Below are 115,053 nucleotides of genomic sequence, written 5' to 3'. Positions count from 1 at the left end.
GTCCAACTGCATTGCTATTTAAATGTGGAATGTTTGCAGTTTCCCCTCTGCCCCCTTCTCACACAGACAGCATACCGTGGCTGTGGGCGAAATGTGCAGTCAGGCTGAGAGCTATGGCACTCGTACCAGGGCATAGGTCATAAGCCAGATTCTTGCCTGTCTGTGGTTTAGAGGCTCAGATTGCAGTCTGTGTGGGCATTAGACAATACTGAATTCTCAAACTGTTTCACGTACATTTCTGTAATCCTAATCACATATGCACTGACAAGAGTCTAAACTATGCTGCAATGTTCACTTCAGGGCCACAGATCTTCTCGGTATTACAATTTGCACAAATTATTTTGTGGTACTTGCAGACAAACAGACGTTTTACATTATTTAGAGATAACCAAGTTGCAGATGTGTCACTGCTGTAACTGGAAGGTAATTATCAAAACAATGTATATTGGGTATTTAGCTTTAATATTTTCTTTACAATTACATAGTAAAATAATTTATTAGTTTATTAGTTGTCTCCTTCTACATTTTTATCTGATTTGCTGAATCTTATTGGTTTACATTCAGGATACTTCTCTGTCAAAAAGCTGCGTACTTCCCCATACTCACTCAGCATTTCCAATCTCACCTGCAACATTCCCATCAATTACACTCAGCACTGATATAAGTGCTAATGACAACAGTTGTAGCAACAGTGAAAAAAATCGATTACAGATGTGAACATTCTAAAAATTTAAGAGAGGCAGCACACACAATCTGGAAAAAAAAAAAAAAAAAAAAGGTTGATAACTACTGACTTCAGAAAAGATATGTCAATTATGCAAGCCAGTAGCATTATCATCAGTGCTTAAAAAGTGTCACAGCAAATTACATTGTTTTCAGTTATCTTAGAATCTGTTGCCCACAAATCATCCTGTCAATCACAACTGCCTATCTTGCAAGTACACAAGTATTCACTCCCAAAAGTGGAACTAGTGACCTCATCCCGACTACTGAATACTGAAAATGCTAGGATTTTGGAGCACACTGCTGTGTTGGTTTAGGTAGGAGGTGACTTTCTCCCTAGAGTTCTGAACCTCAGTGGTTTTCATCTCTTTGGTACTCTGAAGAAGCATTTGTGTTATCCATAATCAAATTAGATAGAACGTATTTCATATGCTCTTCAGGTTTCCATCTATCTTGAATTATCTACGATAATTAGGTGTAAATAGGTGGTCACTGACTTATAATTTCAAGCTCCCAAAATGTAAACATATACTTAGTATTTGAAAACCTGTGTTTTTATTTATTAGCAGCACTGCATATAATTCAGCAGCCACTGTAAATACTTCCAGTGGGCAAATCCTGAGAACATAGCTACGGAAAACAACACAGTAGCTAATGGTGCCCCACAGTTTGAACCTGTTACTGTGATCCATAATGTGGCACTTATCTCAAACAGTGTAAAATAATAGTTGAGAAAATACATTCAGAATGTTTACCTCTTAAAATATATCAGATTCATAATAACCCTGAGCTTTCCGTGGAGATTATGTAGTCTTTTTGAAAAGGCAGCTGTGTATGAATCTAAACTGGTCTAGTTATTAGCAAAAGATTATTTTAAAATTATTCCTTTTTGAGGGGTGGAGGTGGGGGCAGGACATGCAATGATGAATTATCAGGGAATAAGAGCTTTTTTTATATTCTGCACCAACTCCAATGTATGGTGTTACCTACGGTCAAACAGTTATTTATAGAAGATGCCCAGGTATGTATTTATTGCAATCTTCTACTAGTCCAACTCCCCCCCCCCCCCCTATCTGTCAATCTCCTCCACCCCATTTTTTCCACATTATCATGCTCATGCCAACAGGTGGGGTTGGTGGTTCTTAACCCTACGGTATTTTTTTTTTTTTTTTCAGGTGGTTACTAACATGTGTACCAGGTTTGGGTAAAATCATTCTAGGGGAGTTAGGATGAGCTTTTTACCCATGGTTTTGCCAGTGTACACGCATATTTAATGTATTTCACATGTATATGTACATATATTTCCCTTGTATCTATAGTTAATTTTACCCTGCAGTTTCATTTCCATCCAGCTCAACATTTATGTCATATCTCCTGAACTATGTGCCAAGTAATAAAATAAAACCTTATGCATGATGTGGCAGTTTTCCACATACCCAGTGTTTATGACGTATCTCCTAAATTGTGTGTCATACAATGATATTTTGCTGGTACATTCAGTGGTGTATGTGAATACTGTCTGCAACATGTATGATGAATACAGTTAATAGTAAAGAAGTAATAAATTAAAACATTATGCTTTATGTGACAGTTATACTGCGCGAACAGTGATTAAACTTCTTTTCCTTTCATCATTCTGTGGAGGTTTTCAGCAAGAAATAGTTTCATAAAGGTTTGATATTATGTGTACAGTTTGTTGCAAGTCAATATGTGCTCTTATTCTCAAATACAAGATGAATAAAATATGGTTATTTGTGCGTTGTGTGCTACAGTTCGTTTTCGCCTCACTCCTTCAATAGGTAGATCTATATAAGGTAGGCTCTGTGTTAATAAAGGGTATAAGCTATCTCCTTGCCAAATCTCATCCACATCTCTGTCTAGCTGTTTCAGCGTGAAAGAGTAACACACACACACTTTTGCTTTTATAAACTTTGGTTAAACAGTTATTTATAACAAAATGTTACTGCTGAAACTTGCCATCCACGCATATGCACCAGCACAAAAGTTCTCTCTTGGAGGTACTGAGGCAGGAGGCCCTTGTGGCCCGAAAAACCAAGTGGCACAACTCACTCGTTTACTTAAGGAAAAAACTTTTTCGTGATCGAGTAAAGAATTAAAAAATGTGCCAGAAAAAGAAGTAAATAATTTCACAACTGTCTGCAACATACCTAGTGGAAAAGATCATAATTGTCTTTGTGTGTTTGGAGAGCCAGAAATCTTAATAAGTCACTGTAAACAACATTTCGAGACTTCTTCTCTGCATATGTATAGAGATTTCTGGCACTTGATACATCCAAGTGGCCAACTTAGAGCTATTCATGTGAAAAACATGGTGGCCCAGATGAATACCTGGTACAATAACGTTTGCCCTTGATGCTTATTTATGGCGATTGAGAAGGCCACATTCAAAGGGAACTGCAAGTTCTTCGACTAGAAAGACAAGTTTGTTGGGATGATAATTAACTTTCATGGATGACTTTTTAGTCACATCATCCTTCCCACAGGAGCAGTAGTTACGTTGACCATCTCATGGAAACAGTGATTTTTTTTCCCCCCTGAATGAACGGTCTGTCCAGTCACTTCAGTGTGAAGGTGCAACAAACATTCTAACTCAACAAAGAAAGAAAATAAGCAATTTCTAGATCGGTGCTTTTATAATGGTTGTACGTGCAACAATGTCATCTGTCCCCACATGTGCACCTGTTACCAGCGGATGCTCGCATGCCATAATCAAATCCAGCTTCACTAAAAGCCTAACACATTTCACATGTAAAGGCGTGATGTCTCTCTCTGTTGTACAGTGTTTAAATGACAACACTGTCAGCAGTCTTAACCTTCTCGGAAGCTATAAGGTATAATACTCAGCAGCTAAAATGCAACGGGGGTGATTTGGAAGTATGGTTTAAACGTTGGGGGTTGTATAAGCACTGTATTCATTATGTTGAATCGTGTTACGTAGGGCATATTAAACAATAAAAGAATTTTCAAGAATACGGTACATTTTAAAAGTCAAGGAGTAAATAGTTTTTCTAAGAGTAATTATTGTTCCACATTTTGCATTATATTTTTCAAATCAAAAAATATCTTGTACTGCATATTTTTAAAAGTAGTTTACTTGTTAATTCAGAGTATAAGCTAATTCCATTCCAAATGCGTCCAGCCGTTTCTGCACGAAGGAGTAACACACACACACACACACACACACACACACACACACACACACACACACACACACACACACACATTTTTGCATTTATAATTATATGGAATGATGTTTCAAGGCAAAAGCTCATTGAAGATTCATCACAAACTCAACATCCTTGGTACGATTTGGTGTAATTAAATGTCAGTTTAAGCCATACTGACAGTAATAGCCATAACGAGCTACTAATACAATACCTGAAATGCCTGGTATTGTGTTTTCTGTGTAGCCGCACAATTAGAAACATCAGATTATGAAGGTGAATTAAGTATGAAGGTAACTGGCGATATACTGCAAACAATTTTTTTCCTTCACATTTGTGAAAGATTCTCAGAGTTTCTTACCTTAAACTGAAATAGTTACTGCAATTCGATTACTTACAAAATTGTATCCCACAAATTGTTCATTTTTTTTATTTGTATGTGTAATTCCAAGGCCGTATCCTACAGTAATATTTCTGTTTTCATTGATTTATGCACATACTTACTTCATTTCTTGAAACAGTTAAACAGTAATCTCTAGCTAAATGTAATGCATCCAACTGATAGTTTACTTTCATGTATGACTATTTGGTCATGTCACCCAGCCTATGGGAACAGTAGTATGTTGACTTCCCACAGGAACAGTTATTTCTTTTGGAACAAAAGGCAGCCTGTGTGGTAATTCAGGGTTTACGCTGTTTACATTCCAAAGTTCATCTAAATCCATCCAGCTACTTCAGTGTGAATGGGTAATAAGCCTACTAACTCAATGGAGAAGGAAAATAAGCAATTTGTGGTTCAATGCATTGCAAATTATATAACACTTGCATATGAGGCAATATCATCTGCCCTCATGCGCGTGCCTTTTACCAGCAGATGAGATTGCATATCATAATCCAGCCTCAATAAAATCCTATGAAGTTCTACATGTAAAGGACGTCTCTATCATACAACATTTAAATAACACCATTGTGAGTCTTCAAGGTGATTCCATAGATGACCAGGACTTAAGGAACTTGTCGGCTTTCTGATGTTGGTAACACCAGGTGTGAGCAACTTGTAAAAGGACACAACTGTAAGAAAGGAAATTTTAGTGGGAAGTAATGTTTTAATGATATCAATTTCAAATAGGAATTCAGTTTGGTAACGGGATGTATCTAACTATGAGAAACATTCTCATGCTGCTATTTCATCTGATGCATTAGTAGCCTATTAAGGCTGTTACAGCCAATATGCCTTTAACTGACATTTAACTACAGCTAATTGTACCAAGAATGTGGGGTTGTGATAAATCTTCAATGCCCTGTTGCCTTGAAATGCAAAACTGTCATAACACAGTTTCCAATCTGGAAATTAGTGTTTATGCAGTGCATTCTTTGATTTGCCTTCCTCCTGTGACTTTTTCATGGGTGTTGCTTAGAGTTCAAGTATTATTCCATATTTCACATTATATCCATCAAGCAGCTGCAGCAGCAAGTCGTATACTCCTAGCTCACTCATTTGTTACATAGTTTAATTCTTGATTTCTTTGCGTGTTTTTGGTACTTGCATTGTTTAATTCATAAATTTCGGGCGTATTATAGTATTTGAGAGTTGTAGCATCACGTTTTAGTACTCGAATAGTGTTAAATCGCGTAGTCTCCTTCCGCCGCCGAGCAGTGTGTCAGCAGTGCACAAGTGGCAGCATTACTGCATTTACTAGGCAATCTTGTATTTTAATAACCGCTTCAATTTTGTGTCGTTTTGTTTGCGCTCTCTGTAGATTAGTTCAGACGTTCTTTGCACAAGTTTTTAGCATGGATAGGGACTGCAACTGCTGTGTTCGGATGCAGGCTGAGTTGGCATCCCTTCGCTCCCAGCTTCAGGCAGTGTTGGCTTCGGTCACACAGCTTGAGGCTGTTGCCAATGGGCATCACTGTGGGGGTCCGGATGGGGGTTTGTCGGGGACGGCCAGCTCGTCCCACGCATCCCCCGATCGGGCTACGACTGTGGTTGCCCGGGATACTGCCCGCATTGAGGCTGATCCCTCACCTGTGGTAGAGTGGGAGGTCGTCTCAAGGTGTGGCAGGGGGCGAAAGACATTCCGGAGGGCTGAACGGAAGGCCTCTCCAGTTTGTCTGACAAACCGGTTTCAGGCTCTGTCTCAGGCTGATACTGATCTTCAGCCTGACATGGCTGCTTGTCCTGTTCCAGAGGTTGCCCCTCAGTCTGCAAGATCCGGGCAGTCGCAGAGGGTGGGCTTACTGGTAGTTGGGAGCTCCAACGTCAGGCGCGTAATGGGGCCCCTTAGGGATATGGCAGCAAGGGAGGGGAAGAAAACCAAAGTGCACTCCGTGTGCATACCGGGGGGAGACATTCCAGATGTGGAAAGGGTCCTTCCGGATGCCATGAAGGGTACAGGGTGCACCCATCTGCAGGTGGTCGCTCATGTCGGCACCAATGATGTGTGTCGCTATGGATCGGAGGAAATCCTCTCTGGCTTCCGGCGGCTATCTGATTTGGTGAAGACTGCCAGTCTCGCTAGCGGGATGAAAGCAGAGCTCACCATCTGCAGCATCGTCGACAGGACTGACTGCGGACCTTTGGTACAGAGCCGAGTGGAGGGTCTGAATCAGAGGTTGAGACGGTTCTGCGACCATGTGGGCTGCAGATTCCTCGACTTGCGCCATAGGGTGGTGGGGTTTCGGGTTCCGCTGGATAGGTCAGGAGTCCACTACACGCAGCAAGCGGCTACACGGGTAGCAGGGGTTGTGTGGCGTGGGCTGGGCGGTTTTTTAGGTTAGATGGCCTCGGGCAAGTGCAGAAAGGGCAACAGCCTCAACGGGTGCGGGGCAAAGTCAGGACATGCGGGGACCAAGCAGCAATCGGTATTGTAATTGTAAACTGTCGAAGCTGCGTTGGTAAAGTACCGGAACTTCAAGCGCTGATAGAAAGCACCGAAGCTGAAATCGTTATAGGTACAGAAAGCTGGCTGAAGCCAGAGATAAATTCTGCCGAAATTTTTACAAAGGCACAGACGGTGTTTAGAAAGGATAGATTGCATGCAACCGGTGGTGGAGTGTTCGTCGCTGTTAGTAGTAGTTTATCCTGTAGTGAAGTAGAAGTGGATAGTTCCTGTGAATTATTATGAGTGGAGGTTACACTCAACAACCGAGCTAGGTTAATAATTGGCTCCTTTTACCGACCCCCCGACTCAGCAGCATTAGTGGCAGAACAACTGAGAGAAAATTTGGAATACATTTCACATAAATTTTCTCAGCATGTTATGGTCTTAGGTGGAGATTTCAATTTACCAGATATAGACTGGGACACTCAGATGTTTAGGACGGGTGGTAGGGACAGAGCATCGAGTGACATTATACTGAGTGCACTATCCGAAAATTACCTCGAGCAATTAAACAGAGAACCGACTCGTGGAGATAACATCTTGGACCTACTGATAACAAACAGACCCGAACTTTTCGACTCTGTAAGTGCAGAACAGGGAATCAGTGATCATAAGGCCGTTGCAGCATCCCTGAATATGGAAGTTAATAGGAATATAAAAAAAGGGAGGAAGGTTTATCTGTTTAGCAAGAGTAATAGAAGGCAGATTTCAGACTACCTAACAGATCAAAACGAAAATTTCTGTTCCGACACTGACAATGTTGAGTGTTTATGGAAAAAGTTCAAGGCAATCGTAAAATGCGTTTTAGACAGGTACGTGCCGAGCAAAACTGTGAGGGACGGGAAAAACCCACCGTGGTACAACAACAAAGTTAGGAAACTACTGCGAAAGCAAAGAGAGCTTCACTCCAAGTTTAAACGCAGCCAAAACCTCTCAGACAAACAGAAGCTAAACGATGTCAAAGTTAGCGTAAGGAGGGCTATGCGTGAAGCGTTCAGTGAATTCGAAAGTAAAATACTAGGTACCGACTTGACAGAAAATCCTAGGAAGTTCTGGTCTTACGTTAAATCAGTAAGTGGCTCGAAACATCATGTCCAGACACTCCGGGATGATGATGGCATTGAAACAGAGGATGACAAGCGTAAAGCTGAAATACTAAACACCTTTTTCCAAAGCTGTTTCACAGAGGAAGACCGCACTGCAGTTCCTTCTCTAAATCCTCGCACCAACGAAAAAATGGCTGACATTGAAATAAGTGTCCAAGGAATAGAAAAGCAACTGGAATCACTCAACAGAGGAAAGTCCACTGGACCTGACGGGATACCAATTCGACAGAGTACGCGAAAGAACTTGCCCCCCTTCTAACAGCCGTGTACCGCAAGTCTCTAGAGGAACAGAAGGTTCCAAATGATTGGAAAAGAGCACAGGTAGTCCCAGTCTTCAAGAAGGGTCGTCGAGCAGATGCGCAAAACTATAGACCTATCTCTCTGACGTCGATCTGTTGTAGAATTTTAGAACATGTCTTTTGCTCGAGTATCATGTCGTTTTTGGAAACTCAGAATCTACTATGTAGGAATCAACATGGATTCCGGAAACAGCGATCGTGTGAAACCCAACTCGCTTTATTTGTTCATGAAACCCAGAAAATATTAGATACAGGCTCCCAGGTAGATGCCATTTTCCTTGACTTCCGGAAGGCGTTCGATACAGTTCCGCACTGTCGCCTGATAAACAAAGTAAGAGCCTACGGAATATCAGACCAGCTGTGTGGCTGGATTGAAGAGTTTTTAGCAAACAGAACACAGCATGTTGTTCTCAATGGAGAGGCATCTACAGACGTCTACAGTAACCTCTGGCGTGCCACAGGGGAGTGTTATGGGACCATTGCTTTTCACAATATATATAAATGACCTAGTAGATAGTGTCGGAAGTTCCATGCGGCTTTTCGCGGATGATGCTGTAGTATACAGAGAAGTTGCAGCATTAGAAAATTGTAGCGAAATGCAGGAAGATCTGCAGCGGATAGGCACTTGGTGCAGGGAGTGGCAACTGACCCTTAACATAGACAAATGTAATGTATTGCGAATACATAGAAAGAAGGATCCTTTATTGTATGATTATATGATAGCGGAACAAACACTGGTAGCAGTTACTTCTGTAAAATATCTGGGAGTATGCGTGCGGAACGATTTGAAGTGGAATGAGGGAGTGGCAACTGACCCTTAACATAGACAAATGTAATGTATTGCGAATACATAGAAAGAAGGATCCTTTATTGTATGATTATATGATAGCGGAACAAACACTGGTAGCAGTTACTTCTGTAAAATATCTGGGAGTATGCGTGCGGAACGATTTGAAGTGGAATGATCATATAAAATTAATTGTTGGTAAGGCGGGTACCAGGTTGAGATTCATTGGGAGAGTCCTTAGAAAATGTAGTCCATCAACAAAGGAGGTGGCTTACAAAACACTCGTTCGACCTATACTTGAGTATTGCTCATCAGTGTGGGATCCGTACCAGATCGGGTTGACGGAGGAGATAGAGAAGATCCAAAGAAGAGCGGCGCGTTTCGTCACAGGGTTATTTGTAACCGTGATAGCGTTACGGAGATGTTTAACAAACTCAAGTGGCAGACTCTGCAAGAGAGGCGCTCTGCATCGCGGTGTAGCTTGCTCGCCATGTTTCGAGAGGGTGCGTTTCTGGATGAGGTATCGAATATATTGCTTCCCCCTACTTATACCTCCCGAGGAGATCACGAATGTAAAATTAGAGAGATTAGAGCGCACACAGAGGCTTTCAGACAGTCGTTCTTCCCGCGAACCATACGCGACTGGAACAGGAAAGGGAGATAATGACAGTGGCACGTAAAGTGCCCTCCGCCACACACCGTTGGGTGGCTTGCGGAGTATAAATGTAGATGTAGATGTAGATGTAAATAAATATCTTGTACTACACACTTTTGAAAGTAGCCTATGTGTTAATTCAGGGCATGAGCTATCTCCATGTCAAATTTCATCCAAATTATTCCAGCCGATGTAATGAAGGAGCTCATCAGCCTCTTCAAAGAGGCTGGAAATCACACATCCGCCTCATCCTCTTCTTATGTTCTGCACTGAGCCTTCAGCTAAAATGGAATACATTGTACAACATTATCCTCAGAGCAAATGTTAACATTAGTGAAGTCACTCACATGTATTACGAACATAGCTGTTCCTCTACAAGGGTATCAAGGGGGCCTTGAACCCATTACACTGCGGTGAAAAGATCTTATATTTTTTCCTGGTTCTTTCATGCAAATTGCAATGCTGAGTGACACTGTAAATAAAAGTTTTTAATCTTGTTTCCAACACGAGAAGAAAATTTAAACCAAGAATGGTGCAATTTGTGTACAAAAATAGTGTCCCTAGTAAGCTACATGGAGAAAATTTAACTTCCAGCTCTGCAAACTATTATAATTATGCAAGTAAGAGGGCCCCAAGTCAAATCAGAAGACCTAGCATTTCAATTTTGCTTAATTTTATCCTAGTGCTTACTGTTGGAGCAATGACTGATTAACATTCATTAGATACAATCAAAAGCATCGACTTTCAGTATTTTAGTTTTTGTTTAAATGTTTAATGCATTTTGAGACCCAAAGGCCCAGGTTCAGGTGCTAACATATGTGTTGATAACACAACTGAGCTATCACAGGGCACTTTGTGTGCTGGGTCAGTGGGTAATTTTCCTGCCAGATCCACACAAGCACCATGTAATGTAGCAGACCGAGACACACTATAAGGAATAAACTGGTACTGTAATTACGATGCTACATGGTCCACACTTTGCACTGGTCGAAACTATGGGAGTTTATATATTTGTTTTATTAAATACATTAGTGATTTGAAAAAGTGTAATTACTGATTGCAGTTTATGTAATTTTTCATCAAATATGTAAAAATTAAAGTTGAATGTGAAGTTAAACAATGGAAACTCGAGGTCAGGATATCAACAATATAAGGAAAAGATAGACTGCTACCCCTTGTAAAGATGGGTTGCAAACAGGCTCAATGAAAGGACAGTTATATATTAGCTTCGGCCACAGCCTTCTTCAGAAAAGGACGGACACACACACACACACACACACACACACACACACACAGAGAGAGAGAGAGAGAGAGAGAGAGATTCATTCGCATAAGTAAGCTCACCTCACACATATGTGAGTGTTATTTTCAGCAGCTTGGCAGGAATGGTATTCTGGCCTGAGCTGCTAGAAACAGCGGTCATGTGTGCGTGAGGTGTGCTTGCTTGTGTGAATGAATGTGTGTGTCTTTCCTTTTCTGCAGACAGCTTTAGCTGAAAGCTAATATGTTACTGTCCTTTCGTTGTTGCTGTCTGCAACTCAAGGTGTCATCTTTATAGTAATTCTATCTTTTCCTTATAATGCTAGTGTCTACTGTTTCACACACAATTTGTGAAGATGTCTTTTACATTAATCATCACTACTTAATGATAAAATGTAAAGCAAATATTACCAAAATTGGACACCAGGAATTACGTGAATAATTAAGAAATAATGTCAGAGTAGTGTTTAAGCCGTGAATATTTTTATTCTTAAATGTAAATACCATATATTTTATTTTTATGAATAATCAGTTTATGTATATTGTTCACTTAGTTCGCCATATTGCAGTGTAATTAACTTTAATAAGTAAAATTCTGTTATTGCACCTTTTTAAAATATTGCAAATGCAACAATATTTCTAAAAATGGTGATTGTTGGAATATAGAGATGTATTCAGCTGTCCCTACCACTGACATTTTATGCTACCTGTTATGTTATAACTGGCCTTCATATACCACAAGCATGATTTTCATATTCTCTCACTCGCTATGCACAAATCACTAGTCCTACTTTCGACTATATGAACTATTCCTGATATTTGACTTCATTTGGCTCTACTGATTGGGCTATTATGCCACAGTATATGTGGCTACTTTGTTAACATTACTAATTCAAATGTCCTCGTGACAGTAATGAAGGAAAAATGACTTTTGTACATGTTACGCTAAAACTAATTACATTGATTATTCAATTCAAAATTAATCCTTACAAGCACAGTAGCAGCACAAGCACAGTCGGCAGGCCTGATGAATACAACGATGTAATCGTTTATTTTATGCAGTTAAAAGCATACAAAGCTATTAGGTGAAATTTACCAAAATCATCAATTTTACAATTTGTAAGTGCTCGACTAAGCAATTGGTGTAATAAGACCAGTCAATGAAGATTAAAAAAGTTAAAATGTGGGAAATAATTCGTGCAGTCCCAAAAATTTGTACAACGGTAGGAGAGTGTGTCATAAACAACATACTAGAAATTCTGACCAGCAGGGGCCGAGTGTGGGAGTGGGGATGCATTTGAAGGTTACTTTTGTATGTTTTTCTTGAATAACTCGAAAACTACAGCCTCTAGCGAAAGCATATCCCAGTACAAAATTTAACAACATTAGATTATCTTCAAAATGATCCTGTTCACTTTTTCTGTAGGAATAGCAGTTTGCGCATAGCAGGCGAGAGAATATGAAAATCTTGCATGTAGTTTATTAAGGTCAGCTATCACATTGCAGGCTGCATAACATGACGGTAGTAGGGGCAGCTGAGTCACCTTGTATAAATACCTCGGCACTTGGTGCCAGTTTGACTGGTTTTTGACCAACTTGTGTCTGTGTTCTGTAAGAACTTGGTCTATTAACGATTGAAGGCAATGTGCAACTTTCTCATATTATTGAGTCACAGACAGGCACATTAAAAATGTTGCTAAATATTTAAGCTTTCTGTAAAAAAGTCCTCCTTCCACGAAAGGAAACACGCACATATTCACACATATATGGTCGTGTGTGTGTGTGTGTGTGTGTGTGTGTGTGTGTGTGTGTGTGTGGGCGCGTGCACGCATTCTGTTCTTTGTCAAGGAGGATGGCTTCTTGTCCAAAAGATTAAATATTTATTAGTGTCTTCACTGTGCCCGTCTGCAACTCACTGACTCTTCTTTATGGTGGGTATTAATATATTATTGTTATGCTATCCTAGACTTTTGCCCATATTATTGATAGATTATAGATAAGTATTATTAATACGACTTGTATGTTGCTGCCATACAATCCAATTCTCATTTTAAGTGTTTCGTTTTAGTCAACTAACTGAAGAAAAACAGAGTTATAATATTCAAATTCAGAACTACTAACATAGCATAACATCAACACAGGAAGCGTTTATGTTGATCACTGGGAGCTCCAAAGTTAGAGCCCCAACGAAATATCAAGCAAGGGTAAGAAGGTCACTTTACATTCAACATATCTGCCAGGACAACTCATCCGAGAGGTTGAAATGGTTCTGCCAGTGACTATCAAAAGCACTGGGTACAAAAGGCTGTAATTTTAGCTCTATCACCATGTACGATGCTTGTTGACTGGATGTGAAAGCCATCCTCAGTTCCTTTGGCAGCTGGCTGAACTGGTGACGCCTCACACATAGGGTTAAGTATGGCTCACTATTTGCAGGATCATACAAAGGATCAACTGCCATATCCTGTTTGGAGCCAAGAGGTAGGTTTAAATTTGAATTAGGTGTAGAGACTCAGACAATTCTGTGAGAATCTTGGTTGTGATTTCTCGACCTTCATTACCAGATGGAGAACTGTAAGACTCCCCTAAATGAGTTACAAGTTAGAGAACCATCTACAGAGTGAATTCTGAACATTTGCAGTTATCAGAGAAAGATCAGCCATGTTACTATCAGAACAGAAGGTTTCCCTTTGCACACTGGCATGAGCAACTGTTAATGTGGTGTTGGTACTAGTACACTGCTGGAGTGTCCCTGGTAAGATCCCATAATTGGTCTCCTTATTAAAGGTACTAATGTATGCAGTAATAGAAATGGAAAGATGATTGAAGCCTCTGCTGTAAATATCTCAATAGTATCTAGTGAGGATATTACAGATTCTGAATGTGAAATGATTTGGATAAGGGAAAGTCAAAACGATAATCAAACATGGTAATTAGACACTTTTATAGACCACTTGCCTCAGTAGCAATAGTGGCAGAGCACTTCACAGAAAAATTAGGTGTTACTGTAAGTCTCCCGATCAAGCTAGTGTAACAGAGGATGACTTCAATTTGCCAGCTACAAAATGTGAGGGTCGTGCAATTAAAACTCTTATCAGACACAGTGATTCATATAATTTGAGCAGTTATTAAACTTCTCAAAACTGTAAACACAGAGGAGGGAACCAGTGACCATGAGGTAATTATAGCACCAATGATTACAGATGTTACACAGAATGTTAAGAAAGGTTTGAAAACATTTTTGTGTAGTAAGACCGACAAGAAACAATTTGTAAAGTGAGCAGTCAACATCAAATATTCAGTTCTTGGGACAAGGATGTCAAGCAGAAATGCCTAAAGTTCAAAAGCACTTTAGTATACATTTTAGACCTGCACATACTCAGCAAGACTGAAAGATGGATATGACTCATTGTGGTTCAGTTGCTAAGAAAGCAAAAGAGAGCTTCATTACTAATATAAGTGGTACAAAAGTCTTGTTGAGAAAAAAATGCTGAATGAAGCCAAAATGAGCTTAAGAAGTGCAATGTTGGAAATGTTCGATGAATTTGAAAGTAATATTTTGCCAACTGATTCAACCAAAATTACTAAGAAGTTTTGGTATTATGTAAATGCACTAAAGGGATTGAAATCATCTGTTCAGACACTCAATGACCATATTAGCATGAAAATGGATGACAGTGAGTAGCACCGAAATGGATGACAGGGAAAAAGGCTGAAATACTGAATTCGCTCTTCCAAAATCGTAATAGAGTTTCTCCTTCCAGGTATCAAATGAGAGTCAAAGGGGCACAATGATAAATGATTGCAGAACAGAAAATTAACTAAAACCACTTATCAGTGTGAAGGCATATGAACAGGATGAAATACCTGTGAGATTCAACAGATATTATGCAAAGGAACTTGCTTCCATTCCAGCACCAGTTAACTGTGGACTGCTGAAGAAACAAAGTGTACCAAGCAATTGGACAAAACATGTCGAAGATCATAGCTCTGGCTAGTACATTTGTAAAATATTTCACATTAGGAACTGAATAACAGTTCAGGATGGTATGTGCATTTAATGCGCATTAATCTCCACTTTTTTTTTTTTAACAAATGCATTGGTGATAATTGCAAGCTCTCTGATCTGTTTGTTTTGCCAGCTTGCAGCATGTCTTAAAATTTCGCTTTTGCTGCAGCAAAATGGTCACGCACTCATTTTAATTGGCCACTGAGAGACCGGCTGATGGTGCAAAGTGATATGCTGCACTTCACCTATCTGGCCATCAACTTCTTATCTAACGTCCTGTACAACTGAGCTACATTGTGAGGCGATGATATTTGCCTATAGTATTTCTGTAATGACTTAACCATCCATCTAATCTGTACCATTCGGAGATTAATCTCCACCATTTGTTGAGTAATAAAGTCCACACCGAATATTGGTATGACCATTTTTGAGAGCATGAACTTCCATTGCAACATTCCTGCTGAAACCCAGGTCAACTTCTACCTTGTAAGTACCATACACTGTTATAGGCAAATTATAGGATGCCATAAAATGGGTAGGTGTGGCTACCAAAGTGTTCTCATCCTGGTCAACTGGTAGCATGCCTTGCTATTTTCTCCCTTACCTATAAGCAGCAATAAAATGAGTAAAAACGACCAGTTCTCAGCGTATATGATCGAGCTGTCATTAATTACCAAGCCAAATTTGAACATTGCGCCTTTATCGGTAACTTGGCGCTCCTGCAGAATTTTGCAGCCTGCCACATCTACAGGCTGTCGACGCCTTTTAGGTGCGGACATGATGGATTGGATCTTTGCCCAATCACCAAAACGCAAGTGATACCAGCATATTGGGTTGTTTGAAAGACATCATGTTTATGCCAGTGACTGTTAAACTTTTTATTTAATAGAAACAAAAAGTTTAACAGTCACTGGAGTAAACATGGTGTCTTCAAAAAATTTTAGATGACTGTGAATCCCAGTTATGAAAAGTTAATATACTGGATTTTGTAGCTTCCCTTGCACCATTTGTCTGTTCTGCTAGCTTCTTCTGGAATGATGGATGCCTATTCTCTTTGTCTTGTCTGGTGTGTTTCCACTTGCCAACTGTCAGTGCCGGCAACAGCTTCCGCAGTGAAACGTCTAAAGTGTTCACTAATGTGTATTTGCTGCTCCTTCCAAACAGCAACTGCCTTCATCATCATTTGGATTTGCAGGTCCTTGAGTTTACCATGTTTGCAGTTAAAATTGTGCAATGTAAGGTCTGCCAGTCACGCAAAACACCATTTTTTCCAAGTTTCCAAACATGTTTCAGCACCACTGTGCCATCATCAGTGGGTTTCCGTTTTATTTAACCTGTAATGTGAACATTTTTACTAAATGGTTACAAAATTATGTGGATATTAGTTCAAACAATAATTCATTTCTTTTTGTTAATACCTTTACATTTGGTGTGCATGATTTTTCAGGACCACTTGTGTATTATTTATTACAGGTAGCTTATCATCTGCAACCAAGCGATGTTGAGAAATTTTGTTGGGAGTTAACCTATCATCTAAATGTAATTTAGTTTGTCGTGATATTTTGCACCTATATTCGTTTTTACTTATGTTTTCGTGTGGCAAGCCCTTTATATTCTGACTCATGTTCGATAGATTAAACAGAATACCCATGAACAAACAGAACTACACACAAGAATTAAACGCAATAATACAAATAGCAGTAGAAAATGGTTATGATACGCATATGGTAGACAAGTTAAATCAAAAGATATGTAAACAGTACAAACACACACACACACACACACACACACACACACATACACACACACACACACACACACACACACACACACAATGAAATGGCACATACTCACCTAAAATAAGAAGATTGTTCAAAGAATAGGCAACATATTAAAGAAACAGGGACTCCAAATAGGATACAGGACAAAGAACACAACACGGAAAAAGATCAGAACACAAAAAACACCCACGGATAAATTTAACATTTCAGGAATATATGAACTCACATGCAACACTTGCTAGTCAGTGTACACAGGACAAACATGCAGAAACTTCAAAACCAGATATTCAGAACATCCCAGAGCTTTAAAAAGCAACAGCTCCCATAGCATATTTGCTGACCATCTTATAGCCTACAATCACCACCCAACTACAATAGAAACAGACTTAAGAATACTAAAATCCAGCCTCAGCCTATACAGCAAACTGACCATTGAGGAAAACTTCCACATACAGAAGGCAATAGCAGAAGGAAAACAGGTCATAAATGAATACACTACACTCTGCAAGGGCACACTATTTATCACCTTAAAGGAACCTTACAAAAAAGACAACACAAACAGATAAAGTGTACACACAAAGATAAAATGTAAACAAATTCAAATTTGGCACCAAACTCACTGTTGAACAAATGAACACTGACTGAGGTGGGATACACAACAACCACAATTACACTGTGTTTTGGTGAAGTGCAAAGTGCTATTACAACCTTATTTGTGAAAATAGGTATTATATTTATGTGTGCATTGCGACACTTCAACATGATGCTGAGAATAAATGGGCTTGCCACACGAAAACTTAAGTAAAAACGTATATAGGCACAAAATATTGTGACAAACTAAATTACGTTTAGATGGTAGGTTAACTCCCAACAAAATTTCTCATCAACATTGTTTGGTTGCAGTTGACAAGCTACCTGTAATAAATAATACACAAGTGGTCCTGAAAGATCAGGCACACCAAGTGTAAAGTTATTAAGAAAAAGAAATGAATTACTGTTTGAACTAAATATTCACATAATTTTGTAATCATTTAGTAAAAATGTTCACATTACAGATTGAATAAATGGAAACCCACTGATGACGGCAGAGTGGTGCTAAAACATGTTTGGGAACTTGGAAAAAATGGTGTTTTGCATAACTGCTGGACCTTACATCCTACAATAGCAAATGCCTTCTCTAAGCTGATGTCTTGGCTACCCATGTCACTACTGAAGAGATTGCTTGACCTATCAAGACATACACTTTGTCTGCCAATGCAAGTACATAGGTGATGTTGCGTCTCTGATATGCCACCATGGTTGTTTTCACTGGTAATGGTATCTGTCTCACCCGTACATGACATAATGCCATGTTAGATATGGTTTCTTCTCCAATGATGCTCCTCACATGATGTCAAAACTCCAATTAGTTTCTCTCACCGATATGCTCACTCTGTAATACCCGCTGCACGCGTTTCTCTAATGATTTGCATATTCGGTTGACTGGCATTTCCCTCAAATGGAGATGAGATGTGGCTATAAAATAATGGGATTGTACTGATGTAAAAGATTTCATTTCAAAAACACATATATTTAGTTATTGTCACTGTCAATGTACTCTCCTCCTCTATCCCTACATTGTGCCTTGTGAATTTTATATTAAAGGAAACAGCACTGGATGTCTTCCTGTGTGAACTCCTTGATGGCATGTGATGCTTTTACTTTCACTGCTTCAATGGACTGAAATCTTGTTCCTTTTAGAGCAGATTAGACCTTGGGGAATAGATAAAAGTCACATGTTGCTAGATCAGGCGAATAAGGTGGGTGGTGAACACCGGGATGCTATACTTCACCAGAAACATCTTAACAGGCAATGCGGTATGAGCTGGTATGTTGTCTTGATGCAGAACCCTTGAATTATTTGTCCACGGTTTGGGCATATTTTTCTTATTTTATCATGGAGTTGAGCAAGAATCACAAGGTAATAATATTTTTTAACAGTCTGAAATTCAGAAATCCAGTGAAGATACACAGTTCCCTAGAGAGGGGGGGAAAAATCATCATTGCTTTGATTTGCTCATTCAAGCTTTTTTTGCTCTTGGTGAAGTTGGGCCCCTCCAATGCATGGACAGGCACTCAATTCCTGGATCATAAGCGAAAAACAAAGATTCGTCATATGTTACCGATCTTTCCAATAAATTAGGATCATTTTCAATATTACTTAAATTGTCAGTACAAATGTTTCCACGAGCTTCTTTCGGTTTGATCATGAGAATTTTCGCCATCAGTTTCACACACATTTTTCTCAGGTTAAATTAGCTGTGTAAAATTTTCCTTACACATTCTATGTCAATTCCTACAGTTTCATCAATTGACTGAATATTCAACTGCAGGTTGATCCAATCAAATCACCTATTTTTCAATATTTTCATCCTCTTGACGTTGAAGGGCACCCTGGATGTGAGTCACCTTCAGTTTCTTCTCGGGCGTCCGGGAAATGCTTCAACCACTCAAAAACTTGCATATGTGATAAACAATCTTCACCATACACTTCTTTCAGTAAAAGGTAGGTTTCAGTAGCTGTTATTCCGAATTTCAGGTGAAACTTCAAGACAATTACACTTGTCATTTTTCTGATACCACAGATGCCACAATCAACTGAGAAGGCTTCAAAGGTCACAGCTATTGGTCGTTCGTCTTTGATGCATCTGTACTTCCTCTGTGACAGCTCCAGTCCTGTTATTTTAAAGCCAAATGTTGTATACTATTGATCTAAGGGTGGCTTCAATATAATATCCGAGGACACTGCTATTACCTGGGCATTTAAACTGTTGTCTGCTGCAATAAACTTCAAGCGGTCACTGATGATGTTCTTTTGCATAAGTCCACCATCACATACCACAACTCTGGTTTTTTGCAGAAGAAACTGCGGGATCTCCACTTTCATTTTTGTGTGAGAAACTGTATTAGACTCGTTGATTAAGATGCTCATTATATTTTCAGCCCATCTTGCTATTTGTGGCAATAACTATGTTTTTCGTGTTTATATTTGAGTTTGAAAGTCATTTATTTGCCTTTGTAGATCTTCTTGCAGCTGTAACAGCAGCATCGTTGATTGAAATCGTCGTTTTTTTTTATGTTTTTTTATATGGAGCTACTGTTTTCTTCACGTTTTCTGAGAGCTCTTCAGAATTCCAGGAATCACCAATTTGTAATTGTATTCCATTATTCAATAATACTGAGTCAATGAATCACCAATATTCGCATTAACTATTTTATTTTACACAGTTAGATAAATGAGACTTTTCAAGAAGTTGAGTACGCATGTAACTGTCAAACATAAAAAACGAAGAGTAAACATAACAGCGATAAGATGTGTTTGCAATCCAAAGGCCAATAAAATACGCTTTGCACCTAGTCCGGAGTCAATGCTACCCACAGGTGTAATACATTATGTATAAACAGTCAAAGAGTTTCTTTCTCAATGCGCACATGCTCTGCTTTATGCTAACTGAAGACAATTGATTTCAGTCCAGAATCAGGCCATCTTCAGTTCTCAAAAAGCAATTTAGTTATGTAGTGTCAAATTGCACTGTGGAATCAAGCTACAGAAAGTTTCATTATTATTATTATTATTACTGTCTATGAGTAATAATTATGCATCTTATTTTTTTTTAAATAATTAGACATACAAATTATAAAGAATGTCACATTCATTTCCATAAAGACAAAACTTAAGTGCTTTGAAAATGATTAGCAAAAAAGTAGGGTTGTGGAGCTTTTGAGGGGAATGTATGTTTTTGCAAAAGCTTTAATAGTATTTTCTGAAATTGTCTTTTCTTGTTTCGTTCTCCTGACTGTTTAAGCTTTCAACAAATCATTTCTGATGAGAAGCAGCAGAACCACTCCCTCGTCCCCCTTTCCCCAGTTAAGAGAATGTTTCTACGATTTAATGTGTTTCTTGATATTATTTGTCTTTACACACTCAGTTCCCCAATTCAATTACAAAATTTGCAGAATACTGATTTCAGCCTTTCATGGATATTCATAGAACCGACAAGACGTGCAGCATGTAGAATCCAAGATAGTTCTATTCACATCGTAGTGGAAGACCTATGGCATGGCTGAAATAGTTGACGGATTTCATTTTCTGGTCACTGTAGTGCAAAAACATGGACTCAACAAAGTGGCAGTTCGCTGCATGTGTAAGCTACTTTTAATGACCACCAGAGGGGGAGGGATACAGTGTCGGGTAACAAGCACCATCTCCCTATCAGAGGTCAGCCAGCATACAAATCTGTTCCGTGTTTCTGCGAAAGCATAACTGACACATGGTCACTGGGATTGTCAATCCCTTTTGGTGTTAAGAGGGTTGTAATTGAAATCTGTGACAGGCCAACCTCATTTCAAAATAAGAAAATAAAAATATGAGCAACAAACAACACAAAGCATTTGGTAACAGCTACTGTCCAACTGCATGCTGAGGGTGGCAGTGTTAAACCAGATAGTTCAGTCATGACCTCTACCAGTATGAGATGCAGCAACAGTTCAAATATCCATGCGACACCAAATTTTGCACTTTATCTTGCGGAGGCACTTAACGCACTTCTTTGTTATAAAATGTTAGGTCCCACAGCTGAGTCCTATGTAGCATTAAGCAGCATGAACCTTTTATTAGACCATTCACTCACTTACAACTGGTGTGGCATTACAACATTGAGGGCACTGATCTGTCACTGTGTTCCTGCATTATTTAATTTATGAACATATTTTTACACACACTGTAATGTTTCCAAATTGGCCTTCGTCAGGTGATGTGCAATACCAGTAACCAAAAATTGGTTACACTGTTGACAATTAATTCAGAATATAAAGCTATTTCAAACTATCTCTGTTAAAATAGTTCATTGGATACAATTCGCTATGAAATAGCATTTACCAGGTAACCTCATTTTTTTTTACATTTTGACGCATAATTCACATCTACATTCGCATTTATCACAAACGTCAGGTCCCTAGTTGTTGCGAATAAATCAGTTACATGGCCATTAATGAAGTTCATGGCATCCACTTGCCACCTTACACAATAAGTTTTGCGATTTTACAAAGCCACTTTTGCCAAAGGATAGATGGCAATCTGTTATCACTGTGAAATTCAGTGCCACCTGTTAGCACTGGGGGGCATGCGGTGAGGTAAGGGAATATGTAAGCAGAGCAGAGGTGAATGGGGAATCATTCTAGCAATGATATGGGCCACAAATGGGAAAATCCTCTGACACAGACAACTTTGACAAAGGGAAGACTGTTACAGCTCAGCGCCTGAAAACAAGCATTCCAGAAATGGCAAAGCTGGTCAGTTTCTTGCTTGCCGCTCTTGTGAGCATCTACTGAAAGTGGTTAGAGGCAACAAGGTGTTGGACCTACACCACCTCATCCAACAGCATGGGTGTCAGAGATTTACCTACTATGTAAAACAGGATAGGCAGCAATCTGTTGATGCAATACAATGCTGGTGCAGGCACAATTAGTTCAGAGCACATCATTCAGCTCACATTTTAAAAATGGGGCTCTAGAGCACATGATCCTTACATGTTTCCACATTGACCAATGTCATCATCAGTTACAATTGCAGTGGACATGGGATGATCGAGATTGGACCATGGATCAATGGAAGTGGTTCACCTGTTCAGGTGAATCACATCAGGTAGATGGTTGTGTACGTATCCACTGTCATACTGGCAAATGGCTGCTCAAAACCTGCACCACAACACAAATGTGGACATGTGGTGTTGAGTTGATGCCATGCACAATCATCATTGTACTGCACACAAAAGGTGGACCATGTACGCCCCGACAGCTGAGTGGTCAGCGTGACTGACTGCCATCCTACGGGCCCAGGTTCGATTCCTGGCTGGGTCAGAGATTTTCTCCGCTCAGGGACTGGGTGTTGTGTTGTCTTCATCATCATTTTATCCCCATCCGGCACGCAGGTCACCCAATGTGGCGTCGAATGTAATAAGACCTGCACCAAGGCGGCCGGACCTGCCCTGCAAGGGGCCTCCGGGCCAATGATGCCAAACGCTCATTTCCATTTCCATCTCATTGTTAAACACCTAATCATAATGTTTTGGCTCATCAACGGATATGGAAATGTGTGTCTTTGCTAAATAATACACCAGTTGAAACTGTGTCACCGCTACCAGTCATCAATGAAATAAAATTATTTGTAAAAGTAATTGGAAAAAGTTAATTTATATCTACTTTTTTCTTAAGAAAGAAGAGAAATTTTTCTGTTTCCATTTGATTTACGCTCAAACTGTGGGATTTATAACATTTTGATTTGCTTATAATTTTTGTCATGCCCTGCACTTCTGCTCCAGAACATAAGACTGCCCTACCAACTGTTACCTCTGCTCCTTGCTAACTTAAACATCAACAGCACCATAAACAATAGCATTCATTTTGCGTCAAACACCGACCATGTCAGACTGAACTGAAACTTTGATCTGGGCTAGTTCCTATTTTTTTTAAGTATATGTGTTTTGATGCCTAACTGTCTGAATTATCAGGTGACCACTGAATTTCTGTTTATATTTTTATTGTAGTTCCACAGCTGCCAAAGGTTTATGAAATGAAAACCAAAAGTGGTCCACAGGAGAATCAACTACTGAATTAGCAGGTCATCAACCTGCAAGAAGACATAAATATGAAAAACTGAGAAAGTACTGAAGGAATGCTTCTTACACACACACACACACACACACACACACACACACACACACACACACACAGAGAGAGAGAGAGAGAGAGAGAGAGAGAGAGAGAGAGAGAGAGGGGGGGGGGGGTAAGAGGGAGGGGGTAAGAGGGAGGGGGGTAAGAGGGATGGGGGTAAGAGGGAGGGGGCAAGAGGGATGGGGGTAAGAGGGAGGGGGCAAGAGGGAGGGGGCAAGAGGGATGGGGGCAAGAGGGAGGGGGCAAGAGGGATGGGGCAAGAGGGAGGGGGCAAGAGGGAGGGGGCAAGAGGGAGGGGGCAAGAGGGATGGGGGCAAGAGGGAGGGGGCAAGAGGGAGGGGGCAAGAGGGAGGGGGCAAGAGGGAGGGGGCAAGAGGGAGGGGGCAAGAGGGAGGGGGCAAGAGGGAGGGGGCAAGAGGGAGGGGGCAAGAGGGAGGGGGCAAGAGGGAGGGGGCAAGAGGGAGGGGGCAAGAGGGAGGGGGCAAGAGGGAGGGGGCAAGAGGGAGGGGGCAAGAGGGAGGGGGCAAGAGGGAGGGGGCAAGAGGGAGGGGGCAAGAGGGAGGGGGCAAGAGGGAGGGCGCAAGAGGGAGGGGGCAAGAGGGAGGGGGCAAGAGGGAGGGGGCAAGAGGGAGGGGGCAAGAGGGAGGGGGCAAGAGGGAGGGGGCAAGAGGGAGGGGGCAAGAGGGAGGGGGCAAGAGGGAGGGGGCAAGAGGGAGGGGGCAAGAGGGAGGGGGCAAGAGGGAGGGGGCAAGAGGGAGGGGGCAAGAGGGAGGGGGCAAGAGGGAGGGGGCAAGAGGGAGGGGGCAAGAGGGAGGGGGCAAGAGGGAGGGGGCAAGAGGGAGGGGGCAAGAGGGAGGGGGCAAGAGGGAGGGGGCAAGAGGGAGGGGGCAAGAGGGAGGGGGCAAGAGGGAGGGGGCAAGAGGGAGGGGGCAAGAGGGAGGGGGCAAGAGGGAGGGGGCAAGAGGGAGGGGGCAAGAGGGAGGGGGCAAGAGGGAGGGGGTAAGAGGGAGGGGGTAAGAGGGAGGGGGTAAGAGGGAGGGGGTAAGAGGGAGGGGGTAAGAGGGAGGGGGTAAGAGGGAGGGGGTAAGAGGGAGGGGGTAAGAGGGAGGAGGTAAGAGGGAGGAGGTAAGAGGGAGGAGGTAAGAGGGAGGAGGTAAGAGGGAGGAGGTAAGAGGGAGGAGGTAAGAGGGAGGAGGTAAGAGGGAGGAGGTAAGAGGGAGGAGGTACGAGGGAGGAGGTAAGAGGGAGGGGGGGATGAAAACAAAATCCTGTATGTGCATCACATCGTAGTTTATTTCACTTTTAAAATAGATGTGTATTTAGTTAAATTATATGCACTTTAAGTGTGGGCTGATGGTGAAACTGCAGCAATATTTAAGTTAATCAAAAATATATGACAAATGTTAAAACATTTAAGTGCGACCTGGCACACCAATGTGAAAGTAGTTAGTCTACAGTTTTTGATATGAAAAGAAGTTAGGCAATGAATATTAACATTATCAATGTAACTATATAATTATATATGAATATAATAGAGGGAGAAATGTCTGCCTGTGTCTGTATGTGTGCAGATGGGTGTGTGTGTGTGTGTGTGTGTGCGCGCGCGCACGCGCGTATACCTGTCCTTTTTTCCCCCCCTAAGGTAAGTCTTTCTGCTCCCGGGACTGGAATGACCCCTTACCCTCTCCCTTAAAACCCACATCCTTTCGTCTTTCCCTCTCCTTCCCTCATTCCTGATGAAGCAACCTTGGGTTGCGAAAGCTTGAAATTTGTGTGTGTGGTTGTGTGTTTTTTATTGTGTCTATCTACCAGCGCTTTCCATTTTGGTAAGTCACATCATCTTTGTTTTTATATATATATATATATATATATATCTTTGTGTATATATATATATATATATATATATATATATATATATATATATATAAAAAAACAAAGATGATGTGACTTACCAAATGAAAGTGCTGGCAGGTCGACAGACACACAAACGAACACAAACATACACACAAAATTCAAGCTTTCGCAACAAACTGTTGCCTCATCAGGAAAGAGGGAAGGAGAGGGAAAGACGAAAGGATGTGGGTTTTAAGGGAGAGGGTAAGGAGTCATTCCAGTCCCGGGAGCGGAAAGTCTTCTTTCCGCTCCCGGGACTGGAATGACTCCTTACCCTCTCCCTTAAAACCCACATCCTTTCGTCTTTCCCTCTTTCCTGATGAGGCAACAGTTTGTTGCGAAAGCTTGAATTTTGTGTGTATGTTTGTGTTCGTTTGTGTGTCTGTCGACCTGCCAGCACTTTCATTTGGTAAGTCACATCATCTTTGTTTTTAGGTATATTTTTCCTTCGTGGAATGTTTCCTTCTATTATAACTATATATATATATATATATATATATTTAAAAACAAAGATGATGTGACTTACCAAATGAAAGTGCTGGCAGGTCGACAGACACACAAACAAACACAAACATACACACAAAATCCAAGCTTTCGCAACCAACGGTTGCCTCGTCAGGAAAGAGGGAAGGAGAAGGAAAGACAAAAGGATATGGGTTTTAAGTCTTTCCGCTCCTGGAATGACTCCCTTAAAACCCATATCCTTTTGTCTTTCCTTCTCCTTCCCTCTTTCCTGACGAGGCAACCGTTGGTTGCGAAAGCTTGGATTTTGTGTGTATGTTTGTGTTTGTTTGTGTGTCTGTCGACCTGCCAGCACTTTCATTTGGTAAGTCACATCATCTTTGTTTTTAAATATATTTTTCCTTCGTGGAATGTTTCCTTCTATTTTATATATATATATATATATATATATATATATATATATATATATATATATATATATATATATATATAAAAAGAAAGATGATGAGACTTACCCAACAAAAGCGCTGGCAGGTCGATAGACACACAAATAAACACAAACATACACACAAAACTCTAGCTTTCGCAACCAACGGTTGCCTCGTCAGGAAAGAGGGAAGGAGAAGGAAAGACAAAAGGATATGGGTTTTAAGGGAGAGGGTAAGGAGTCATTCCAATCCCGGGAGCGGAAAGACTTACCTTAGGGGGAAAAAAGGACAGGTATACACTCGCACACACACACATATCCATCCATACATACAAGACACAAGCTGAAAATGTCTGCTTGTGTCTTGTATGTATGGATGGATATGTGTGTGTGTGCGAGTGTATACCTGTCCTTTTTTCCCCCTAAGGTAAGTCTTTCCGCTCCCGGGATTGGAATGACTCCTTACCCTCTCCCTTAAAACCCATATCCTTTTGTCTTTCCTTCTCCTTCCCTCTTTCCTGACGAGGCAACCGTTGGTTGCGAAAGCTAGAGTTTTGTGTGTATGTTTGTGTTTATTTGTGTGTCTATCGACCTGCCAGCGCTTTTGTTGGGTAAGTCTCATCATCTTTCTTTTTAAATATATTTTTCCCACGTGGAATGTTTCCCTCTATTATATATATATATATATATATATATATATATATATATATATATATATATATATATATATATATATATATAGTTACATTAAACAATTTAGGAACTCACAACTTTTCAATCAAGAAATGCACTATGATGAAATGGCTAAAACAGTCTCAATGGTTCAATATACAACTTGGACAGTTTTTGAGTGCCATTTTTTCAAGTGTTTCATAATACATCTACATCTATATCCTACAAACCACCGTGAGGTGCATTGCAGAGGGTACATCCCACTGTACCAGTTATTAGGGTTTGTTCCCATTCCATTCATATATGAAGCATGGAAATAATGACTGTTTGAATGCCTGTGTGCATGCAGTAATTATTCAAATCTTCTCCTCACGACTACTATGTGAAGGATATGTAGAGGACTGTAGTATATTCCTAGAATCATCATTTAAACCCATTTCTTGGAATTCTGTTAATAGAGTTTCTTGAGATAGTTTACATCTATCTTCAAGAGTCTTTCAGTTCAGTTCCTTGAGTATCTCTTTAACACTCTCCCACAGATTAAACAAATCTGTGATCATTTCCGCTGCCCTTCTCTGTGCATGTCCCACACACGTGAACAAACACTCTAGGATGGATCACACAAGTGATTTGTAAACAATCTCCTTTGTAGACTGACTACATTTCTCCAGTACTCTACCAATAAACTGAAGTCTACCACCTGCTTTACCGATGACAGCCTATGTGATTATTCCATTTCATATCCCTACAAAGTGTTACACCCAGGCATTTGTATGAGCTGGCCAATATCAACAGTGACTCATTGATATGATAATCATAGGATATTACTTTTTTCATTTTGTGAAGAGCAGAGTTTTACATTTCTGATCATTTAGAGCAAGTTGCCAATCTTTGCACCACTCTGAAAGATCTGACTGAATATTTATGCAGCTTCTTTCAGGTAGTACTTCATTATAGATAAACGCATCATCTGCAAAAAGCCTGGTGTTACTATTAGTATTGTCTGCAAGGTCATTAATATACAACATGAACAGCAAGTGTCCTGATACACTTCCCTGGAGAACACCTGAAGTTATTTCTACACCTGATGATGACTCTCCATCCTAGATAACATTCTGCATCCACCCTGCCAAAAGTCCTCAATCCAATCACAAATTTCACTTGATACCCCATATGATCATACTTTGGACAATAAGTGTAGGCATGATACTGAGTATAATGCTTTTTGCAAATCAAGAAATACTGCATTTATCTGATTGCCTTGATCCAAAGCTTTCAGTACGTCACGTGAGAAAAGTGAGAGTTGAGTTTCACACAATTGCTGTTTTCAGTGTCTGGCTGGCACTGAGGTCATTCTGTTCCAGATAACTCATTATGCTTGAGTTCAAAATATGTTTTAAGATTCTACAACGAACTGGTGTCAAGGATATTGGACAGCAGTTTTGTGGATCACTTCTACTACTCCTCTTGTAGATGAGTGCGACCTGTGCTTTTTTCCAAGAATTGGGCGAGGTATGTTGTTCCAGGGATCTACACTAGATTATACTTAGAAGAGGGACTATGTCAATCACAAATTCAGTATACAATCTGAGAGGTATTCCACTGGGCCCTGGTTCAGTTTGAACAGTAACACACTTTAATACAATCCCCTATCTACTTCTTTGTACTCCATTTTAAGTTATCTATGTAAACAAGCTGAGAAAATTGAAGGTTCTAGCTTGAATCATCATGGAGCTATATTTTTCTAAAACCTAAAAAACAAAATTTGTGAAAAAAAGGTTTAAAATTTATTTTTGTTAAATTTTACAACTTTTCTTTGAAAAACATCAACTTTATGAATGTTAAAAACCTTCCTGCACTATAATCAGTTCCTCCTCACCTTATCTTCCTCTCTTCCATGATTCTGTCAATAGCCTGTAAATTTTTGGTGTTTTTATCAATGTGCATCAGTCCAATCAATCTGTTTCTTGTCCAGGACTCTCAAGCTTTTGTAACGATTCTACTCTAAAAGTTCTAATACCTTCACTTTTCCTTCATTCCCATCATTACAATACAGAACAGCATCGTATGTTACCATCTAAATCATTTTAGCACCACAAAGCACCATCCAGCACAAGGTCAATGATATAAAGTCAGTTCGCAGTAATAATATTTCTGTTACTGATAAATCAGATATATATACAGTATTTAACAATCATTTTCTGAGCATTGCTGGTGAATTAAATAAAAATTTAGTTTCCAGAGGAAATCATATAAATTTCTTAGCAATTGCCTTTCCGAGATTGATGTCTGAAATACTCCTCTGTGATACAGACAAGAGGGAGATTGAGTCAATAATTATATCACTGAAGACTAAGGATTCTCATGGTTATGATGGAGTGTCTAGCAGAATATTAAAGTACTGTGCTGCACATGTTAGCCCTGTATTTAGCCATATTTGTAATTTTTCCTTTAGGAATGATCAGTTTCCTGGGCGATTGAAGTACTCAGTATTAAAGCCGCTTTATAAAAAGGGAGAAAGGGATAATGTAGATAATTTTAGACCTGTTTCTATGCCATCAGTGTTTGCAAAAGTTATCGAAAAGGCTGTGTATATAAGGTTAATTGATCATTTTATATCATACGATTTGCTATCAAATGTACAGTTCGGCTTTAGAAGTCGTTTAACAACTGAAAATGCTATATTCTCTTTTCTCTGTGAGGTACTGGATGGGCTAAACAAAAAGTTTCGAACGCTTGGTGTATTCTTTGATTTAACTAAGGCATCTGACTGTGTTGATCTCACAATATTGCTCCAGAAGTTGGACCATTCCGTAATAAGGGGAGTAGCTCACAATTAGTTCACCTCTTACTTTAGCAACAGGCAGCAAAAGGTCATTATTCACAATGTTGATAACGGCTGTGATGTGGGATCTGAGTGGGGTACTGTCAAGTGGGGGTTGCCCCAGGGATCAGTGTTGGGGCCACTCCTGTTCCTTATTTATATAAATGATATGCCCTCTATTATTATGCGTAACTAAAATATTTCTGTTTGCTGCTGACACTGGCTTGGTAGTAAAGGATGTGTGCAACATTGACTGTTTCAAATAGTGCAGTACATGACCTCATTCATGGCTTGTAGAAAATAAACTAACGTTAAATCACAGTAAGACTCAGTTTTTACAGTTTCTAACACACAATTCAACATAACCTGACGTTTTAATCTCACAGAACGGGCATATGATTAGTGAAACTGAACAGTTCAAATTTCTAGGTGTTCAGCTAGGTGTTCAGATAGATAGTAAGTGGAAAGCTCACGTTCAGGATCTCGTTCAAAGACTTAATACTGCCATTTTTACTATTCGAACGGTATCAAAAGTGAGTGATACTTCGACACTTAAATTAGTCTACTTTGCTTATTTTCATTAACTTATGTCGTATGGTATTATGTTTTGGGGTAACTCTTCCCATTCTAGAAGGATATTTCTGGCTCAGAAACGGGCGGTTTGAACAATAAGTGGTGTGAGTTCACGAACCTCTTGTCGACATCTGTTCACGAGTCTGGGTATTTTGACATTGGCCTCTCAATATGTATATTCCTTATTGTCGTTTCTTGTTACCAATATTAGTTTATTCCCAAGAATAAGCAGCTTTCACTCGGTTAATACTCGGCAGGAATCAAACCTTTATTTGGATCGGACTTCCTTAACTCTAGAGCAAAAAGGTGTGCAGTATACTGCTGCATCCATTTTCAATAGGCTGCCACTCGAATTAAAAAATCTTAGCAGTAATCCACACACTTTCAAACTGAAACTGAAGAGTTTCCTCATGGGTCACTCCTTCTATTCTGTCGAGGAGTTCCTTGAAAAATTAAGCTGATTCTTTTGTAATGCAGATAGTGTTTACTTAAACTTATGGACAGACCTTTTTTCAGGTTCATGAACATTTATTTTTATGTGTTATTACTCTTATGTTGTAAGTTCATGTACTGACATGTTCCATGACCTTGGAGATTTGCTCCTCAATTTGGTCCTACGGAACTTGACATGTAAATAAATAATGTAGCTTTGGGACAATATAGCCACATTTGACTGTTCAGTCTTTCATCACACTTCTGTGTGCCTCCATGTAAATATTTTTTTTTTAAATCATACATATCTGTACACAGGTTTTATTTTATTTAAAATTACAGAAGGTAACCTATTTTTATGGTCATATGTTTCACCAGCCTCTCTACATTTCAGTAACTGCACCAGGTGTGACTGCTTTTGGGACAAAATATATGCTGTGGATGCTCACTGATAGCTATCTTATGGGAGAAATGTGGCCCAAACTGCTCTTTTCATAGAATGTACACTTGTGTTTTCTAGGACTGCTTTTCCAAAATAAACTTGCAGAGTGTCTGTTTCGCTCCCAATACCTTTAAGCCTTTTAGTCTCTGCCCCTTTTTTCCTTGTTATCAGTTCCCTTAAATCTACTGCTTAAACTTTTGTGTGTTCCACATTATACTCCAGTTTCGTTATCTTACAGTCTACCATATGTGATTGTGTCACACGCTGCTCTGAAAGCTTTACTATTGCCAGCCCCAAAATAATAGGAATACTTTACACTGTGTTTCATGAGAGATATCTCACACATTTTTACTGTAGCTTGAACTTCCATGCCTCCACCTGCTCCACTATAATTCTTGTTGCATCATTCTTTGTGACTTTGCTGCCATGCTTCTTCTAATGTTTTACCTTCTAAGGTGGCAATATTTTAACATACATAACACATCCAGCACTGTCTTATTCTCAACGCTGATTACAGATGCAATATCATTAAGAGTAGTGTATCCTCTCTTCATGTAAGAATCATCTATTGACAGCGTAAGATTTGTGCTTCATTCATTACACTGAACAGCTTCCAGGGCAGGCTTTCATATGCTTTAAGTACTTTGAGTACATGCAACTTCAAGGCCTGTACACAGTTTTGTAATTACGTCATCAAATTGCAGTACAGGTGGAGGCATGTTCAGCATACCTGCCAGCACAGAACCAGCTGCTCACCACTTAACTATCTCAGAACATAACCAAATCTTAGATTTATCCAATAGATCCCAGTGCATGCTTTTTATGTATAAAATGAATCTCCTGCATCACAATTATTGCAATGTAAATGCAAATTACTTACATTTTCACATGTCTTACTTACATTTTCTATAATTTACACTTTGCCACCCACATCACGCTCACTACATTGTAAAACTGAGTTACTTTTGCACCAGAAAAAACCAATATCAATCAGTATAAACCCATCAGTACCTTGTTCACATGAATTATGAGACTGCAACAGAAAATTAGAATACATTATTCCTAGACACACACTCATCAAGAGCAACTCCAGATCTATCTTGGGTTGTATTTCCTTTAGTAAACAATTCCTAGCAAACTTTCATTTCTTCCATTGTTAGTAGGGCATAATTATAGATAATATATGCACAATTCACTCAAAACTGTCATAGTCACTCTTTCTAAACTGCAACAATTACTTAACTTGAAGTGCTATTTTGAAAAAAGACAAACTGACATCTAAGACTTTTTTTACATTGTTTACTCATAGATTAAGTTCCATGTGGGGTCACACTCATTTTAAAACACTTTCTGCAAAAGTGATAACATTCTGATGTCATGCGCAGTATCAACAACAGCAGTACTGCAACTGACTTTGTGACAAGAAAGAATATGAATGTCACTGCTCCCTGTCTAACTTGCAGCAATTTAAGCTGTCCTCTTAGGTTCCTGTATAACTACACCACATATTCAGTTATAAGGAGCCAAATGTTTCTGAGAAGAAAGAATATGAAGTTAATTTCTGCTCTTTCAGTCACAGGAATTAAAACTGTACTCTCAGTTTTGTGCCTACCCAAAGACTCTAAAATTGCCAAATATTTATTTCATCCTTTGTTCTCTAATCAGACAGAAACGCAAATAACATCAAACGTTGCAGAATACCCTTGTACCACATTCATAAGAAAACCCCAGAAATTGTTAACAACACTAAGATGAAAATAAATACATGTATGCAGCAGAACGTGAACTTACATCCTTCAACCCCATAAACCATGACACTAACCATTACGCCAGCACTATGTCCTGTGGTTTTAATTTCCTGTCTTGGTTATCACAGTATCTCTTGAAGGCTTTATCATTGATGCATTATTAACTGACATTTTATAATGGTGACATTTTTGTCATAAATTTTCAATGAGTGGTCATCTTGAAACGGCATACTGCAATTTATAATACAAGCATGTTTCATGCTTAACTTTTAAATTATTGACGAAAACAACTCACTTCAGAGAGAGCACTCTTATATGAAAAATCATTATGTGACGTTTAATTACAACAATAATTATAATAAATCGTACTAAGAATGGTGAGTTTTTATAAATCTACAAAACGCGTGCATAAAATCTTGTGAGAGGCCATATCGAACACCAACAAAAGCCAATAGGAGTTCCTGCAGTTGTCGATATTGCACATGACATCACATTTGCAGAATTATTGTGAAATTGGGTGTTACCCTGCCACCTGTGTGTCTCCTAAAACTGCAACAAATATACTGCAATACTGGAGCGTACAGACATCAAAGATAAAACAATACTGAAGTACACAAGCCTTGATCTGAAAGCAAGTTGAATGCTAAGCAAATCGAGGGATCATTTAACTGTGTGGGTGCCAATGTGTTATTTTATTGTAACAAAAATAATGGTCATAGAGTCATAAAAACTTAGTAATCAACTCACTTTACAAAAAATCATGAAGCAAACTATGTTTTCACAGTTCAGTGACACTTCCTGGCAGATTCAAACTGTGTACTAGATCAAGACTCAAACTCAGGACCTTTGCCTTTCGTAGGCAAGTGCTCTACCAACTGAGCTACCCAAGCATGACTCACCACCCGTCTTCCCAGCTTCAATTCTGCCAGTAGCTTGTCTCATATCTTCCAAACTTCACAGAAACTCTCCTGCAGACCTTGCAGAACTAGCACTCCTGAAAGAAAGGATATTGCAGAGACATAGCTAAGTCACAGTCTGGGGGATTTTCCAGAATGACATTTTCAATTCACTCCAGAGTGAAAACGTAATTGTGGAACCATACACAAGGCTGTGGCTAAGACATGTCTCCACAATATATTTTCTTCCAGGAGTTCTAGTTCTGCAAGGCCTGCATCTTCGTAGCTTGGAGGATAGGAGACAAGCTACTGGCAGAATTGAAGCTGTGAGGACAGGTCATGGGTTGTGCTTGGCAAGCTCAGTCGGTAGAGCACTTGCACATGGAAAGCAACGGTCCTGAGTTCGAGCCTCAGTCTGGCACACAGTTTTAATCTGCAAGGAAGTTTTATTTCTTTCAAGTCAGAGTATTAATAGCAACAATTTCATATTCATGTAATGGGTACTAGTCTTTTTCATGCAAATACATACAATACTCATAATGTAATTTTCTTTCATATTAATTACAAACAAAGTTTAACAATGGACCAGATGCAAATTATATAACTCTGTGTATATGCCCTACCTTGTCATGGTTTCGAACTTTCTCCATTTTCTTCATAACTGTATCCCAGAAGGGTAGATTGGTGTAAAATGGAGGCCATTTTTTCTTGTGTAAAACAACTCTGCCACCAAGAGCGTACTGTAATAATTCATTACAAAAATTTATAAAAATAAACTGTTGAAAATTTATAGTGAAAAGAATTTAGGTGTCTTCAACAAAAACAGATTACATTATTATAATAGAGGGAAACATTCCACGTGGGAAAAATATATCTAAAAAGAAAGAAAGATGATGAGACTTACCAAACAAAAGCGCTGGCAGGTCGATAAACACACAAACAAACACAAACATACACACAAAATTCTAGCTTTCGCAACCAACGGTTGCCTCGTCAGGAAAGAGGGAAGGAGGGGGAAAGACAAAAGGATTTGGGTTTTAAGGGAGAGGGTAAGGAGTCATTCCAATCCCGGGAGCGGAAAGACTTACCTTAGGGGGAAAAAAAGGACAGGTATACACTCGCACACACACACATATCCATCCGCATATACACAGACACAAGCAGACATTTGTAAAGGCAAAGAGTTAGGGCAGAGTGTCTGCTTGTGTCTGTGTATATGCGGATGGATATGTGTGTGTGTGTGTGTGCGCGCGAGTGTATACCTGTCCTTTTTTCCCCCTAAGGTAAGTCTTTCCACTCCCGGGATTGGAATGACTCCTTACCCTCTCCCTTAAAACCCAAATTCTTTTGTCTTTCCCCCTCCTTCCCTCTTTCCTGACGAGGCAACCGTTGGTTGCGAAAGCTAGAATTTTGTGTGTATGTTTGTGTGTCTATCGACCTGCCAGCGCTTTTGTTTGGTAAGTCTCATCATCTTTCTTTTTAGATTACATTATTACAATGAAAAACAATAAAAATATAAGAAATTGAAATTTTGGACAATTTTTTAAAAATATCTTATTAGTCAATGCTTTGCCAAATGTAATGATATGAATGAAAAATTATGGTTAGGTTACAATTCAAGCAAATTACTCTATTTTTTTTAATTAGATGCAATACCGTAATTATTATGAATTACTATAGTTCCAACATGTTTTCTGTTGGCATCTGCCATAAGTGCCAACTATACAGAAGACCCATCCAGTCTGCCACCTTTGCCTGTTTTATTAATCTCTGCTTTCTTCTATCTTAGAAAATTATATTTAGTTTTTTAAAAACCTCTCTGATTTGTGTTAACTCTTATTTTCATAAATCTGATGCAACATTAGTGACAATGGACTAATTACTACTCCTTTTTTCATTGTTGATTAATAACTTTTATTGTATTTTAAGCTCTCTCTTATCTGCACAATATATTTTCAGTAGAGCACCAGTAATCCAATCTTGAATAACAAAAAAACTCTGATAATACAGAAATATCAATAATTCAGTGGGTAAATCATAAATAAATGTTTAATGAGCACAATAACGATAAAAAACAAATAAAAACACTATGGTACATACCTGTGTTCTATGTAGAGGGTGATTATAATTCAAGTTAAACTTTCAAACCACAGTAGAAATAACACCACTGGTCAGAATGATGTGAAATTGCAAGGAATATTATCAGAGAAGGGTTTGGTTTTGTTTTGCCTTAGGGCTCAAAAACAAGTGGGGTCATATGTGCCCAAGTCAAATCTAAAGAATACGAAGACAGAGAGGAGTTAAAAAACGACTATATATCAATCCCAATTGACATAATAGAAGACAGCTAAAAACAGACACATAGGAAAAGGGCTAAAAAGGACACCATACAGAAACAAAGGTATAAAACTAAAAATTAAATGGCTTTCACCATATTGCTTTGACGGATAAAAAGTAAAACACAATCGACAGCCCACACGTTATTTGCTAAAACGTGTCAATAGCTCAGACAGGAAACCTAAGCGAGAATGTAAATGGTTAAAAAATAGGCATTCCATCAGGAAGTGGCGGACAGTTAAAACCTGGGTGCAATGTGTACGAAGTGGTGGGGTAGCGCCACTTATCATATGATGATGGCTAAAAAAGGCAGTGCCCGTGGGAGGACAGAGAGGAGGTTGCCCAAGCCGCTGGGAGAGGCTTCATAAGCCAGAGCTTATTCCTGTGAAGAGAGGACCGTTGGCAATGCCAAAGGGACATCACCTCCTGACAGACAGCAACACAGAGATCATCAGAGGGAATATAGGAACTAGTGAGCTGAGGTAAGAGGACTGCAGCCTTGGGAGCAGCGCCAGCAGCCTCGTTTCCTGGCAGGCTGACATGACAGGTACCCACAGAAACATCACACTGGCTCCACCATGAGTGAGCAAGTAACAGTTTTCCTGGACCCGCTGAATTAAGGGATGGGTGGTGTACAGTGCACATAGATTTTGAAGGCCACTGAGTGAGACTGAGCAGAGGACACAATTGAAAAGGCTGTGTCGCCAATTGCACTCTGTGGCCTGATACAGGGTGAAGAGCTTGGCTGTAAATACTGAGCAGTGTGCTGTAGGCCAAAATCGAAAGACACGGGTGTCAATGATGAAGGCACACCCAACCCCACAGTCAGTCTGAAAGCCATCAGTGTATAGGAAGGTACTATGGAGAAGTTCCATGGCAGACAAATGGCATGCATACCTGCTGAGGAGAAAGTCACAGCGGTAGGTCAGTGGTATTTCAGCAGCTTCAGCATACAGTCTCTCAAGCGGGCTAGTGTAAAAGGTGCCCTTGGCCAAACGGATGCCACAGAGGTGGATCGCGTTGAGAAGGCTTAAGAGGGATGGACATGCAGACACATAAACAAAGAACCCATAGTTGAGTTTCGAACGGAAAAGGCACCGATACGAAGAGAGGAGGGTGATTCGATCGGCACCCCCAGGAAGTACCATTGAGCACACACAGGACATTGAGGAACCACATACTACGGGCTGTTAGGTAAGACATATGGTAGGACCAAGAGTGTTTCCTATCGAGCATGAGCGCCAGGAATTTTGAAGTTTCAACAAATGGAAGGGCAACAGGCCCAAGATGTAAAGATGGTGGGAGAAACCAATCGGGTCGCTACCAAGTGACAGCCTGTGAAGAGTCGCTACAACAGGGCACAGAAGCAGGAGGCTCCTGCTCAATGGGCTCCACAGAAGCTTCGGCATGCTTGTGCGGTCGGTCTGTGGAGTCCAACGCTGAAAAACTGTTGGTGGTGCGCACCGGCAAAACGAAGGCCAGCTGGGCTAAAGTATCATGTGGCGGCACTGTCGAAGAGGATCTTTGATTTGGCAAAGGAGAATACTGTTTGCCTTTAGTGGACTTCTTGGAGCCTTTCCGGTTAGGGGAAGACTCTTGGGTTGTTTGGTTGTTTGGTTGCGGGGGGGGGGGGAATCTTAATGGGAGTACTACTCCTGTCCTTTCCAGCCTACCGGTTATGTAGCTGGTGGCTTCACCCCTTGAGGCAAGAGTTTGACAACTTGTTACACAGCTGGATGGGGGAGGGGGGGGCAGATGGCCATGCTACCTTGACACTGGTTGGTTTCACAACCTCAGAGCAGAATTGGAGGTTGCATGTCTGTGTGGCCATGTCCTCCGTGGAACGAGGGGTAACAAGAACAGAACTATAGGTGCCAGATGCGGAAAAACAGTGTTTGTGACTAGCCAGTAACTTTCGAGTGACTGGTAATGCACTTTTTCCTTTACCCAGATCTCTTGGACAGCCCGCTCATCAAGATACACAAGACAATCCCGAGAGGCAGTAGCATGGCCACCATTGCAGTTAATACAGCAGGGAGAATGAGGCAGACAATCACCCTCGTGCGCATCCCTACAACAGGTTACACATTTGTCTGGGTGTCAACAAGGCATTCTACTGTGGTTGAAATGATGACACTGGTAGCAGTGCATTAGGTTCAGAATGTAAAGCCAGATCGTGGTAATTTCAGAGCCTGCTTTGATCTTTGACGGAAGCACCACTCTATTAAAGGTGAGAAAAAGAATGTGGGTGGGCACTAAGGACGAATCTACCTTTTTCATTACACGATGGACGGTGACGACACCCTGATCAGAGAGATTGGATTTCGGCCTCAGTTAGACCATAGAGCAGCCTAGTGTAAGTAACACCTTGTGAAGAATTCAGAGTTCTATGGGCCTCGACACGAACAGGGTGGCCGTGGAGAAGTGAGGCGGCAAGCAGTTGTGCTTGAGAATCAAAAGTAGTCTCCAAAGCAAAGTGCCATTCAATAAACAAGAGCAGGATTTCACTGGGCTGGCAATTGCATCAACACCTTTCTGGATAATAAATGGATTTACCGTGGCAAAGGACTGACCATCTTCAGTACATGAGACCACAAGGAACTGTGGGGCAGTGGGAAGGGTCTTTGAATCATTAGCCTCATTATATTTACTTTCTGTAGACGCTGATGGTGAAGATTATTGGTTCATTGCGGGAAAATCACCCATGATTGTCAGTGTCTCCGATGGTGTGCTCCTTCCAACTGGGGGCCCTTTCCAAGGGGGCACACTCGCCTTAGGTGATTGTTCACACCTCCCAAACACCTGACAGAGGGACCAATCGGTGATTTGGGAAGGTTGCAGCTCAGGCAATCACCCCTGCCTGGGCCTGGCCTGGCCTGTACCAGGGGGTACATGCAAAACCTACCTGTCAACCTGGGGCTGCAAATTACATCGGAGAAGTGGAAAACATATGGCAGAAGTAAAATAAAAAGTTACAAAATGTAGCAATAGATGGCACTGCAAGCATCATAATTTAATAGCGACATCTGACATTAAAAAAATTGTACTACTTTATGTGCATGGATGTACAGGTGTGATACTGTTAGTTACGTAAACCCAACCACCATGGCAAGGTCATATCATATCGGTTGAGAAAAATCAGTTTCTAATTGTCCTGAGGCCAAAAATCGCATATCAAGCATCACTCACATCAGTTTTTAATTATCCGCATAAAAAGCATCAATCAAAATCAAATCGGATTGTTAATTTCTGTGTGACTGGCACAAAACAAGTTCAATATGCTATCCACTGTTTTCTGCAACAAGCTGAAATCGAGAAACAGCATGTTCCACAGCTGATCTAAGTGTTTCCTGGGTCACATTCAGAACGTATTGCACAATGTGAGCCTTTAATGCAGCTAAGTATGCAGTAGGAGCACTGAACACAACATATTTCAGATAGCCCCACAGCCAGGCTGTAGGGAAATGGTGGCTGATAATTGTAGCATTTCTGAAATGGCGTTTCAGCAACTGCTTAACTGGATTTGCCATGTGCGGAGGTGTGTCATCTTCCTTAAATATGACCTCAGCCAAACATCCATGCTGTTTTGGACAGCTGGAATGACATGGTTGCGCAAAAGACACTCATAGCGCTTACCAGTGACGGTACAGGTAACAGGACTGGAAGCACCTGTCTCTTTGAAAAAATATGGCCCTAGGATAAATGATGCCATAAACCTACACCACACAGTGACCTTTTCAGGATGCAATGGTACTGGTTGATTTGCGTGTCGATTTTCTGTTCCCCATATTCAACAATTCTGTGTATTGACATATCCTGTCAGATGGAAGTGGGCTTCGTCTGTCCACAAAATCTTCCACTGTCAATCATTGGCTGCTTCCATGCAACCAAGAAATTTTTAAGCAAAGGTCTCTCTTGCTGGCAGGTCAACAGAAAGCAACTAGTGCACATGGGTAATTTTGAATGGATGCAAAGAAGGATGTTTTGTAGGGTTTTAAGCACTGTGCTCATACAGGGTGTTTCAAAAATGACCGGTATATTTGAAACGGCAATAAAAACTAAACGAGCAGCAATAGAAATACACCGTTTGTTGCAATATGCTTGGGACAACACTACATTTTCAGGCGGACAAACTTTCGAAATTACAGTAGGTACAATTTTCAACAACAGATGGCGCTGCAAGTGATGTGAAAGATATAGAAGACAACGCAGTCTGTGGGTGCGTCATTCTGTACGTCGCCTTTCTGCTGTAAGCGTGTGCTGTTCACAACGTGCAAGTCTGCTGTAGACAACATGGTTTATTCCTTAGAACAGAGGATTTTTCTGGTGTTGGGATTCCACCGCCTAGAACACAGTGTTGTTGCAACAAGACGAAGTTTTCAACGGAGGTTTAATGTAACCAAAGGACCGAAAAGCGATACAATAAAGGATCTGTTTGAAAAATTTCAACGGACTGGGAACGTGACAGATGAACGTGCTGAAAAGGTAGGGCGACCGCGTACGGCAACCACAGAGGGCAAAGTGCAGCTAGTGCAGCAGGTGATCCAACAGCGGCCTCGGGTTTCCGTTCGCCGTGTTGCAGCTGCGGTCCAAATGACGCCAACGTCCACGTATCGTCTCATGCGCCAGAGTTTACACCTCTATCCATACAAAATTCAAACACGGCAACCCCTCAGCGCCGCTACCATTGCTGCACGAGAGACATTCACTAACGATATAGTGCACAGGATTGATGACGGCGATATGCATGTGGGCAGCATTTGGTTTACTGACGAAGCTTATTTTTACCTGGACGGCTTCGTCAATAAACAGAACTGGCGCATATGGGGAACCGAAAAGCCCCATGTTGCAGTCCCATCGTCCCTGCATCCTCAAAAAGTACTGGTCTGGGCCGCCATTTCTTCCAAAGGAATCATTGGCCCATTTTTCAGATCCGAAACGATTACTGCATCACACTATCTGGACATTCTTCGTGAATTTGTGGCGGTACAAACTGCCTTAGACGACACTGCGAACACCTCGTGGTTTATGCAAGATGGTGCCCGGCCACATCGCACGGCCGACGTCTTTAATTTCCTGAATGAATATTTCGATGACTGTGCGATTGCTTTGGGCTATCCGAAACATACAGGAGGTGGCGTGGATTGGCCTCCCTATTCGCCAGACATGAACCCCTGTGACTTCTTTCTCTGGGGACACTTGAAAGATCAGGTGTACCGCCAGAATCCAGGAACAATTGAACAGCTGAAGCAGTACATCTCATCTGCATGTGAAGCCATTCCGCCAGACACGTTGTCAAAGGTTTCGGGTAATTTCATTCAGAGACTACGCCATATTATTGCTACGCATGGTGGATATGTGGAAAAGATCATACTATAGAGTTTCCCAGACCGCAGCGCCATCTGTTGTTGAAAATTGTAACTACTGTAATTTCGAAAGTTTGTCTGCCTGAAAATGTACTGTTGTCCCAAGCATATTGCAACAAACGGTGTATTTCTATCGCTGCTCGTTTAGTTTTTATTGCCGTTTCAAATATACCGGTCATTTTTGAAACACCCTGTAGGTGTGTCCAATGTTCAGGCAATTCTCTGTGCACTACACATTTACAAACCCCCACTCATCTCCTCCTGCATTGCTCTGGCCACGGCTTCCACTGACTTCGAATCAATTCGTTTCCTCCCTCTACTAGGCTGCACATCAAAAGAACTCATCTTTTCGAATTTCTGAATCATTTTCTCCAAACCCATGGCAGTCATTGGACCAATACCTTTTTTCAAACCCCTCAGTGTCCAGAACTTCTGCAGAGTGACGTGTCCACAGGGATCATTCCTGTAATACAGCTTTACAAGCACAGTGTGACCCTGCATTGAGACAGTCATGGAGAACATCGCAGGTGCGAAAGGAGAAAAAGCCGTGTACCCGGCGTGTTTATATACCAACTTCAATGGGTCGTGCGCATGACAGGTGTTTTCATTTACGTATTCTGACATATGCAGCACCATCTATTGTTCAATTTTCACACTATATTTTTTCTTCTGCCACATGTTTTCCCCCTTCTTCGATAATATTCTGTTGCAATTTGACGTCATTCTGACCAGTGGTGTTATTTCTACAGCATTTTGAAAGTTTAACTTTAATTATAATCACCCTGTACATATATGGGCACACATTTCCAAGTGGCAAAAGTATAAGTTATATTTTAAAGAAATTGTGCATAGTCCTTTGTTTTAAAGTAGGACCTCATTATTTTTGGCAGGAAGCTCACACCATCATCTAAGAAGCATGGTGTCAGCTGGAGTAGTTTCTGCCTGCTGCTCGATATAACGCAATGCCACATCTAGTGCTACCAAACCCGCTGAGTGAGTGACCACAGGTACAATTTCTTCAGGCAATACCTTATCATCACTGTCTTCAGCAGGTTCAGTAACAGTTTCAACATCTGCAAGATCAGTCCCTTCAAACTGTTCAGCCATTCTGAAACATCACTCGCATTCGCAATTTCATATCCTGCAAGTTTTTTCCATCAGTTCTGCCAATGGTGTAGTTCATCTTCATCTGTACTGGAGGTATCCATTTCATTCCATAAAATCTGGTTCCAAGACTTTTTTAGTTTCTCCAGACCCATGGCACCTTTATTTCAGGCCATGATTTGGCTATCCAGTAAACCAGGCTGTTCCAACCGAGCTCCAGGGAGCCGGAGCGCTCACTGCGGCAGCTCGGAGCCCGCGTGGAGGGGGAAAGCGAACTCACTGCCCCCTGGCCACATACAGCCGCAACTGACGCAATAATCCATGTTCAATGACAGCTATGACTAGCCGCGGGAGCCCTGTACCTCTATTGGAGGATACCTTTCTATTCATTGAGAGGGATGGTCGTCGGCAGTGTCTTGTATGTCATAAAGTATTTAATTCTGCGAAGAGGTACAATATAAAACGACATTATACGCGTCTTCACGCAGCGCACTACGATCAGGTAGAAGGTGTTTCACGCAGAGAACTTGTAGCCAGGCTTAATAACGACATACCAGGAGACGCAAGTTTAAAAACGGTTTCGTAATACGGAGAGTATCAAAATATGCAACATAGTTCGTGTTCTGTAATGCGTGTATAATTTTCAGGTGAATGAGAGCGGAGAAAACACTACTGAATCTGCAGTTCGAGCAAGCTGCAGGGTCGCTCACATCATTGCGACGAGCAGCAAGCCGTTTTCGGTGGGACAACTCGTAAAATCGTGCATGGTAGCAGTTGCAGAATGTTTGTTTCCAAGGGAGGTGTAGGCAATTGATGGGGTTTGCCTGTCGAAGCAGACAATGTCTCGTCGAATCCTGGACATGGCAGCGGATTATGAAACACAGATCAGGAAAAAGGCGGAGAGCTTTGTTGAATTTTCGCTTGCGCTGACGAAAGCACCGACATATCGGACTGTGCTCAGCTTGCAGTCTTTGTGCGTGGTGTCGACATGGAGCTGAAAGTAACTGAAGAACTCTTGGATGTGGTACCACTTGATGACACCGAAACAGGACGTGATATTTTTGAAGCTGTTTGTGAATCAGTGGACAATATGAATTTGCCGTGGGATAAGCTCCATTCTGTAGCGACATACGGTGCACCACAAATGATTGGGCGTCACCAAGGATTTGCTTCTCATTTGAAAAATAAACTCAGGGATGAATTCGGGAAAGACATTTTGACTCTTCATTGTTTTATTCACCAAGAGGCACTGTGTGCTGCAACAGTAGAGCTAGGTGGCGTAATGAAAGATGTCGTGAAATGCATGAATTTTGTGCGGCGTCACGGTATGAATCATCACCAATTCAAATGATTCCTGAAAGGTATGGAAGCGGAGTATGGGGATATACCTTACCACAGTGCAGTTCGTTGGCTAAGTCGGGGAAAAGTTCTTGATGTTTTCTTTGCCATTCGTGAGGAAATACCCCATTTTCTCGAAATGAAAGGGGAAGAAATGCGTTGTCTGAAAGATATAAAATGGATATCTGACCTGGCGTTCCTATCTGACATAACTCTGCATCTGAATAAATTAAATCTGTCATTGCAGGGCAAAGGGCAGCTAATCGTTGACATGCACGACGAGATCAAAGCGTTCATGGAAAAGTTACGTTTATTTGAGAGGCAGATGAGTAATGAACATTTAACGTTCTTCAATCGTCTTGCTTCTTTAAAAGTACCTGAAGGTACTACTTTCGGCGATTACCAAGCAAAGTTAAAGCAGCTCATCACGTCGTTTGAAACACGATTCCGAGACCTCACTAGTTTGGAAATGGAACTTAAGGTGTTCAGCACTCGTTTTTCAGTTTCCCCCGATGCTTGTCATTGTCACTTCAATTAGAGATTATTGATTTGCAAAGTTCAACTTTGTTGAAAGAGAGGTACTACAACACGTCGGATCTGTCACGATGGTATCGTTCATTACAGCAAAAAACATTTCCCAAGCTTCACAACAACGCCACTCAGATCATGTGCATGTTGGCACGTATTGTTGTGAGCAGCTTTACTCAGCAATGAAAAGAGTAAATTGTAAGGAACGATCGTTTCTTCAGGATGTAACAATGAAGCTCATCCTCCGCATTAACGCTGCGAACACTTTGACGCCTGATATTTCCGATCTTGTAATGAAAAGAAAGTATCAAGCTACAGAGGCCCAATAAATTTAGTATGCAATTTCTTATAAAACAGTCGTTTCTTATTTATTTCCCGAACATCGTATTTCCTGGTGTAGCATGTCATCATGTCTTATCAGCTAAGAGTATGAGGTTGTCGATCTTGTAAGACGCAGATGGCACATCAAAATGCTTGCCTTGCCGCCTGCCTCAGGCAGCCGTGCCACGCGCCGGCGTGCCGGCCCACTCGAGTGGCCACAGCGAGCGACGCGGCTCCTTGGAGCAGGGAGCGCTCCGCGGCTCAAACCGGAGCCGACCAGCTGGAACAGCCTGCAGTAAACTATGTCTTTTCTTGTAGTTTTTTTCTCTTTTTTAGAAATTCTTCAGTGGTTCCCTCATCTTCTGTTTGCAGAAGTGTCTGAAGCAAACGACGACGATACATTTTTCTTTTTTTCAAGCATTGTAATTCTTCCTCATCAGGGTGTGAAACGTTGTTGTCAAGCATTAAGATTGCTTTGGAAGGCAAGCACTTTTTCTTTAGTAATCTTTGGTCTCTTGGAGGGAAAAAAAATAACCTTAAACATATTTTTGTTCATCCAAGCAGATTTTTGATGGACATGTGTAACAGGCAGTGCAAAAGCAGTGATATTTCTTCAAGCTCTAGGCTTAGGGGACTTCCCTATTACCAGCAGCTTCAATTTATAGTCTGTGTGTGTGTGTGTGTGTGTGTGGGTTTTTGACAAAGGCCTTGTTGGGTGAAAGCTTATTTTGTGACACTCTTTTTGTTGTGCCTGTCTACGATTCAGTATCTCCACTGTATGGTGAGTAGTGACTATCCTGTCAAACTACTGTTACATTTCATTCTGGATTTTCCATTGTTTGATTTATGTTTTGTCCTTGTCAAGGAAGCCAAACAAACAAAACTTTTCATACTCAGATTTCTACACTGACTTCCATTCAAATGACAAAGAGAGAACACTTGTTTGATGAAAACTTCTCAATTTTGTCCGTGTTTATACACCAATATCCAACTGTCACTTCACCAACTCCATACTCAGCAGAAATATTTTTTAAATGTTTCTCCTTTGTCTAGTCTTTACAAGCCATCAAGTTTCACATTCAAAGAACAATTTTTTTTCTTATTCTCATTGTAATGCTGGAATTACAATATTAAGAAACACACAGTTACATATGTACAGTACACTGTACAGACATAAATACTTTACAATTAACGTGGCACAGGTGGGCTCACTACAGTATTACTACACAACCAACCAAAGTACACACAACAGTGGTCAGCCAATATTGTGAAATGTGTGCTGACTGTACAGCTACCGCAGCACAGATAAGAGGGCTTGTAAGCCAAGAGTGTCAATAAGAATTGTTGTGAACCGGTTATCAGCACTGGGACTATGGGCATGCACATCTCTAGCCCGTCTTCCTCTCACGCGACAGCACCGACTTGCTTGGCTTGACTGGTGCTGTCAGAGGATCACCTGGAAGATGGAACGGTGTGCAATGGTCTTCAGTGATGAAAGTAGTTTCTGCCTGCATGCAACTGTTGTGCATACGACATTGAGCTGGTGAACACTGTCTCATAGAGTGCATTAATCCAAGATGCACTGCCCCAATCCAGGTCTTATGGTTTGGGGTGTGATAAGCTACAGCTCCCTTACACCTTTGGTGTTTCTAGAGGGGATGCTAACTAGTGCTCAGTATGTGCACGATGTTGTTAAATCCACTCTTTTGCCATTTTTGCAACTTGAAGGTGATATCTTGTTCCAACATGACAATACTCGCCCACACACAGCCTGTGAAACTTTAAGTGCTCTGCAAGACATGAAACTGAGGAACATAACATAAGAGAAGATCCCTCATTCATCAAGACTGTGCAGACAGTGTGTATTGCATGTATCAGTCATCACTGAGCAATATTTAAATGTCTCGTGGGATAAAGTGTATGTGTTGTCCATCGTTTGGTCAATATCATGAAAAATGTTGAAGTGCTGTAGGATGTGTACTTAGCAAGGGCAAAAAGGGAAAAAATATTTGCCAACAATGAATCGCCTTCCCTATCCCATTTGTCAATATTTAAAGTTTAGTTTATGAAAGAAAGTAGGCAACATGTTAAGTAATTTTATTATACTGACATGAAAATAAATACACACACTGTATGAAAAAATGTAGTGAAAACGTTTACTGAAGTGACATTTATTGTGAAACACTGAGAACTGCATAATTACGAACACACAGGGCTGCGATGACATAAGATGATTTAAGAGTTGTAGAACACAGTTTTGCTACACCTGGATTTTCATATACGTTATGGCTTCCATAAATTCTTTACTCAGTAGGGTCTGCTTGACAACAACAACTACTTAGTGAAATTAACAGGAATTATATTCCGTATCCTAAATTACAGTGCTCAGTATGACTTGGTGTCTATGAAAGTCATTAGAAACTAAAATCAGTTGGCACTGGTGGTTGGTTGACGTGGCTAGATTCAGCTGCCCAGTTGGAAAAGTTCTTCATCTTTGATACACAATGGTACTTATCTTTAACAAAGTATGAGAGTTTTAACTGTCTTGTGTAGGTTACTGTAACAAGTCTGTATATAGTGTAGAGCATGCATAGTTGGTGATTATGAGAGAAGGATCAGGATGAAATCTGGTGCTGGCACCTAGCCTTCACCTCACATAAAGCACCAATGTGGTATTTTGAGGGGCAGAGTGCTATCAACAGCATCACTGGCCTCCAATGTACTACACAATGCAGCGATTTTCAAATTTAATCCACACAATGGTGCAAAGTCCAAGAACTTTTGCCAGCACCTCCAATCCCTTTCTGACCAAATATTGGTGGCAAAAGTATCTTTCACCATTACGTTTCAAACCATCTACCTCCAAGTGAGCGGCATGACACAGGTGTGTGTTAGAGACCCAGGCTATGGGGGTGGGTATTAAAACTAGTAGAAAAGGCAATAGAAGTCTTGTGGATTTTTTTCTTAATCAAGAACTAATTATGTGGCAGAGTTAATGCAGTAACAATTTTGCATCAGAAATACAAACCTGTGTCAAATCACGGATTTCATCTGATGGAATATCACTAGAAGAACGGCACACAGTTGGTGAAGCAACAACACGTGGAAAGGAAGCATTTTCCTCCCTCATTTCCACTAGATGTAATCCTTTTTCTTCTGCAAGTTCATGGTGACTCTTCTGTAATGCAAATTACACATTATGTACCAGTATGCAGAATTACAATGTCCTACCCATACCAATATGACACATTATAGAACATTTTGTTACATAAACTTCCCATCTCCATCTGAGAGTGACCACGTGCTAAGTCAGTTCGACTGAAGTAACCCCCCCCCCCCCCCTTCCCAATCCTTTTCCTTTTCTGTTAAACATTTTCTCCCTTTCCTACATCATCCTACCTGCATCATCCTTCAATATCTATTTTAGTATTCCTTCTCTTGCTTTTCTTCAGACAAAATATCACACTTTTTTCCTGATTGGGAAAAGAATACAACATGCAAAGTGCTTCTCCAAAGTGAAAGAGGTATTCTGTGGAACAGAGACATCCGAAAGGTATGTAAAAAAGTTCTATAATCAACTTATTATGAAATATGCAGTTGGTATATGGACTACGAAAAAAAAGGGAAGAGAGAAAAATGCAAGCAGCAAAGGTGAAATATTTATGAGGTGTTAACATGAAACAGATCACAAAGAAAACCCAGAAACAGACTGGCAGATACAGTGAGGGAGATCACAGAGCAGATGGGAGAAAAACCCAATAGATGTACTTAAAAAACGAGACAAGCAGTGGAGAGAGAGACACAAACAGAGATCCTCGATACACAACCCAAAAAGCTAGAAAGGATCAATGAAGAAGAATTGTTAAAGTGAAGGTGTGAGTCTCCAACAAACAATAACATAAGTAATGATTGAATTACAGGAAGATATTTATAAATGCCTTTGAAAGGAAATTAATACTAACAAAGAGATAGAGGGGCTGGCCAGTACTTACCTCAGCTCAGTACAGCCGATAGATACACATAAAACACAACCGAAAATTTACGTTCCTAGCTTTCGGAACAAATGTTCCTTCATCGGGGAGGAGAGAGGGGAAAGAAAGGGAAGAAGGGAAAGGAGATTCAGTTACTCACAACCCAGGTTATGAAGCAACAGGGAAAGGAAAATAGGGAGGGTAGCAAGGATGGAGGCATGGTTGTCAGAGGGAAGCCCCCTGACAACCATGCCTCCATCCTTGCTACCCTCCCTATTTTCCTTTCCCTGTTGCTTCATAACCTGGGTTGTGAGTAACTGAATCTCCTTTCCCTTCTTCCCTTTCTTTCCCCTCTCTCCTCCCCGATGAAGGAACATTTGTTCCGAAAGCTAGGAACGTAAATTTTCGGTTGTGTTTTATGTGTATCTATCGGCTGTACTGAGCTGAGGTAAGTACTGGCCAGCCCCTCTATCTCTTTGTTAGTATTTGTTTCACATCTTTATATGAGATTTTCTATTAATCATTTTGAAAGGAAATTAGAAGATACAAAAAAGTTAACTAGAGAAACTACTGAAAATAATGTGTGTGAAAAAAATAAACCAAAATACATGCATCTGAGGAACCCTTTTGATCTTTGCATAGTACTGTAAAGATTAAAACATGAAGGTAGTTAATAGTGGAAATAATGACTTTTGGAAATGATGCCAAATAAGGCGTGTAAATCCCTCAGAGGCGTTAAAAATTATAGATGCCAGGAAATGACAGTGATAAGGCCTGTCTGTGACAGTATCAAATTTTGAAGAAACTGGAACGATGCTACAAGTCTTCTACTTCACAGAAAAACAGAGAGACGAGACACAAAAGAAACTGTAGACTCCTCAGCTTCCTCTCTCTAATGTACCAAATATTCACCAAGATTACCACCAACCACTTCGAAAAAACATTGGTTTTTAATCAAGCAATGGAACGAGCTGGCTTAAGAGGCACACACAGCACAAATGAGCTACTTGCAAGTCACAACAAAGTTATAGAAAGAGTAATAAATCTGAATTATCCCTCTGTTGGGATTAACAGATCTTGAGAAAGATAGTGGTTCACAATATCTTAACTAAGTGCTCTTCAGAAACAAAGTATTGATTCTATATATGTTACTACAGTGATAAACATGCACAGCAATGCTACAGCTTCTATCAGACTGCATTAGGATAGCGGCAAATTCACGAAAGACGAGTCACACAACAAGATTCAGAGCCCTAAACCAGGAAACATAAAAGGAGATACCTGTTGATGGGACATATATAAATAATACTTGTTTCGCTGATGATACTGTGTTGTTTGCTTCTGTTGCGGTAAAACCTAAATAGCTAAAGGATGAAAACACACACACACACACACACACACACACACAATATTTAATGGATGAGCTTAATAGATACAGTTTGAAGGTAGGAAGGAAGATTTGGGTTTGATTTTCCAATCACAATGAGGTCACTACAGATGGAGCACAACAAGCTCACACTGGGAAAGAGCCGTCGCAGCATTCACCTTAAGCAATTTAGTAAAATCATAGACAGCCTATATCTTGATAGCTGGACAGGGATTTGAACTGTTGTCCTCCTAAATGTAGTGTCATACCACTGTGTCACATTGTCCAAGAGCATGTTTGAAAGTGCAATGAATATTTTGTGCCTATATTAGAAGGGACCCAGAAAATTTATCATTAAAATCGGCAATTCTACTAACAGCAAATGATACTGAAATGAAACTTTTTAGAAGATCTATAAAATGTGATTTATATTCAAGTTCTGATACAGATGAATACCCAAGAATCATCAGTTTTACATGTTTCATTTCCACCCATACTTTATTGTAATGTATTATGACATATCTTGCCTTGACATAACTGAATAAATATTATGAATACCTCTCATAATGAACTCTATGAGGATTTCTACTCTAAGCTTCATGCTTCTGTTTTTGTAATCCCATGTAACATGTCCTTCCAATCCACATGTGAAACACTTTGGTGCATGCTCTAACAGCTAACTCTAATGTAGGCTTCAAAAGTGCAGTACTCTAGCATGTGAATAATCTGAATTATCCTTAGTTCTACCAAGCGAGCAGCTATCTGTATGGCTTCAAAATGTCTAGTAACAGGCCAAGCTAACTATATGGCCATGTTCCCCATGCAGTTCATTCAAACTTATGTCTAGTGCCCCTTGTCTAGCTTCAAACAACTTAGCTTTATTGTGTCCTTTTCACTGAGTTTAAGTGTGTGTGGCTCGATTTGCTCAATATGGTTTACAAAAGTTTGTTAAATTCTTGGTACAAGATTTGAATGCTGTTGTTCCCTATCAATTTTTTAAGTGTTTTCTCACTGTGTAAGGTACTGCTAAATTTCATCATATGTTTTGGCTTGTCAATATGTGGCATCACAAGTAACAAATTTGAGTTTCTCATCACGAATTTGGAGTTTTTGCCACAGTTATTTTTCCACACTTGTTCCAGGTTCCTAAAATTGTTGCTTCCCCAGTTCGTTAAAAACAACAACACAAACAGCACAAAATGGTCTGCTGAAAAAAATATGAACTTTAAGGATCAAAGAAGAGGTCAAGTTCATTTTACATTTAGTTGCTTTACTGCCTACTTTGCCTATCCTCTTCTGCATGTTTTCAGTTGCTGAAAATTCTACACGTAATTGCGTTTTAAATCATCATCATCATCTTGTGTTTCCTTCATGGTGGTGGTGGTTAGTGTTTAACGTCCCGTCGACAACGAGGTCATTAGAGACGGAGCGCAAGCTCGGGTTAGGGAAGGATTGGGAAGGAAATCGGCCGTGCCCTTTCAAAGGAACCATCCCGGCATTTGCCTGAAACGATTTAGGGAAATCACGGAAAACCTAAATCAGGATGGCCGGAGACGGGATTGAACCGTCGTCCTCCCGAATGCGAGTCCAGTGTGTTTCCTTCATAGTTGGAACCAGTTACTCCAATATTAAGAATCAGCCAAATTGGCTTCACATACATGTAAACTAGGGACAATATCTGAATAAGTTCTACTATCTGCATGAGTTCTGTATCCAGACATCAAATGGTATCTTTTGGTGATAGTAATGATCACCGATACACTTCTTGGAAGACTTATGATTTCTTCACTGCTCAGTTATAACAATGGGCAACGAAATACTGATAACCACACTCATGACACAACTGTCTAAAAGACTTTCTTTGGGAAGGGATCAGGATGGATGGATTGTGGAGTCATGTAGTATGAACTGGTGATCACTACAAACAAAATAATATGAATGAACAGTACATATCTGCTATCATTCACATTAACACAGATACAGTTATGGCCATGGGTGTCTGCAGATATTTTAACGGAAGACGGAAGTTGGGAGGGGGAATACGGTTCTAAAACTAGCAGTTTTTAGTTTTTATATAGGTGAGTTGCCCCCCCCCCCCCTCCCCCTCACTCCTCTTGCCGATGTCCATGGCTACAGCCATGGCCCCAGCTTTTCTAATCGACCTCTGTACTGATGCAGACGAAAAACACAGGTATCTCATTCTTACTCTCTGCTTGCTTATCTTTCAACAAATGTGGAGTGACCTGAGCTAGGAATGTGTGACCGAGAATGTGTAAGCAAGGTGAAGACATCATCTCACATATCTTGAACGTATATTAATCATGCGGTAAAAGCTCAAGTTTCAACTCAAATCTGACACTGCCCAAGCACTGACAAAATTTTATACATATATTAGATAAGAACTGATAAGTAAATATTGTCTTACCTGCTGCATTAGTCCTATGAAAAATGCCTTTACAATATGGCTAAGATTTGTAGAGCCTTCAACTTTAGCATAAAGGTCTCTAATGCCCAGAACCTGACATATTGTACGTATGCCTCGATGGCATACAAGGCCATACCCTTCAGGTCTCTTGCTAACAAAGAGTTTTGTTTTCCCAAACTGACTAAAGAAATCATGGAACACTGTAGATAAGATAAAACAAATCATAAATAAAATAATTCCATTTAATTCTAAGGCATACAAAGGTGTAGTCTTATTTATGTTTTTAAGTTGGGAACTCAGATTAATCACAAAATACTTTGGCACAAAATACACACGTCTAGCTACTTTTAATAATAATAATAATAATAATAATAATAACAATAGCCTTAGAATTTGCTATACATGGATGATCTAAAACTACTGGCAGCAACAAATCAACAACTCAACCAATTACTAAAGATAACAGAAGTATTCAGCAATGATATAAATATGGCTTTTGGAACAGACAAATGTAAGAAAAATAGCATAGTCAAGGGAAAAAACACTAAACAAGAAGATTACATATTGGATAACCACTGCGACTGCATAGAAGCGATGGAAAAAACAGATGCCTATAAATATCTAGGATACAGACAAAAATAGGAATACATAATACAAATATTAAAGAAGAATTAAAAGAAAAATATAGACAAAGACTAACAAAAATACTGAAAACAGAATTGACAGCAAGAAACAAGACAAAAGCTATAAATACTTATGCTATACCAATATTGACCTACTCATTTGGAGTAGTGAAATGGAGTAACACAGACCTAGAAGCACTCAATACACTTACACGATCACAATGCCACAAATATAGAATACATCACATACATTCAGCAACAGAAAGATTCACATTAAGCAGAAAGGAAGGAGGAAGGGGATTTATCGACATAAAAAACCTACATTATGGACAGGTAGACAATTTAAGAAAATTCTTTCTAGAACGAGCAGAAACTAGCAAAATACACAAAGCAATCACGCATATAAATACATCGGCTACACCACTGCAATTTCATAACCACTTCTACAACCCTCTAGATCACATAACATCAACAGATACAAAGAAAGTAAATTGGAAAAAGAAAACACTACATGGCAAGCACCCGTATCATCTAACACAGCCACACATCGATCAAGACGCATCCAACACATGGCTAAGAAAAGGCAATATATACAGTGAGATGGAAGGATTCATGATTGCAATACAGGATCAAACAATAAACACCAGATATTAAAGCAAGCATATTATTAGAGATCCCAATACCACAACAGATAAATGCAGACTTTGCAAACAACAAATAGAAACAGTAGATCACATCATAAGCGGATGTACAATACTAGCAAATACAGAATACCCCAGAAGACATGACAATGTAGCAAAAATAATACATCAACTGCTTGCCTTACAACATAAACTTATAAAACAACACGTTCCCACATACAAGTATGCACCACAGAATGTACTGGAGAATGATGAATACAAATTATACTGGAACAGAACCATTATAACAGATAAAAGAACACCACATAACAAACCTGACATCATACTCACCAATAAAAATAAGAAATTAACACAACTAATTGAAATATCCATACCCAATACAACAAATATACAAAAGAAAACAGGAGAAAAAATTGAAAAATACATCCAAGTGGCTGAGGAAGTCAAGGACATGTGGCACCAGGACAAAGTTGACATTATACCAATTATACTATCAACTACAGGAGTCATACCACACAATATCCACCAGTACATCAATGCAATACAGCTACATCCAAACCTATATATACAACTACAGAAATCCGTAATTATTGATACATGTACAACCTCTCGAAAGTTCCTAAATGCAATATAACATATACCGTACAGTTAAAAGGAAGTCACACTTGATCAAGGTCCGCGTCACTTTCCATTTTTGACCAGACATATCGTCTGAGAAAAGAAAGAAACAATAATAATAATATGGAAATACTGGGCCGCAGATAGTTACAATAAAAAGACTGTCACAGATTAGCTTTCGCCCAGCATGACATTCCTCAAAAATAGAAGAAAAACACACACACACACACACACACACACACACACACACACACACACACACACACACGACTACAGTCTTGTGAATGCAATGCTGGCCGAAAGCTAATTTGTGACAGTCTTTTTGTTGTGCCTATCTGCCACTTAGCATCACCGCTGTATGGTGAGTAGCAATTTTCCTTCTCATAATATTGTTACATTCCATCCTAGATTTTCCATTGTTTAATGATATGGAAAGTTACACACATCATGCCAGAAATGAAAGACTGTACTGTAAGAGAAGACAATTATGCACAATGGATTTTTTTAAAATTACTATGTACTTGAAGCACTGGGATATGGAATAACAGTAAGCTGTAAGAGCAGCGGGTAACTACTTTACTTGTGTTTCATGGTGGCACGTCAAGATGACAGGGCCCTAAAAATCGCACAACTTGATATTTTATTTGATTAAGTTAATCACATTTGTGATATACACCCATTACATATCTAACCAATGAGCTGTTTCCAACTTCCTTTCTCTCCTTTTGAATTACATTACTTTTTATAGCTACAAGTTAATTAAAACAATTCAAACCTTCATCTTGCTGATGTTATCCTTTCCTTCTCATATAATCCGCAAAATGCATGTGACAGTACTGTACTTATCATGCATTCACACAAATCTAGTTGATCATTTACACATGTTTAGTAAGTACTTTATAAGTAATAAATCCCATTCATGAGTAAATTGTTTGAGTAACGCTGGCTGCTTAAAAAAAAAATCAGATTCCTTAATTAGTTTCTGTATTAGAGGTAAGTCCTCACCCATTGTGCTTGCATCGTTTAGTAGTGTATTTTTGTTTTATAGGAGTATCCAAGACTGGAGGCAATCATTGAAGAACAAATCTTTGAGCATTTCTGCTGAGGGCAGGAGAGTATAATGGAAAATCAACGGTGTAGGATGATATGACAACTGTGCTGAACCACACGTTTTGCTGGGCATCCTGATGTCATGCATCCTCTGACAGTATGAGCCACTCATCAATTTAATCACTAAACCAGTATACTGGATACACTGAACTATCCTGGGAGGAAAAATGATTGCTAGAACTATGAAATAAAATTGAGTCACCTTTTCTGTTTGCTGTTCCATTAGGGTGCAGATAAAAGTAGAGTATTGCTACCATGCTAAAACAGTAGCATAGTCAAAATATTACAGAAACTACTCAAATTAGTAATGAACACAAGACTCAAGGAATGGTATCTTTTATTGCTGAAGACAGTGACTCCACATTTAAGATTTGATACTTTCAGCCTTGGACACATACTTTCTGAGAAGGCAATAAAAACTTCACACAGGGAAATCTGAGTGTGTAAAATTTGTTCCCTGCAAACAAAGGTGCCACCTTCTGAAACAGTTATTTATAAATGCACTTGCAGCTGGTACAAAATAAGGGTAAAACAGTAAATTTAAAAAATTGGAGAAATTCACCAAAATTTTAGAACATGTTCAAAGTGAATACTTCCCATGTTAGAAAATATAAGAGGGGGGGGGGGGGGGGGATGATCAAAAAAAGTTTTTGTACGATTGTACGAGAGCACTGCTGTAGTGTATATTCAACCCAGTGCAACTCCAATGCGGATATATAGGCATCGAGTTGTACGCAATGGTCTAGTGCCTCTTATAACTGAAATATGTCCAACACTCAGAAAATTCAGCATTAAACACCCAGACACTATGCTAACAATGATAACTGAATATGAAAATACAAGTTGTTGCCAATTGTAGTCCCAATGCACCAGTGAAAAGAAATATACTGTTGTACTGTTGTCATGAAATAATCAGTTTTTTAATAGTGTAGGGTGTACTAGCATATTACAGCACGTGCTAAACACATTCTTGTCCAAAATTATGAAAAACAAATAGAAATTTCCTTTATTTCTCAAAGACATGCCAACATTCTGGTAAACAGCTCCCTTTAACCAGACACTGCCACCTACTGCGAACATGCAGAAATGAAGACAAGTTCATGGTGTGCAGTATGTGCTGCACTTATGCACAGTAAGTTGAGATATTCCCTGAGCTAGAAAAGAAATTTTGGATGTAGCATGTGTGCTACAAAAGAATTGAGGAGGACAGGGTGTATACACAGACAAGGAAAAAAAATTCCTGGATTTGGTTAAAAATACACTTTCTCCCAGGTGAAAACATACTTTTTCCCTGTTAACCGACAGTATATTTTTCCTCAGATCTCGGAACTGTGTAACCTATCAGTCCTTTGAATGATTATGGTTTTATACGCAGGTGTAGAATTTCCCGGCGCTTTAGAAAATGAAACACTGAGGAGGAAAAAAAAAAAAAAAAAAAAAAAAAAAAAACACGTTTTGGAAAAATCTTCGACGTTCAGCAACACGTACGCTGCATATTTTCGTATTAGTATAAATTCGAATTCCACCAAATACCGCATGTTACTTTCCGAAGCATTGAAATCAAGATTGCGATATGTTTTTGTAAGCCAATTATAGCTCATGTCATGTGATCTCGCCAGCCGATGACGGCGGGTATTAAGAGCTTAGGACACATGATGTAGCCAGTCAATAGCAACATCACTGTTAAGTAGCGCGAACACACAAACAGAAAAAGTTTATGGTTTAAATTAATATAAATACTGTCGTTACACAAAGCTTTCACAAATAATTTTGGTCTATAAGATTAATACGCTGCAAGAGAAGCTAAATTTTCACATATAATGTTGGTTTTTTATGCGCGTATTAAAATTTAAGATATATCACATAAATGTGCCAGTAAAATTTTTAATAACAACATAAATGTCTGATCTTCTGGGATCGAAATTCACTAATCGGCTTGTCAGCAAAGAGTTGATTTTTAAATGAGAGTCAAACACTGATTTAAGAAATTCATCATACATTCTCGCACATAGTTCAACTTGTGTAAAAGGAAATTTACTTTGATGGTAACACTTGTAATATTACAGATCGTTTAAGTGAAATAGAGACTAACTCAGCTAAGAAGATAAATAATTACCTATTAGGTCAAAGCAAAAAGTTCGAAGAAGATCTCTCTGAGTGGATAGAGCTTAAGACCGTAGAGATTGACGATAAGGTGCGATCCAAACTTGAGACTGCACATAAAGTAGCGGAAGAACACTTTTCAAATGAACATTCGGAATATCTTCCCATGACCTGTTAGAAATAGGTTCATTTCTGCAGTTGCTACAGAGCGCCAGATGACAGTCATCACCGCACTTGCATAGCTACGATTCGTACGGAGCCGCTATGTTACTACGAGTAAAACATTAAAGGATCTTACATTATGTCATAAAAAAAACAAGACATCAGAAGATACTCCAAGGGCATCAGAATTTTGTGACCCATACTAAGATGTGCACTTTCTTATGTCCAGATTCCGAGCGAAGTAGGCCACGACCTGATATTAAGCTTTTCAATGTGGTTTTCGGGATGTAAATTTTCTTGGAGTACCAGTACTGTGTTATCTCATGCTTGGTTCTTTATTATGGCATAATACCATAAGTGCTAGAAGTTGAAAATGTGCACTTGAAATGCAGCAAACAGTGTGTGGAATTAAAACACTTTTTTCAAATATATTGTCTGCCTCAGTGGAAAAGATTAACAAAAGAAAATTTCTTTAGCAAACCGACAAAAATAACTTCCTTGTTCTGCAACTATTAACACATTTTAGCCTTCTGCAATTATGTGATTGTATTTTAATTCACTTGACAGCACCCGGCCCCAGAAATCTGTTTTGTTTTCATTTGACGTGAGAGTAGTAAACGGAGAGGAAACAGCAATATCAGTAAGTGTAAACACGGGTCACTTGGTGACTACCCACTTCCTTACTATAACACAGACTGCTCTGCACATCAGCCGCGGATCTACGATATTTCCGAATCGGGGCAATACCCCGCCACTCCCTTGAGCATTTGAGAAAGGACTTCAAAAATTTTAAAAATTGAATTTTCAAAAATATGTTCATTCCGTAGTGCACATCTTTCTGAAGAGTCTGATGCATGAAACATATGTGTTCACGGAAATGTAAGACATTATTTGGTCGTAAGTGTGCCGAAGTGCAGTGCCTCGCCTCCTCACACAGCATTCTTCTATCGCACGTCACTGTATTTCACACTGTGGAACAGAAACGTGTATATTTTTTAATGGATGCCATCAAACCATATTCTGGACAGTGGAAATTAAAATGTCCTGTGGTGTCTCTCCTGCTTACAGTCAGCCGGTTCGACATCCTGGTCCCCCCCCTTAAAAAAAGAGCGAACTCTTCAGAAAATTTGCATTCTTTATTCCCTGTCAGCTAACAACTTGCTGCTTTGTGTGACATAAAATTAATTAAAGCATACATAAACCCAGTAAAGACATGAGACAAGCAAGACAATATCCATTTCCTCAATCCTTAGCTCCTAGAATTTTTTTCTCTCTAATCTTGCTACGGATTTATATAGCATGCTTTCCTTTCTGCGAAAGAATCTATTACATCAAAGTTCATCAAACGTTTTGCTACATGAAAAATCGAAATGTCGTTGTCTAATATTGAGAAAGCTGCTAATACAAATAGGATCCAAGACTGGTGTGGTTTCCCAATCAGATTACGTCTATTTTGTCACTGTCTGCTAGATAAAGCAAAATAGGCCTTTCTAATACAACAATTGTACACACATCAAATAAACGAGACTGTTTTGGCACAAACGGTCTTTTTTGTAACGACAGAATATAATTCACAAAGTACCAATATCAAACGCCTATTAGGCCTACTACAAGCAAAAAGCTTTGCGTTAGGAAATAGTTTCACACTTTATTCATATGCTCCACTTTCTCAAGCATGAGATCGAAAAGTAGTAATATGAAATTTTAATACAGACTTGGAATTGTCATATTGTTCCATAATTTGTGTTATGTCTCCATTTCTTCTCCTTCCTCGTTCTAGCAAACAGTCTTGTTATCACTAATTCTGTAACTCAAAAATGGTTCAAATGGCTGAGCACTATGGGACTTAACATTTGAGGTCATCAGTCCCCTATAACTTACAACTACTTAAACCTAACTAACCTAAGGGCGCCACACGCATCCACGCCCGGATTCGAACCTGCACGGTTCCAGACAGTAGCGCCCAGAACTGCTCGGCCACTCCGGCCAGCCAATTCTATAACTATTTCACAGATTAACTTCACTAACTCTGCCAGAATCACCAGTTTAGTTACCCTGCGATTATTCTCCGGTTGGGCGTTGTTACAAGTTCTTACAACGTGTTTTCCGCGCTTCTTCCAGAATAGAACTTAAAGTGGCTGCTAGCTGTGGACTGTACAACTGGCCCTTACTAGTATAGCTATCTGGTCAAAACTTTTCTGTTAAAATTTCATTTTCTTGGATACACCGAGAAAGTAATACATAATCTTTCTTACCTGTTATTCGGTTATTTCCACTCCTGTAGTCCGAATCTATGGATTTCGCTAGTAATTATAACAACGCTCATCATTCACAAACCTAATCAACCACACAATCAGACAGCGGTTGGCATTCATCCATTCGGCCTTAACTCTGCTCAGCTCGTATAGCTCCTTTTGTGTGTAGGAAAGTTTGTTTCTAGATGCGACGAGGATTCCCGACAGAGACATGTACACTATGCATGCATTCAAAAATCAGCTTACGAATCAACTTAGAATGTGTTCAAAAATGTTCAAAAACTGACAGGGATGCGTTTCAAAGTCATACGAATAATCAATAGACTAATGTGGGCTGGATTCTAGGTGCTTTCTGAAACCAGGTTTTTTCCCCCCTCAAGAATATGAGGCTCTGTGGAGAATAACTGTTGCTGAATTGCATTCGTCAATGTCATAAGGGTCCAGCAGCTGGTGTACAGACATTGAGTGCCATTGAGTACAATAATCTATGGTTTTCTTTATCAATAATCTAGACAGCAACTTTTGAAATTCTGATTTGCCAGGACTAGTGGCTGTACCCTATCTTTGAGATCTCAATGAGGTTATCTTTCAACAAGATAAAGAAGACCACATGATGCCCTGTCCTAAACAGGGTGATTGACAAGCGGGAGGGGGTTGTCATAGCTGTAGGTGTCGAGGTTTACTGTATCAGACTTTATGAAAAAAGCTAGGTGACACTTTTTCAAAAGTCCTTTCTTCTTTTCTGACAATTATATGCAGGTACCAACCATTAACACGTGTCCTGTTACAATATTCTATTCTGACTTAATCTGGGGTGCATTCAAGAGAACTGATTTCATGTTATATTGTTAAGTCAGGTGATAGCACTTTTCAATAACTCACCAAACTTGCAGTGAGTGTTTTTGTTTTAAGTATCCACAAAGGTTCCAAATGTAGGTAGCTAGGGACAAACAGTTAACGTAAGCAGAAACAGATAGCCCTTATCAAGCTTAATACAACTACAGTGTAGAGTGTATTTCCAGGATTGCTATGTTGCCAGCGCCAGACAATTCTCTCCCACAAAACCCGGGCACAATGACCTCATCCACAAGCTGAGCAATGCTAGTTTCTCTGACATGCTTCTATGTATCATACAATCATTTCTCACAATTATAACTTTTAAAACTGACTTTTAGAACAGTCAACACATTTGAAGAATGGAGGATCCAAAGATAGCATCATGGAGTCTCTACTGCAGGGATGGGAAAATATCGTTTCGCAAGTGCAGGTGCTCACAGATGCCCACAAGGCCTGCCCGCAGCTCTCCCCCACTCTGCCAGCCCGCAGTACCCCCACCATCTACTCGCCTAGCCATTCATGTCACTGCACCGTGCGGAGGCACTCGGTCTATTTACTTCTTGTCGTTTATATTGTCTGTGTAGACATCGCGTTCAGTGTTTGTGAAGAAACAGAACAATTGGGTGGAAAATGGCTGAGGAGGAGTTAAAAATCATTGAAACTACAGTCTTTTGAACCCATACTTGTTAATCCACAGTGGGAAGAAGAGTATTTTTTTGTTGGAACGCAAAGCAGACCTCAGTGTTTGATTTTAAATGTAACATTGTCTTCACAGAAGAAATACACTGTGATGTGACACTACCAACTGCTTCATGAGAAGGATATAGACGTTTTGAATAATGAAGAAAGAAAAGCCAAACTTATTGAACTGAAGCAGAAAAAGGAGAAAGGTGTACGTATATGTACAGATAATTATGACATTGATTCACATTATTACTGTTATTAATAATATGTTACGTGCATTTTCCGTCAATTTTACCTTCTCCTGTATGTATTTACAGGACGAAAACCTCATCATCCACAACAATGCAGCAATGACAGTAACCTATCATGCAGCTCTTAAAATAGCTAAAACAGCATGACCTTCAGCAATGGAGAATTTGTGAAAGACTGTTTTGTTGTTGCTTCAACAATTTTGTGCCCAGCAAGTCTTTCTGTATTTGAAACCATTCCTGTTTCACGGGGAATGGTTTGCAGGAGCATTGAAGAAATGGCGCACAATGTGGAAGCTCAATTGAGAATCAGGATCAAAGATTTGGTTTTCTTTTCATTAGCATTGGATGAAAGCACTGATATATGTGATGATGTTCAACTTGCAGTCTTTTTGCGAAGAGTTGATGCTCAGTTTAATGTGATTGAGGAATTCCTCGATTTAGTGCCGGTGCATTATACAACAACGGCCAATGATATATTTTCGTGTGTAAAAGATATAATAGAGAAATACGAGCTATGTTGGGCAAAATTTTCATCAATTGCAACAGATGGGGATTCTGCAATGAGTGTTCTGGTGTCATTGCTTTGATATGAAAAGAGTTGAAAGCCGTTGGTGTCAGGCAGGAACTGCCAGCAATACATTGCATGCTTCACCGTATTAATTTGCTAGCAAAATGTGCCCCAGTAGTTGGTGTCATGTACATGGTTACAAAAACAGTTAAAATTCTCAGATCGCACGGTTTCGGACACAGACAAATCGTTCCTGGCAAATCTCGAGTGTGAATACGGCGATAATACATATTTTTGTGAAGTACACTGGTTGAGTAGTTTTTTTTTTTTTTTTAATTTACGTAAAGATATATCATTATTCATGGATGCAAAAGGAAAACCGATGAAAGAATCGGACGAACCATAGTGGATTTTAGACCTTTCATTTTTAACTGATGTAACCAAGCATCTGAATAGCTTGAATGTAGCTTTGCAAGGTAGAAATAAGGTAATTAGTGAAGTGTTTGACACTGTATTGGCATTCAAGAGAAAACTGCTTTTGTGGGCAAAGCAACTGTCCAAAATGCCAAGTGTACACTTCCTGACCATTGCACTAGTTGTTAGTGAAAACAATTTGGAACAGGAGAGGCTCAAAGAACATTTTGATGGGTTTGTAATGGTGCTACAGTCCCTTGGAAGCATTTTTGATAGTAGATTTGAGGATTTAAATCAACTGGAATGCGATGTCAACCCTTTTGTGACTCCTTTTGCATTTAACGTTGAAAATGTGCCTTCTGAAATTCAGTTGAACTCATTGACTTTCAATGCAATCGTGTGTTGAAGGAGAGGTTTCACACTGCAGAAACCTTGGAAAGCTTCTAAAAATATTTCCCACATGGACAGTTTCCATTGTTATTTAAAATACAAGGATTGAATGAAAAGTAATGCCTTCACCTTCGTTAAAAGGGTTTGTATGGGAATATTTTTATAAATCAAACGCAGAAATAATCCTTAAAATGTGGTCTTTAATCACCAATATTCACTTTTCCACAAAATCACCAGCCAATTGGATTTATTTCTACCAACAATGAACATGTTTTCTGAAGCCGTCATGGAATAAGTCGACACTCTGTTTCCGCAACCACGGTCTCACAGTTCTCTCAACATCTTCATCAGAAGCATAATTATGTCCCCGCAGATCATCTTTCATTATCGGAAACAGACGGAATGCAGACGGTGCTAAATATAGACTGCATGGAGGATGCCGTACGGTGGTGAGATTCAGCCTCTGAAGTTCTGCTGTAGCGGCATGGAAAGTGTGTGGTTTGGCACTGTTGTGCAGCAGGAAAACATTTCCCTTTTCCTTTCGGACCCTCGTTAGCCATCGGTTCAGAGTTCGCCACATTGTGATATAGTGCTCTGAATTTATTGATGTTCCACGATCCAGGAAATCGACATGGATAACACTAACTGTGTCCCAGAACACTGTGGCCATGCTTTTTCCAGCTGAGGGCTGCGTCTTGAATTTCTTTTTCTGGAGCGAGTCCGTGTGTCGATATTCCATAGACTGATGTTTCGTCTCTGGGTCGTAATGGAATACCTACGTTTCGTCTCCTGTCACAATTGAATGGAGAAAGGCGTCACCTTCATTCTCATAATGCGGGAGGAGTTGCTGGCAAATTTCAAGTCTGTGCACTTTCATTTAAGGAGTCAGCATCGGGAGTACCCATCGTGCACAGATCTTCTGATAGCCAAGCACATGTGACCCACACATTTTTATGAAATGCCGATAATGCTTGCAGTTACTCTCTGAGTGATATGACAATAGTCCTGAATCAATCTGTCAACATTTTGCTTGTGAAACTTTGTGGTTGCTGTCACAGGACGTCCAACACACTGTTTGTCATGCGGGTCAGATGTTCCCACCTCAATATCTTTAAACTTACTCACCCAATGATGCACAGTACTCACATCAACACAATCACCATAAACTGCTTTCTTTCTCTGATGAATCTCCTTTGAGGTGACATCTTCTGCTGTCAAGAACTCAAGGACTGCACGTTGCTTAAATCGCATTGACTGACTGACTGACTGACTGACTGACTGACTGTGCAGGGTTCCATACTTCACACTGTAACAACAAAACCATTCAATGCTATGACTTCTCACCAAAAGGAGCTGTAGAGAAGATACTACAGAACAAGCCAGTATGTATGTAGTCCATCAACAAAGGAGGTGGCTTACAAAACACTCGTTCGACCTATACTTGAGTATTGCTCATCAGTGTGGGATCCGTACCAGATCGGGTTGACAGAGGAGATAGAGAAGATCCAAAGAAGAGCGGCGCGTTTCGTCACAGGGTTATTTGGTAACCGTGATAGCGTTACGGATGATGATGATTATTAGTGTTTTAGGGCACACGACAGCGAGGTTATCAGCGCGGAGATGTTTAACAAACTCAAGTGGCAGACTCTGCAAGAGAGGCGCTCTGCATCACGGTGTAGTTTGCCCGCCAGGTTTCGAGAGGGTGCGTTTCTGGATGAGGTATCGAATATATTGCTTCCCCCTACTTATATCTCCCGAGGAGATCACGTATGTAAAATTAGAGAGATTAGAGCGTGCACGGAGGCTTTCAGACAGTCGTTCTTCCCGCGAACCATACGCGACTGGAACAGGAAAGGGAGGTAATGACAGTGGCACATAAAGTGCCCTCCGCCACACAGCGTTGGGTGGCTTGCGGAGTATAAATGTAGATGTAGATGTACCTGCCGCATACCAATGCTGCCAACTGTTGAAGAGTTACGAAGGTGGAGGCATTACTTTTCAGTCAATTCTCACAGCTGCTTGTGCGTATAGTTTTTTGGGAGCAACATACTCATGAAAAAGCATTTTCTTCATAATGAAACAGACAAAATCGAAGCTTAGGAGTAGTTTTACTGATGTTTATCTGACTGGTGCAGTGCATCTAATGACCAGTAATTTCACACCAAATATCGAGATGCTAGCTCAAAATCGTTGTAAAAACATCCAGGATGATGTAAATTAATGTCTATGTCCTATTCGTACGTAGTATCCCTCCTCTGAAGTACACACTTCTGTGCACATATAACTTAACATGTACATTCATTTCACAATCCTTTAGGTCTGTATACTATTTGTGGCCATGAAAGTAGAATGTGTTACAATGGTTCAAAACTGTGTTTTATCCTTACATGGCCAACCGTTGCACAGCACAGTTTTACACTTATATCCCACACACACATGTTGTACCACTTACGACTGGCCTCCCGATAACAGTGTACCACTGCTGTGTCACGAACGCCGCATAAGTGTGAAATAACTTTGGACATGTGTGTGTTCCACCTGCACTACATACATTAGCTTGTTCACACTCAGCTGTGCGCACAAAGTGCTCTCACAGTGGCACGGTTGCCCCCCCCGGTGCAGTGTGCATACTCAAATGGTCTGCCACATCACACAGCTCTGCTACCCACACTACGTGCCCTCACAGTTGCTCAGCGTTGCCCTTGTGGCTCACGGTGCCTGTAGGCAACCATGTGGTTGGTTAGTTGGTTTAAAGGATGGAGGGAAGGGACCAAACTGCGAGGTCATCGACCCCTTGTTCCTGGTAAAATAATTACACAAGGGAAAGAAGAAAAGAAAGGAGACATACAGTACAATAACAGGAGAATGGAAGAAGTAGAAGAACAACAGGAGGACAACCAACACTACTGTGGACAAAACAGGAAAAGAAAACCACAGATAGAAGCAAGAAGCAGGTAGAAGGGATAAAAACAAGAGAGCAGATGACTGTCGCTGGCTGACCACAAGAATAAAAAGGAAAAGCCAGCCACTCCGCGACACATTGAAACATCCAGCCTAAAAGCATTACAGTTCAGAGCAGAAAGGGACAAGGGAGATGCGCGAAAACTTATATAGAATGACAAAGTCCACCGTCACGTATAAAACATAAAACTAAATTAGCCAACGAGGCATTGTCAGCTAAAATTATTGGCAACAAGTCCAGTAACTGAAGAGTCCGTTACAGGGTAGCCAAAGAATGACAGCTCACCAAGATATGGGCCACTGTCAGCTCGGTGCCGCACGGACACTGAGGAGGGTCATCACGGCGCAGGAGGTAGCCGTGTGTCACCCAAGCATGGCCAATGCGCAGCTGACAGAGAACCAGAGTCCCTGCAAGACACTCATGTGGAGGTCTTCCACATATTCATAGTCTCCTTAATGGCACGCAGTTTGTTGTGCGTTCTGAGGTAATGCCATTCCGTCTCCCAAAGACGCAAAACCTTGTGGTGAAGTACTGAACGCAGGTCAGTTGCAGAGAAGCCGATCTCATAAGCAGTTTCCATGTGGCCTGTTTGGCAAGTTCGTTGTCTGGGATTCCGACGTGACATGGGGTCCAGACAAACACCACTGAACGACTGGACCGTTCCAGGGCATAGATGGACTCCTGGATGGTCGCTACCAAAGGATGACGAGGGTAGCACTGATTGATAGCTTGTAAGCTGCTCAAGGAGTCAGTACACAGAAGAAACGACTCCCCAGTGCATGAACTGATGTGCTCAAGAGCACGAGATATAACCACCATCTCGGCAGTGAAAACACTGCAGCTTCAGGCAAGGAATGCTGTTCAATATGTCCTCCACGGACCTACGCGAAGCCGACATAAGCAACAAATAACAATTGTAGCCAACCATGGTTATGACAGGTATCCTGACACTGGGTTGGAAGCCATGAAACATAACCTAACAACTACAGACCGAACTAACAACTGTTGAGCCTTGACTGGAGAAATTGCATCTTACAGTAGATGTTGACAAGTGGGTGGCTCTTCTGTTCGCAGATGGACTGAATCAACTGCATAAATAAGAATACTGAAGAAAAAACATGTTACATACACAACCAATACAATTCTCTGATAAAGTGAAGCTGCCACAGTGCCTGGCTGGACCACAAACCGACATAGGGGAACCACACATAACAGTAACCAAGCATACACAAGAATTAAGTAACTCTACCAGATTCTTAACACGTAAAGTGCACTAAATTGGAGGGTGTAAGTTGTTGTGGTCTTCAGTCCTGAGACTGGTTTGATGCAGCTCTCCATGCTACTCTATCCTGTGCAAGCTTCTTCATCTCCCAGTACCTACTGCAACCTACATCCTTCTGAATCTGCTTAGTGTATTCATCTCTTGGTCTCCCTCTATGATTTTTATCCTCCACGCTGCCCTCAATTGGTGATCCCTTGATGCCTCAGAACATGTCCTACCAACCGATCCCTTCTTCCAGTCAAGTTGTGCCACAAACTTCTCTTCTCCCCAAACCTATTCAATACCTCCTCATTAGTTATGTGATCTACCCATCTAATCTTTAGCATTCTTCTGTAGCACCACATTTCAAAAGCTTCTATTCTCTTCTTGTCTAAACTATTTATCATCCATGTTTCACTTCCATACATGGCCACACTCCATACAGATACTTTCAGAAATGACTTCCTGACACAAATCTATATTCGATGTTAACAAATTTCTCTTCTTCAGAAACGCTTTCCTTGCCATTGCCAGTCTACATTTGATATCCTCTCTACTTCAACCATCATCAGTTATTTTGCTCCCCAAATAGCAAAACTCCTTTACTACTTTAAGTGTCTCATTTCCTAATCTAATTCCCTCAGCATCACCCGACTTAATTCTACTACATTCCATTATCCTCGTCTTGCTTCTGTTGATGTTCATCTTATATCCTCCTTTCAAGACACTATCCATTCCGTTCAACTGCTCTTCCAAGTCCTTTGCTGTCTCTGACAGAATTACAATGTCATCAGCAAACCTCAAACTTTTTATTACTTCTTCATGGATTTTAATACCTACTCCGAATTTTTCTTTTGTTTCCTTTACTGCTTGCTCAATATAAAGATTGAATAACATCAGGGATAGGCTACAACCCTGTCTCACTCCCTTCCCAACCACTGCTTCCCTTTCATGCCCCTCGACTCTTATATCTGCAATCTGGTTTCTGTACAAATTGTAAATAGCCTTTCGCTCCCTGTATTTTACTCCTGCCACCTTCAGAATTTCAAAGAGAGTATTCCAGTCAACATTGTCAAATGCTTTCTCTTAGTCTACAAATGCTAGAAACTTAGGTTTGCCCTTCCTTGATCTATTTTCTCAGGGTCAGTATTGCCTCACGTGTTCCAATATTTCTACGGAATCCAAACTGATCTTCCCAGAGGTCAGCTTCTGCTAGTTTTTCCATTCGTCTGTAAAAAATTCACGTTAATATTTTGCAGCTGTGGCTTATTAAACTGATTGTTTGGTAATTTTCACATCTGTCAACACCTGCTTTCTTTGGGATCGGAATTATTTCATTCTTCTTGAAGTCTGAGGGTATTTCGCCTGTCTCTTACATCTTGCTCACCAGATGGTAGAGTTTTGTCAGGACTGGCTCTCCCAAGGCCGTCAGAAAGGGGGGGGGGGGTGGGGGGGGGGTGGCAGCTATGATCTTTTAATCATAGGTGGAAACATAACTGGCAAGCTTAAAACTAATTATGCATACACCACGATTTCAGCGAACCCCTGTACCCTGGCAAATCTGACTGGCTATGCCACCTATGCTTGTGCAGCCTAGCACTTGGCTGCAGCAGGAAAGTTGATAACACACAAATCACAGATAAAACCTACTCACCACTGACACTGAGGCACTGAATTGCTAATCAAATTGATCTCTCTGATGATGACTTTGTAATGTCACAGGACCAGAACCACTGGAATTGTCCAAGGAGACAATGGTTGTAGCAACACACTGGTAACTATGAAATTACTAAAATATCCTAGCACCCATACAAAAACTGTTGCTGTTCGCAAGCTCTAAAAACTGTTCAGACTGTTAAAGAGTTTTTCCCTTTACAGCACGCCATGACACTTTTCCCCTCTGCCTTAAAATGCTACTCTTCAATAGCAGTCCATCTCTCACTGCCTAGAGAGGCTCGTATTAATGAGTGTACACAACCAGACGTATGTATGAAATCACTGGCCCACATCCTATGAGTCCTTGACAGCAACTAATTGTTTTGCAGAAGTAAAATTTGAACTTTGGTCACAATAGCTAGCCACACACACAGCATTTAGTGAGAAAATCTAGAACCAGTATATGAAGATGTGCCATCAAATGACGTAAAAGTGGTCCTTGGTGATGCCACTACCACAATAGGAAGAGAGGTTATTCTGAGACCGTACACTGGCCCCCATAGTCTACATGATTCCTCAAACAACGACAGAGTGAGACTAGTCAGTTCCACAATTCCAAAAAATCTGAGGATTATGACTATCTACCTTTCTCAGAAAAACATGTTAAGATATCTGTAAATCACTTGGCCAAAACACCCAGAATCAAACAGACCATATACTAGTGGATTGTAGACACATAAGTATTATTGAGAATTTAAAATTTCAAAGAGGTGCAGTAATAGGATCAGACCACTGTCTCCTATTGACAACATTTCGTGAAAGGATAGGATGCAATAACTGCAGGAGAAGAGAAGCAGACTGAAAAATAAATACCGATCTACTGAAAGAGGACCACATAAATGGCAAATATGCAGTTAAAATTCGCAGCAGGTTTGTTGCCCTGGAAGGGGAGAGAAAAGATGTAGACAAGTTATGGTCCAAGCTCAAGATCAGAGTTAAACACACTGCAAATGTGCTGCTGAAACCTTTGGAGATAAGGGAGAAGAGCTGAGGATGATTTAATGATAGATGAAAAGATGCAATCAACAAGAGAAAAGTGGCTCGAGTATTGTGGTTGACAAGTGAACAAGATAAAAGAAAAACGTTGGGTTAGGTGGTAGCAACTGAAGAACCTAAAAATGTCTTCTGAACAGAAAAGTGAGAGTATATAAACAGCAAGGCAATACTGGCAGAAGACGGATGAACAGTAGACAATATAAGAGACCTCTACAGGACAGTCATGTTTTTCAAGAAAGCATATAACACATGGATTGACGTGATCAAATATGACATATGATAACTGATGAAACAAAACCTAAGGAGCAATGGAAAATTATTTAGAAAATCTCCTGAACGGTACAAAGAAAACAGTTTGAAATACCCAAAGAGGAGAATGAATTTCCAAGCATGGAAGAGGTAAAAATTCTCAAAGAACAGGCCCACGAAGTAGTTGCTATACCTGCAGAGATGCTGAAAAAGGGACGATATACCCTACAAGAGAGGATGTACCTCCTAATCTGTTTAATTTGGAGGAGAGAAAGGATACTGGCAAAATGGAAAAAGCCTGTCATCTGCCCAATACGTAAAGGAGATCTAATGAGATGCGACAACTAAAGAGGAATTAACTTACCATGCACAACTTGTAAGATCATGAGCATGTTGTTGCTGAAGTGGCTAACACCGTAAGCTGAGGAGACACTTGAATTTCAACAAGCAGAGTTCAGAAAGGGAAAATCAACCACAGATCACCTACATATAATAAGGCAAGTGTTATCGAAGACTTGTAAATTTCGCAGAGATGGTTACTGTCTTTCTCTGGACTTCCAAAAAGCACTTAGTGTGAACAGGCAAGCAATACGACAGAACTGCAATAAAACTTAAATAAACAAATAAAACACTAACGAGCATGTCTACAAGAGATAAGATGCATGGTGAAAAAGAATGGAAAGATGTCAGAGAAGTTCAAGGTGGGGAATGGAGTGCGACAGGGAGACTGCCTCTTCCTTCTTCTGATTAATCTGGTTCTAGATACAACTCTGATAAACAAAAAGCCTAGAGACAGGAATTCAGCTGTGTAGAAGGATCAACACCCTGGACTGCACAGATGAAGCAGTTTTAATAGCACAGCATCAGCAAGATGTAGTTCAGAGGACAAGAGTGTTACTGGAAAATGTGATGAAAGCAGGCTTGATGAAGAATATGGATACGACCGAATACCTCATAGTGAGCAGAGAGAATATTGACAAACCTTTTTAATCGGGGTGGTAAACTCCTTGACAGGGTAAAAGAATTCAAATATCTTGGGGCAGTACTCAGTGAAAGGAATGAGATTGACCAGCAAACAATGGCAAGAATTCCAGCAAGAAACAGGTCAAAGTTACCACTCCGATAGCTGCTCAAGTCATGGCTTCTACAAATTTCTTCAATCTAGAGGACCGTAATACAACCTGTGATTCTATACAGAGCAGTGACCTGGACTCTGGAGGAGGAGGAGGAGGAGGGGGAGAGAGAGAGTGGGGGAGAGAGAAAGAGAGGGGGGGGGGTAGAAAAATGCTGACATTTGAGAATGCTGTTCTGAAAGAGATTTTTGAACCAGTGCAGCATGAAGACAAGAGAAAAAGGTAAAACCACAGACTGCAGGAGCTGTACAAATCACTGGACATTGCAGCTGTGATTAAAGATAGGGGACTGAAGTGGTCACGTCATGTGTCAAGAATGCAATATCACCAGGTAAGTGGTGGAGGAAGACGTCAGATGCAACAGACCGTAGGGAAGAAAACCAGCTGAGATGGACTTCAAAGATCTAAGAGAGTATGAGTACACAGATACTAGCTGGAGAAGAAAAGATGGGTTGAAGAACTTGGTAGACCACTTGCCCGCAAAATGCAATGAGTCTCAGTGCGGTACACAGTTTTAGTCTGCCAGGAAGTTTCATATTGGCGCACACTCCGCTGCAGAGTGAAAATCTCATTCGGGAAAAACTAATTATGTTTACAATTCAATCTAAACTTAACCCTTAGAACCACAATAGTTTTGCAGTAAGAAGACAAGACAAATAAAACTATTTAACTGTTTGATGTTAAAATTCACTATATTTTGTGGTAAAATTTGCAAGAACTTAAATCCTACATTTTGAAAATGCAGGAACAAGGGGTTTTTAATACCCGAGTAAGATTTAACCAAAATCACTGTAGCTTATGTGCCTTTTGTGGGCCAATTTAAGGCTGTTTCATTGCTTGATAGACGACAAGTGATCTGTAAAAATTTGTTGGTGCTGACTTCACTTACCACATGAAGTCGTGTACTGGTTAGCACATTGGATTCACATTTGGGAGAACGACAGTTCAAGCATGCATCAGCTTGTCTTTATATAGGTTTTCCGTGAGTTCCCTACATCACTTCAGCCAAATGCCAGTGGTGTTTCCTTTGAAATGGCACAATCGATTTCCTTCCCCATCCTTCCCTAATCCAAGCTTCTGCTCCATCTCTAATGACCTCACTGTTGACGGTACGTTTAACACTAATCTCCTCCTCCTTGTCTTCAACTACATTCCTGTTATATGGCTGTTATATGTTGCCAACAGCTAAAGTTTACACTTTGTACATATCACTAGCTAACGAAACAGGGAATTTACAGAGAAACAAAAACATACTGAAAACAGAATACATCTGCAAAAACACTCAAAATAATTTTAAGGAATTACTCAAAGGGTAACCAACCTGTTCTTCCTTCAAACAGATCAACATACATGACCTGCTGACCAGCTCTATTCTTGGCCTTGCGCAAAGCAGCCCTTGGCTCCACAGCTTTAGCAAGAGCAAAACCCGCCAGTCCATTGCCGTTACCAGTCACAACCATCACACTCATTCTTCGATAACGTCCAAAATTGCCTTTCATGTTTATTACAGTTTTCATCTGAAATAAAAAGAGCTTATAGAGCATTTCCTTGATGATGGCGATTCAACATTTGCATTAGCTATTATTGAAACATGGTTCCGAATTGTCATTTCATAAAATGCAAAAAATTTCTAAGTTGCAAAAAAAAAAAAAAAAAAAAAAAAAAAAAAAAAAAAAAAAAAAAAAAAAGGCTCCTGATAAATGTAAGCTTACTATGAGGAGCCAATATGGAGGATTGCTCACCAACACACTCTTAGGCAGTATGGCGCGAGAGTGTCAGTAACCAGCAGATTAGATTTGAATTTGTTATAAATCATATAGAGACAGAGTGAATGCTGATGACTGGAGACTTAAAGGCTCTGCTGGTAGGTGGGAGCTCATGTAAACACATTGCCTTTCCAGAGGGAAGTTACGCTCCAGTCTGGCACTGTTCCCAGGTCTTGTCAAACTCTCTGTATCCTACAATGGGTAGGGGCAGCCTTACAGCCAAGTGCAAGTTCCTGAGACATCAGCATTCCAGCCCGAATGAAAAGTGTCAGCAGTAATGGACTGGGGGGACCGTGGCAATAGGTGCAGGCCATGGGTGATGCCCTGTTACTATTATGCCCGTAGCTTGTTACATCAAATTCCACTGAATCAAAACCATGCACCTTGGAAAGCCAACTACTACCACCATTTCTATTTGGGGACAATAAAGTGCAGAATATTATGATCTTAAGATTGTTAGAGGAGCTGGAGGACAAATTAAATAACCTCCAATGGAACATAAGGTTAACCAGAAATGCTGGAGTCTAAACAGAATTATAATCAGGTCATAGGCTTAAAGAGCAGGGAGGAAATTCAGTTGCAGTCTCTGTAGCAAACAAGAAAATTAAAAAAATTCTGCACATACTGAAGGAATCTCAAACAAAATAGTAAAACCTGTCTTTAAAAAAATAAAAAATACATTCCATGAGAAACGAGAAATAGTATTGCAGAAAAACTACGCGGCACTTAATGGGGATCCTACAATTGACATGTTTTGGTGTTCTGCCTTGTTAGCCCTGTCAGCAATGTTAGCCGCTCCAAGTGGAAGATGTGCTTTATTGTGTTCCACAGTTTTTGATGTTTTTAGTGGGATAAATTGATGCTACAGTGTTCATATTTGGCATGGACCCACAAACATTGTCACAAAGTCACACAATTTGTGCAACTGACGCATTTTATTACACAAGACAACCAATTTTTTACTCCCCTTTCTGTACAAGTAGAACCATTTCTGTCAGATAAATTCACTTTGATATTCTGATATTTTCTTATTGTTCTCCCACTGCCATTCATTGACTGTATCAAAATTGGTGTAACTCATGACAAAATGCGTGTTCCCAAATAATTTTGAGTGCCATGTAAAATTCACACTACATCAACACTTGTGGAATTCAATTGTCTTTTTCAGTAGAGTCCTCACTTAGACAATTGTTCTTAATTACACTGTGTACAAACATGATTACAGCTATACTTTTGTTCACAGTAAATTAACGGCTGATTAACGGCTGTACACTATAACTGTGTATGGTATTTTATTAACTTTGGCAACAATATCTTATTTGGAATATCATTTTTTTCCATAACTGCAGTAAGTACTTGAGTAGTTAGTGTAATACGTTCACCTCTTTCAACTCATTCGCTAGTTTGTTCATAGGAAGGATTCAAAATCTCACAATAGTGACGTAAGCATAAATCATAAGGAATTCTCTACTGTGGCATAATACTGAGATTGTTGTCTGTGTGTCATAAATTCTACTATTTTTATGTGTTTGTATATGAGTGTTATTGAATGTAACCTTTACAAAAGAAAAGTTTCAGACACAAACTTCAGATTAGCTTCAGGAAATCAGGAAATTTTATCCCATATTTCACTCTCTTGCAATCCTTATTGCATAACTGATTCTGAAACTTAAAAAAAAAAGATCAGCAAGGATGATTTCAAAAATGTTCTAGTTGTTTACTGTTCAAAAATACATTGCACCAGTCACAATGCAGCTCCATGCTGAATGCCGTAAATAGGAGTCAGGGACCAGGGACAATTGAAGGTACCACACTGACCCAGCTTACACACCAGTTTAGGTGGAGTATCCAACTGACATTGAAACTGAGGCAATGTGACACACTTAACTGTTAGGTAAATCTGTCGTGCCTAGTATCAGACGGCCACATGTGGAAAAGGGTCCGTTGATCATCATCATTTCGAACATATGTTGAGAAATGGTATCACTTAGGGGACAGGCAACCATAGATAAGAAGAATCACCATCTGCACTCTGCATGTACACTTGAGTGGCTCATTAAAATGTTGAAGAGACTGTTCTGGCAGCCACTGCCAGAACAGGAGACAGTCAGCTGCAGATTGTGACACACACTGGAACAAACATTGGCTGTTGTCTGGGCTTCAAGGTCATGGTTAGATCATTCAAGCATCTGGCAAAGAAAGTTGAGAAAACTTGCTTTCTCAAAGAATTTAAATGAAGCTCGCATCTGCAGCATTGTCTCCAGAACCAACTGAGGCCCACTCATCATCAGTTGAGTCAAATGCTTCAAACTAGAGAGTTCAAAGGTTCTGCAAGAGGCTAGGCTGTGACTTTCTTGTTTTGCATCACAGTATTGATAACCGTAAACTTTCCCCAAGTGTCACAAGTGCACATAAGAAGCTGTTATTCGGGCAGCTGACATTCGTATGGGCAGCACAAAAACAATTTTTGATTAAGCAACTCTCCATCCAATCAGATAATTTAAGCTGGGTGAGACACCAAAGTATTAATGTAAGATCCAAAAAAATGCACCTGACAGATGTTCAGCTTTGAACTATCTGGCAAAAGTAGTTTCCACAGAAAGCATTTAGTACTGTTTCACAGGATGCCTTGTGATGCCTACCAATTGCAAAAATGTAATTATTTGAACTGACTGTTTAATAATTAGCTTTCACTGGTGCTGACAGTATGAGTAGGGAACTTCCATACTATTAAACTGAGGTTTTCCAAACATTTTTGGTAGCATGTGGAGGCGAGTCCGAGTTCTCGACTGTCGATAGAAGGGTCCAAGTATAATCTTAATAATCAATCTTGCCCAAACAATATCATCACTGGCTACGAACTCCAAGCCATAATCCACATCCAACAATATGAAGATCCACTGCATATTGAGGGAACAGCTACAGAAAATGGATGTACTCAATTCATTACTGTGGACTAGAGTGTCATATCCACCAAGACAGAAATTAAATCAGTGTGCAAGATGGTTTGAATAAGACTTACCATCAATAGTGGGCATAAACTTATAGCTGGGTTCTTCTATCAATGACTGTTCTCCAGGTGTCACTGAATGAAAACCTTAGCTTGCAACTGCTAATATGTATAAATATCAATACATATAAAGGAATATGCTATACCCAAGAATGCTTCCTCTAAGATCAGTAGAAAATCTGGAAATTGCTGATTTCAACCCCATAAATGAGTAGGCGCAGATATGGACCCAAGAACCCCAACCAGAAGTTCACAGTACATTACAGCTACCTCAGCTGGCTCTGAACTACCATGCAAGATGTTTTCAACCCTAAATCTGATCAGGGCCAGCCACAAAAATTTCGTGATTCACATCACAACTAGAAAACAATATCTTCGCCACAGGATGACACAGCTGCTGAAAGACAAATAATGAAACACATCGCACAACACTAAAACCTGAGTGCATAAGGGGGACATCTACATGATTTTCTGATGATGACACCAGCTGCAGCTGATTATATAAAAAACTTACATGTCCATCAGTCAATTTTGTGATATTTTCACCACCACCAATTGTGACTTATTTTTTTGTGTTTCACATTGTGTTTTGATGTCCCTCTCCATTTTTTGGGTGTAGTATTATTAATTTACAAGACATTTTGTGGTGTATGCTATGCTGTAAATAAACATTAACATGTTGATATTTGCACCTCAACATATTCTTATTTAATAAGTAAAAGAATAGGTGCTTGAAGGTACTGCATTTTCCATAAAGAAAACTATGTTCTGAAAAGGGGTAATCTTACAGTCAAATTTACAAATCCATAGCAGAAGCACACAGAGTTACATCTTATGACACAACCCTAATACAACAAGTGATGTTTCAAATTTTTACAATTAAAAGATGAAGAGAACAAAACCAAAACTTACAAGTAGGAAATCCTACTAAAACTCACCTCTAAGACTCTTGTGTCAAAGCCCTCAAAAGTATCTGCAAAGAAACACAAACACAAATTAGACCCTAACAAATAAAACTATGAAAGAGTACTAGAAACTCAATACTGTGTTTGTTTATATATCTGTAAACGATTCATTTAGCATACTGCTCTATTTCTATCATTACGTGGCATGAGAAAGGGAAAAATGTGAAGTTCATTCTTTCTAAGCATTCCACAGCCTGTTTATCATGAATATGATCCATGGAGCATGTAACTAACTTTTTTAACAAATCACCATACACACAAATATTATAATGTTGAAGTATTTTCTGCTCTTATTCCTAATACAGAATCATAAAACAGAATAAAAAAAGAATATTACTCAAACCACATAGAAACAGATATCATTAATTTTCCAGTGTTCTGGATTTAAGAATGGAAGAAAGATGGAGGGCAACCTACAACTGTGTCAGTCAATCAGATGGATTGACACACACACACACACACACACACACACACACACACACACACACACACAGAGAGAGAGAGAGAGAGAGAGAGAGAGAGAGAGAGAGAGAGCGCACAATGAAGGTTTAATAAATTCATGTAATAACACAAATAAAAAGCATCGAACAAGTGTCTGTTCCTCAAGGCCCTCTGTAAAGAAAATGGATCTATTTGCTACGAGATTCTTAGCCCCTACTAGATATGTACTGCTACAAGTAACTTCTCAAAAGACATTTAAGTATAGTCGACATACTGGATCTAATCAACTGAGTTGAGTCTAGCAGACTTCAGGTGTATTTTAATGTTTTGAAAGTGAAAAAAGACCAGATGTGTGAAAAATTAGTAAATATTGTGGATATTCCTGCATTAAAATTTTCACTTCAGCCAGGAACAATTGGTGCACTGTTGTCAATTGTTGTTTCTCAACAGGAAAAAATCAAAAGTGGTGGAGAGGTCTGATCAAACTTGTTGGACTTGGACTAAAAAGCATTTTAAAATTTACCAGCAAATTGCCATATTTACTTCCAACCAAGAGGTGCAAATTCTTTGTGAAGAATGCCATGCTACTGGAAAAATGTGAGTTATTACTATTGCCATCATCTTCACATTTCATTTTTTCTGAGATCACAGTTTCATTTGGAATCTGACATTTTGTTTCATGATACAAGCAAAGCATCAACTCTCATCGTCAGTAACAGCTTTGCCTAAAATGATTGTATCATGGTCTGTCACGGACCAGTTAAAACTTTTCAGCACTTCTATTATACTCTCCTACCAGTCTGTGATGGATTGTGCCACCCACCTCTGTAGAAAACCAATGTCTCTTAAGCCTGAACTGGACTGGTATGACTACCAACCAGCTGTCCACAAGGATGAACAGCCATTGCCAAACTGTGGCCAAGAACAAAGTATACCACCTGGTGGCAAGGCATACAGCTGAACACAACATACTGTCCCTACACCCTCCCCACCCAACAGTTCCCCCCCCCCCCCCGACCTATGACCTCCTACCCATTCTTATCTCCCACCCTCTGTTTGCTGCCCTCTGCCAATGTATCTGCCCATCTTTCCCCATTTATCTCCTTTTTCATTCTGTTTTGCCTACCTCCCTGCTTTACAACCTCCTGCCTCCTGACACTGTACCTGTTGGCATTCCAATCCTTCCCCACCTTGCCAGACAGTCTCCTCCCCCAGACAAACACCCCCCCCCCTGCCATATACTGCTATCCCTTTCCTGATGATGATGATGATGATGATGATGATGAGTTGAGTTGAGGGGGTGCTCGACACCATGCTCATCAGCGCCCTGACGTAAAGTCAACATGAAATCTCATGGGTGTGGACGAAGACTGTCCCCATATGCAGAGCAGTTTATAACGTGCTAAAGTCTGCCGCCCTTCTCCACCAGTTTAAGGACAAGGCCTGATAGTTCACAAAATTTCAACACTCTGTTAACACCGGTATCGGTATCTACGAGGACGGTGGGCAGATCTCCAGCAAGACAAAGGGCTGCCCTATTATCAGTATACAGGACACACGTAGCCACAATATGCTGAACTGAGAGCAGCATGCCACAAACTTCACAGAAAGGTGGATCCTCCCCACAGAGGAGGAAGCCATGAGTGGAAGGGATATTCCTGATGCGCAGTTGGCTAAGCAAAACCTCCTTCCAGCGGTAAGGCTGACACGAAGTCTGTGAAGCTTTTGTGGTTGGTTTGAGCAACCAGAGTTTGTTGTCCGACACCTGCAACCATTCAGTCTCCCACTGACATATGATGCATCTGTCAGAAAATGATATAATGACATGCAATGGGATGGGACATTGATGGACGGCACCATTCCAATATGCTTCCTTGGCAGCTTTATCAGCCATGTTGTTACCCTGTATCCCAATGTGGCCAGTTACGCAGCAAAAGATCACATCCTTGCCACTGTGTTGGAGCCGCTGTAAGCAGTCATGGATGAGCTGAATCAGCGGGTCTACGGGATACATTTGGTGAAGCACTTGCAGTGCACTAAGGGAGTCGGAACAGACAAGAAAACTCGCACGGTGATGTCTGTAAACCCTCTCCAGTGCCATTAAAATGCCATATAACTCCGCATTATAATTTGTAAATTGTTCTGGAAGACGCACTTTAAAAACCCTATCAGAGAAAACCACAGAACTACCAAGAGCATTCCCCTGCTGGGAATAAATAACGATAAAACTATGGTATATACTTAAAATAGACTAAAACAAAGCTGTAAAAACCATATCTGGAGTACTTCGAGTGCTGCGTCAAGCTTAAAATCACTTTGGGTCTCCGAAGACACCAAGACGGCAGTGCGTTCCATCCCTGGGTGTGTATTTTCATGCCCGAGAGATCCAGATCCTTGAGGCAGGCCGTAGCACACATACCAAATGACTGGGTCGCTCGGTGGCGATTCCTGAACAGTCGTTCAAAGGCGGGTTGAATCACTGAACTAAATGCCAACAACTGGCGTGACGCTGAGATTTTCAGTGCCTGTTGAGCCAAAAGGATACGTCGCTGAATCCAGAGTGGTGGTTCACCAGCCTCTGCACACAGACACTGAACTGGGCTGGTCTGAAAGGCTTCAGTCGATATCCGAATGCCCGCATGGTGGACAGCATCTAACATCCGGAAGTAGGAAGGACGAGCATGATCGAACAAATGCCCTATAAAACTGTAGGAGGCAGGACCTGTCAGCTCCCCAAGTTTTTCCGCCAAGGCATTTCAAATGTTCAACAACCAGAAGCCCTTTGTTCATAGATCTTTCAGGTGTGAGAGCCATGTTAATTTTGAGGCAAATAATAAACCCAAAAAGTGCACTGTGTCTTGAAAAAGTAAAATATGGTCCCCCATTGTAAGCTCCGGTTGCATGATTAAAATTGTGCACACAGTCTTCTCAGATGAGAACCGAAAACCAGTTGTCTGGGCCCAGGTTTCCAGCCTCCTAATGGTCAGTTGAAGCTGCCTCGTCATCTTAAGATCAGAGGAAGAATAGAAGATTGCAAAGTCATCCACACACAAAGAGCATTAAACAGGGCTCCTGACTGCAGAGGAAATGCCATTGATAGCGATGGCAAACAATGTGACACTGAGGACACTGCCCTGGGGCACACCATTTTCCTGAACATAGCAATCAGACATGGCATCGCCAATGCGATCATGAAAATGCCTCTGCTCGAGAAAGGATTGGATCGAAAAGGGCAGGCGTCCACGTAGTTCCCATTCATGAAGTTGGCGAAGGATGTTGTACCTCCAAGTAGTGTCGTATGCTTTTTCAAGGTCAAAAAACACACAAACTAAATGGTTTTGGTGTAAGAAGGACTCCTGTATCGCCATCTCCAGTAGAATTAAGTTGTCAAGAATGGAACAGTAGCGCCTGAAACCACACTGGGAGCGGCTCAGGTAACCTCGGGATTCGAGCAGCCAGACAAAGCAGCAGTTGACCATGTGTTCAAGAGACTTACCCATACAACTAGTAAGGGTGACACTCCAATAACTGTTAGGGGCGCTACAGTCCTTACCTGGTTTCCAGAATGGAATTAAGATTGCCACTTTCCAAGTCATGGGGTACTGTCCATCAAACCAAATCTGATCGAAACAAGAGAGGAGCTGACCTTTCACTTCAGGGCACAGATGACGAAGCATGGTGTAATGGATCTCATCAGGTTCTGGAGCAGTGTGTTTGGCTGCAGATAAAGCTGATTCCAGTTCCCACAATATCCCTTCCCTGTCCCCTCCAGATTACAGCTTCCATCTCATTTGATAGTTGTATTCTGGCCTGAGCTGTGGGAGGTGGCGGTCATATGTGCATGAGGTGTGCTTGATTGTGTGAATGAACGGTGTGTGTTTCTCTTTTACTGATGAAGGCCGTGGCTGAAAACTTTACGAGTATTTTAATTGTGCCTGTCTGCAATTTAACATTAATCTTTACAGGAAGTAGCAATCTATCTTTTCTTACATTGTTGTTATTTCAAAGGAAATAACAGAAATAGCTGAAGCAGAAAAAAAAAGAGAGAGAATTTAAACTTAACATCTAGGAATATAAAATTTTCATCATTTACTCACACTAGCAATGAAAATAATTGAATAAAGAAAAAGATGCAATAATATGAGTCAGCTACTTCCAAATGCAATTATGCAAACTTATGCCTTTTCATTGCTACAACATTTCTGTTGCAGCCTTACAAAAACTGTGTTGCCTATGATACACGGAACAAAACAGCATATGAAATATCTTACACAGTACACATTGTGAAACATTCAGATGCAGTCTGATTGTATATATATATTTTTTTTTTTGTTTGTTTGGTTGCACGAACAAAATGCAGAAATATTTTTCATCATAAAAGGTGTCAAATTGTATCTAAAAACCAAAATTTGCAGCTTTACTGTTACAAACTCATCTACAACACTCATTTCCATAGCAGACAACCAGGGTATATACTACGCGTTTATTATCCAGAATGAGATTTTCACTCAGCAGTGAAGTGAACGCTGATATGAAACTCCCTGGCAGATTAAAACTGTGTGCCGAACCGAGACTCGAACTCAAGACCTTTGCCTTTCACGGGCAAGTGCTCTACCATCTGAGCTCCCAAGCACGACTCACGACCCGCCCTCACAGCTTCAATTCTGCCAGTACCTCATCTCCTACCTTCCAAATTTCACAGAAACTCCTCTGTGAACCTTGCAGAATTAGCACCCCCTGGAAGAAAGGATATTGCGAAGACATGGCTTCGCCACAGCCTTGGGGATGTTTCCAGAGTGAGATTTACACTCTGCAGCAGAGTGTGCACCGATATGAAACTTCCTGGCAGATTAAAACTGTGAAAGGCAAAGGTCCCGAGTTTGAGTCTCGGTCTGGCACACAGTTTTAATATGCCAGGAAGTTTCAAGATTTATTATGTTTTAAAGTATACATATGTTTCTTTTGTAGCTACAAGAAATATGATCTGTTTGTTTTTCATGTAATAAACTGGTAAGATATGATGTCTGTGAGGACTGAGCTGTGCCATGTGCCTTGTCACCACCTGCAAATGTACCGAATACCATTGCTCCCCAGGGAAACAGACTTATATTGTCCACAGACATTGCAATCATTATTAAAATTTGAACTACTATTTTCTAATGATGGTGTAGAAGGGTGATTACTGTGCTCTTGTTGAGTGTTGATCAGATTTACGATGATGTGAAAAAAATATGTATGTTCATTGCAAATTGGAGTCGGGAGGTTAGACAGATGGAAGGGAGAAGGGGGGAGGAGGGGGGACAGGGTAGCGTTAAAGGAGATAAGTAAAAAGACTGGGTATGTTGGTGGAATAGAGGGCTGTGTAGTGTTGGAATGGGAACAGGAAAGGGGCTAGATGGCTAAGGACAATGACAAACAAAGGTTGATGCCACGAGGGTTACAGGAATGTAGGATATTCTGAAGGGAGACTTCCCAGCTTCGCAATTCAGAAAGCTGGTGTTGGTGGTAAGGACCCAGATGGCACAGGCTGTGAAGCAATCATTGAAATGAAGAATGTCATGTTCAGCAGCGTGCTCAGCAACAGAGTCGTCCTGTTGTTTCTTGGTCACAGTTTGTCAGTGGTCCTTCATGCAGACAGACAGCTTGTTAGTTGTCATGCCCATGTAGAATGAAGCACAGTGGTTGCAGCTTAGCTTGTAGATCACATGACCGGTTTCACAGGTAGCCCTACCTTTGATGCAATAGATGATGTTTGTGATCGGACTGTAGTAGGTGGTGATGGGAGGATGCATGGGACAGGTCTTGCATCTAGGTCTATTACAGGGATATGAGCTATGAGGCAAGGGGTTGGGAGCAGGGATTGTGTAGGGACAGAAAGGGATATTGTGTAGGTTCGGTAGAAAGCGGAATACCACTGTGGGATGAAATGAAATGTCGTGTGACAAGGGCCTCCCGTCGGGTAGACTGTTCGCCTGGTGCAAGTCTTTCGATTTGACGCCACTTCGGCGACTTGCGTGTCGATGGGGATGAATGATGATGATTAGGACAACACAACACCCAGTCCCTGAGCGGAGAAAATCTCCGACCCAGCCGGGAATCGAACCCGGGCCCTTTGGATTGACAGTCTGTCGTGCTGACCGCTCAGCTACCGGCAGCGGACCAAATGTGTGACTAGAGCCTGCCATCGGGTAGACCGTTCGTCGGGTGCAAGTCTTTCGAGTTGACGCCACTTCGGCGACTTGCGCGTCGATGGGGATGAAATGATGATGATTAGGACATCACAACACCCAGTCCCTGAGCGGAAAAAATCTCCGACACAGCCGGGAATCAAACCCGGGCCCTTAGGATTGACAGTATGTCGCGCTGACCACTCAGCTATCGGGGGCGGACCACTGTGGGATGGGTGGGGAGGATAGTGAGTAGGACATTTCCCATTTCAGGGCATGATAAGAGGTAGTCGAAACCCTGACCGAGAATGTAATTCAGCTGTTCAAGTCCTGGATGATACAGAGTCATGAGGGGAATGCTCCTCTGTGGACAGACAGTGGGACTTTGGGAGGTGATGGGTGACTGGAAAGATAAGACACGGGAGATCTGTTTCTGTACAAGATTGGGAGGGTAATTACGGTCTGTAAAGACCTCAGTGAGACACTCAGTATATTTTGAGAGGCACCACTTGTCACTACAGAAGTGACGCACACCAGGTCAAGCTAATGAGGCGAAGGTGTTGACATTCTGGAGGAATGTGGATAGGATGTCCTCACCCTCAATCTAGATCACAAAGATATCACCAACGGATCTGAACCGGGAAAGGGGTTTGGGATTATGTTTAGGTAGGATTCCTCGAGATGGACCATGAACAGGTTGGCATAGGATAGTGCCATGCAAGTGCCCATAGCCATACTCCAGATTTTTTTGTAGGTAATGCCTTTAAAGGAAAAGTAACTCTGGGCGAGTTGGTGACTATGTAGGCAGTTGTTGGTTGGGAAACAGTGTTCAATAGTAGTAAGACAATGGGCATCAGCGTTGTTAGTGTAAAAGGAGGTGGCATCAACAGAGATGAGCAGGGCACTGTGTGGTAAAGAAAAAGGAACTGTGGAGAGTCTGTGGAGGAAATAGTTGGTATCTTTTATGTACGAAGATAGGTTATGGCTAACAGTGGGGCAAAAGGTAAGGCCTTTGGAAAGGACTGATTTCTGTGGGGCTATGGCTTTCGGAGGGAGGGTTCCTGACTGTGTTTCAGGTATAAGGGAGCAGAGATTTTCTCAGTGAAACCACAATGGGGCATCCTGGGTGGCTGGGTTTATGGACTTTAGGAAGCATGTAGAAGGTAGGAGTGGTGGGGGTGAGGAGAGAGATGGACTCTGGGGAGAGGTTCTATGATGGGCCTAAGGATTTGAGGAGAGACTGGGGATCCTGCTAGATTTCTGGAACGGGTTCACTGTGGTAAGGTTTGTAGGTGGATGAATCTAACAGCTGGTGGAGTCCTTCTCCCATGTAATCCTTGCGGTTCAAAACAACAGTGGTGGAGCCTTTATCTGCAGGTAGGGTTATAAGGTCGGGATCAGTTTTTAGGTGGTGGACTGCGGTTCTTTCTGCGGGTGTAATGTGAGGTTGCATGTTGAGGTACTTGGGGAATGATGGTGAGACAAGGTTCGAGGTTAAGAAATTCTGATGGGGTGATTTGGGGGCAGTGGGGGTGGATCAGAGTTGGATAGAGGAGCGAAATGAGTCAGACAGGGTTCGACATTGGTCTCTGGTTGAATCTGATTGGTACGGTTGGTGGCGAAAAAGTGTTTCCACTGTAGGGACCTGGAGCAGGAGAGAAGGTCTTTAACATTCCTGCATGACATAATTTGGGAGTGGGGCAAAAGGTAAGGCCTTTGGAAAGGACTGATATTTCTGTGGGGCTATGGCTTTTGGAGGGTAGGTTCATGACTGGTTTCAGGTCTGTTTGGTTTCTGCATTCTGCGTAATGGTGGGAGTGAGTTTAGGAGGGTGGGGTAAATGTACTAGGTGTGCAAGACAGAGTTTGTCAGCTATGAGGGCATGTGGGGGATGTTAGGAGGTTGTCGTGGAAGTGGTGGACAGTGGTAGCCCAAGGTGGGAGTATGAAGTGAGCAGGTTGGAGAGTTTTTTGAGGTGGCATTATGCATGTTCCTCTAGTTCCTGAAGGGCAAGAGTTTCAAAGGGTATTATGGAATCCAGGAATTTGGAATTGCGTAGCAGGAGGATTTTACGGATATAGAGAAGGTATTGGAAGGAGGTTTTGGCGAAATTGATATGGTTTTGAAGGACAATGTTGGTAAGGGCTACGGACTGGCAGCATCTGAACAAATGGAGGTCATTGTGGAAGGAAGGGTGGCAGCCAGAGAAAGTTAATTTTATGGTATGGCCATTTGAGGGAGGGGGGGGGGGATGATGATGTCATGAGCAAAGCAACAACGTAGATACAGTATGTGGGACTGGGTTCTGGCTAGAGATAAGGAAACTTTTCTGTATTGATGCAGATGGAAGTAGCAAGACACCATGGTGGTGGAAAAAATGTAAATAACTTACAATTACAACCAAAAAATTTGCAAAAATACACCCAAAAATAAGGGGGGAAAGCCGTGAAAAGGATGAAATAAGGCGAAAAAGATTAAATTTCAGGCAGTACATCAAAAACGAAAGACAGAAACTAACTGAGATTGTCATGAAGGCACGATGAGATCAAAGAAAAAATATAGATAAAAACATTTTTAATGTGTGTTTCAGGTCTGTGGGTGGAGAATTGTGAAGAAGGGGAACGGCAGATGTGAACAGATCAGGTGAAATTAGTAGGTGCAAACTGGAATAGAGAGAAGGAGTGGGGGGTGGGACGGGTTGGTAGGTTGAGATACAAGATTGTGTGACACAGGAAAGGTGTGGAAAATGACACGTAAAAATATGGGAGAGTGACGCAGGGAGAGTGACCAATTTGAAAGTAAAGTATTAATGTGTATAGGAGTAATGTGGGACATAAGATGCTGGTGTTGTAGCAGTGTGTTGTGAGCAGTCAAGACAGTTGACACAGTGTAGCTTGTAAGTAGAGTGTGCAGTACTGTTTGTAAGGTAGCATGAGAAACACAAGAAAGAAGAGGAAAAAAGACGGACACCGAGTATAGTAATCCTTAGAAAATAGTAACAAACGAAAACAGCACTGGGTTAACTATGGAAGAAAAGCCATCAGACAAAATCAAACAATGGAAAATCCAGGATGGAATGTAACAATATTATGAAAAAGGATAGTTGCTACTCAACATATAGCGGAGATGATGAGTCGCAGATAGGCACAACTAAAACACTGTCACAAAATAAGCTCTCGGTCAACACGGCCTTTGTTGAAAAAAGACAAAAAACGCGCGCGTGCACGCGCCACACACACACACACACACACACACACACAGAGTCTCTGGCGTCTAAAGCCAGACTATCAGCAGCAAGGCATGAAGGGAGAGGCAACATGGTGATGGTAAGGGGAAGGCTGGGGGTGGGGAGGGGGACGGATGGTAGGGTAGAGGTGAAGAACAGTACAGTGCTGCTACTCGGAGCGTGCTGGGACAAACTGGAGAGAGGTTGAGGCAGCTCTAGGTGCAGTCATGAGGTTAGACAGAGTGTGGGGAGCAGAAAATGAGAGAAGTAAAAAGACTGGGTGTGTCGGTGGAATAGAGGGCTGTGAAGTGATGGAAAGAGAACAGGGAAGGGGCTAGATGGTTATGGACAATGACTAATGAAGGCTGAGGACAGGAGGGTTATGGTAATGTAGGATGTATTTAGCAGGGAGAGTTCAGTTCAGAAAAGCTTGTGTTGGTGGGAAGAATAGACATGGCACAGGCTGTGAAGCAGTCACTGAAATGATGAACATCGTGTTGGGCGGTGTGCTCCGCAACAGGGTTGTCCGGCTGTTTCTTGGCCACACCTTGCTGGCAGCCATTCATGCAGATGAACAGCTTGTTGGTTGTCAAGCCCATGTACAATGCAGCACAGGGTTGCAGCTTAGCTTGTAGATTACTGTTCTACTAGGAACAATTACCCAAGGGAAAGTAGAAAACGAAGACACATGGCACAATAACAGGAGAAGGAAGAACCAGAAGGGCCACAAACACTACAATGGACAAAACAGGACAAGAAAACCTCACAGAAACACGAGAAACAGGGAAAGATATTAAAAACAATAAAGCAAGATTACCATGGCTGGCTGACCATGAGAATAAAAAAGGAGAAGCCAGCCACTCGGCAACACATTGTCACAGAGGGACAAAGGACATGCGCTAAAACTCAGATCAAATGATAAAACCCACCCTCACAAATAAAACATAAAACTAAAGCTGCTGTTGAGGCATTGTCACCCAACACCGAAAGTAGGATGGTGGTAAAGTTAAAAGCGGGCAGTCCAGCAAGAGGTGGAAGACTTATTTGGGAGCCACGGTGACACTGAAGCGAGTCCTCGCAACAGAGAAGGTAACCTTGTGTGAGCCATGTATGGCCAATGCAGAGCCGGCAAAGGACAACTGATTCCCTGCGAGCTTATCACAGGGAAGACTTCCACACATTCACAGTCCACATGCAGTTTATTGTGCATACTGTTATGCCATCTTCGTCTCCCAAAGCCAAAAAACCTTGTGGCATAAGACAGAACGCAGGTCAGTTTCCGAGATGCCTATCTCCAGGAGCAGTTTCCAGATAGCCTGTTTGGCCAGCCTGTCAGCAAGTTCGTTGTCTGGGATTCCGATGTGTCCTGGGGGTCCACACAAACACCATTGAATGATTGGACCATTCCAGAGCAGAGATGGCCTCCTGGATGTTCGCTACCAAAGGATGGCAAGGGTAGCACTTGTCGATAGCCTGTAAGCTGCTCAAGGAGCCAGAACACAGAAAAAACGACTCACGTACAACAGGAATGGATGTACTGAAGTGCAAGAGATATGCCCACAAGCTCTGCAGTGAATACACTGCAGCCAGTAGGCAAGGAATGCTGTTCAATATGGCCTCTGTGGACATAGGCAAAGCCAACATTATTACCATCAGCCATCGAGCCGTCGGTGTAAACAACTTCAGAGCTCAGGAACCCGTCAAGAATCGAGAGGAAGTCACAGCGGAGAGCTTCGGGGTTAACAAAGTCCTTAGGGCCGTTCAAAAGGTCCAGACAAAGCTTTGGCCAAGGTGTACACCATGGAGGTGTGTACGTGAATGCACCTCAAGTACAGGTGGTAAAGACAAGGACTCCAGTTCGGAGAGAAGAGATCACACGCGAACCGCAATCATGAGCCCTGACCTGGGCCACTGATGCAAGGAGACAGTAATTTGGATGCTCATGAGAACTACGAATGTGTGCAACATAACTGGCGAGCAGTTGTGCGTGTTGGATCCGCAATGGAGGGAGTCCTGCCTCCACCAGGACACTGGTCACCAGACTCGTTCTAAAAGCTCCCGTCGCTAGGCGAAAGCCACAGTGGTGCAATGGGTCGAGTAAACACAACGCTAAGGGCGCCACCGAACTGTAAACCAGACTCCCATAGTCAAGATGGGATAGAACAAGGGCTTTGTAGAGCTGAAGCAATGTAAAGTGATTTGCACCCCAGTTGATTTTGCTCAGGCAGCGGAGAATATTGAAGTGCTGCCAGCACTCCTGCTTAAGATGAGAAAGGTGTGGTAGCCAAGTTAATCGGGCGTCAAAAACCAGTCCTAAGAATAGACACGTCTCCACTACAGTGAGTGGATCGTCATTAAGATAAAGTTCAGGTTCTGAATGCACAGTATGATGCTGACAAAAGTGCATGACACACGACTCCACAGCTGAAAACTGGAAGCCGTGGGCTAGAGCCTGACTGCACCTTGTGAATGGCTCCCTGTAGGTGCCACTCAGCAACTCCAGTACTTGAAGAGCAATACAAAAGGCATAAGTCATCCACATACAGGGATGGGGAGATGATGGCCCTACAGTTGCTGCTAGGCCATTAATGGCCACTAAAAATAGACACACATTCAATACAGAACCCTGCGGAACGCCATTCTCCTGAATACGGGAAAGTACGGGGCGACAGGATGTTTTGGATAAAAATCGGGAGTGGGCCCCGGAGACCCCACTCTTACAATGAGGCAAGGATATGATGTTGCCAGGTCATGTTGTATGTTTTGCGCAAGTCGAAAGAGATGGCAACCAGGTGTTGGCGTCTGGAAAAGGCTGTTCGGATGGCAGACCCGATGGACACAAGATTATCAGTAGTAGAGCGATCCTGGCGGAAGCCGCCCTGACATGGACCCAGTAAGCCATGTGACTCCAGGACCCAACCCCACTGCTGACACACCATATGTTCCAGCAGCTTACAGAGAACATTGGTGAAGCTGATGAGCCGATAGCTATCGATATCAAGTGGATTTTTACAGGGTTTTAGTACCTTAACGATAGTGCTCTCCTGCCATTGCGATGGAAAGATGCCATCAAGCCCTATCCAGTTAAAGATGACGAGAAGATATCGCTTGTAGTCAGACGAGAGATGTTTAATCATCTGACTGTGGATCCGATCCGGCCCAAGAGCTGTGTCAGGGCAATGTGTAAAGGCGCTGAGGATCTCCCACTCTGTAAATGGGGCATTACAGGGTTCACTGTGGCGTGTAGTGAACGAGAGGACTTTCCTTTCCATCCACCGTTTGAGGGTGCCAAAGGCTGGGGAGTAGATCTCCAACCCAGAGGCTTGAGAATAGTGCTCAGTAATCGCGTTTGCATTGGTTGAGAGCACTCTATTGATGTTAGCGCCAGGGACACCTGTTGGGGTCCGGTACCCAAAAAGATGTCTGATCATCCAGACTTGGGAAGGTGACGCACGGCACCCAATGGTCAACACGTACCTCTCCCAACACTCATGTTTCCATCATTTTATAAGCAGGCGAACACGGGCACGGAGCCACTTATATGCTATTAGGTACTATAGGGAAGGGTGCCGCTTATGTCACTGTTAGATCTCGCCGACACTCTTTAATTGCCTCAGCGACTTCCAGCAACCACCAAGGGACTCTCTTTCACAGGGGGCACCCTAGAGAATCAGGGATCGCAATTTCTGATGCAGCAATTATCGTTGTAGTGATCTGCTCAATCACAACATCGATGGCATTATGTGGGGGAGATTCAACGGTGACAACAGAGGTGAAAGCTACCCAACCTGCATTGTTTAAAGCCTATCTGGGTAGGCATCCATGGGCATGCGCCAGGGTAGTGACAGGAAGATGGGGAAGTGGTCACTATCACATAGGTCGTCATGTGCACTCCAGTGGATAGATGAGAGGAGTCCTGGGCTGCAAATTGATAAATCAATGGCCAAGTAACTACCCTGAGCCACACTGAAATGTGAGGCGGCCCTAGTATTTAAGAGGCAAAGGTCAAGTTGGGACAGTAAATTTTCGACATCTCTGTGACGACCAGTAAGCATGGTGGTAAACCACAAGGGGTTATGGGTGTTAAAATCTTCCAGAAGTAGGAAAGGTTTAGGGAGTCGATGAATCAGTGCAGCCAATACTTTCAGGAGTACCGCACCATCTGGAGGGAGATATACATTGCAGACAGTTATTTCCTTCATCATTCGTATCCTGACAGCCACAGATTCAAGATGAGTTTGAAGGGGCACAGGTTCACTACATACCGAGTTCAGGACACAAACGCAAACTCCACCTGACACTATTATATTTGCTACGGTTCTTGTGATATACCCTGCAGCAGCGAAGGGCAGAGATCCGCAATGCCGGGAACCATGTTTCCTGGAGGGCAACGCAGAAAGCAAGTGTAAAGCTTAACAGTTGCCGCAGCTCAGCCAGGTGGTGGAAAAAAAACGCTGCAATTCCACTGGAGGATGGCGTGAGTGTGAGACCGGGAAGGCACGAAACACTCAATGAGGCAGTCTACGCCTCAGGGTCACCTGCTGCCACCAAGTTATTTCCTGAACAGGCTATATCCATTGTATCTGAGGGTCTGGCAAAATCTAGGGCCTCAGCAGACACCAGAATCTTCAGCTCATCCTCAGACATAGAGCTTATAGGCAGTGGTGGTGTGGGTGCCACCGCAATTCCCTTGGTCTTGGGAGTCTTCTTTCTGGATTTCCCTCACTGATCCTTGGGTTTCTCTGGCTCAGAGGGCTTCACTGAGTCAGTCTCCAGGACTGAGGATGATCATGAAGCCCTTAGACCAGCTGCCCTTGGGTACTTCAGCCTCTGACGGTGTCATCTTTCCCACTAGCAGAAATCTGGGAAGGGAGAGACCCAAGGGACCCCTTCCTAGCGAGAGAAGCCGAAGAAGACATTGTACCCTTCTCCAACTGAGAAGTGGGGACTGGTGTCCCCGATGGTTAGGGGACAGTGCTAGCAAGGTAGGTGGTGCAGGAGCAACAGGAAGGGAAGTGCCCACCCCACCATTGAGGGGGCAGGTGTAGTCTTCCAGCTCAGAGCCGACTAGAAATCACAGAACTGATGGGGCTACAACTGTTCTCGTAGCAATGGCATAAGAGGAGGTCATAGCTACAGGATGCAGACATTCAAATTTCCTCTTGGCCTCAGTGTAGGTCAGTTGGTCCAGGGTCTTGTATTCCATGATTTTCCTTTCTCACTGTAAAATTCTGCAGTCTGGTGAGCAAGGGGAATGATGCTCTCCGCAGTTGACACAGATGGGAGGTGGAGCACATGGAGTATTGGGATGGGATGGACAGCCACAATCTCGACATGCAATGCTGGAACTACAGTGGGAAGACATATGCTGAAATTTCCAGAACTTAAAGCACATCGGGGGAGGGATATATGGCTTGACATCACAGCGGCAGACCATCAGCTTGACCTTCTCGGGTAATGTGTCACCCTCGAAGGCCAAGATGAAGGCAGCAGTGGCAATCTGATTATCCCTCAGACTCCAATGGACACACCTTGCTGCTCTAAGTTGGTGCACAGCTCATTGTCAGACTGCAAAAGAAGGTGCCTGTGGAATATAATACCCTGGATCATATTGAAGCTCTTATGAGACTTGATGGTAACGGAAACATCTCCCAGCTTGTCACAAGCAAGTAATGCCCATAACTGGGCAGAGGATGCCGTTTTTATCAAGAGTGACCTTGACAAGCCCTCCACCTCTCTTGTCCTCTAAATGCTCTACAAAAAACTGAGGCTTCATTGAAACAAAGGAGTCCCCATCAGCTCTCGTACATACGAGGTACTGGGGTGAATAAGGTTCGCTGCCATCCTTACATTCCTCCCAGTGTGGCCAGACTGAGATTTGGAATGGGAATGCTTAGAGATTGCTGGCGTTTGATCACCAGCAAGTGATGACGTGCAACCAGGGGGACCCCCCTCATAAGCACCACCCCACACCCCACCACCCAGCCGCAGCAAAGGCCACCTGGCAGGATGGGCATTGCGAGAAGTCCCCATGCCCCAGGGTGACAGGCATCTACTCCTTGGCACATATGTAGGGAGTTAACAGTGCAGGCATCAGCAGAGCGATCCCTGTGTGGTCAGGGGGCTACAACCAACAGGCTGCATGGTGGCCCCAGCACAACAGACTGGCTACCGTGCTGGATATAAGGTGCAAAGAATTCCATGGTCATTGTCGGCACAGAAAACAATACTGCTTAGTGGGGGGAGGACATCGCATCTAGGATGGTGTCCTCGCTCAAGAGATGGAGGATGAGCGGGACTGCAATGCCATGACGAGAAATTGGGCTAAAGATCTCAATGCACGATGGACATGATGCACCATGTAAGGCATCCTTCCCCAATTGGCTTGCTCTTCGGGAAAATTTTGAAAAATGGAGGTCAAGCCCTACAGGGGCCATCACATAAAGGCCAAACGGTGTGAGACTCCTTTTAGTCACCTATTACGACAGGCAGGAATATCTCGGGCCTATTCTCACCCATGGGCCCGCAGGGGGACCACTGTAGGAGGAGTGGGAACAATAGTCACTACAGATGTGACGGTCATGGATGGCTAGGCTCTATGGAAGGGACTTCTTAGTATAGTATGGGTAGCAGCTGTTGAAGTGGAGGTATTGCTGCTGGTTGGTAGGTTTGATATGGACACAGGTGCTGACGTATTCATCTTTGACGTGGAGGTTAAGGCTTGTTGGATGAAGTAGGACCAGGTGAAGTGAATGGGAGTGAAGGTGTTGAGATTCTGGAGGAATCTAGATAAAATCTAGATAAAAAAAGATGTTATTAATGAATCTGAACGAGGTGAGAAGTTTGGGATTCTGGAATCTTAGGAAGGATTCCTCAAGATGGTCCAGGAATAGGTTGGAATAGCATGGTATTTGAAAGTAATGCCCTGAAAGGAAAAGTAATTATGGGTGAGGATATAGTTGGTCATGGTGACTAGGAAGGAGGTTGTTGGCAGCTTATCTATAGAGTAGACCACACTCTAGGTTAGTTGAAAGGTGATAGTAAGATTGTTATATGGTGCAACTTTTAAAGTTCCTGGCAAATTAAAGCTGTGTGCAGGACTGAGACTTGAACATGGAATCAAAGCCTTTCACAGGCAAGTGATCTCTCAACTGAGCCGCTCAAACGTGACTCACAACCAGTCCTTACATCTACTTCGACCAGTATCTCATTTTCTACCTTCCAAACATCACAGAAGTTCTCCATCGCTTGTAGGGCATATCAGCACTTTACTGCAGAGTGAAAGATTCATTCTGGAAATTCCCCCAGGCTATGGCTAAGCCATGTCCCCTCAATATCTTTTCTCCCAAGGACGCTGGTCCCACAAGTTACAGAAGAGAACTTCTATGAAGTTTAGAAGGTAGGGGATGAACAGGTCGTGAGTCATGCTTGGCTAGCTCAGTTGGAACCATGATCTGGGCACGACACATTCGAAGAAGACAGTTAGGGATGCAGTTTACAAATGGGCAAAAAGGACATTATTTCATATGCAAACTTGAGAATCTGGAAGGTTCAATGAGAATACCTGAAGAACACAACTTAAAGATGTCACAACATATTTATACTAAGGACAAAGATCAGTTTAAAGTGACATCTTATTAGAAAGATAATTTATGAAGCAAGGTCAATCCATATGAAGTGATCCAGTGAGGGTTGCTTGGCCCTTTTTAAATATTTTGACTTTTTGTGTGTGATTGCCCTATAATTCAAAAGATCAGAACAGTTTTTAAGAAGTTTAATCTTGCACCGTTGCTTTTGAATGGCAGCCATTTTTAATTGTGAGCGTATGATGGATTTTCAGTTTGGACACATCAGCATTAATTTGAATATCTCTGCACTGGATTAAGTCACAACACTGCAATTGACATGATTGTTTATTACTCAAAATACCCTAAATTCAAATGCAATCAGTCAAAATGATCTCCAAAGTTTGGTATTGAAAACTTAGAAAATCCACTTTTTAGACCCAAAAAAACAACCACGGAGCAATTTATCACAGTATATATTTTTTCTCTCTAGTTAGATATTGTAAACTACTAGCCTTATATATAGCAAGACCATGACAAATGTTTCCTTAATATTTTAAAAATTTGAAAAACTTTACAAAAAATAAAGTTTGGGGCTAGTTATCCCTGGTGGGACTGACTATAAAAAATTTGCTTTTTGCACATTTTGCACACTTATATGATAGCAAAGTACTGTTAAAATTTCAACACTGATATCTGATATGAACAACGATACGAATTTTTGGAAATGATGAAATAACTGACATTACAACTTATATTTGGTTAACACTATCATCCTAGTATTATTTGTTTTAATAGTAAAATATTAAACAATAGCAGCCTTTGCTTTTAAAAATTGTCCATCTACATCTAGGTTTATTCTAAATTATTACAGGTCCAAAATGATAAAAGTGTAACAACAAACAGTAGTCAGTGACAAGCCGGTAAATGAACTGTGTACACCCACTACATTTGCTGGATGTGGGATTGTTGTAGTGTCAGTCTGTTCAGGAACCTCTGTTACAGTGGAAGCTCATACTTCATTGAGAGTGTAGAATATTTTGTGCTTTTGTTGTGAGTGTAATTTTTGATTAATTAAAATAATTTTAAAATTTAATAATAAATAAATTTGAAAGACTAACTGGAATGCAATAAAATGGGTGAACAGTGCTCTATTGGATATATATAGTACGTGAAGGGTGTCATGAACAGTTTACGGTTCAGTTTCAAGAAACTTAGAAAATGTTAATGACTTTGATGAAGATAGACAAGCTTTGTTTAAGTTATGAACATGTTCTTCTTTATCATCAGTTTGCGAGTATCGTGAAGAAAAATATATTCAGAAGTACAACCACATTTTTGTGTGTGTGTGTGTGTGTGTGTGTGTGTGTGTGTGTGTGGAGGGGGGGGGGGGATTGCTCTGAACCACTCCAAGTTTATAAAAAGCCAGTTATTAAATGTTTGAGGGGAAATAAAACTTGAACATTTGTTCTCCTTAAGTGCAAGTAAGAGAGTCTCCCGAGGGAAAAGTAAAGAGATTCCTGGAACTTCCTTGTGCCCAAATTGTTACTGAATGATATTTATCATTAACCCAGGACCAGAATTAAGTAATATCGTTAATTACATTGATATTCCTAATGAGGAAGCTATTAGCAAATTGAATTTTGATTGTTCTACTTTGGAGGCATCTCCTGCTTTGAAAATAAGAAAACTGAGCAGCAGAAAAAGAAAAGCAATTACTGAAAGCAAGGTACAACAAATTTCAGAGAAAATTAGAAAAGACTTAGAATCATTCTTTAATGATGCAGATACCAATAGTATTTCTAAAAAAGAAGAAAACCTACCCCCAGAGTCATCCAAGGCAGAATACCTGAGCTTAATTAAGAAATTAAAAAGTAAGCACTGAGTAACATTTAAAGAGGAAAAGTTAAATTTTAAGTTTGCTCCATGACTCATCGTCAAGAGAAAAAATAGTTAACGAGTTCAACATTTCTGATCGTTTGGTGAGACTAACCTAAAAATTGGTGAAAGAACAAGGCATTCTAGAAGAAAGGAATAGGTGTAAGTGAAGAAACAACTGGAAAGATCAATGAAGACATTATGTGGAATGTGCCACAGTAGCAAAGATAGCAAAAGCAGAAATGACTAGCACTGTAAAATTTAAGTGAACTTTATGTAGCTTTCAAAAAATGCTCATCCTGAACGCAAAATTGGAAGGTCAAAATTTTGTGACCTTCACCCTAAGTGGTGTATTTTGCTCGGCTGCTCAATAACACACCCCATATGTGTTTGTTTACTTCATCAAAATGTCAAGATTCAACTGTCTGTGACACTAACAAATATGACTGCATGTTGAGTTTAATTGGATAGATAAAAAATCTATTCATCAAGTGGCAGCAGATCACACACACAAAAGAGGGTTGTAATTAGGCAAGCTTTTGGAGCCAGTGGCTCCTTCTTTGGGCAGAAAGGCTGAAGGGAAAGGAAGAGGAGTGAAGGAAAAGGACTGGAGAGGTCTAGGCAAAGATGTACATTTCGGGAGAGTCACCCAGAACTGTGGGTCTTGCAAATTACCCTGTCTTCGACCTTTACGCTCTCAGGTTTCCAAATCTTGTCTGATACAGTCTCCAACAACCAGTCTTTCCTTCTCATCCCGTGCAGTAAGTCTCTCCCAATCCACAGTTCTGGTTGACTTTCCAAAATCTATCCCTTTTCATAGACCTCTCTAGTCCTTTTCCTTCACCCCTCTTTCTTTCCCTCCTACTCTTCTGCCTGAAGAAGAAACCACTGGCTCCGAAAGCTTGCCTAATAACAACCCTCTTGTGTGTGTGTGTTCTTCTGCTGCTTGGAAAGTAAGTTTTTTATCAATCCAATTAAATCATTTTGTTAAAAATTGATTGTTTCCATTGTTAGGTGATGAGTTTTTATGATAAATGCCATGGTAAGAAAATCGCTCTTGAATTGTTTAAAAAATCTGAAGAGGAAATGCCCAACAATGTTACGTGCAAACATTGGGTCATAACCGTCGTGTGTGAATTTTGATAAATTGCTTTGTTTATGTCTTTGGTAGGTATGGATATGACTGACAAGGCCAACAGTTTTCGGTTGTCGGCAATGATGGGGGCATTGTCTCCAGTGAAATTTCTTCAACTACTCGGATTTTTGGGTGAAGTTGTGAAGTCTTCAGAGTGTTGTAAAGAAATGAGGCTTACCAAAGTTCCGGCGTCTCAGACCAGGAATGGCTATATGTGGAGATGTCATAAGGATAACAGGTAAAGGGAAGCGTTCAATTCCAATTTTGATTTTCTAGGTTTCTTTTTTTATGGTAGTATTAAGTGAGGTGGTGGTGAAAGTTTTGAGATTTATAGTGTGGTATTGGTAGTTGCTGTTGACCTACATAGGTCAAGGGAAGTGTTAGATTCCAATTTTGTTGGTTTTTTTGTGTTTTTTGAGGCAGTGATGATTGTAGACGTGGTTGTAGTTTTGGGTTTTATGATTTGGTATCGGTACTTTCGGTTAACATATAGAGGTCAAGGGAAGTGTTTGATTCCAGTGGATATTGTTTTTAGACGATTTTTGGAATGTTTTGGTCGTTTTATTTTAACGTTTTTGTCATTTGGTTTAGTGGCATGTGTTTATTTTTAGTTCGTCCCCACCCAAAAATCCCCAATTTCCCCTGCTTATCCTGTTAGTTTCATTATATTTTTGGAGGAATATGTGTTTAATGGTTTTTCGATCTATTTCTGTGTTTGTTGTCATGTTTATGCAATGACGTCATAGTCGCCATATGGAAGTAGTTGTGAGTGGTCGTTTCTGCCATATTGGTGATATCATTGGACACAGAAGACGAGTGAAATCTGACGTTTCCGTTGAAAAGAAGCCTACAAAGGAAGACCACAGAGCAAGTTCTTACAATAGAGGACATGTATGCCTTCTACAAGAATAATATTAAAGGCAACACCTATTTTCTTCTCAAGAAAGAAGAGGAAGTTCTTCATATCGAAACAACACTTCAAACTGGATTTGAAAACTGTGTAGCAACAAAAGAAACAAAGCAATTCTGCAAAGTCTGCACTTGAGAAAACTTAGTTCGATGTTTTCTAACACCAGAAACTGAAATTTATGAGGGTCATTGTGTCAGTAAATCTCTGTCTTTAACATAGTGGCATGTATCTATGATAAGACAATGGTGGCTTTCACAGGTTGTTTGGAAAACAATGATGCTTTCATGCGTATTTACCATCCTGCTCACCCAAGAACATCATTCAAGAAATCTACTAGTGACATAGTTGGGATGCCAATGAAAAATGTTTTAAGGAATCTTTCAGTGCTTGAATTTACCACAGCAACAGGGGGTCTTATTTTACATCATTAAATCTATCTGAAGAAATAAGTTTTCTTAACAATCACTACTAGGATAAGATAGGATAGGATGCACCGCATCTTGAAATAATGTTAATTGAAAATATTTATTTGAAATTTGTCAAGATAATATAAATGTCCCCCATGAACCACAGACCTGGTCGTTGGTGGGGAGGCTTGCGTGCCTCAGCGATACAGATAGCCGTACAGTAGGTGAAACCACAACGTAGGGGTGTCTGTTGAGAGGCCAGACAAACGTGTGGTTCTTGAAGAGGGAAGCAGCCTTTTCAGTAGTTGCAGGGGTAACAGCCTGGATGATTTGACTGATCTGGCCTTGTAACACTAACCAAACGGTCTTGCTGTGCTGGTACTGCAAACGGCTGAAAGCCAAGGGAAACTACAGCCGTAATTTTTCCTGAGGGCATGCAGCTTTACTGTATGGTTAAATGATTATGGCATCCTCTTGGGTAAAATATTCCGGACTAAAATAGTCCCCCATTCGGATCTCCTGGCGGGGACTACTCAAGAGGACGTCGTTATCAGGAGAAAGAAAACTGGCATTCTATGGATCGGAGCATGGAATGTCAGATCCCTTAATTGGGCAGGTAGGTTAGAAAATTTAAAAAAGGAAATGGGTAGGTTAAAGTTAGATTTAGTGGGAATCAGCGAAGTTCAGTGGCAGGAGGAACAAGACTTTTGGTCAGGTGAATAAAGGGTTATAAATACAAAATCAAATAGGGGTAATGCAGGAGTAGGTTTAATAATGAATAAAAAAAATAGGAGTACGGGTAAGCTACTACAAACAGCATAATGAATGCCTTATTGTGGCCAAGATAGACCCGAAGCCCATGCCTACTACAGTAGCACAAGTTTATATACCATCTAGCTCTGCAGATGAAGTAATTGAAGAAATGTATGAAGAAATAAAAGAAATTATTCAGATAGTGAAGAGAGACGAAAATTTAATAATCATGGGTGACTGGAACTCGATAGTAGGAAAAGGGAGAGAAGGAAACTTAGTAGGTGAATATGGATTGAGGCTAAGAAATGAACAAGGAAGCTACCTGGTAGAATTTTGCACAGAGTATTACTTAATCATAGCTAACACTTGGTTCAAGAATCATGAAAGAAGGTTGTATACATGGAAGAACCCTGGAGATTCCAGAAGGTATCAAATAGATACTATAATGGTAAGACAGAGATTTAGAAACCAGGTTTTAAATTGTAAGACATTTCCAGGGGCAGATGTGTACTCTGACAACGATCTATTGGTTATGAACTGTAGATTAAAACTGAAGAAACTGCAAAAAGGTGGGAATTTAAGGAGATGGGACCTGGATAAACTGACTAAACCATAGGTTATACAGTGTTTCAGGGAGAGCATGAGGGAACAATTAACAGGAATGGGGGAAAGAAATACAGTAGAAGAAGAATGGGTAGCTTTGAGGGGTGAAGTAGTGAAGGCAGCAGAAGATCAAGTAGGTAAAAAGACGAGGGCTAGTAGAAATCCTTGGGTAACAGAAGAAATACTGAATTTAATTGATGAAAGGAGAAAATATAAAAATGCAATAAATGAAGCACGCAAAAAGGAATACAAACAGTTCAAAAATGAGATCGACGGGAAGTGCAAAATAGCTAAGCAGGGATGGCTAGAGAACAAATGTAAGGATGTACAGGCACATATCACTAGGTGTAAGATAGATACTGCCTACAGGAAAATTAAAGAGACCTTTGGAGAAAAGACAACCACTTGTATGAATAACAAGAACTCGGATGGAAACCCAGTTCTAAGCAAAGAAGGGAAAGCAGAAAGGTGCAAGGAGTATGTAGAGGGTCTATAGAAGATCGATGTTCTGGAGGACAATATTATGCAAATGGAAGACGATGTAGATGAAGATGAAATGTGTGATATGATACTGCGTGAAGAGGTTGACAGGATACTGAAAGTCCTATGTCGAAACAAGGCCCCGGGAGTAGCCAACATGCCATTAGAGCTACTGACAGCCTTGGGAGAGCCAGTCCTGACAAAACTCTACCATCTGGTGAACAAGGTGTATGAGACAGGCGAAATACCCTCAGACTTCAAGAAAAATATAATAATTCCAATCCCAAAGAAAGCAGGTGTTGACAGATGTTAAAATTTCCGAACTATCAGTTTAATAAGTCACAGCTGCAAAATACTAACGTGAATTCTTTACAGACGAATGGAAAAACTGATAGAAGCCGACCTCGGGAAAGATCAATTTGGCTTCCGTAGAAATGTTGGAACACGTGAGGCAATACTGACCCTACGACTTATCTTAGAAGCTAGATTAAGAAAAGGCAAACCTACATTTCTAGCATTTGTAGACTTAGAGAAAGATTTCGACAATGTTGACTGGAAGACTCTCTTTTAAATTCTGAAGGTGGCAGGGGTAAAATACAGGAAGCGAAAGGCTATTTACAATTTGTACTGCAACCAGATGGCAGTCATAAGAGTCGAGGGACATGAAAGGGAAGCAGTAGTTGGGAAGGGAGTGAGACAGGGTTGTAGCCTATCCCCAATGTTATTCAATCTGTATATTGAGCAAGCAGTAAAGGAAACAAAAGAAAAATTTGGAGTAGGTATTAAAATCCATCGAGAAGAAACAAAAGCTTTAAGGTTCGCTGATGACATTGTAATTCTGTCAGAGACAGCAAAGGACTCTGAATAGCAGTTGAACGGAATGGACAGTGTCTTGAAAGGAGGATATAAGATGAACATCAACAAAAGCAAAACGAGGATAATGGAATGTAGTCGAATTAAGTCAGGTGATGCTGAGGGAATTAGATTAGCAATTGAGACACTTAAATTAGTAATGGAGTTTTGCTATTTGGGGAGCAAAATAACTGATGATGGTTGAACTAGAGAGGATATAAAATGTAGACTGGCAATGGCAAGGAAAGCATTTCTGAAGAAGAGAAATTTGTTAACATCAAGTATAGATTTAAGTGTCAGGAAGCCATTTCTGAAAGTATTTGTATGGAGTGTAGCCATGTATGGAAGTGAAACATGGATGATAAATAGTTTGGACAAGAAGAGAATAGAAGTTTTCGAAATGTGGTGCTACAGAAGAATGCTGAAGATTAGATCGATAGAGCACATAATTAATGAGGATGCATTGAATAGAATTGGGGGGAAGAGGCGTTTGTGGAACAACTTGTCTAGAAAAAGGGATCGGTTGGTAGGACATGTTCTGAGGCATCAAGGAATCACCAATTTAGTATTGGAGCGTAAAAATCATACAGGGAGACCAAGAGATGAATACAATAAGCAGATTCAGAAGGATGTAGGTTTCAGTAAGTACTAGGAGATGAAGCGGCTTGCACAGGATAGAGTAGCATGGAGAGCTGCATGAAACCGGTCTCAGGACTTAAGACCACAACAACAACAATATAAATGTTGAGTTCAGCAATTTTTTTTTGGTTCTTGTATATAATTCAGTACTTCAACTTCAACAATAACTGATTACATCAAGCCAATATCACACCTGAATTATGCAACAGTCATAAGATCAATTGCAGCGTAATGTGAATTATTTCATCATTTCCAAAATTTCCTATCTTTGTTCAGAGTCAAATACCAATGTTGAAATTTTTACAGTACTTTGCTATCATATAAGTGTACAAAATGTGCAAAAATCAGATTTTTTATAGACTGTTCCACCAGAGATAACTAGCCCCAAAATTTATTTTTTGTAAAGATTTGCAAATTTCGAAAATTTATGAAATATTAAAGAAACATTTGACAGTGTTCTTGCTCTATATATGGTTAGTACATTACGATATCTAACTAGAGAAAAAAAATACACTCTGATAAATCACTCCTTGGTTGTTATTATTGGGTCTAAAAAATGGATTTCCTAAGCTTTCAATATCAAACTTTGGAGATCACTTTGACTGGTTATTATTGAATTAAGGGTATTTTGGGAAATAAACAATGTTGTAGAGGAGACTTTCCTAAAACCAATTGCCCAAATTAACACTAATGTCTTCAAATAGAAAACCATCAAGCACTTACAAATGAAAATGGATGCCATTCATTCAACGTGCAAGGTAATCTTTTAAGAACTGTTTTACGTTCTCAACTATAAGGTAACCACAAATAAAAGAACCAAAATACTTTAAAATGGTCAAGCAAACAACTTAATTTTTATTGGATCACTTCACTTTGAGTGCCCCGGCATGCTTTTTCATGAGCACATACCTTCACCTATGTCATCTGGAGGACCAATGCTGCGTCCAGGCATCTTTGCACCAGACCAGCCCCGCTCAGTAGGAGCTAGGCGCAGTCTTCGAAAGACACCCATCTCATTGCGCATTTTAATGAGGCGCGCTTCACGTTCTGTGTCTTCAGGAAGCTGCTGCTGTTGCACTAACTCTCGCCCTCGAACAACTGGACCAGTCAAGCCTGGCCATACTATGTTTGCCTTTCCTGTATGAAAAAAATATTTAATGACAACACAATATTGAACTTTCTGACTAAAAAAATTACCATATAAACAGGTGAAAGATAACCACCATTTTTTCAGCAACATGGAAAACTAAAATAAATACGAAGACAAATATATGTACGTTTTTGCTAACATAAAGAGGTTTATAGGCCAACAGAATCTGCATTAGCTTATGTGAGAAGTTTTGTCAGTAGGTCAGCTCTATGATAAACAGCCGATACAAAGTTAAATCCACACATTACCGAATAATACTGAAAAATTCATATGCCTTTCACAAGTGAAGTTACGAACACAAATTCCAGAACCTGTAAGAAGCAATAACGACTACTATTTTTACATTGCTACGTTCAGCCAATGGCATTGTTACAGTACAAAGCACGCACTCTCATTCTCCTACAGGTATATCATAATGGTCACAATGAACGCGCGATGAAAAGGAAAACACGTGTTAAATGTAATGTTATAAAACTGCTGTCATTTGTTAACTACGTATGCATTCTTAACAGCCATACAACCGATGCATTAGACACATTGATGCAAGATATTGATAATCTAACGAAGATAGAAATTGACCTCTGACTCACCAACACCTATAACTTGACCCTTATTTAAGTTCTTCGCTATCTTCTTTCCCACTCCCTTACCCCGACCTCTTTTCTTGCCCGCATTGCTAACGCTGGTTACACCTTTCCACAGTTCTTCAGCAGGCACTACAAGACATAGACAAGATTTCAAAATGTAGTATATTCATTCAGGGTCATTAAATGTCTACGTTCTAATACGAAAGTGACTGAAAAGATAATATGACATGCCAATAATTACATTTATTGAAGAACGTCGCCGGCCTTATTTGCTGCTGTAAAACGTTGCAGGGCCTTATATTTGGCAAATCACATGCCGACTGTGTTACAGACGATATCAATTTCTGCTGGACTAGTGCCCCTGAAATGAAATGTGGTGTTTCACAGAGAAGTTACAAAGTTCACAAATCTCTCACAAAACATTTCAAATTTTCAAATGAAATACCAGTCTGTTGCGCGAATTTTAAAATACTGCGACAGTTTAACATTTTACTATACAACAGATACAGAATGACAATTAACTAGTCGTAACTCTAGCTGTCATAATAACACTACTTTAGAACTTTTCATATTTATCTCCGACCTTACAAACAATAACACAGTACTCACACTCAAACTCAAACTTTGCCCAAAGTTGCTAGTCATAGTCAAGCTGTATTTCGAATCAAAGTTGATTTGCATGTACACCAACCTAATGATCTCTGACCAGGACCAACTGTCCTACGGTGGTGTGTAGTGACCGACTTTTTTCTTGTTCTGTGGTGACCGGAAATTGAAATCTTGTGATCATTCATTCTCTCTGTATACGCCACGCTGTATATTACTATCTTTTTCCCATTCCTTCTGTTTTCTTTCACAAAGTTGTGTCCTTCGTATACACCCATTCGTCGTTGCTGTTTAGTGACATATCCCCGCTTTTGTTTAATTTAGTTGTTATGTATAAACAGGGGTGCCGCATGCACGAGTAATTCAAACATAATTCCTTAGTCTGAGTAAAGCATTTCCGATTTTACAATTTGGAAAAATAACTTTACACTGTCAAGAAGTTTAATTATTTGCTGTATTTTTCCAATTTTTCAAATAAATTACGTAAGGTTAAAAGTTATCCTAATATCTTGTTCTATTTTAATAATTCAATTAAGGTCTGTCTAAAAGATGCCTCTTTCGTCTTGCACAACGCAGACGCGCGGGAATGAAAGGGCATGAAGTATACACAAAAGTTTGTGCAAAGAACGCATGTACACATGGGCGTTCTCGTGTTCATTGCCGCATTGCGCAAGCAGTCTGCAATGAATGCCCTTCTTTGCTTGGAAGCTTGTATTGCGTTTATTATGATGAAAAGGTGACAGTATTTGATCATGAAATATAATATGTAGATTACCATCCTCAGACTCGACAAATTTGGGAATTTCATAGAAGCCAGAATCCACTAGAAAGGAGGTTCTGTTTTTCAGTTTTGTATTATTTGCATCACTAGTGTGCTTCATGTCTATTTTTAGTAGTTTGTAGAGGAACTACACATACGTCATCTCTTCTTTTGTTCAGATATCAGGCTCCTCAGTTCTTGTGCTTTTAAATCGCCATACTATAAATATTCCTCCGTCGTTTTCATTTTTCATACACACTTTTCATACGTTTTTGGCATATCCTTTTCAGTTTTCCTACTTCGAAACTTATGGTATCTTATTCTTCAGAGATACACATATCGAATAATCTTCAAAAGCCACATTTCACACAACGTTTTGCTTGGGCTGTAATCATCCATAAATTCAAGTTTGCTTCCTTTGAAGTCAACAGGCATCATTGCACATAAATAACTACACAGCATAACCTCAACACACTACACAATCCACATCCATACTCCGCAAGCCACCTGACGGTGTGTGGCGGAGGGTACCTTGAGAACCTCTATCGGTTCTCCTTTCTATTCCAGTCTCGTATTGCTCGTGGAAAGAAGAATTGTCGGTATGCTTCTGTGTGGGCTCTAATCTCTCTGATTTTATCCTCATGGTCTCTTCGCGAGATATACATAGGAGGGAGCAATATACTGCTTGACTCTTCGGTGAAGGTATGTTCTCGAAACTTTAACAAAAGCCTGTACTGAGCTACAGAGCGTCTTTCTTGCAGAGTCTTCCACTGGAGTTTATCTATCAACTCCGTAATGCTTTCGCGATTACTAAATGATCCTGTAACGAAGCGCGCTGCTCTCCGCTGGATCTTCTCTATCTCTTCTATCAACCCTATCTGGTACGGATCCCACACTGCTCAGCAGTATTCAAGCAGTGGGTGAAAAAGCATACTGTAACCTACTTCCGTTGTTTTCGGATTGCATTTCCTTAGGATTCTTCCAATGAATCTCAGTCTGGCATCTGCTTTACCGACGATCAACTTTATATGATCATTCCATTTTAAATCACTCCTAATGTGTACTCCCAGATAATTTATGACATTAACTGCTTCCAGTTGCTGACCTGCTATATTGTAGCTAAATGATAAGGGATCTTTCTTTCTATGTATTCGCAGCACATTACACTTGTCTACATTGAGATTCAATTGTCATTCCCTGCACCATGCGTCAATTCTCTGCAGATCCTCCTGCATTTCAATACAATTTTCCATTGTTACAACCTCTTGATATACCACAGCATCATCCGCAAAAAGCCTCGGTGAACTTCCGATGTCATCCACAAGGTCATTTATGTATATTGTGAATAGCATCGGTCCTACGACACTCCCCTGCGGCACACCTGAAATCACTCTTACTTTGGAAGACTTCTCTCCATTGAGAGTGACATGCTGCGTTCTGTTATCTAGGAACTCTTCAATCCAATCACATCCATATAGGCCCTGCTACCTGCTTGAGCAAGCAGTGAAGGAAACAAAAAAAAAATTCGGAGTAGGTATTAAAATCCATGAAGAAGTAATAAAAAGTTTGAGGTTTGCTGATGACATTGTAATTCTGTCAGAGACAGCAAAGGACTTGGAAGAGCAGTTGAACGGAATGGATAGTGTCTTGAAAGGAGGATATAAGATGAACATCAACAGAAGCAAGACGAGGATAATGGAATGTAGTAGAATTAAGTCGGGTGACGCTGAGGGAATTAGATTAGGAAATGAGACACTTAAATTAGTAACAGAGTTTTGCTATTTGTGGAGCAAAATAACTGATGATGGTTGAAGTAGAGAGGATATAAAGTGTAGACTGGCAATGGCAAGGAAAGCTTTTCTGAAGAAGAGAAATTTGTTAACATTGAGTATAGATTTTTAAGTGTGAGGAAGTAGTTTCTGAAAGAATGCCGAAAAGATTAGATTGGTAGATCACATAACTAATGAGGAGGTATTGAATAGAATTAGGGAGAAGAGGAGTTTGTAGCACAATTTGACTAGAAGAAGGGATTGGTTGGTAGGGCATATTCTGAGGCATCAAGGGATCACAAATTTAGCATTAGAGGGCAGCGTGGAGGGTAAAAATTGTAGAGGGAGACCAAGAGATGAATACACTAAGCAGATTCAGAAGGATGTAGGTTTCAGTAAGTACTGGGAGAAGAAGCAGCTTGCACAGAATAGAGTAGCATGGAGGGCTGCATGAAACCAGTCTCAGGACTGAAGACCACAAAAACAACAACAACCTGTCTTCTGCCAAATTGGGCAAGGATTCCCACTGAAGGTGGGTAGCAATCAGTGAACTCAATATTAATAAACTGGAGAGACTCTTCAAAGTCATCCTTGCCTAGAAATCCATGGCTCAACTGAGGAACGGGATGCAACCCATCGGCTTTGATGAATGATGTTCTTCAGTAGTCCCATCCATGGCTCAACTGAAGAACGTGATACAACCTTTCGGCTTTGATCAATGATGTCATGGGTCATTCATAGATATTAATGGCTTTACTTTCGAGACATAGATAGTAAATCAGTTGTCTGCTGCGGATAAGCGCCATCATTGAAAATTGAAGAAAAAAAAGGCTGTGGTTTTAAAAGAAAGTGCTAGACGTTGCGTAAGATTTATTTCATTTGCATTGATTTAAATAACTGGTTCTTTCCAATTCATTTGGTACTTAATTTCCTTCTTAGTGAGTTTGAGATAATTTGGAAGAATACTTTTAACATTTAGAAGAATTTTTAGTTTTTCATTTTCGTTTGTAGGCATGGATTTAAATACTCCCATGAATATGGAAGACTTAAAGCAGACTTTGGGAGTAGACATGATAGCAACCATTCGATTTTTGCAACTATCTGGTCTTCTTGCTGATTTCGTTCGATGTTGTAAGTGCGGCGAACATATGCGCCTGATAAGTGTGTCTGCTCGTCGTACTCACGATTTATTCTTATGGAGGTGTAGCTGTTTTGAATCATGTTCACACTTTTACTTATAAAATACTTTATTAAAATATACACATGTTAACTTTACAATAGACGCACAAAGACTGACTATTGCGCCTCATCACTCACACATATATACACAAACGAAGCTGTCACCACAATCGATACTTATCGAACATACTCGATATAACTTATTCTAAAACGATGTTCTGGAACTTTCTCATATCCGATATAAATGTATTATATAATTCCAACACGCCTCCTTACATTTATATCGCGATGTTTAACATATTCCTAATTTTAATGAATTTTTCTTTACATAACGACTTTGTGAATATATCTGCAACATTTTCATTTGAATCTACTTTAACAATATCAATGAGTCCCTGTAAATAATACTCATTCACAAAATGGTAATGCACTTCTATATATTTTGAATTCTTTGTAAAATTACCAAACTTCGCTATATTTAATGCTCCTGAATTATCTTCATATATGACAATAGGTTTTTCAAATTTAACATTAAAAATGTCTAAAATATCATGTACAAGTTTCACATCGCTTACAGCTTCAGACAATGCTACATATTTTGCGAAAGTTGAAGCCTTTGTGACACTCGCTTGTTTTCTTGAGTTCTAAAATACAACATTACCAAATAATCTAATTACATAACCAGAAGTTGACTTTCTATCCACACTATCACCTGCCCAATCTGAATCCACAAAACAATCTAATATCTCAGCACTTTCATTCCTACAATAGTTTAATTTCAAATCTTTAGTTAAATATAAATATTTCAAAATTCTCAAAGCATATTTAAAATGAGTTCTACTGTAACTTTTTGTCTCACAAATTCATAGACATTTTCATTTAAATATTCCTTCCCATTGTCACATCTTATCTTTTTAACAGTTTTCCCAGTGAGATTCTCAACTTCATTAATATACTCTACAAAACATTTGTATACTTGATCTTTAGATTTTATGGTGTAAACATGGCTGTAATCATCAATGAAAGAAAGAAAATATCTTTCCCCATGCATTCCAGTAGTTGAGTGAGGCCCATTTAGATCTGTGTGAACAATTTCTAAGATTTCTTTTGCTTTGGTTCTATTATTTTTAAAAGGAACATTATGCATTTTGTTTTCGATACAGATTTTACATTTCATAAATTCTGATTCTAGTTCTGAAGGAACCCCATCTAACAATTGATGTTTACATAAAGTATTTAGATAATTGAAATTAACATGTCAGAAAATGCGGTGCCATTTTTCCTTTGCTGTCATATTATTGTCTTTACTCATAACATTAACATTAACTTCTCCTTTATTAATAGTACTACTCATTTTATACAACCGACCCTCTTTCCATGCAATCGCAATCAATCCATTAGCTTTATCAAAAATTTTAGCATTATTCCCTACCGATACAATTTTGTGATTATCTGTAATTTTAGCATAACTGATCAAGTTTTTGTCTATGTCTTTTACAAAGAAAACATTTCGCATATTAATTGGAACCATTTGATCATAGACAGGAAAATTACTAATTACATTACCAACTTTAGTAGCTTGCAAAATTTTTCCGTCAGCAATTTTTACATTTATAGGTTGTTTTAAAGTTATACTCTTAGAAAAATATTCCTCATTATTAATAACATGATCAGTACAGCCACTGTCTAATAACCAATTGATTTGGATTTGATTGTTGTTACTTGACTCTACTGTTTTATTTTGACCTATTATAGAATTAACCTCTGTTATAGAACTACTCATACCATGATCACTCTGATGGTAACCTTGCTTACTGTGATACTGACCTCTGCTAAAACCATGCTGCTCTCCTCGACCACGTTGCCTGCTGCCATAACCTCCACGCTGCATGTTGCCGTAGTTTCTACGCTGTACATTGCTATAGCCTCCACGCTGCATATTTCCATTATCTCTGTCGCTGCTTTGAAAATGTACTCCACGATGCCATGTGCCTCTGTTACTTGTTCTTCCCTGGTTACAATCACGTTTGAAGTGACCTGCTTTGCCGCATCGATAACATACTTGCTCCTGATTTCTTGAATTCAATTTTCTTTCTGTGTGAAATGCATTTGATTTTACCTCTTCATTTCCAGTTTTTGCATTCAATAATTGAATCTTACTTTTAATGTATTCAACTGTCTGGTCCTCTTCCTTCAAGACGTCCACTAAGTCCCCAATATAGATCATTGACTCTGGTAACGTTCGCAGCATATAATTTAACTTCTCCTTTTCTGTTACTTTAGCGCCTGCAGATTTCAGCTCATTTACAGTTTTTTCAAATGCACTGAAAAATGTCCTCGTATCACTGTAATCACTTAACCTCAATTTGTCCAACTTGTTTCTGCATAGTATTTGAAGGGCCGTAGACTCTTTCAAATATAATTCATCAAATTTCTTCATGATCTCGAAAGCACTTTCTCTGTCACTCACGAATTCTAGTTGCTTATTTGTGATTGCACCATAAATATAGTTGATAGCCTTCAAGTCCTCTTCATCCCACGTTTCGTTGGCTGAACTCACTTTTGCCCTCGTAGTCACTGTATGGCATTTCTTCATTTTTTAGGTACATGATTATCCACTGCTTCCAATTCCCATAGTCCTCGCCATCAAATACAGGAATAGTTATATCAGCCATGTCGAACTTTCTGAATAACACGCGACGGCCACAATATAATATTTAACTTCTACTTTTCTTTTCAACAACCACGCTCTGCTACCATGTTTTGAATCATGTTCACACTTTTACTTATAAAATACTTTATTAAAATATACACATGTTAACTTTACAATAGACGCACGAAGACTGACTATTGCGCCTCATCACTCACACATATATACACAAACATAGCTGTCACCACAATCGGTACTTCTCGAACATACTCGATACAATGTATTCTAAAACGATGTTCTGGAACTTTCTCATATTTGATATAAACGTATTACATAATTCCACAGTAGCAACCAATAGTTGGTCGCCCTGATGTGCACAGGCTTCCATCAGTCTCCTCACCTCCTGAGGAGGAGCACTGTCCTTGTAAGGAAGGTATGACGAGGCCATTACAAACTCCCTCATGAATCCGGTTGTTGCATCCTGATGGCCACTAAGTCTCTAGAACAAAAGTCCGCCATTGCCATGAAGGGGATTCCATTTCTTACATAGATGCACGTTCTGTGGTTTCTTATATTTCTAGCATAAACCAGCTTATCTCCAGTGCCACTGAGGTCCGATACACCCCCTTTATATAAATGGGGTTCCTGAATCAGGGCCACATTCACTTCTTGTCATCCTTGAAGACGACTCAGGACAGCAGTGGCCCCTTTACTGTGTTGCTGATTTGTCTGCAGCACATTCAGTTTCCATCTTGCTGCCATTGTTGCTTCTGATGTCTTTGATTACCCTGATGGCAACCTGCGAGAACCCCAAGAATAGTCTCAGGTCCTGTTCTTGCATTGCCTCCAGGGACTTCTCTCTGACCTCCACTACAAGGATTCGGCCATTTGGTGCAACCTTTTGGTTGATTACCTTCCAATCCTGTGTTGAGACTTTGGGGTTTTGGACACTGTTTTCTCAATCAGAGTCTCTGGAGAGGTATCCTTAAGGAGTTTTGGCACCCAGATTAATATCTCTGTGGGACTGAGGAGCTCAGACACTGTCTTCACCAGAAGCTTTGCATCCTCCCCCTGTGATATTAGCGGCACCTTCTTAGTAACCATTCCCACTTCTTTAACATGTGTGTCTGACTGTTCAGCTGAGGGGATGTTTTCCATCGGTTCCAGCCACCATGTTTGGGTGTCTGAAGTCTCAACTTGCCCCTCAGTATTACTATTGTCTTCCATGTCCATTTGGTCCCACAAGAGTTGGGGATCTAATCGGTCCACACCATGGAATCCCCACACTGTGCAAGGCTAATTACTCAGGGAGGTCGCCCGATATACCTGAGGCTCCATTCATGATACATATTCCCATGTGCCATGCACCCCTAGGCACAGATCGCATCACACCTATGGTTGGGTATTGATGAGTTGGGAGAGGACAAGGAATAGATGTGGAATGACAGGTCATTGTGCGACACACTTAGTCTGGTCCATTGGCCAAGACCTTACCGACTTTAGGTTCTCACAGTTGGCATAGCCCTCTGCTTCATGCAAACAGACAAGCCTCTCCACCCACACAGACAGGGTGGTGTCTCCTGGAGAGGATGGGGATACCTAACTACATTGCCAGTAATGCATCAGATAACAAGTTTGTTTGTGTGGCCATCCACCGCAGTAAGCATATAAATACTTGTTTTGTAAATAAAACTACCCTTTCCTGCTGCTATTTACTTTATTTATCCCATATGCGTTTCGCCTTCTCCTGTTCTAAGGTGTCTTTAGTGGGATCTATAACGATAGTATGGATTATCAAACAAAAAATCGCGAAGTGAATGGTTTGATATCTACAGGGTGCTACAAAAAGGTACGGCCAAACTTTCAGGAAACATTCCTCACACACAAATAAAGAAAAGATGTTATGTGGACATGTGTCCGGAAATGCTTAATTTCCATGTTAGAGCTCATTTTAGTTTCGTCAGTATGCACTGTACTTTCTCGATTCACCGCCAGTTGGCCCAATTGAAGGAAGGTAATGTTGACTTCGGTGCTTGTGTTGACATGCGACTCATTGCTCTACAGTACTAGCATCAAGCACATCAGTACGTAGCATCAACAGGTTAGTGTTCATCACGAACGTGGTTTTGCAGTCAGTGCAATATTTACAAATGCGGAGTTGGCAGATGCCCATTTGATGTATGGATTAGCATGGGGCAATAGCCATGGTGCGGTACGTTTGTATCGAGACAGATTTCCAGAACGAAGGTGTCCCGACAGGAAGACGTTCGAAGCACTTGATCGGCGTCTTAGGGAGCACGAAACAATCCAGCCTAGGACTCGCGACTGGGGAAGATCTAGAACGACGAGGGCGCCTGTAAAGTCTGGAAGGTATTAGACGAGGTACTGACGGAAGTAAAGCTGTGAGGATGGAGTGTAAGTCGTGCTTGGGTAGCTCAGTTGGTAGAGCACTTGACCATGAAAAGGCAAAGGTCCCGAGTTCGAGTCTCGGTCCAGCACACAGTTTTAATCTGCCAGGAAGTTTCATTGTGCAGTATTCTTGACCATTTAGAGGCCACATAAGATCATAGTGACTGGAACTGCATTGCAGCAGAACAGAATAGCACAATGTGTGAATCGTTTGGAACGTCCGAACAATCTGGACAAAAGTGACATGGATGTGATTTTAATATCTTTGTTACGTGAGGAAGATGAATATAAATTCCAATGCATATGCGAATTTTGGTGACTTTGAAAAGAACAGTGTTATGGGGATTTTTTCATGGTGACATTTAGAAAAAGAACTGGAATCAAATACTTTGAATATAACTGACTCAAAAGAATTACGAGCTATGAGAACTCGACTGTCTCTTGTGATTGCTGGAGGAGCTTTTCCATTAAAAACCTGTTTGATGAGACATTATACTGGTCTGTAGTTAGATGACCAATCGAAAAGATATGCGTTTACCGCCTGAATGCTTTTGGAATATTGTGTCAAAAATTTAAGATTTAATATCGCAAGATCTGTCTCGGTCTGGAACATGCAGGGCACATGATTCTTGCTGGTTCTGTCCTGCAAATTTTCTCAAACACGCTACTGTGTTGTTTGATATTGGAGAGATGCAATTATGAGACTTTCCCCATATACAAGATAATTTGGTAAATAATTTTGTCTAGATACGGGACGGATTCCAAGATTATTTCAATTCCCCACAACATAGTTTGGTCTGGTAAAATGAAATGGTAGACAGGAGATGTAGTCGAAGACAAAATAAGTAGTAAGAAAATGTAATATTATGTACATAGGAATGGATAATAAAGACCTAATCAACATCTCACAAAATAAAAAAAGTAATTTGCAGGTATTCGCATGTCGTTAAAACAATAAAGTGGTAGTCAAGATCAGAGGAATTCTTTTTATTCCATGATTACCGGTTTCGTCGAAACTAAAGCCGCCATCATCGGATCTTAGGACACACACACACACATCTAGATCGCTCCCATATGAGCACAATGTGCTCCTTACAAAATTCGTATGTCATGTTTACTCCTATTTCCTATACAATTTCTTTCCAAATGTTGCTATTTCTGGTACTACTCATATAATGTTTATTTTGAAAGTCATATAACTCTGGATAGTCACTCAAATGTACATTTAACTTTTCCTCATCTAAGGCCATTTTGGTAAACATAGTTTCATTTCACGTGTCTGATTTGAATGGCATGCATTATTGCAACACTTGCTATATTGCACTAGCGACAACAGAATACACGATGCCGCATCAACAGTTGGTCAACTTTGCATCACAGTGCTGCACCTCAAAGTTCTGCTGCCATGTATTGTGTTCTGTTTCATAAGATTTCATATAAACAATATTTGGTAGCATTATACTGCACTGCTCTACTACAGTGTAGTTCCACTCAGTGTGGTCTTACCTTTACTATAATGTGTCGTACCTTATATCATATCACCACAGTGGTACCACCTCAGTGAATAGTCTGGTGTACACAACCCACTTGGCATCAGTGATAAGTGTAATATACAGTTTTAAGTAAAGTAAACTACAGTTCCAAAGAAAAGCATTTCAAAACTAGTTAAATAAATTACAACTCCAGTTTTTTTTTAATTTATTAAGT

At 40.7% G+C, this 115,053-nt stretch overlaps 1 protein-coding gene across 1 annotated transcript; it reads right to left on the bottom strand.

Annotated features, from left to right (window-relative positions):
• Positions 1–489: 489 nt before the first annotated feature.
• On the bottom strand, positions 490–104,611 carry LOC126184164 (28S ribosomal protein S5, mitochondrial). The gene is made up of 10 exons (XM_049926536.1): positions 104,419–104,611; positions 104,215–104,334; positions 103,977–104,102; positions 103,146–103,373; positions 77,154–77,188; positions 72,761–72,956; positions 52,527–52,726; positions 47,793–47,942; positions 34,394–34,510; positions 490–625 (listed from the first exon to the last, which is right to left on the bottom strand). The coding sequence occupies exons 1-10, from the start codon at positions 104,459–104,461 to the stop codon at positions 506–508; spliced, it is 1,335 nt and encodes a 444-aa protein (XP_049782493.1). The 5' UTR covers positions 104,462–104,611; the 3' UTR covers positions 490–505.
• Between the last annotated feature and the right edge of the window lie 10,442 nt (positions 104,612–115,053).

The sequence above is a fragment of the Schistocerca cancellata genome, chromosome 1 (genome assembly GCF_023864275.1).
Source record: "Schistocerca cancellata isolate TAMUIC-IGC-003103 chromosome 1, iqSchCanc2.1, whole genome shotgun sequence".
Classification (NCBI taxonomy): Eukaryota; Metazoa; Arthropoda; class Insecta; order Orthoptera; family Acrididae; genus Schistocerca; species Schistocerca cancellata.
The sequence above is the reverse complement of the archived record's forward strand: the minus strand, read 5'-3'. Positions and strand labels throughout refer to the sequence as shown.

What these genes read in the sequence shown, in the direction of transcription:
- LOC126184164 (XM_049926536.1), bottom strand. Translation starts at nt 104,461, where the DNA reads ATGTTAAACTGTCGCAGTATTTTAAAATTCGCGCAACAGACTG. An exon ending in GGCGACGTTCTTCAATAAAT is followed by an intron (nt 104,103 to 104,214) that starts GTAATTATTGGC and finishes TATGTCTTGTAG; the next exon opens with TGCCTGCTGAAGAACTGTGG. An exon ending in AAGTTCGAAACCATGACAAG is followed by an intron (nt 626 to 34,393) that starts GTAGGGCATATA and finishes GGAATGTTGCAG; the next exon opens with GTGAGATTGGAAATGCTGAG.